We start from the raw sequence: 144,179 nt of genomic DNA on the forward strand, positions 1-144,179 counted from the left end.
GCAAAATGTGTGTAAGTTCTGTACATTATATAACAATGGTGTGCCAATGCTAATGTTCTCATTTTGATAAATGTTCTGCGGTTATGTAAGAAAGTGTCCCTTTTTCCAAAAAAAAGAAATATATGGTGAAGTATTTAGGGGCAAAGAGGCAACATGTTTACAATCTACTCTCAAACGGCTTAGAAACATTAACATATACAAATTACCCATGTCTGGATAGAGAGAATGGCAAAGCAAATGTTAACATTTGGGGAATGTGGGTGTAATGTGTATGAGAATTTGTACTATTATTGCAACTTTTCTGTAAGTCTAAAATTATTTCAGAATAAGCAGTTTTTAAAATTAGAAGAGGAAACTAATTGGAAAGAAGTGAAATACTGTCTGGGGGAAACAGAATTCTAATGCCTGAGGCTGAGATGCAGTGACTGTCTGGGCCTCCCGGCTCTGGGATGCCCTAACTCTCAGGCTTAGGATCAAGGGATGCAGGGTTTTGGTGGCACTGACTGGTGGGGAAGAAATAAGGCAGATGGAGAAAGACAAATACTGTATGATTTCATTCATATGTGGAATCTTAAAAAAAACACAACCAAACAAACTAAACAAAAACAAGCCCAAAGATACAGAATCAGATTAGTGGTAACCAGAGCGGAAGTGGGTGGGGGGTGGGAGAAATGGGTGACGGGGGTCAACTGTATGGTGATGGATGGTAACTAGACTCGTAGTGGTGACCACCTCGTAGTGTATACAAGTTATAAAATGTCGAATTGAAATGCTGTGCACCTGAAACATGAAGAAGACGAAGAAAGAAGAAGAAGGAGGAGGAGAAGAAGAAAGGAGAAGGAGAAGGAGAAGGAGGAGAAGAAGGAGAAGGAGAAGAAGAAGAAGAAGGAGGAGGAGGAGGAGGAGGAGGAGAAGAAGACAACAGGCAGAACAAATCGATGGTGATGGTAATCACACCCAGGTACGGGGCAGTGGGTCTTGATTATCGGGAGGGCAGGAGGGAATTCTGTGCGGTCCTGAAAATATTCTATGTCTTGATCTGCGTGCTAGTTACAAGTTTCCAAGACGTGCACTTAAGCTCTGTGCCCTTTTTGCTGTATGTGTTAATCCTCCACTTGAAAAGGGTTAGACCGTCTCCAGCCCCAGGTTGACGCTGCGCACTGAGATTGCGTCCATGCAAACGAGGCATTCACTGAGACTCAAGGGGGACTCGATTTACGTTGTTTGTTCTTTCGTTGCTAAGCAACACAGGCTAAGCTGCACAACCAAGGGACGCCAACCTTTAACAGCCAACCCAGGGGATGTGCTAAGCCAAGGCTCCAAGAGGGATCCACACGGACAGTCCCCACTCCCAGCCCTTTTGTGTTCGGGGGTGGGGGCGGGGAGGAGGTGAGAATGGGAGTTGAGCAGCTCAGACGCCGCGGAAGGCCCGGCCCCTCCCGGCGTGGGCTGGCTGCAGTGAGCCACTCTCCAGCCCGCCCGCTGCATCTATCGCTATGGCAACTGCTTCCTCAGGTCTGGGGCTAAAATGAGGCTCTGTGGGTGTCAATCCGTGCTTGAGGTCTCACCTGCCATGGAATTGTGTGGCCCGATGAGGAAATTGATGAGTCACTGCAGGAAAAGCCTGACGCTTGTTAGACTGGTTCATTTGTGCAGAAATGGGGCAGATTCGAGGCTGGGGGACAGGCCTCAGAGAGAGGAAGGGGTGAAGGTTATCTAAAGGGCAGAGGTGGTCAGGGCAGCAAGAGAAAGAGGTAAGGGCCAGTTAAAACTAAAGAAAGGTGGAAATAAGCAAAGATCACCCAAATGAGAAAAACAAAGGCTGTTTACGCAGAGCTTGCTGTTCAGTCAGCCGCCCTCCTGCGTTTGGCAGAGACTCAAAGACGAGGGAGGCGTGGGGAAGCTCCTAGCAGAAACGGGGAAGGCTGCAGGTGTGCACTGATCCGAGGCTGTTGTCCTGGGGAAGCTGGAGGCGGGCGGGGGGCGGGGTTGTCCTGTGCGATTGGCGAGGGTGGCTTATTTGGCTTTCTCTGATTGGTCCTGGATTGGAAGCAGGGCCAAAAACTAGGGAAGCTGACAGTTATTAAGTGCTGACCGTTCCGGGTTGCTTGCTGCAGTGGTAGTGGTTTGGCTTCCTGGACTGGTTGCAGCAGACTGTGGGTCAGAGTTCTATTGTCATATATGGCCTGGCTGTTGTCCGTTCGTATATTCAGTCTCTCAATGAACACCCAGAAGTTAGACAGTCAAGAGAGTAGTCCTCATGGTCCTATTAGCAAGGAAGTGAGGCACGGAGCGGTGTAGAGAGGCAGCTGTGAGGAACACCCCAGGAGAGGTGGGCCGTGGAGCATCACAGGGAGGAAAGTGAGGGAGGTGGGTGAGGTTAAACACCCATCTGATCTCAGAAATACAGGGTGCAGGGGCACCTCTGATGGGGACTCTCAGAGCCCCTTGTGAGTCGGGGCTGTGTTCCTGGCACACGCCCTAGATGCGGAGTGAGGCCCCTTCGGAGGTGTGGGACGTGGGTAACTCACTGAACCTGAGTGCTCGCTTCAGCTCCTGCCTCATCAAACTGCTGAGAATTATTGAGTTAATGTGCGTCAAGTTCACTGGACTGTGCCCGGCACTTGGCAAGTGCTCGGTCAATGTTAGATATTGTTTTGCTTTGGAATAATTGGTCAAAAACTGAAATTAAATATATTGTTAGGATTGATGTCAAATTGTGTGAATGTAACTGTCAGCTGAAGTGTCGGAAACCTGGCCTCAGAGTAGGGTAGAGAAGGGTGGTGAGTGGATTGAAGGGGCCAGTAGTAGAAACACATCGTTCGTGGGCACCATTTGGTCCAGCCTAGACTGCATGCCCTTCCCAGGGACGGAGGAGCAAGAGAGGCATAGGCCAGTGGAAAGCCTGGCAGGTCCCCTAACATTCTGTGTTTGGAGGGAGGATCCATTCTCTGAAAGAGAGGCAGATCTTGTTGCCAGGAGGAGGGGGGATGGAGAGATTTACAAACAGAAATAACATGTACGTGTAGTCATATGCTTAAAGTTTGTGCAAAAAGAAGACTTCAACCTAAGAAATCTAGAAATTCTAGTTAAGCTCCAGAGTTACATCTAAATGGAATTACATTTAATGTGACTAGTTACCTTAGTCAGAATGCTAATCATTACATGGGTTCTCCAAGTGAGGTTGTAAAAAAGATTCTTTCCCAATAAAACCAGATAGTCATCCCTAATTCAGTGGTAACCTTTGAAGATAGGAATCAGGTCTTAGACATACCTGACCTGCTTATCTTTGGGGCCTAACAGCATATTCCACAAAATAAGTGCTCAGTAACTGTTTAAAGATAATGAAGGCATACAAGAAGGTAACAAAAGAAATTCAGCTTCAGAGCTTAATGGTTTCCATAGGTACAGGAGTGAGGGGTGCCAGATAATCCCTAAAGGTTCCTTTGGGTTCCACAAGATAAAATTTCTAGGGATAACTTCGCTTTAGGGCAACTACACAGTTTCAGATTAGAATCCGAAATATCGGATGAAAATGTTTATTTCAACAGACTCATCGGTTAAAGAGATCCTCCCTTGGGGCCCCGGGAGCTGCCTCTGGACACTGCATGTAACCATGTGTGGCAGAGGGGGTTGACACTTGCTGGCTCTACAGCCTCTGGAGCCAGCAAATCAATATTGAGGTTCAGATTGGTGGGGAAGCATGAGTATTAGTTTGACTGCTGCAACAAGTTGCCACAGACTAGGTGGCTTAAAACAACAGAAATTTCTCTCTCACAGTTCTGGAGTCGAGAAGTCTGAAATCAAGGTGTTAGCAGGACAACATTTCCTACAGAGGCTCTGAGGAAAATCCATTCCTTGCTTCATTCAGCTTCTAGTGGCTGCTGGTGTTCCTTGACCTGTGACTGCATCACTCCAATCTTTGCTTTCATCTTCACATGGCCTTCTCCTCTGTGTGTCTCAAATCTCCCTCTGCCTCACTCTTATAAGGACACCTGTCATTGGATTTATGGTCCACCTGGATAATCCAAGATGACCTCATCACAAAATCCTTAATTTAATTACATCTGTAAGGACTGTTTTTCTAAATAAGGTAACATTCACAGGTTCCAGGGATTAGGGCGTGGATGTGTTTTGGAGGGCCACCATTTGGCCCATGACACTCATCTCCCAAGGCAAGAACATAAAAAAGTTCATAGTTCACTCCTGAAAATGCTTGTTGACTGCCATGGAGCTCCCAAGACGTTCTGGAGCTGAGCCAATGAGCTCACGTGGAACAGCCCATCATCCAGCCACCCTTGGAGGTGGCATTTACTGCCAGCTTGCAGCAATCTGGTATAGCTGCGATATCCAACAGAGCTTCAAGAAATTCCTGGGCTAAAGGATCCTCTGCATGTGGAAGTCTTCATGGCCAACGTAGATACTTTTCTACTCGCAAGGGTGGACCACTTGGTCCATTTATCCTCGGGGTCCTTGGGGCTTGTATAGTTTAGCATTTTTCAGAGTGCATGCCCAGGCACTCCAGCTATGTGACATGGCCTCTGAGAAAAGAGTTCAGTGACCAAGGACATGCGAACAACACTGGGGACCATATTCCCTCTTGAGGATGCTCAACACATTTTAATTGATTAAAGGCACCCAGAAATCCTATGGTAGAGAAGCCCAGTATTTCCCAACTTGCCTGCAACTCTTTACAACTCATAAATCATACTTGGCTTTGGAAGGGAAATCTATTGGAAAGGAAATGTATGAGCATGTGTTTGCACTGTGTCTTCTGTGTTGGCAGAATGAGGGAATGTCAGATTGTGCCTCCTTTCTGACCTTATTTGCAATCTCAGAGCTTGTTTTTTTTTTTTTTTTTTGCGGTACGCGGGCCTCTCACTGTTGTGGCCTCTCCCGTTGCGGAGCACAGGCTCCGGACGCGCAGGCTCAGCGGCCATGGCTCACTGGCCCAGCCGCTCCATGGCATGTGGGATCTTCCCGGACCGGGGCACGAACCCGTGTCCCCTGCATCGGCAGGCGGACTCTCAACCACTGCGCCACCAGGGAAGCCCCTCAGAGCTTGTTTTAATCTCTGACTCTAATGGGCTCTGGTCTCTGCTCCGCACCAGCTCCCCTGCTGACACGTTGCTTCATCCCAGGATTCAGCTGTGTTTGCCCAGGACTTACTGACTTGCTTGATGTTACAGCAGAGAGCACAGAACTCTCTGTTAGGCCAAGTCCTCTGAGGCCCTCCTCACATTCTGCTCCTTTACCATAGTTGAGGGACATGTGGGTGAGCTTTGTGTAAACGGCACCAAATAAAGCATCTTCTTTATCTGCTTCATTGAGTAATAAGTTTAGATGTGGCAACTCAATCTAAATTTGTGTGGCTTAAGCCCAACTTCTCTTTTTCTTCCTTTGGTCTCTTCAGAAGGAACTCTCAAGGCCCAGTTACATCACATGGACAGTCAGGACGCTGTCACTTAGGAAGAACTGCAGGCGTCAACCGTGATTTGCCTTTCTCTTTCTCCTTTCCTTCCTTCCTTCTTCCCTCTCTCCCTCCCTCCTTCCCTCTCTTTCCTCCCTCCCTCTCCTTCTTTCCCTCCTTCCTTTCTCTCTTTCTTCCTTCCTTCTTCCCTCTCTCCCTCCCTCCTTCCCTCTTTCCTCCCTCCCTCTCCTTCTTTCCCTCCTTCCTTTCTCTCTTTCTTCCTTTCTCTTTTCGTTTTCTTTCTTTCTCCTTACCTTCCTTCCTCCCTCTCTCCCTCCCTCCTTCCCTCTTCCTTTTTTCATTCCTTCCCTCCCTTTCTTCCTTCCTTTCTCTCTCTTCTTTCCTTCTCTCTTTCTCTTTTCTTTCTTTCCTTCTTTCTTCCCTCCGTCCCTCTTCTTTGCTTCCCTCCCTTTCTTCCTTTCTTCCTTCCTTCCTTCCCTCCCTCCCTCCCTCCCTCTCTCTCTCTCTTTCTTTCTTTCTCTTTCTTTCTTTCCAAGAATTAGGAGATTGACACAAACAGAACAAGGTTTTATTTCATTGGAAAAATTACAGGAGACTTTTTCCTTAATGGCCATACCATACGGCTTGTGGGATCTTAGTTCCCCGACCAGGGATCAAACCTGCACCCGCTGCATTGGAAGCGTGGAGTCTTAACCACCGGACTGCCAGGGAAGTGCAAAAATTACAGGAGAAATTTTTAATAAAGAGCTTAGAAGGTTTTGTAAGATACACTTGTCATTACAAATATCAACAAGAATGTTTTTAATGATAGCATGCACTTCCAAATTTAAGAATAATTTTAAATTTTGGCTGTCCTACTTTGTGAAAAAGATATAAATGAAAGAATATGAAGGACTGTGGCTTTCATGTTTTACTCCACAGATTCTTTTGTTTTACTTAAAAAAATATTTTCTTTTGGCCATGCCACAGGGATGTGTGATCTTAGTTCCCTGACCAGGGATCGAACCCAGGCCCCATGCATTGGAAGCATGGAGCCTTAACCACTGGACCACCAGGAAAGTCTCTACTCACGTGTGATTAATGAATGGTGAGACTCAGTAGCCAACACTTTAACCAAGTGATCAAACTCGGCATCAGTAATCATGGTCCAACCTGACATTTTGGCCTCCTGATTTGCCACCATATGAAAAACACATCATCTATAAAATATTCTTGCTAAAAAATGTTTAACTTTAGTCATATCAAGCCTCTAGGCTAACTTCCAGTTTATAGGAAATACAGGGGCTAAAGGAACAGTTAAATGACACCAGGACAAATCAATCAGACAAATCTAGAATGAAGGACATTGTATAAAACAACTGGCCTGTGATTTTCCAACAGGGATTGTCATCGAAAAATGAAAGGTACAAGGACTGTTTTAGATTAAGGGAGACTATGTAGGCTTAAACCAGTGGCAATGCATGAAGGTCAATTGAATGCTTGTTCAAAAAAAAAAATTCAAAACAAAACTATAAAAGACATTCTTGGGACAATTATAGAAACTTTAGATTCTAGATGTTGTTATGGTGTGGCAATGGGTTTAAAGGACATTATTCTAACTGTAGGAGATACATGCTAAAATGCTTAGGGGGAAAGTTGTTCAGACACATACTTTCAAATGACACAGAAAAAAAACTATAGTTAAAATACATATGGCTAAATCTTAATAATTGTTGAATCTAGGTTGAGGGCATATAGGTGTTCATTGTATTATTCCTTCAACTTTTCTGTATATTTGAAAATGTTCATAATAAAATGTGCAGAAAAAAACTGGTCTTGAAGGCCTTCATCTCAGTAACATTTTGGCTTAAATTGCAAGTAATTTTTATTTGAATGTTGTATCTGAATATGTTAGGGATAAGAAACACTTGGTACCTTGTTGTGATGATTTGATTTGACTCAGTGTAGCTCCTTGTTGAGACTATCTGCCTGAAGCATTGAAACTGAATTCATTTTAACTGAGAAGTGCAGATGTAGAAGCAAAGACACACCAAACCTTATATATCACTGTTGCTCAATTGATATTTCAGCTACCTTATGAATGTGTCTCTTGCTAAGAAAGGCATTCATATACATGTTGCTATTTCAGCAACAAAAAGTATCTACTGGAAAAGTATGCTTTGTTTATTCAGCCAATATTTATTGACTTACTACTACATGTCCAGACCTGTGTTGGCCTAAGGGAAACATCAGTAAATGAAAGGGGGCCACGGCTGTTGAAGATCCACAGCCATTGACTTCCAAGTGCACAAGGACAGATGTAGCCTCATTCATGCTAATGCAGAATTCTCTAAAGATTTTGCTTGTGTACACCCTAAAAAATTATTACCTTCATTTGTTGATAAAAATTTTTCATTGTATGTTTAAATGGCAGCAAAGATGTAATTCTGGCATAAAATTGATATTTTAAAATTGTTTCATCACTTTTTTTCAAAAAAGGTCCTAGTAAGTATACTTTCTTTACAATCTTTGTCTGGTAATCCCATATCTGAAGTCTTTGTAGGATGGTTTCTGTTATCTGTACGTTCTTGTTTGTATACATATATATATATCCCAGATATGGGATTACTATATTGTATCTTCCAGGTACTTAGGGGTCCCAGTAGTTCAGGATCATTTTGAACTAAATTTATTGCTTGAGATTATTTGGTTACTGGCGTGTCATGAGTTTGAGGTGCAATCCATGCCAGGGTTGGTTCGTGGGTATAATTTAATAAGGTTCAGCAAAACCAAATTTTCCTAAAAGTTTCAGAGAGGGGTCTACTTTTGGTTCACTATTCCTCCTGAGATCGCAGTTCTGGAGGCCCTGGGGGAGAATCCTGGTAGGTCTCTTAACAGATGTTTCACCGTGGGCAGGCTCTGGGCTTTGACAGTTGTTATTCTTGCTCCTGGAAGCTGTCAAAATTCAGGTTCAAAGTTTGCCTGTAATCAGCAGAGCAAAAGCAACTGCCTTGTTCCATTTATATCCCGTCCTTAGATTCCGGCCTGCTAGTTGCTTTACCATTTTTGTCAACTCTTCCGTGGTTTTACAAATATGTTAATATTTTATCAAGTATTTTCAACTGTTGGTCTAAATAACCTAGCCTGCTATATTCTTGGAAAGGGAAGTAAACATCATCATTTTTCTCAATACTTTAAATGAGAAGCTCTTCTAACCTGAGGTTTCTGCCTGGACTTGAAGGCAACCATGAACTCCTGGAAACTGTGTGCAACATTTTGTGTTTATGCAGTGTTTCTGGGAAAAAAGCCCACAGATTTTGTCAGATAGTCAAAGGTGCTAATGACTGAGACTCCCCAGATCTGAGAACCACTGCTTTATAGTTCCATTAGCACGTAGCAATTTTAATTTTAAAAAATGATTTCAGAATAATTTCAGACTCACAGAAGAGTTGCAAGTACAGTCCAAAAAAACTCCGATATTGCCTTTACCCAGATTGACCAACTTTTAACATCTCTCTCTCTCTCTCTCTCTCTCTCTCACACACACACACACACACACACACACACACAGTCTTCTTCTAAACCATTTCACTACAAGCTTCAGACCTGATTCTACACCACCCCTAAATACGCTAATGTGCATTTCCCTAAACAAGGACCTCCCAAGAAGTCAGAAAATCAACACCGATACAACACTACCATTCAAAGAAACCATTCAAATTTTAGTTTTGCCAACTGTCCCGCAAATGTCTTTCTTAGTTTTCATGTCTAGGATTCCTTCATACATTGCATTTAGTTGTCATGTCTCTTTGGCCTCCTCCAATCTGGAATAGTTCCTCAGTCTTCTGTCTATCATGTCCTTGAGAGTTTACGAGAATACAGCCCTTATATTCCGTAGGCTGACACTCAACTAGATTCCACTGGATGCTGCCTCATGCCCAGACTCAGGCATGCATTCCTGACAAACTTCAATTTTCTCATTATGTCAATCTGTCCCATCACTGGTGATGTTGACCTTGATCATCTACTCATGTTGATGTCTTCACTGTAAAACTACTACTTTTCTTTTTAACTGTTGGAAAATGTTCCAATAATATGCTAAAATCCTGTTCCTCATTGAAACTTCACCCATTCTTAGCCTCCATTGACAACTCCAGTCTGAACCACTAACAGGTTGGTAAGTGATTTTCTGTTTATATCATTCCTTTTACATTTATTGGTTGGCATTATACTGCAAAGGAAGAGCTTTTTTCTCTCCCTACTGATTTATATCATGATGAGCTCATGGATTCCTATTTTACTTAATAGGTTATAATCTGTTACTGGAATATTTATTTTCATGCTCAAATTGTCCTCAGCATGGCCAACGGGAGCCTCTTTGAGCCAGTTTCTTTATCCTTTTAGCATGGCCCTATCACTTTTTGAGCCTTTCCTTAATTTCTGCACAAGATGTTCTAGGCTTATCTTGTAGTTTTCCTGCTTCAGCCCTAAAATCTGACATTTCTTCAGAGTCTTGGTTCCTCTTTTTTTCCCATATAAATATTTTTTGAAACTTTTGAACTTTATTATTTTTTAGAGCAGTTTAAGGTTCACAGCAAAAGTGAGAGGGAGGTACAGAGATTTCCATATACCCCTACATAGGCTCCCCATTATTAACATTCCCCATGGTATATTTGCTATGATTGATAGACACATCATAATCACCCAAAGTCCATAGTTTGCATTACAGTTCACTCTTGGTCTATTATTATGGATCATACAGTCTTGGTTCCTTTTAGTGGAGCATGGTATTAGAAACCAAAATCTGTATACTCAGTGTGCTCATAGCTACTGAGGTATCACTGCATGTCTATCGTCTCAGAGGACAGAACTAGGAAATGTATATAACGTACACATAATATTAAATATATTTCCTAGCATATATATTTAATATCTGATATATATTATATATGATATTTATAGACATACATATATAGTTGAGCCTTGAATAACACTAGTTTGAACTGCATGGGTCCACTTATACTCAGATATTTTTTCAATAAATACGTACTACAGTACTACACCATCTGAGGTTGGTTGAATCCAAGGATGTGGAACCACAGATATGAGGGCTGACTATAAAGTTATACTCAGCTTTTCAACTGAGCAGTGGGTCAGTGCCTCTAATCCTCACATTTTTCAAGGGTCAACTCTATATTTGTTTACATTTTTAAAAATGAGTTCCTAATGATACCTATATTTCCAATCCAACACCTCAGGGTTCTTTCTAGCCTTCCCCTTTTCCATATTAGTATTTTCTCCAACAGTGGGAAATCTGGTCATCATTATTCAACATAATCAATTGTCCAACCACACCAGTCTTCTCTCTCTGCCACCCGCATGCCTCTCCCTTCAGCATCCATGTTCTTGCCCACATTAGTGTTGTGTCTCATAGCAGGAAGGGAGGAGAAATGGAATAGAAAAATGGAAGGGAAGGGAAGATGAGATGAGAGGGAAAGGAAGATAGGAAGGAAGGAAAGAGTTTAATGTTAAGATAATGCCATAAACTGCCTTCAATTATTTATAGACGTTAATGTTAAGCTTATAGTAAGGCACTTTACTTAATTATCATACGTATACTTGGTCAGCAGCAATTCTGTGCAACTTCTGTGCAACTGTTGCAAAGTCTTGGGCTTCTATCTAAACATGGGCTCATGGTAAAAAGTTGAGAGTTTAGTGGCAGTGTTAAGAGTGTGGCTGCAAATGGCAAACAGGTGAGGTTTAATAATGAGAGGTCTGAAGATAAAGACAGACCTGTGCTTTAATTTTGGTTCCTCTTCTACATATGGCCAAAAGCAAGTTACTTATCAGCTGTCTCAGATTCTTCATCTGTGAAATGGCTACAATATTTGCTTTGCAAGATTGCTATTAACGTTCATTGGACATAATAGGGAGTTAGGTTAATTACTGTTATTGTTAGTTTGAGTTAGTGCTCAAAAAATTATACTGTTGTCTTCCCACACATCCCCTGTTGCTCCTTTGATTGTTATATGGAGATCCAGAATTACTAAGCTATAGTATCCTCATGGCACAGTGCACACACACACACACACACACACACACACACACAGAGGCTGGAACCACATGTATGCTATACCTTTAAGTGTCTCTTTTGATCAAAATGACTTTTTCTCAGGTTGAAATTCTGTATGAATTCTAACTGGTTTCCTTGGATAAAAGTGTGGCAAATAAAAATATTTCTATATAATCTTGGTGTCCTTGTTTGAAAACAACAAGAATTCTAATTATAATGCATATCTATTGTTTTGTCTTCCCTTTTCTTGTGGGAAATGTTCTTTCTGCACTTCAGTAATGTAGTTCAATGGCGGTGTACACGTTATGTTCTTACAGGCCCTCATCATTTGGTTCAGGGATGGGCACTTAGCTGGACCAATGAACTGTCCTTCCCCAGGAATTGTTGAGACCAGAGATCATCGCCTTCAGCCTGTCTGATGGTGAGGCTGAAGATATGACCTTGAGAGCTAACAGGGGCCTTGTCTCCAGCCATGTGGAGGAAGCTGGTGGGACAACAAGAAGCTGATGTGCAGAGAGAAGCAGAGCAGAGGGATGGGGGCAGAGAGGGGACTCTGGTTCCAGCAATTCCTGGGGCCCACTGGACCACTACCCTTGTCACAGTTTGTTCATGTCGACAGTCCATTCCTCCCTTTTGTCTACTAGCTTAGTTGGTAACCAAGAGAGGTCTGACTGCCTTATGTATCTCAAAGGGTTTGTTGTGAGGACCAATGCCTGGCACATAGTAGGGACTCAACAAATATTGGTTGATTACTCTTAGGTTTAACCTCCAAATGAAAAATGAAAAAGGTTGGGGCAATTCTCAACTCTAGAAGTAACCTTCCTTTGAGCATCACAAAGGAAGACACAGGAAGACAAAAGGAGGGAGCCCTCCACCCACACCGCATACACCCACATCCCTCCAATCCTAACCCAGGTCTACTGCCTGGAGGTTCACATACCTGCCCGGAAAGACCATCAGCACTTCCTTCAGTAAATCTCGAAGTCTACCTCTCAGAATCCTTCCTGCTTTTGCTGTACAACCCCTGAGGCTGGGTCTGGTGGTCCTGAACTGTGACCCACTGTGAGTGGTCTGCCACAGGCCTTACAGGGGATGTGAGTGCTCTGTCCTGTTGGGCGGGAGGGGTGGGGACTGGGGTATGAGCCTCCTTCAGATTCCATTCCTTGGGAGATAATATAGTCTAAACATATTTAAGAAAAAGCTTAAATATGCTCAGTTCTCAAGGTCAGCCCTTGAAATCAGCGGGCCTCCATTTTTGTTTTTTTTTTACTATCCTAACCTGAGTTTTGGCAACTCAGGTTATTTTTTATTTTTTTTATTATTATTTTTTAATTTTGGCTGTGTTGGGTCTTCATTTCTGTGTGAGGGCTTTCTCCAGTTGCAGGCAAGCAGGGGCCACTCTTCATCGCGGTGCGCAGGCCTCTCACTATCGCGGCCTCTCTTGTTGCAGAGCACAGGGTCCAGACGTGCACGCTCAGTAGTTGTGGCTCACGGGGCCTAGTTGCTCCGCGGCATGTGAGATCTTCCCAGACCAGGGCTCGAACCCGTGTCCCCTGCATTGATTGGCAGGCAGATTCTCAACCACTGCGCCACCAGGGAAGCCCGGGCCTCCATTATCGTGTCAAGACTTTGAATTCTCTCCTACCTCAGGTAACATGAGTGACACTGGTCAAATCAGTGACATCAGTCTTCAAGGGCTGCTCTCTCTACAGAGGATTCCACTTCGTTATTTTTATTCTAAGTCTCATTCTGATTGATAAGGCTTGGGGGAGGGCGTCTTCCCAACTCCTTCACTCACACAGATGGAAAAGAGACTGCTAGCATTCCTGAATGTATCATGTATCTAATCTATATGCAAGTCATCTGCATATTCTTTAAAATAGATTTCCTTGGGATTAGAGACACCATTAGTTCTAATCAGGCGATTCTAAAAGTGGTGACCTTTCTAACTTGTTATTTTCTACATAGTTCTTCATTTAGACAAAAAGCCAGGGATTACAGTGAGGAAAGGTGCTGTACTGATGGAAGCAGAGCTCAGTCCGAAGCAATTTAGCTCCGGCCAGATAAGCGTCCGACACGCAGTGTTATCAAGCCCTGTCTGTATCTGAACCGATTTCCCTTAGAGGAGAGTGTTGCAGCCTCCAGCCTAAGCAGGTTATTGAAGCAGTCCTTCCAGTCAAATGAAGAAGTTTCCCTGGGAGGGAGTGTGGCACAGTTAGAGCTTGCCTTTTTAATTTCAGTGATATTTCAGTACTTCCTCAAAACGTGCATCAGAAGTGCCCGCGTGGGGAACAAAAATGCGTATCCCTGGGCCGACTCCAAACACGCGGCACCAGAATCTCGGGGCAGGAGGGAGGAGGACGCCGAACTTGTATTTTCACAGGCGCCCAGGTAACTAACTCTTCAGCTCTGAGACCCGCTTTTGTCTGCACCATACCCGGCCGGCGCTGGGCTCGCCACCTCGCCGTCAGGCGCTCGCTCCCGCTGCTCTCCTCCCTCAGCTCTGCGCCTTCTTTGTTGCCTCCCTCGGGGTCATTAGAACTCAGCTCCTTCTAAGGTTTCAGCCCCATTGCCCCGCGCAGCCGGCGGGACAAAGCCCGTGCGGCCCGCCACCCACGAGAGTTGCCACCCGCTGTACGCGAAGGGCGCCGCAACGCCCCCACGGCCGCCACCCAACGAGCCAAAGAGCCGCGGCCGCGCCGGAAGTGACGGCACCTGTCGTTGACGCGCCCCGCCCCTTCCGCCTCCGCGCCCCGCCCCTTCCGCCTCCGCGCCCCGCCCAGGCCTCTCCCCTCCGCCCTCCCCGCCCTCCCCGCCCCTCCCCCTCCCCTCCCTCACCCGCTTTCTGTCAGTCTTTCTCCCTCTCCCTGTTCCCCTCTCTCCTTCCTCTAGCTTCCTCTTTCGCACCTGAGCAACGCACCTGCCTGGGCCCGGCTCCGCTCCCTCCTCCCTCCTCCCTTTCCCCCGCCCCGGCCGGAAGGCTTCGGCCTCCGCCGCGGGAGCTTGGCGGCTGCGTCACCGCCGCCCCCCCTCGCCGCCCCAGACAAGATGGACACCGCCGAGGAAGGTAAGTCGGCGGCGCCCGCGCCCTTGCTCTGGCGACCGGGTTCGGGCCGGGCCCGCGCCCGGTCCGCGGCGCTCGAGGCAGGCGGCGGGCGGAGCGGCGGGGGCGCCTCGGCTTGGGGCGGGCGCGTGGGGACGGCGGCACGACCCGGCGGGCGGGATGAGGCGCCCGGGCCGTTTGCCCGCCGAGCGGCGGGCTCGAGGGGCGGCAGGGAGCAGGAGGTGACCCCTTGGCGCCCCCGGCCGTTTCTCGCCCGCGCGCGCGCGCGGAGCGCAGGACCCCTACCTGGGCCGGGGGCGTCGGGCTGCGGTGGCCGCGGATGGCGTGGCTCCCCGCCCCCTCTGTCCCGCCAGTCCCGGGTGGTGGGGGGGACGGCGCCGTGGTCGCTGCACGAAGTCTGGGGGCGTTTTCCACGCCCTTCCCCACTCGGTTTTGTCTTTCTTTATGTCGCTTTGCCCCTCGCTCTCCGGGCCCGACCCTTTCACGATAAAACTTCTTTGTTGACTGAAACTTCGCGAAAAATACCCCGCCAGGTGACGGCCTGGTGGAGTGAACTGACTCCGTATTTAAAAACCTTGCCCTCTGCTTGCGTGGCCCCTAGTTGTTTGTTTACTAAGCGAGGCAGAGGCAGAGCCACCGGGGTTATTCGAAGCAGGAAGGCTCTTTGTTTCGGTGTAGTTTATTTTGTGCTTAGTCTCTGGCACCAATAAGCAGAGTTTTGTGTGTCTGTTTTGCTTTGTGAGTGCGTGTGTTTTGGATGTGGCTGTTCTGGAACAAGCTGACTCTTGTGAACTGAATACAGAAGTGAAGACATGACTGAACATCTGTGACTATTGAAACGCATTTGCTGATCCCGCGAAGGTAGTTTTTAAGCAGTTTTATCTTTTTGGAGTTTATCGAATAATTTCGTGAGTCTATAGAGGAAATTCCTAATTGCTTTCCTGTTGTTGCGGTTATCGGTGAAGATACATTTATGGTTTGGGTTTATTATGTGGGGATATGATAAGCATCTTGCAACCTTAAAGGTTGCGGTTTTGATGATTTTAGATGAAGATCGTTGGGGACTCTCGTGGTGTGCAGTAATGGGTGATGAAAAGTTTGATGTCTGTATATGTGATGCGTGGAGGGGATCAATTTATCATTTTTTTAAAGACGTCTTTCCTTCGATAGGAAGAACCTCAACTGTAATGATATTTGCATGTTATACTTGACAGTTTACAAAGCATAGTTACATGCCTTCACATTTGATCTAAGATCCCTATGGAGTAGGAAGGTATTATTATCTTTTATAGGTGTGGAAGTTAGTTTAGTTATTTTAATAGTTTGTTCAAGTTTCACACCCTAGTAAGAGAAAGATTTGAACCTAGGTATCCTGATTACACAGTTTTCCTTTCATTATGGCTCAGTTGTTTTTATTATGTGCCGTGAGTGAAAGGTAATCACCACAGGAGACTCCTTTGGAAAAAATAGTAAAGTGAAACTGCTGAGGAGGTTAGGAATTACTTTCTTTTGACAGGTGGTCCTAGTGTGTAAATTTCCATCTACATCCATACATCCTTTTGGATTCAAATTTTAATGACTCAGTCTAGTAATGCATGTGTTTATTGATTTATCAATTGATATATACTGGCATGTTTTATTAAGTTCCCATTCTTTGAGCTTAGGCACTTAGTAATTGCATACACTTATGGTATGATAGTGGTGATTCAGGAATTGCAGAATCGCAAAGCCGGAATCATGAAAGAAATATTTTCTGAGTGTTTCTAGTGCACTGCCCACCCCCCTCAGTCAGGGTGAGGTACAAATGATATTTATTTACTGACTTGAACACTGTTCTCTATTGAAATAACTGACATTTACTGAGGACTTGATGGATGGCATGTACTTCACTAAACATTTTATACACATCTCATTTAACTCTCCTAAGACTGTTAGGTAGGCACCATTCCCTTTTTACAGATGAGGAAACTGAGGGTTAGTATGATTAAACAACTTGCCCAAGGTCATACAGGTAACATGTCAGAGGCAAGATTCCAACTCAGGTCTGTCAGACTCCGTGGTTAAATTTATAAGTGGATACCCAGTGTCCAGTGTTGAGATGACTGTATTTTTGTCACTCCCTTTATAAGATGAATCATCTACATAATTTGACAAAGCTTTACTTTGCATTTGTTTTATGACACTGTTAGTCATGAAATGAAAGTGAATTTTAATACTGCTAATGCCTAATTTTGCAAAATTCCAAATTGGAAGTCTTCTGAAATTTTCAAAGTTAATGTAAATTTAACTTGAAAAAATGCTGGAAGAAAAGGGAGGATTACAGAAGGTTTCAGGATAAAAATGACAAAGTGAAGACACCAAAAAGCTTGGAAACTTCTGTTTGCTAAATGAGTTATTACAGGTTATTTCTTAAATTAAAAAATGCAGTTGGGTTTTTGATTATAAAGGAAACTTTTTTTGGTAGGAGACTTGGAAAATATGGCTAAACATAAAGAAAATAAAAATTTAAAAAATCTTTAAATTTTATCACTCGTTAAAAACACTGATGATGTTGTTTACTTATCTATTTTTTATTATGTTAATCTGAGCAAACAAATCTGAAATACCAACCTGCAAAGAGATTGTTAAGCTCTTCCATCTCTTAAAAATTGCATGTTGCTTTCCTCTAACGGTACCATATATGATGTTACAATGTTCAGAATATTTCATATTTGTAGTAAACAAGACTGAATTCTTTTAGAAAATTGGTTGTTTGCCAGATGGATTTTGACCCTTCATATTTTGTGTTTGCTAGGTATTAAAGATCTCTAAAGTGTTCAGTGTATTGTTTTATTTTTGTAAAATCAACAGTTTTATAATCTATTCTCATAATATAGCCATGCCTTGTTTTATTGTGTTCATTTTATTGAGCTTTGCAGATATTAATTTTTTTTTTTTACAAATTGAGAGTTTGTGGCAACCCTGCATTGAGTAAGTCTATAGGTGCCATTTTTCCTGAAGCAGTTGCCCACTTCATGTCTCTGTGTCACATCTTAGTAATTCTTTTAAATATTTCAGATTTTTTCATTATTATTATATTTGTTATGGTGATCTGTGATTTACTGTTGTAATTGTTTTGGGACACCATGAACTGTGCCCACAAAGACAGTGAACTTAATAGATAAATGTGTGTATTCTCACTGCCCCACCAACTTCTGTTCCCATCTCTTTTTTTCTCCTTGGGGCCTCCCTATTCCCTGAGGCCCAACAATATTTAAATTAGGCCATTTAATAACTGTAATGATCTCTAAGTGTTCAAGTGAAAGGAAGAGTCTCATGTCTCTCACTTTAAATCAAAAGTTAGAGATAAGTAAGATTAGTGAGGAAAGCATGTTGAAATCCGAGATAGGCTGAAAGCTAGGCCTCTTGCACCGGTTAGCCAAGTTGTGAATGTAAGGGAAAAGTTCTTGAAGAAAGTTAAAAGTGTTCCTGCAGTGAACACATGGATGATAAGAAACAGCCATATTGCTTATATAGAGAAAGTTTTAGTTGTCTGGAGAGAAGATCACACCAGCCACAACAGTCCCTAAAGCCAAAGCCTAATCCAGAGCAAGGCTCTAACTCTCTTCAGTTCTCAGAAGGCTGAGAAAGTTGAGGAAGCTGCACAAGAAAAGTTGAAAGCTAGCAGAGCTTGGTTCATGAGGTTTAAGGAAAGAAGTTGTCTCCATAACACCAAAGTGCAAAGTGAAGCAGCAAATACTGACGTAGAAGCTGCAGCAAGTTATCCAGAAGATCCAGCTGAGATAATTCTTGGTGGTCACACTGAAAAACAGATTTTCGGTGTACATGAAACAGCCTTATATTTGAAGCAGATGCCACCTAGGACTTTGATAGCTAGAGAGGAGACGTCAATGCCTGGCTTCAGACCTTCAGAGGACAGGCTGTTTGTTACTGGGGCTCATGTAGCTAGTGACTTGAAGCTGAAGCCATTGCTCATTTACCATTCCAAAAATCCTAGGGCGCTTAAGAATTATTTTTAATCTACTCTGCCTGTGTTCGGTAGATGGAACAACAAAGCCTAGATGACAGCACATCTGTTTACAACATGGTTTACTGAATATCTTAAACCCACTGTTGAGACCTACTGCTCATAAAAAAAGAAGGTTCCTTTCAAAATATTATTGCTTATTGACAATGTACCTAGTCACCCAAGAGCTGTGATGGAGATGTACAACAAGATGAGTGTTGTTTTCATGCCTGCAAACACAACACCCATCCTGTAGCCCATGGATCAAGAAGTAATTTCAACTTTCAAGTCTTATTATTTAGGAAATGCATTTCATAAGGCTATAGCTGCCATAGATAATGATTCCTCTGATGGATCTGGACAAAGTAAATTGAAAACATTCTGGAAAGGATTCACCATGCTAGATGCCATTAAGAACATTTGTGATTCTAACACAACATTGTAAATCAACTATACTTTAATAAAAAAAATAAAATTAAAAAAAAGAACATTTGTAATTCATGGGAAGAGGCAAAAATGTCAACATTAATAGGGGTTTGGAAGTTGATTCCAACTGTCATGGATGATTTTGAGGGGTTCAGGACTTCAGTGGAGGAAGTAACTGCAGATGTGGTACAAATAGCAAGAAAAATAGAATTAGAAGTGGAGCCTGGAGATGTGACTGAATTCTGTAATCTCATGATAAAATTTTAACAGATGAGGAGTTGCTTTTTATGGATGAGCAAAGAAAGTGGTTTCTTGAGACAGAATCTACTCCTAGTGAAGATGAAATGAAAAGTTGTTGAAATGACAACAAAGCATTTAGAATATGATGTAAACTTAGTTGGTAAGGCAGGGGCAGGGTGTAAGAGGATTGACTTCGATTTTGAAAGAAGTTCTGTTAGGTAAACTGCTCTCTATCATCAAATATTTGAACTTCAGAGCTTGAGGAGATCTTAGATCTTCCTCATTTTATCGACTAGGAATCTGATCCTGCAAAGCACTGATATTTTTCAGTTTAAAAAAAAAATCTGTTCTTTGCTCAAGGATATACATTTTTTAAAAGTAAAAGCACTGCAACATTGGAGTAAATGTTGCAAGTATTGATGTATGAAACTCTCATTAAGATATTAAACGTTTTGCCATAGTAGTGTGCTCTCATTTCAGCCCAGTGATATATAGAGCTGATGTTTTTCATTTTTCTAAATTACTGCTCACACTAGTAGAATGTAATATAAAATCTTAGCAGCCTATTTTTATGGACTGCCAAAACAATTGTTCTTTATGCTTTATGAGTCATATTCATTGGGAAGGGATGAAGCTGAACTTTATCATAGTTGATCATGTTCTATATCTATTATGGTAAAACCTTGAGGTGACTTAGATTTGGAAGTAATGAGTTAAAAGGATAGGAAGTTGTCAGAACCAGACAGCTAGTTACTGTCTTTCTAGAACCACATGGTCTTTCATCTCTGTTTCCCGTAATGCCTGCTTCATTCTTCTTGCCACAGATCAACTTTCACTGCTTTGGCATGCTTACGGGCAAGCATGCACTTATTTGACAAGTGTTTATTGAGCACCTGTTAACTAGCTAGGCACTATTTTATGCAGTTGGGCTAGGCTGGTAACAAAATAGACAAAATCCCTTCTTTCATAGAGCCTACGTTCTTGTTTTTGGCTTGGTAGAGGAGGAGGGGAGGACAGAAAATAAACATGTAGTAAATTATATGGCATGATGAGATGGTTATACGTGCTGTGGAGAACAGTTAGTTGGGAGGGAACAAGATGGGTGAGAGAAGGATGAGATGAAGGTGGATTACAAAGGGGCATGAGTTAATTTTGGTGGTGATGGATATGTTCATTATCTTGATTGTGGTGACAGTTTTACCAGTGTCAAGCGTATCAAGTGATATCCTCTAAGTAAGCGTATTTTATTGGATGTCCGTTATTCCTCAGTAAAACTGTTTTTAAAAATCCATTGTCTTTTACTCATGCATGGCTTTTTAACCTCATGTATTGATTATTTGGTAGCTGTTGGATCAAGTTATGCAAATCTTCCAAATCTTGACACATTTTCCTGTGTAACATAAAAGTCACATTCATTAACGTCACCACGTATCTCAAAAAGGCTTTAGGTATTGGAGAAGCTGTCGTTCTTATTGTGGTGGATGTAGGTTTTCTAAAATCCTAATATTTGCTTGAAAGTTTTATTTTTGTCAGTGGCAGCAAATATTGTCAGTGTTTTCCTTGGTTCTTAGGCTCACTTCATTCTTCCATGACACAATGCCTGCCGAATACCCAAATCTGTCTGAATAACTGTTGTTTGTCATTTTGTTGTTGTTTTGTTTTTTTCCATAGTAAAAATGGTGTTTCGTGGGGGGTGGGGGTGGGGAAGCAGTTAGTTCAGCTGGTAACTCCAAAGAATAATACAAGTGCTTTTTCTTGAGACAAACACTGCTGTTGAGCCTGAGTCCAGGAGTGAGTCCACACTCTCTGTATTTTTCACCTAAAATTTTCACTTGGTTCTTCTTTAAATCTTCTTTTTCCTTGGCACTTTGGATCCAGTGAGGAGACAGAAAACACAGTAACTTAACTAGAGGAAGTTGAAAGAATTGTTAACCTATGATTAGAGAATAATTATAAAGATGTAAGGACTACTGTAAAGTGTACTGTGGGCCTGAGGGAAAATGTCCAAGTAAGGACAGACTGGCGAGGGGTGAGGGCCCCTCCTCACAGCTGTGGTTCAGACCTCATTGGAGAAGTATGGAGTTGTCCAAGCCAGAGCTAGTCCACAGTTTCTGGGTGAGCAGGAAACAACCCTCCAGGGTGGATGCAGGAGACTCAAGGTTGATGGGTAGGCATGCAGACAGTTAGGGTACTACTGTGGGCTCAAGGCCTGGAGTGTGTTGAGCTGTTATCAGTAGGGCTGTGAGAAGTTGGTTACTAAAGCAAACCTACTGACAGGGCAGCGGGAGCAAGGAGTGCTCCAGTCCTCCTGTGTGGTCCCTTCAGCACCCTCTACCGACAAATTTATTTTTAAAAACTGTTTAAAAGAGTCCAGTCTCTTATCACTGAACAGGTGGTACTGAAGGATAAATTTAGAGCTGAGAGGAAATATTCAGTACATTGATACTTGGCACACTCCTGCTAAAACTTGGGAGTTATTGCCTGTGCTGCTGAATTTGCATTTGCCCACTGCTGGCAAAATCCTTACCACAAACTCTAACTACTGCAGGAGTTCACAGTACCTGCAGTTAGCTGCCACTGCTGTTTTTAGAGCCAGAAGTAGGAAATGGCTTTACACCTTCCCACCATCTTATGATCCCACAGAAGAGCTTCTCATTGAAAGCATGTAACTCAAGCCTAGTCAGCAAGGCAGATGTAGTTTTCAGGCTTCCAGGAGCAATAGTATAGGTGAATGTTAGTTTTGTAATGATCAGTAATCTGGAGAGATAAGAAATAACTAAGCTTTGGGATATATGGAGAATTGGGATATATGGAGAATTGGAATTTAAATGTATGCTTTCAAGGCCTAATTACCAAATCCATGTTAAAAAAAAATAGGTATACTTTCACAGTCAAAAAGGAAGTGTTTTTCACAGAATTTTAGCAGTTAAAATTTTCTTTTTCTTGTAATTGTAAAAGTAGCAATGAAACAGTAGAAACTTTGGGAAAACGGGAAGGAAATCACCCATGTTCTCATCTAACCAATATAATGGCTATCATTTTTTGTATTTTCTCTTTTAGGCTGTTTTGGGTTTTTTCCCTAGTTGTAAGAACAGTGTGTATTCATTTTTTTATTCCTGCTTTGTTTACTTAACATTATGCAGATTTCCATATTGTCATATAACTGTTAATATTTGCTATTTTTAAGGGACTATAGACATTTGTGTAGTGAATGTACCACAATTTATGTAGCCACACTTCTGGTTTTAGCTATATAGGTTATCCACAGATATTTTGAATAATACTTTTTAATAATGTATTTTTAATATTTGTTTACTGTAATCATAGCTACTAATTATAAAATATTTGTTGATAATCAGCTATTAAAAATCCTTTGTTACTGCAACCAGATGAATCAAGGTCAACATTAACAGTCATAAAAATCATGTTGATAATGTACCATTCATATTCTGTGATGAAATGGCACTTCATCTATGTGATTTTCCTCCCCAGAACCCATAGCCCCACTCTAATCATGAGCAAAAACATCAAACCAATTCTGGGGACTTCCCTGGTGGTGCAGTGGTTAAGAATCTGCCTGCCAATGCAGGGGACAGGGGTTTGAGCCCTGGTCTGGAAGGATCCTATATGCCACGGAGCAACTATGCCCGTGTGCCACAACTACTGAGCCTGCGCTCTAGAGCCCGCGAGCTACAACTACTGAGCCCACGAGCCACAACTACTGAAGCCTGCGTGCCTAGAGCCCGTGCTCCGCAACAAAGATAAACCACCGCAATGAGAAGCCTGCACACCGCAACAAAGAGTAACCCCTGCTCACCGCAACTAGAGAAAGCCCTCGTGCAGCAACGAAGATGGAATGCACACAAAAAATAAATTAATTAATTTAAAAAAATCAAAGTCATCAAAAACAAGGAAAGTGTGAGACACTGCCAGAGCCAAGAGACGACTAAGGAGACGTGACAACTAAATGTAATGTGGATTCTGGAACAGAAAATGACATTAGGTAAAGATCAAGGAAATCTGAATAAACCGTTGATTTTAGTTAATGATAGTGTGTCATTATGGGTTCATTAAGTGTAGTAGAACTACCATCCTAATGTAGGATGTTAATAAGAGGGGATACTGGGTACTGTGTACAGGGGAGCATTGTACTGTCTCCTCACATTTTCTGTAAGTGTAATCTGTTCTAAAAAATAAAGTGTATTAAACCCTTTGTTTATTAAATTATCACTAGTTTATCATCAGAAGGAAAGTGGAAACATTTTGAAACCTTATGTGAAACAATTTTCAGGATAGACAATGGCTTAAGAGTTAAGATGTACCCAAAGCTTTAAGAGTTGTTTTGCATTTTTTCTCATAGTAGATACTTAGAATATATTTGGTGAACTGGATTTTTGGCTAAGAAAACTAACGGGATGGGCTAGCCTTGAATGGGTGTTGACTTCCACAGCTGGCACCAACTTGATAACCTCTTACACTATTGGGTGTTCCCCCTCCCTTTCATCTCATGGGCTGTCTCCATATTCAGTCACTAAGGACTTGAAGGTTTCATTCAAAAAAAACTTTACTGAGCTAGGTACTGTGCTAGGAACTTCTGAAAGGTATGCTTTGTGAAGATATTAAGTATTCAAATAAAGCAACAGAAGTTGCCATAGGAGTTAACAGAAGAAATTTACCCTTGAAAACCAGGAAGAGCTTTGCTTTATTGTTCTAGGTAAGTTTGCATTCATAACCAGCAGAGTGCATTGATTTTACTTTGGCCTGAGCAAGATTTGTAATTTTACTGCATGTAAATTTGGTGGAGCCTTACTCCACCACAGAACATTATTTCATTTTTAGTGAAGGGCCTCAGGCTGCACCTTTTGTAGACTGCACTCTCCTTTTGTACCCTTGGCCTTGTTATTCTCTTGAGGTTTTGGGTGGTGGGATTGATCCTAGTGAATAAAATAGATTATTTTTTCTTTGACTCCCCTCCCCCTTTTCTCCATTGAGGCATTTTATTTGCACATTGTTATATACTCCTAGGAAAAAAAATTACAGGATTTCTCTCCTGTGTGTTTTTGTCTTGTTTCTTCATGGTCGTCATGCCAGCAGAGGTTGTCAGTACAGTGAAACCAAGCTAGAAGAATGGAAGTAGGTTATTTTGACATTTTCCTAGATTTTTGAGTTGCACTTCAAATCTGGGCCTGATCACTCCGTGCTTGTTTAACTTGCCTGTGAGGTTCACAATAATTTTCCCAGCTCTGTGATCATCAGTGATTTGAAATTTGGCAATGAAAGCATGCTTCATCATTACAATTAGAAACCAGATGATTTTGAAGCATAGCCTGACAAGAACCTGGCATTTGTCTCTCTTTTCATCATTGTTAATGCCCTTGAGAGCATCAGCCAGGTCATTCATGCACACCATTGCGGTAGCACGGAAAGATGGTGAAAAGAGTTTTCTTTGACTTTCTGTGTTGGTGGTGGTTGTGCTTGTTTTAGTTTTTGTTTTGTGAAGCAGCTAAGATCTTTTATAAAACAGGATAGGCTAATTTATGTCTTAGTCACAAACTTCCCCCAAACCTGAGCAACAGAAGGTTGCTTTAAGTTTCTCACTGACATCACGTCCAGTGTGGCTGGGGAGAGATTCTCCTGCTAATAATGCTGGTCACTTGGAGATCTAGATTGGAGATCATGGCTTAGCACATGATTCCACAATTGTTGAGGCAAGAAAATGCAGTGTGATGGATTGTGTTTATTGGTGCCCAAAGACTTCTATCCAGAAGTGATGGCACATCACTATAACTCATATTTCATTGACTAAAGCAAGTCACATGTTCAGGTATAATTTCAGAGGTGACAGGGAAGTGCAGTACTGCCACATACCCAGAAAGTAGAATGCCAAAAATATTTGATGACCAATGCTGATGATTTCCACAGTCCCTAGCAACATTAATTCCTACCTGGTCGGATGAAATAAATGTGCTCATTGGGGTATATTTCAATCTACAACTTCATTAGAACACATTTTAGAGAGGGAACTAATTTTTTTTCATGTCGTTACCTTTTCTCATTTGTTCTTTTTTTCTATGTCTGTTTAGACACTAGTACTGTAGAAAACCTGATTTTATTAAAATTAAAGTGTATTTAAAGTTTTCCTTATTTAATGTCTCTGAGTTTTTGACAAATGCATATAGTCATGTAGACACCATAATCAAAATATAGAATAGTTCTTTCACTCCCCAAAATAACTTCGTGTCTTTTTATGGTCAGCTCCACCCCCAGACCCTGGCAACCACTGATCTGTTTCTGTCTGTATAGTTTTGTTTTTTCCAGAATGTCATAAGTGGAATTAAACAGTATGTAGCTGTTTGAGTCTGGCTTCTTTCAGCTTAACATAATGCATTTAAGATGTAGTCACATTGTTGCCTGTATCAGCAGTTTGTTTATTTTTATTGCTGAGTAGTATTCTATTGTAGGGATGTGCCACAGTTATCCATTCCCCAGTTGTGGAATGCTTGGGTTGGTTGTTTCCAGTCTGGGAGAATTATGAATGAAATTCACATAGGTTTTTGTGCAAACATAAGTTTTCATTTTACTAGGTTAATACCTAGGAATAGGATTGCTGGATGTATGGTAAGAGTATATATGTTTTTATTTTTGTTATTTTAATAGGTATGTAGTGGTAATCTTACTGTGGTTTAAGCTTTGTTGTTAATGTAAAATTTACATAACAATTTACCATTCTAACCATTTTTAAGTGTCTGATTCAGTGGCATTAAATATAAGCACATTGTTGTACTGTCATCAGCATCTTAACTTTGTTTTTAATTTGCATTTCCTTAATGAGTCAGCATTGTTTCCATTTGTAGACCTTCTTTGCTGAAGTATCTGTTCAAATCCTTTGCTGAATTTTTTTGGACTATTTTCTTATTGTTAAGCGAATTAGTTAAGCTGGACGAAGAATTTGAATAGATAGTTCACGAAGAGAACATGGCAAAATGTGGAAATATCCAGTTTCACTAGTAATAAAACTACTTCTTACTTAGCTGTTGTACTAGTTAGTTTTACCCTTATATTTCAGTAATGTGTTTCATTAGAGGGAGCAAATCTACTGTTCAAAAGGAAGAAAATTATAAATTTGGAGCGGTAGATAGTAGATATATATAAGATATTGACATTAAATTATGAAAAAATAAAACATTCAAGGAAACTTGATCACATAACCAGGTTGTGTATGATAAAGTCAAAAAGTTGTCTTTTGGAATTGGGGGTTAGGTTTTAAATCCTCATTTCCTTATTAACTTGCTTGATAATATAGTTGGGCTAGGATTAGAAATAGAGTTTGCTAATCTTAAGTCTACTCCCCACTTGTTCTTGACTGTCAGAGGTGGTGGTAGGGTCGAATTTTTTTCTTGTAATGTTTGGCTGGGGTACAGCAGTAGTTACTGTCTAAAGTTTTCTGTCTTACTGAGTTGCCCTTCCCTGGTCCTTTGGCTAGAGAGAGAGCAAGCTTTTGGGGGGAATTTTTTTTGTCTGTTCTCATTGGTGTTTCTACCTTGCCAGCTTCTCCACCTCAGCCTCCAGTCCAGGATACTTGAGGCAAAACACAAATCCAGAGAACTCACTGCCTTGTGGTTCCTTGGCGTCCCAGCTTCTTTTGCTGATCTGCCTTCTCTTCACCTTTTAGAGTCTTCTTATGTTTGTTTTGTATATAATATCCGGGGTTTTTAGCTGTCCTTGGCAGGAGGAGTAGGCAGAAAACTCCTACTATTTCATCTTGGTCTAGAATCTTCATTCGTCTTCTAGTCTTTATTGCTGCCTTTCTCTAGAGAGAACCTTTATCCTTATTTTCTAAATGATACGTGTTTTACATGTTTCTGAATTTTTTTACATGTGGAATTGTATAGGAGTAGGTACTCTTTGTGTCTGGGGTTCTTTATCACTCAACATCATTTTGTGAGATAAATCCAAATTGTGGTTTGTGGTTTTGGTTGGTTTATTGTTTTTGCCATGAAGTATTAAATTATGTGAATATACCAAAATTTATTTATCCAAATTTATTTGCCAAATTCTGGCAATTCGGGTGGTTTCCATTTTGGAGGCATTATTATGAATAGAGCTGCTATGAACGTTCTTGTACATGTCTTTGAACATAAGTATATAGGAAACTATTAATTTTAAGTAAGATACTAGCAAAATACTACACAAATATATACAGTTGATCCTTCAGCAACACTGGTTTGAGCTACTTGGGTCCACTTATATGTGGATCTTTTCCAGTACTTATATGGTGTTGGCCCCTGTCCCATTCGTGGGTGTCACATCTGTAAATTCAACCAACTGCAGATCAGAATTTTCATCTGAATTTGCTTGAATCCGTGGATGTGGACAGAACCTGCAGATGTGGAGGGCCAACTATGGGACTTGAGTGCCCTGGAGTTTTGGGATACATGGGGGCTCTTGGAAGCAATCCATCCATGGATGCCGAGGTACACCTGCACTATAGGTAACATACACTTATAAAATAAGGAAAGAACTTCTTTCCCCCAACCCTGATCCCCCAAAGTAGCAACTGTTAATAGTTTCTTATGTATTCTTCCAGAATAAATGTTTAACTATGACCTTTATATACCTGTGCCTTGTTTCAGATTTTTCTCCTGGAATATAGATTGGCAGGGAAGAACCTTGCATTGCTTCTACTCCATACCCACGGACTAGCTAAGGAAATTGAGTTGAGGATATAGAGCAATGGCAGTTGCAGCCTATCTCTTAGGTAGCTTTTCCTGACCTCCATTTCCCTGATAAGGGGTGGATAAGCCACACCGAATCAGGTGTGGCTCAGGGCCTGCTAAACAGCTGAGTGTTTGCCTTGAAGAGTTTTGTAGCTGAGGCTTATCACCATTCTGGTTGATTTATAGCAACAATCTTTACCTTTCCATTTAGGGAAATATTTACACATAAAGTACTCTTGAGCAAAAATCAGTCACAACTTCATCATGTGGGGAAAAACAAGAGTCAGTACTGCAAAAGAGATTTGTGATGTTGTTTCTCGGACCAGATTCTGTATTAGAGTCATTTAGATGAAATGGTTTTAATAGAAATGGGTTGTGGGTTGCATAGCAGTAGGCTTTTAGGCATGTTGAGGCAGATTATTTAGATCTTATTTTGCTTTCTTTCCCTGATGAAGATATAGCCAGTGAAAGTTTTAACACATTTTAAAAAACATGGTCAGTGAAATAGGAAAATTGCTAACATGAGTTTTCACATTTGTGTGTGTATGTTAAATAAACCACATGCAAAGACCTCCTGCCAAAGAACTTCACTGATAAAATTGGACTTGGTGGGCTTCCCTGGTGGCGCAGTGGTTAAGAATCCGCCTGCCAGTGCAGGGGACACGGGTTCGAGCCCTGGTCTGGGAAGATCCCACATGCCGCCAAGCAACTAAGCCTGTGCGCCACAACTACTGAGGCTGTGCTCTAGAGCCCGTGCTCCACAGCAAGAGAAGCCACCGCAATGAGAAGCCCGTGCACTGCAACGGAGAGTAGCCCCCACTCGCCGCAGCTAGAGAAAGACAGTGTGCAGCAACGAAGACCCAACGCAGCCATAAATAAATAAATAAACAAATAAATAGGACTTGGTAGTGTTAGTAAAGTGAAAGTTCAGCTATGATATTTACAAATTGCATGTTAACCTTTGATTGTTTTTTTTAAAGTTTCATTATACAAAATTTCAAACTCTCACAAATAGATTAATGTAATAAACTTCCATAAAACCAGCATCTGGATTCAACAGATACAAGCATATGGTTGATAATTCTTTTATCTCAACCCTTTCCCTCTTGCCTCCCCACACTTCTGCTGGATTGTTTTAAAGGAAATCCCGGGTACGATATCTTTTCATCCATGAATACTTACGTATTCTAAGAGATAATTTTTTTTAAACAAATAACCACAATACCAGTATCATACTTACTGTCTTTATCCTCCAAGTTTTAAAGTAACAATCAATATTATTACTATTAACATGATGATTACTGAATTCTCTTTAGGATTTCTTTATAGGTCCTTCTGTCTTTGGATATAGCCTACTTGAGGATATATTATCATGTTTTAAAGTCTAAAGTAATTATTTTCTGTGATTAAGCTTGATATACACAGGTTCATTTGATTTGTTTTTGGTTTATTTTGCATTTTGATTATTATATGATTATTATATGATTTATTATTATGTAAAAGATATTCATGTAAAACAAAGTGATTCAGAAGTCTAATGTTCCCTTCCCTTTCCTTTTCCTTTTATAATCAGTGGAGCTTGTGAAGTCCCTGATACAATAATGATAATTGTATGCATATGTGTATTTTGAGAGAGCCAGTTATTCTCTGATTTTTTTCAGATGTTCTATGAGCAAAATCTATCTATCTATCAGCATACCTAAACATACCACTACGATAGAGCAGTGGTTCTCAAACTCTTTTGGTCTCAGGATCCCTGTAAATTCTTCTAAAAGATTCAGAAGCGCTTTTATTTGCCGTATAAGAGAATAAAAGAATTTAGAAATATTTATTCACTTAACACACCCATTATGTGTTAATATAAAATTTTTTTCATGAAAATAACTGTATATTCCAAACCCAAAATATTGGTGAGAAGAGTGGATTTGTTTTATATTTACATACCTCTTAAGTGTCTCGTTTAATGGGAGGCAGCTGCATTCAAACAGGTGTCTCATGTAGCCTCTGGAAAACTCCACTGTACACTGGCAAGACAATGAGAGTAAAACACTGTTAGTGTTATGGTGAAAATAGTTTTGACCTTGCAGGGCAAAAACTATTAGACTGTCAAGCAGAGCTCTGGGCCTTGATTTAGATTTGTTGTGTTTGCTTAGTTTTCTGTTTATTGGTTCGTCCTTCAGAAGGATGGAGTCTACTGAAGATCGGTGTCTGGTCATATTCACGTGTTTCTCTGTCCTGCTAGTGGAAGTGCTGTCTCTCCAGTCCCACCCAACCCCACCTGCCCCTCGCGGCCGTGCTGTGGGAGTGTGGGGAGACGTGGTGTCTCCTGCGGGTGGGCACATCCCTCAGTCTCCCGCTGTGATGTCCTTGCCGCGGCTCCCTGCGCCACACAGGGCTAGGTCACCTTGTGGGGCTGGTCCCTGTCTGGGAGGCGCCCGGCTTGCAATCAGCCGATCAGCCGTTCACACCCTTGTTGATACTGTTTCCGGTGTTTGTTCCTGCATCCCGCTAGCCCAGGTGTGCCCACAAAGGCTGTCCCTGCCCCACCCCAGTCCATCGCCGCATAACTTGTGGCTGACCAGTCATCATGTTGGTGGAGGGTGACGTGGCGACCCTCGTGGTGACCCTCGTTCGTGTAAGCCCAGCGGTGTCTCTTGCCGCTTTCCTCTGCACTGTGTCTTGCTTACGGACACCTCTAGCCGCGCTGTGGCTACTGCGCCCTACTTTCTACTCCCGCAGCTGCCTGAGAGCTGGCCAGGGAGACAGGATGAGGGGGAAACCACTTTGCCCTATGACTGCAGCTGCCTCCCCACACTCGCACTCAAACCCACCCTGAGTGGTTGATCCTGCGGTAGCACATGCCTGTCGCTAAAGTTAATCTTCTGGCTTAGACACCCTGATGTTGAGAATGACTTTGAGCGCTTGTTTGGCTCCTACCTGCAGAACTGTGGTAATTCTAGAACTAATCCATGCCCATGGGCATCAGCAGCTCTGCTCTGATGATTCTAGATGACCAGGATTGCATGTTCTATGGCCCTATTAAGGAGCCGTTTTGCATACCATGGCAACCACCGTGACTGGGAATTCGGGTGATGGGAAATCTGGATTCGATTCCATACAGGAAGCCTGGTAATCGACTACTCCAACCTAGGAAGGTAGCAGATTTGCCACTCGCGACCCGAGGATGGGGAGGCAGTGATGAAAAACAACACTGGACACTTTTGAGGTCTGGTAATTGGAATGAGTCCACTTAAAATCCTTTAAGGCAGATCTATTGTGTGGCAAATCTGGTACTGGCAGCTGAGGTAATCCCCAGCTTCAGTGGCAGGGTATTGAATTTGGTGCAGTTAAAATGCTGTGTGATCTGCCGTGCGGGTCTACGGATGGGGAGCCTCCGTTCCTATCCCTACCCCCTACTTCTCAGTGCCCTTCTGGCTTCTAGCCGAGTGTCCGTGGGCTGAAGTGTGCACTTGAAGAAATTAAAGTACTCCAAGCAGGCGCGAGCTGCCTGCACACTGCTGCTGGAAATCCTGGAATGGGAGCGTGGTTCTGTTTTGTTTGTGTTAGAATTTGATTGTGGAGGCCGATTAGATGGGATGGCTGGGATGCTCGTACTGCACCGCTAGAGCTCAAAGTCTTAGATTGTTGCAAGACTGACCAGAGTGAAAGCTTTTGCCATGGATGTTTTCATTACTTAAGGATGAAGGTGAAAATGGGAGGTTTGAAGAGATTCTCATCCCATGTTGTCTGACCATAAACAATGCCGACTGCCCTCGTTATTTCCGGTAATGTGCCGGCAGCTTATTGCTGGCAGCTTATGGGAAACCAAAGTCCTTCGGATGGTGGTAGCTGGAGTGTCTGGTTCCAGAGCTGAAATTTGAAGGCACAGCGGTGTGGTCTGTGCTTAATTTGACTCAAGCTGGACAACCCTACGCGACTCCATCACAGACAGGATTGGCACTTTGATAGCTCTTACGTGGGTGGTGGTGCATGGCCTTTCTGTGTTGCTGGAGCGATTTGTCTGGCTCCTTGATAACCGGGGAGACTAGTGTGCTCACAACTTAGGTTACCCCCAGTGCTTGATATCCCTAACTTCGACAAATATTTCTTAGCCACCCAGGATTGAGCAATCACAAGTCTGTGACGCTCTTAAGGGGCTGTAACTGCACCACGCTTCTCAGCATGTGCGTATCCCAGTCTGACAGGTGCTGGGGATTCATTATTAAATCCATTAGTGCTGGGCTCTGGGTTGCAATTATTCCTCATTAATGAGGAATTCCCTGTAAGAGAGTAGATCAGAAGCTTGCATTAAGTCCCTGCCTGTTGTTCATACTGCCCATCGCCCCTCAGATTGCCCACTTGGGGTTGGCATTTGGTCTTGGTAGATTGCCGAGAAGATGGTCTAAATGAAAATCGCAACCAGGTTTCGGTAGGTGGTCCTGCAGAAAGACCGCATTAAGGACCGAGCAAGCGAGCTTGAGGGATAGCTTTCGGCCATCTGTATATCACCCGCCACCCCAGGCAAGACTGACTCTAGTGCCATGAGAATCACTTGGGGCGGGGGTGGAGGGAGTGAAGGAAGAGCTGCTGCCCTTTGGTGGCCGACCCGTAGCCCTGAGCTTCCGTAGTTTCTGCTTAAGGTGGCCTCTGGCTCGCCTCTCTCTGGCCTTCGTGGTCTTGGGGTGCCCCCTCCACACTCTGTTGTGTGTGTGTCTGTTCCTGTCTGTCTCTCCCTCTAGGGCCGCTCTGCTGTTTCGATGTGTTTTTGTGAAGTTTAAACTTCACAAAAAGGACCGGACTTAGGACTTTAAACTGTTAGGACAGGAATGGTGAAGTGATTTTGCATATTTCTATCTATAATCTGTTAGTTATGAGAAAGTACAGTTTCCGTTATTTTCAATTTTGATTTATTTACAGAGCTCTCATACAAAGGGACAGTTGACCTTTTTATATAATAGAAAATTTTTAAGTTTCAGATATACTAGATTATCATCCTGTTCACACTTTTTAGTTTTCCATGATGTTGATTAATGTTTTACCTAGTGATAGAGTCTTGCTTTAACATGCAGTATTTTAGTTTTTGGTGGCCTATTATTTTTTTAAAAGTTATAACCAAAGATAATTCAATTTTTCTTTTTCATTAATAGACATATGTAGAGTGTGTCGGTCAGAAGGAACACCTGAGAAACCTCTTTATCATCCTTGTGTGTGTACTGGCAGTATTAAGTTTATCCATCAAGAATGGTGAGTCATCCCTTTAGAAAATTTTTATGTCTGAGCTTTACTGTCATCTATGTAAGGGATACTGTTTCAATGAACTTTCTCTGTAACTAGTTATTTCTTTAAAATTTTTTTTGTGAAAATTTGGAAATTACCCGTATTTCTTATTACCATGCCATGTCATTTTGGTATATTGTCTTTCAGATGCACGTGAGTACCCATTTGTTTATTTCTACCATGGAGAGCTTATGTTCATGGGAAGTGTTATGGTGTTCTAGTTTTGCTTGGCATGATTATAGTTTACATTTAGGAAATGCTTTGTGTAAGGTAATAACTCAGTGCTTGTATACATTTTAACTCATTTAATCCTTACAACAAAACTGCAAGGTGGAGTATGATTATGATTTTATGATTATTCAGATGAGGGAACTGAAACATTGAAAGGTTCAGTAACTTGTTCTGTGTCACACAGCCAGCCAATTAGTGATAGACCTAGCCACCAGGTAGCAGTATCCTTAGACCAATATTAGAACTGATGTTGATGCTTGGAGGTTTTTCTATATTCAGTTATCTTTGAGGACGTTACAATTTACTTTGATTAGTTAATTGTTCAGTTAATTGAAACTGCTTTTTAATAGAGGAAATACATGTCATTTTTATCTTTATCTGTTATAATTCTGTACTCTTAGAGGGCATTAATGATAAAAAGTTTAGGACTTTCTAAATTTAAAATTGTAAAAGTTCTGTGATATGTAAAATTTTAGTAAAGCAATATTAGTTTTCAATGAAACCTTAAAAGTTTTTTTGTTATAAACACTATACTTATGAATGTATTTGTAATTGCAGCTTAGTTCAGTGGCTGAAACACAGTCGAAAAGAATACTGTGAATTATGCAAGCACAGATTTGCTTTCACACCAAGTAAGTTCTTTCGAAGTTTTCACTGCATTTCTAGGTTATAACTGGCCACATAAAGGTGTTTAAACAGTTTTAAAGCAACTGTGTTCAGCTTAATTTGTCTTTTATGGTAATAGAAAGTATTGCTATAACATTTTGGAAAATATTTTTAAAAACTACACGTCAGCTTTTAATACACCACACGTTAGCTTTTAACACACCACACGCACGTGATTTAATTTGTGGGATATTTCTTTTTTTTTAGACAAGTTCAAACGTGTACAAAGGTATAATGAAGCTGTATGTAACCATCACTCAGTTTCATCCATTTTCAACTCATAGCCTTTACATGTCATTCCCTATGCTCTTGTTCTCACCTCTCCATCCTTATTAAAGCAAATCCCATCATTTATGATTTCATCTGTACATATTTTAGCATGTATCTCTAAAGAGTAATGGTTTTTTTTAAAAAAATACAGCTATAATACCATTATTTACCCAGAAAAATTGTTGATGCCTTGAATTTGTCAAATATCCCATCCGTGCTCAAATTTGGGACATCTTTTGAGTTTAAATTATGTTGGTTGGAATAATAATAAAGACAAATACTTAACTCACTTTTTAAAATAAGACTTTTTAAGCTCAGTATTTTGTAGGCTTTGGTAAATATTTTGCAGATCTTTAAAATTCTAATTGTATTTATAACTCCTTTACCTATTGATTGATACTTAATATTGTTCATCTTAAATAAGTAGAGGTTTATACTGGCAGGTTATCAATAATTTGAAGCACATTTTCATTCTCTGATCCTAGTATATTGCTCTCCCCCCCCCAGAGATTTTTTTATGCTTTAGTTTTTGTTTGTTTTAAGCATCTTGAGCTGCTGAGTGTAAATTCTATATATCGGTGTTAGTTTTACTTTGTCTTTATGTGATGAGTGTATATAATTAAAATCATTACAGTTTCACTTTTGAAGCTTTGTATTCATAGTGCTCAAAAAATGTCAATTCTGTTATTTTGTAGTCTTTAATTTTCTGTAGGGCATAAAAACTGTACAGCTTAAGGTTTATTGCAAACTGCAAGACTAAATAATTGAATATCTTCATGAAGTTTGATTGATAAGAAATACTCATGTGAGCTTCTTTATTCTGAGGCCAATAAAAGCTTGTGTTTGTACCTTTTAGTTTTCATTTGACAGTCATGTGCTCTGTTTATCTTTTTCAAAAACTCTATTTACTGGTTTAAATGACTTGCTCCTGTATATCAAGAATCCTCTAAAGTACTGATCTTTGTGGGTATGTTGTAAAAAGTTGCTGTTTGTTACTTGTTCACTCCTTTGTGTCTATAGCTGTGAACAGTTTTGTAATAGTGCTCTCATAAATTTCACATCACTGATTTTAAAACTTTATTTATCATAGCTCTTTGTTTTGGCCTTACTGGAGAAAGAGGCCTTTGTTCCTTCTGTATGTTTTTTCGGAGGAACCTGTGGTAGAGCAGTGGTTTTCACTGGAACCATTTACAAAAGAAATCTTTCTAAAATGTGTGTACATAGGTTCTGGTACCAATTCCAACATGTGTGTGGGGTGGTTTTCCCTACACCAGTGAGCAGTTCTGCAGGACACCGGCTGGGCGTCCTACAGTTTAACCCACTTCTCATACTGTCTGCTCCAAGATAGCATTCCATTCCACAGGTTGAGGGCTCCGTCCTTAAAGGACTGGCGTCCCTCAACCCCCTGCAGATGCTAGTCGCAAACCCAGGCTGTTACTTTTGCTTTTGACTTTCTGACCAACTGACTTTAAATCAGGGGTTCCCAGTGACCCCTTCCTTGATTTGATTAATTTGCTAGAGTGGCTCATAGAACTCAGAGAAACATTTTACTTATTAGATCGTCAGTTTATTATCAGGAACAGCCAGATTGAAGAGATGCATAAGGTAGGGTATGTGGGAAGGGAAACTGCACCATTTTCCCCAGATCTACTTGTTTTCACCAGCTGGGAAGCTCTCCGAACCTGAGGCCTTTCGGGTTTTTATGAAGGCCTCATTACATAGGCTTGATTGATTAAATTGTTTACTGTTGGCGATTGGTTCTACCTTCAGTCCCTCGCTCCTCCCCAGAGGTCTGAAGGGTGGAGCTGAAAATTCCAACCCTCTAATTACTTGGTTGGCTCCCTTGGAAAACCCGTGCCATACTCTTTCTCCCCACCCCTGCCCCAGACAGGTTCAAAAGTCATCTCATTAACATAACAAAGTACACCTTTATGGCTTACGTTGCTTAGAAAATTCCTAGAGTTTCAGGAGCTGTGAGCCAGGAACTGTGGACGAAGACCAAATGTATATGAGAAATATATTTTGGTCATCTGAACGACCAGATATGTATTTCTTATAAATCACAATATTACCTGTGGCAGAACCTCTTTTTCTGAGTATTGAACCACACTTTGCAGAGAAGTGGGAAGACCTTAATTTACCATTTGGAATGTTGATTATTGTGCTGAAATGGGGTGGGGAGTGGCTAACAGACGTCAGTGGCTGTTGGCTCTTACAGGAAGTGGCTCTGCTGCAGATGGTTGTGCATTTTGAGTGCTATTTCTGAGGCTGGCATGGGGGGAGGGTTCTTTCTTGATGACATCTGTCAGCTTCACCTTTTGCTCCTTTTTGCTTTACGTGATCTTTTATAATTTGAGAAACCAGATAATTATAGTGTTTGAATGCTGAAATATGTGTAAATTAGCATTACCTAAAGTTCCTGGCTATGAGTGAGGGATGTGTACTTCTCTTGAATCTTTTTTCCTGCTCAGAGGCCTGTTTCATTGGCTTCTACATTTCTTATGTGATTTGCTCTCATAAATGACTTCTGGGTAAATGTAGTATTTTATTGCAATTATTTGATTCATTTTTCTTATAAGAAAAAATATTTAAGCGCAATTGCAAATGTTGAAAGTTAAGACAGTGCTACCTGCCTAGAATATAACCTATTTGAATCTTCATGAAATTATGTGAACGTTTTCCCCTTATAGTTTATTCCCCAGATATGCCTTCGCGGCTTCCAATCCAAGACATATTTGCTGGACTGGTTACAAGTATTGGCACTGCAATACGATATTGGTTTCATTATACACTTGTGGCCTTTGCATGGTTGGGAGTTGTTCCTCTTACAGCATGTGAGTATTCATTCTTCTGTGACTGGAGTTATTTAAACATTGCACAACTATTTAATATTATAAAGTAATATGGCATCATAGTTTTGTTCGAATGATATTTAATTATTTGATATTATAATGTCATGTATTAGGAAAACCTCATTTAAGAAACATTATTCAAGTGAATTAAAAACCATTTTTTAACAGGTCAGTTTCTTGAATGAATGTGGGAAAGAAAAACACAGCATACAGAGGCTAATAATGAAAGTTCATGAAAGAATTGAAAAAGCAAAATCAAACCATAATTAGAAGGAAATTGAATTTTATTCCTTGAAGTTTATTAGAGCTTTCAAGGATGACAAAAGATGGGTTCTTTTGAGATTTTTTTTTTATCCCCTTTTAAAAAACACATGTCTAATGGTGCTGAATAATTGGGAAGTGTGTCTTTCAAATATAGGAGGCTCTTTGGGAGATTGGTATACTAATTCTTAGTTGATTCTTTTTAGGTTCTTTGTGTTCTTAAAGACATGGAAAGGGGTCGATAGTATATGGTGCCAGAGTATATAGATAGGATTCTTTAAAGTTAACCACAAACAATATTTTTAAATAAGTATAATAATATCCTCATGTCTCCTTAAAATAAAGTAAAATAAACTCGATCAGTTATAAAAATGAAAGTAGCAGAATAGGTACTGTTCACTTGAAGAGTGAATTAGTGAGCTAGAATATTGAGCAAGGAGTTCTCCAGGCTGTAACTCAGAGACAGGAAGTTGCAAGTATGAGGGAAAAAATTTGAGAGATGGAGGCTACATCCGATTGTTTCAGTATCTGTCTAGTAAGTAGTTCCAGAGGGTAAAAGAGATTGAAAGAGAGAGAGCTGACTGTGATAAAGGAAAAAGACAATCCTAGACACATTGTGAAGTTTTCCAGTGCTGAATAGGGTGGTATATAGATGTTATGCTTTCAGATTATCCTACAAAATCATGAAAATCAGACTGGCATCAGACTTCAAGTCAGCAACATTGAATGTTAGAAGACAGCAGAATAGTCAACACATGGCAAAATTTTTGAACCCAAAATCTTATTATTCTCAGATAGAAGGACAAAATACAGACATTTCAATAGATGCAAGGACTTGGAAAGCTTACTACCTCAAATCATTTATGAAAAAAGTGTTTGAGAATATATTTTACTAAAACGAGCAAGAAATCAAAGACAGGGAAAGGTGTGAGCTCCAGAGAAAAAGAAACAAGTGCTTCTTATAGCTAAATCATAATTGTTGTTAGTCTACAATAATTAATAATTTTTTAGGTATCAATTGGAAACTAAAATTCTAGATGATCTTAACGAGAGAAATTGTGAGGGGAGGATAGAATTGAGAGCTTTTTAGGTTGTCTTATTTGTGGTGAAATTATAGATGCTTTAGATAAAATAGGAAAATACAGTGTAATTATGCATTAAAAATACAGGAGTAACCAAGTAGAGTCCAGAACTGGCAAAGGTGATAAACAGCAAAGGTGCCACTGCTGCTGTTCAGGGGAGGAAAGATGGTCTTTTCAATAAATGGTACAGCATCAACTGGACGGGCATGTGGAGCAAGTGACCCATACCATTACCGCCCACCTGACACAAGTTAACTTTAGATGGTCGTAAACCTGAATGTGAACATTAAAACCAAAAAAATGCTAAAAGAAAGTATAGGCGAACAACCATAAAAGAAAATACTGAGAAATTTGACTTAATTAAAATTAAGAACTTTAATTCATGCTCAGATAGCTTTGAGAGAGAAACGCAAGCTACAGAGTGAGAGACGGTATTTGCAGTACACATATCCAGCAAAGGACTTGTATCCAGGATATATAAAGAACTATATAAATCAGTAAGAAAAAGGAAGACAGGCCAATTAAAAAGTGGAACAGCAGATTTGAACAGGTGTTTCTGGAAAGAAGATTAAATAGCCAGTACACACGTGAAAAGGTGCTCAGTATCATTAGTCACCAGGGAAATGCACAAGAAGATGCTGCTACGTACTCAGAAGAATGGCTGAAATTAAAAGAAAAGACAGTGCCAAATCCTTCTTAGGATATGGAGCATCTGCAACATGCATACATTGATAGTAAGAGTATTATAGTATAGCCACTTTGGAAAGCTGTTTGATGTTATCTATCAGTGGTAAATATTATAAATACCTTATGATCCAGTAGTTCTGTTTCTGGGGATGTTGCTAACAGGAATAAGGACCTTGTGTCCACTAAAAGACATGTGTGTAACAGTGTCGTCACTGCAGCTTTGATAATAGCAGTTTAAAACTGGAACCAACCAAACAACTATCAGCAGTAGAATGGATAGTGTGGCTTATCCCTATAACGGAATACTACATAGTGGTGCAAAAGGAGCTGGCTGACGCAACATAGAATAACACGGATAAACTTCACTTCTTTGAGAAAAAGAAGCCAGGCACAAAAGAGTATGGATTGTGGGGTTGCATTTATGTGAAATTTAAAAATAGGCCAAATTGATCCATGATGATAGAGATCAGAATAGTGGTTACCTTTTGCTGGAGATACTGACTGAAAAGGGTCTTGAAGGAGCCTTCTGGGGAGCTAGAAATGTTGAGAATCTTATCTGGCTGACAGTTACTCAGATATATACGAATATAAAAATTCACCCAGACACACTTAATATTTATGTAAATTTTATCTTAATAAAAAAGTAACAAAACTTAAATTTAAGTAACTGTTAGGAGAATAGAAATAAGATGATGAGTTTTCATCCTAGGGAGCGGGAATAGGAAGCAGTGAGTAAAATTTGTAAAGTCTGACAAAAGACAGGAAAGACAAGAAGGGAGGGCTGAGGAAGGGGAGTAAAAGAGAAGAAAAGATAAGATTGCAATATCTGTGATCATAGGGTGTAGATAGAGCCTCATAATTGTGTATGTATAAAAGTGTTCCGCTCCAAGAGATAAGTACGAAACAGCCCAGGTTAATGCTAGAGGGGTTGGTTAACAAAGGCTGACAAACGCAGGAACAGTATTCACCAGCCAGATATTATTCAAGATGAAACACTTTAAATGAGGAACAGCATTTTATTTCATATTAATAAAAGGCATAGTCCACTAAGAAAACTTAAGAATTTCTGTGCACCAGCAAACAGGACTTAGAAGTATGTAAAACATTCATAGTTATAGTGGAAGACTAACACTTCTCTGAAATCAGTATATCAAGTAGTCAAAAATTAAGTAAGGACTTTGAGGATTTAAGTAACAGGTAACAAGCTTGATTTCTCTTCTGACTTGTTTACACACACACACAATTAAAATCTAAATTATGTCACCCACTACACATTCTGTAACTTCTTTCTTTAAGTTAGCAATGTACCCGTGGCTGTCTTTTCCTGTAGCAATGTGTTGAGCTACCTTATTTTTAAGCACGCTAGTAAGGAGGACTTTAATTTATGAGTCTGTTTTCTTATCTACAGACAATTGGCTGTTTGTCACTTTTACTTGTTACAAGCATACTTGCTTTGAATGTTTTATACATATATGTAAGTAATTTCTGTCACAGAAAATCTTTTCCTGTCTTTCCATTTTGACTTGGCATTTGAGAACAGCCATTGAAGTCACTGAATTTTTGGTACAAGGCTATATAGGAAATGCTTAAACTAATACACAAGTACTGGTTTGAAAGAAAACCTCAGCTTTTGGGCCTCATTTCCAAATCTGTTTATGCCTTTTCTGACTAAGAGGATGAGGGGATGGCTGTGTATTTGCCCTTACTTCATCTTTTCCCTTCATGGCCAGATTTAAGATTTTGTCCTTTTGAGGACACTTGAATCTGTTTGTCAAAAATTGGTTGTTAGTTTGCTGTTCATAGCATCGAAGCATGTACTCTACTGAAAAGTCCCCTTAATGTCAAAAATATGTACCCTCAAAACTTTATTTTCATGAGCAGACTCAATGAATTTTAGAATTCTAGGTTAAAGAAAATACTCTGTATTATAATTTTGGAGATCTTTTCTTGAGATTGGTCCCCCCGCCCCCTTCAAACATCTAAGCTCATTTAATAAAAACAAGTAAGTAAATCTAGAGAGAATCAAAACTTTAAACATTGTGTAACATTTATTCTTTACTGTCACTAGTTTTAATGCTTGACTTTTTTTTTTTTAACTTTAGTATTATGAGGCTCAACCTTGCAAAGACTAAATGTTTATTTCAGTGGCATTCGCAGTGTTCCACTTTATCTGTTTAGTTGAGCGACTGTATGAGTTACGATGAGAGTTGTGACTGTATGCCTTCATGCCCTTTCTTGGTAGGTCGCATCTACAAGTGCTTGTTTACTGGCTCTGTGAGCTCCCTGCTGACACTGCCACTAGACATGCTGTCCACGTAAGTATTGAACCTCGTGGTGGTGGAAGGCTGCACGTTGTGAATGGTGCTCATTTTTTCTTCTGCATACTTGTGTTTGTTGTAATTTGAAAAGTCCTTCTATTCCAAGGACAAATAATACCTTGTGTTTGTTACCTATTCTAAAGTTACAGCTACAGTGGAAGTAGCTGACATATATAAATGATGTTTTAAAACATACCCATCTTAAAGGACAGTTTGGTAACGGTGGGACAGCTAGTTAAATAAGCTGTCGTGTAGTGCAAGAAATGTACTGTTCCATATAGTGATGCGCTGGGCGTTCATTTAAACGTGTTTTTAACAGCACAGACATTTGAAGTCAAATTTCTTTTTAAAATGTTTTTTGTGATTGTTAGGAGATGGACTGTAAAAACTTGTTCACTGTGGTGGTTTTACTATATTTTAATTTGACATAAAGCTTTGTAATTGCAGTTTCTTGGGAAAGACATATATGTGTTTTCAAAATTATTGATGTTAGAAATGCTGTAAATGATTAACTGTATCAAGATCATTAGAATATTAAGCTTGCAAAAGATTGCACCTCTGTTTGCTAAAATCTTCTTTTGTACCCAGTTGACCTTAGGTTTCTGATCCCTATGTCAGTAAGGGCAAAGAACAATATAAGACTGTCTTTTAGAACAGAAGCATGCGGAATATATTATAAAAATAAGCCAAATGGCAATGGAAGAGAGCAGGAGAGCATGTTACATTTCTGATAGAAAAGAAATCAAGGAGGAGGTCTTTTAAGTCTCTTTTGTCTGCATCATTATTTTGAATCGTGACTGAAAATACTTAGAAATATTAGATGTGTTTGCAACTTGTTTTTCCTGCTTGCTAGTTTTACCTTTTTTGGATAGAACAGGCAAGTTATTTATGTGTTTCTTCGGCAGTATAGGGAATAGATAAGATAAAAGGTTTTGAACTTGAACTTTATTTACATTACAACAGCTTTCGAAGTAATGTTTATAAGTAGACAAGGATCTTGAAAATAGGGCACTAATGGCTGTGGCCCTCATAAAAAGGAGAAGCAGTAATTTGACACACTTGAGAATTTAGAAATAGTATAATAACGTAGCCCTTTGTATGAAAATACTGACTTTCTATGAAGTGATTCAGTGAAACAAATAGGACAGCGTTACTATTTTTGGACATCAGATTTTTATATCAGCCATCCAGAACACAGTCTTAGTATAGAGGCAAGAAAAATCAGTCTTGGCTGAAGTGTCATTCATATGTCTCCACGTATATGATGTAGCTCACCTCCGGCTTTCATTTAGGAATCGTATACGAAATAAAGGCACATATTAGAAGTAGCGAGGGAGGTCAGAAAAAAGCAAGGGGTGACTGCTAAGAGTGATGGAAGTTATATTTTAATATCTATGAACGAATAAAAGAACCATTCTAAACAGGGCAGTTTTGTTCCATTTAGTTTGAGGCTAGAGTTGTATTTATCATTGTAATTTTTGAGAGAGCAGTGTAGCAGCCAGTCAGTATCTCAGTTGTTTAGAAGAGGTGACTTGAGGTCCCATCTGTGCTGTTCAGTAAAGTGGGGATATGTTACTTCTTTAATGGTTTCTGTTTTAAATGGCTCAATATGTTAATGTTTACCAAAGCTTAAATTGGTAGGCTTTGGCTTTGTGAAAAACAGGTGTTTATGGAAGCCATGTCAGTGAAAATTTAGTATTTTAGTCTCAAGTAAGGCAGTATTTTACTTGCCTACCACCTTTACTTCTTGTTGGCGGAACCATTAAACATCTGGTTGTTTGGCAAGTGTGATCACTTAGGTGATGCAAAGATGTAGCTGGTTGTAACAGAAGGAACCCTGACATTGGAATTTAATAGTGGCTGCATCTGCAACTTTTTGGTGACCTTGGGCAAATCACTGGACAGTTCTGAACCCCTGTTTCCTCATCTGTAAAATGAGGAAGATCATGCCTCAGGGATTTGGGTGGGCTGTTCAAAGATTAAATTCACAAATACATGTAAAAACTATATGTGAATTTTGAGCACTATGTTAATACATAGCAAAATTATCACCAAAACTCAGAGCTGTTGCTTGCCTTATGTTGGCAGGCTCTCCTTTTCTCTGTGACCTGATTGGTTAGTGGGCCACACCTGAGTTGCCTTCATGAGCTTCCTCATTGACATGGGAAGAATGCTGAGAGCTTGGTGGGAATAGTGGAAAGAAATTGTAAGCGTGGGTTGCTTTTATAATCTCATGCTGCCTTTTAGAATTTGAAGAATTGAGCCAGTTTTTCTGAAAGCACTTATAAGTAAATCACTTATTTTTTCTGAGTAATGTTTCATTTTTCTCTATAGAATCCATTTTCTGAAATTTTACTTAAAATTTCTTAATATCTTAGCAGCTGCTACATATCCTGTAGCTCAGTTCCTCAGCATCTCTAGGCACAGTCTGTCAGTTAACTATTGCTGCAAAACATGCTGTCCCTAAAACTTAGTGGCTTAAAACAACAAACATTTGCTCATAATTCTGGGAGTTAGCAGTTTGGGCTGGGCTCAGCTGATCCATTTATCTGTTGGGCTCGCCTCCATTATGCATATGTGTCACTGGGGTTGGGTAGTCTAAGATGGGGTACCTTGGCTCTTCCATATGGCTTCTTATCTTCAGAAGGCTAGTGGGGCTTCTTTACATGGTGGCCTCAGGGCAGCATTCTAAAGGGGTGAGAGTGGAAGCTTACCTGAAAGCTCTCTTCTAGGCTTTAGAACTCAGGAAATTCACTTCTGGTCCAGACAGTTCACAAATCAGCCCAGATCCAAGGTGTGAGGGAAAAGGAAAGGATTCTACAAAGAGTTTGTCACCATTTAAAAGTCTACAGTAAACTCTACAATAAGCAGCTGCTGTCCTTATTGCTGATGACAAGGAAGGAATAGAGAAGGGGTATCTTAGTCCCAACCTATCAACATTCTAATGGTCTGCAGGGGTCCTTAGCAAGGGGGTGATTAGCATTCCTCTTTTGATTAAGGTATATTCCAGATAACATCTGAGGGCCACATTAGTTCAGTTTGGAGCTACCAGGCCGAGGTCTCCCAAATTGACCCTTCCTTAAGTTCTCCATGGAGGGAAAGATGTCTATTATGGTAGTGAATTTTCCAAAGGCTACCAAGATTCTTGAGTTACCTTTGAATTACTCTGAAATCAGACATAGACCAGGGAAGGATATGCTCCTTCAGAGAGGAAAAGAACAAAGAGGTCTTCAGTATTATTATACTGCGTGTATTTTCATGTGAACCATACTTGATCTGTCTGGATTTGTTGAGAAACTAACATACTTTTGGTGTATTTGCAGTTGGCATCAAAATTTAATCTGCGTTCTAAATGAGGCATTTGTAAAATGTGCCACAGGCTCCTTTGCCTCACGCATTGTGTACTGTGTATTTCTCAGCCTTCCTTTATGTTGTCTTTAGGCCTTTCTAGGGGCCCTTCTCCACCTTTCTGATTTGCTGATTCTGTTCATTTACATGGGTTTAAGTATCAGCTAACTAAGTTGGTTCAACTTGTGTATAAAATAAGGATAAGGATATTCTTAGTAAGGGTTGGACAGAGTCATGTATCTTTAGGAAATTACATGTATTTAATAATTGACCTTTGTCAAGTATTTGGCTACTTTCAGTTTTTTGCTTGCTGCCTTCCTTTTTCTCAGCTATGTTCAAAGAGAGGCTGGATAGCCAATTTATGTGGTTCTGATGTTATTCGTTGCTTTCTATAATATGAACACATATAATACAAATATATAAATAAACATGTTTGGCCAGCTTATAAGAGATAAATTGCCACCATCCTCAGAAATAATTCTTTTTGAGAGACTGATTTTTCACCAGAAAGTTACGAATTACTTTTCTTGTTCTTTCTGAGATTTTTATGTAAAGTGAATGTCGTTACCTTTGGTTTCTTAATTTTAAGTGTTCTTTGGAGTAATTCTGTGTACTTTTTTTTTTTTTTTAAATAGGGACAATTTGTTGGCGGATTGTTTGCAGGGTTGTTTTGTGGTGACGTGCACATTGTGTGCGTTCATCAGCCTGGTATGGCTGCGAGAGCAGATCGTCCATGGGGGAGCCCCGATCTGGCTGGAGCATGCTGCTCCGCCCTTCAACGCTGCTGGGCATCACCAAAATGAGGTAGCTCCCTCTATCCCCAAATTCATTTTATTTGGGTAGGACATAAGAATTATTGTCACCCTCTAAGACCCAAACCCTTGACTCCCGTGTCCCTCATTGCAAAGCAGGACAGTGACAACGTTTGGGAGAAGATAAAAGGAGATGTGAAAAATCAAAAGAGTGCCGTTGTTACTTTGCCTCTTAGTTTTCTAGCGAGACTGGGAACAGTACTGGGGGTATACTGCATGCTCTTTCATTCCCTTTGCCTGGGTTAACAGCTTACCGCCGGCCTGGCAGTTAATATACGGACCTCCTGCATGGGCTTCTGACGTGCTGCATAACATTAAGGAAGCCCCCTTACCCTCTTTGTTCATTAGTTTCTTCATGTGTAAAATGCCTCACCTTTGTTGCTTTTAGTAGAAACATTACCAAAAGTAGAAAAATTGGAGTACTGTTGATAACGGTCTTGTACAGTTTTACTTTTTATTTATGAGATGACATGCTTAGATACAAGAGTGTCTGCTAGAGACATTAAGAAGAGGAAGATATGATAAATGATTTTTATTATCTTGTTTACTGAGAAATTATAGGGCTGAAAATGTAAAAAAAAACCCAAACTGGCTACTCAAAATACAAAAACAATTTGCCCTTTGTAAAATTTTATTATGAAAAAATTGACTATAAAATTAATTCAAAATAATACTTAACGATACTTAATGACTTAATTTTTCAATTAAGGACCTTTGGCTTTTTTTAGTGTGAAGATTGATTTCATCAAATTCTGCCATACCCTTTTTTCTACAGAATTAAGAGTACAACTTCACCTTTGAAAACCACACATATGAAAAATGGAACTATTAAGCAAGTTTTTACCTAGTGTTAATACTTTCATCATTGTACCTCATATTTTGAAAAGCATTTTAATACAGTTCTTTTAGAATCTTCATTAACTCCATAGGAGTTCAGTGTTTTAATTAACTACAACTAGGTCTTTGCATTTGGTAGGTAGCAGAATTCAGGAAGAGCCAGAGAAGGGTGCTTGTGGAAACTGATAAAGTTCATATGGACAGGCTTACCCTCCTGAGCAGAAATGAGAAACCTTTCCTCAAGTGTGAACTGAGAATTAAGTTATATATCAGTATGTGTGTAAACAGATACATAAATATATTTTCATCCCTGAAGTGGTCAGTAAAGACAAGAGATGCCTTATAAAGAAGGATTACGGAATGATGTATTCAAGGTAGCCAGATTTGTTAACCTGTTTCCTGTAATGCTTTGTGAAATGTTCATCTCTAAATTATATTGAATGAATATGTACACTGTTAAATGAGTTTATGTTCTTATATACCAAGTTGATCCAAATTCAGATACATTTAGAAGAAATGCCCTTGAGAGGTGGGGTTTTTTTGGAATTTTAATAGAGTTTGTGTCTGTTTGCTAGTTTTGTTTTTTTTTAGAAGGGAGGGTGCTATTTGAAAATAGAGCAAAACTGAGGTAAGTTAGCCAAATTTCTGGTCTCCTCTGTCATTTTAGGCTCCAGCAGGAGGAAATGGTGCTGAAAATGTTGCCCCCGACCAGCCTGCTAACCCGCCAGCTGAGAACGCAGTGGTGGGGGAAAACCCTGCAGCCCAGGATGACCAGGCAGAAGAGGAGGAGGAGGAGAATGAGGAGGAGGACGACGCGGGCGGGGAAGATGCAGCTGATGCCAACAATGGGGCACAGGGTAATGGCCGCCGGCCTGTGCTCAGCCTTCCTTCGCGACCATGAGTCCATTCCCAGCTCACCTTGGGGAGCATTGGAGTTTTCAAAATTTAATGGGCTTGAAGTTCTGTTTCTAAGCTGCTTTTACTTTATTTTGGCAGACTTGCATTTATGGATATACATATGCATACTTTTTTTTTCTATGAAGCAGGGCACATTTTGAGTTTTGCAGTTGTACTTTAGGGACTCCCCTAGTGGTCCAGTGGTTAAGACTGCAAGCTTCCACTGCAGGGGGCATGGGTTCAATCCCTCTTTGGGGAACTGAGATCCCACAGTGCCGCATGGTGCGGCCATAAAATAAAATAAGATTAGATGAGATAAAATAAAATTCTTCTTTACACAGGACTTTTTATAGGATGGATAGGAAGAAATTATTTGTAAGTTGGAATAGATCCTGTTGTTTTAAAATGGAACTTGTTTCAGTTTTATCTTATTCCTTTGCCATTTTTATTGAATCAGTACAACTTTTATTATCAAAGAAGAATTCTTGAAGTGTACTCTGCAGGCCAGATAGCACCCAAAGAAACCAGTTTCTCATTTTCTGGCAATATAACTCCAGAGTGGTAAAGAACTTCTGAGACCAGCCTGCCAGTCAGCTGTCAGCAGGTCACCACCTTCTTTTCTTTCCTCTGGCCCCAGAGTTTTCCTGTCAAGCGCTGCACTGTCTCTGGGTCCACTTATCACTGCTGATACCTGAGTGTTTCTTGTGTGCCAGGCACTCAAACACCAGGTCCCTGCCTTCATGGAGTTTCTGGTCTAGTGACGAAGTAGAAATATCCAAGTGAACAAGTTTGTTATTACACATTGTGGTAAATGTGCACGTTGCTCTGAGGATGCTACTGAGGAGAGACCTATTTTAAATAAGGTTCCCCAGGTAGCTCAGAGTAAGTGACATTGGAGCTGAGACGTGAAGGATGAGAAGAAGCCAGTTGTGTAATGGGAGCAGGGGGCCTTTGCAGGGAGAGGTGGGTATATGTTCAAAGGCTCTGAGACTGCGGCTCCTGTACCCTAGTGCTGGCCCTTGTTTCCTTCTGTTTGTCTGATGCAGTAGGTCCTGCCTGGTCTGCCTTCTTCCATTCTCGCTCCACATAGTGTTTGTACTGCTCTCTGCCCTTAAAATCTGTCAGTGATCTCCCCATTATGTTAAAGAACAAAACAGAATTCAGCCTTCACATTCCTCTTATATGATCTGATCCCTGTCTGTCTGTCATACTGCCTCTTCTGCCACTCTCTCCTCCTCACCCAGAGAATTCTAGTCCCCTGGCTTCTTCACTTTTCTCAAATCCACCATATTCACTCTTGATTTAGAGCTGTTGAATTCCTCTGTTTCACATAACCCTGCTTATTTTCTTTCTAGCACTTATCACAATCTAGAATCATCTTATTTTATATGTTGTATTTATTTATGTTTTTTAAAAATTGCCTAACAAGCAAATACTCAGTTTGGAAATATTTTAAGTGTGGTTTACCTTCTCAACAACAGTTATAAAACACCAAATTAAAAGAGTATATTTATTTATAATTCAAGTTCTATCAGTAATCTCTAAACTACAATTATATTTCCAGACGACATGAACTGGAATGCTTTAGAGTGGGACCGAGCTGCAGAAGAGCTTACATGGGAAAGAGTGAGTAAGACTTCTTTCTATCAAGTATCCTAGTATTTTAATCCTAATGTATATCTTAAAGTTGACCATATTTAGATGTATACACTAATTTTCCAGTTACATTTAATGAAAACAATTACCAGAACTTTAATTTCTAGGGAAAATTAAGTAATGTATTATTTGTGATGAAAATATTAAAAATATTATGATAAAGGTCTATTGATACCTTTTTCTATCTTCTGGCCTTTAATACAAACCTTGCTCCACTTACAAAATCTTTAACTTGAAATTGTGGACTTTTGAAAATGAAGTAACAATTTAAATTTAAGTATTATTCTGATGCTTCAGTTGACAAAGTAATACTGTTGTATCATGAAATCTTGACTGGCTCCATAACTAATGAGTTGAAACCCAAGATAGAAAATTTTAACTTTATAATCATATAATTTGGATTAAAAGAAGATACAAAATATAAAACTCCCATGAACAGAAGTTTTTCACTCTCTGAAAATGATAGGCTGTATTGGAAAGTAGTGGGTAAATATTATGTTTAAAAATATTAAAAGGAAAATGAGCTTTTTTCATAAATAGAATAAAAAATCCTGTTGCATCTTAAATTAATGCATATTATTTATTTTAGATGCTAGGACTTGATGGATCACTCGTTTTTCTGGTAAGTAAAGCTAATCTTTTTTTTTTTTTAAATTTATTTTTTGCTGCGTTGGATCTTCATTGCTGTGCGTGGGCTTTTTCTAGTTGCGGCGGCAGGGGCTGCTCTTCGTTGTGGTGCGTGGACTTCTCACTGCGGTGGCTTCTCTGGTTGCGGAGCATGGGCTCTAGGCATGAGGGCTTCAGTAGTTGTGGCTCATGGGCTCTAGAGCGCAGGCTCAGTAGTTGTGGCGCACGGGCTTAGTTGCTTTGCGGCACGTGGGATCTTCCCGGACCAGGGCTCGAACCTGTGTCCCCTGCATTGGCAGGCAGATTCTTAACCACTGCGCCACCAGGGAAGTCCAAGCTAATCTTTTTTAATAACAGAATTGCGACTTAATTATTTGTCTTAGTGATTCAGTGATTTCAGATTTACAGTATGTTCTGGTTTTTTATATTAAAGGTCAAAATGCCCTGTGATTTTTGATTACTTAATATGTTGAAGAAAGTCTGTTTTGTGCATTGAAAATAACTGGCAAAGCATAAAGGTAATATTATTTACAAAGGAAATTATTAAACATATTTGATTTTTAGAAAATGAAATTCAGAGTTGATGGTAGTTAAGAATACTTGGCTTTCTTTTAAAGTTCCACCTTGTGGGACTTCCCTGGTGGCGCCGTGGTTAAGAATCCACCTGCCATTGCAGGGGACACAGGTTCAATCCCTGGTCCGGGAAGATCCCATGTGCCGTGGAGCAACTAAGCCCGTGAGCCACAACTACTGAGCCTGTGCTCTAGAGTCCATGAGCCACAACTACTGAGCCCATGTGCCACAACTACTGAAGCCTGCATGCCTAGAGCCCATGCTCTGCAACAAGAGAAGCCCGCGCACCACAACTAGAGAAAGCCCTCACACAGCAACAAAGACCCAATGCAGCCAAAAATAAATAAATAAAATAAATAATAAAAAATTTTAAAAAATGATTAAAAAGTCCCACCTTGCAATGTTTAATGCCAGAACTGGTGAAAACAGCGCAGTTTTACACTATTCACAGAGAGAACCCCCTGTTTGTTGCGCCTCTCCTATCTTTACCTTAATAATAAAGAGTACAACTGTAAGGTGAAGAACAGTTCTTTAATTAACTTGTTCTTTAAGGAGAAATGATGCTCTTTTCAGGTTCTGTAATACAAAATCACTTGCCATTTGGGATTTTTAAATAGCTTTAAGTATCAAGATGACTTTGGCTGCAGGTAGCCAAACCCCAGCTGACCAAACCAGTAATACAGGAGGAAGTCCAGAGGAAGGATGGGCTTCAGGTGTGCTTGATCCAGGGGCTCAGCAATGTCATTGAAGAGTCAGATAATTTCCATCTGTCTCCTCTGCTTTCCACAGTGTTGGCTTCCTTTTCAGGCTGGCTCCTCAGGCCAGAATAGGAAGTTGAGGTTAGTAGTGTGAGGATTTTGAGGAATGTATCTGATGATAATTCACAGATTGGTAAGAATGTGATATTAGTGAGCTCCTATTCAAGGCTTGAGTATTGTCAGTATAGAAGGTATTATTTGGCTGTATACTCATTTCTGTACTTTATCAGTCCCTCATAGATGAGTGATAGAAGTCGTTGAGGCAGTGGTGTTAATTCAAATCCATTCTAATTTTTAGAAAAAAACCACAGGATGACTTCATGCATTTGTTACAAATTATTTAATATGTATGTACTATGTGCCAGCTGTGATAGTTACTGGATGATTCAGAAATGAATGAAATAGGGTACCTGTTCTCAAAGACTCTTTATAGTTTAGTAGAGAGAAATGAACATGTAAACAAGGAACTTTAGGTAAAGACTCTGACAAACAGTGTGTATAGGACACGAGAGGCATAGAAGAGGGCTTAGTCAGGCCTTTCTTAGCAGAGGGGAGTTGTCAGCAGGGAATTTTTATAGAAGATAACTAGAGGTTGAGGCACAAAAGATATTGAGGATAAGGACAGTTTGGGAGCCCTTAAGGCAGAGAAGCTGAAAAATTCAAGTGATATGAGCCCACATGCTAAGTAGGAATGTACAGTAGTAGTCCTCTCTTAAACAGACTTATCATCCTCTTGCCACTTGGATTTATGGCAAATTGGGAACCTTATTAGAATAATCTTTCTAAAAAGAAAATCTTACCATGTTAAGATTCATGGAAATATTTCTCCATGGCCCCCTTGGAAGGATCATTTAACTTGATTGTGGGGGGAGGTAGTGGGCCTGGACAAACAGGCTTGGGTGTCCCGATAGCGTGGAGCATGACTGAGCACACGCGGAGGAATAGATGGGTGGCCTCATGTTGGAGGCGGTAGTACATAAGCGTGGAGTGTGTCAGTGGCCAGGTGAAAGCGCATATTCTGAGACTTGAACAAAGAAAGCCATGGGGACAGAAGGGACCAGAGAAGATCGAGTGACCTTAAAGAAGGCATGAGAACACACTGGACACTGAAAGAAGTGCTGTGCAGTTTACATTGATATGTTGTTCAGAAATAATGTGGTTTTCAAATTTTTCTTTACTTAGAATTTTTTGGTGTCATATGACTTAAACCTGGCGATTATTTATGAGAATCTGTGTAGTTTGTGGTAGATTATTAATTTCTGAAGAGGAAATGTTTATGGATTGATTTCTTTGATTTTTTTTTTCATGTGGACATTATGAACTTTAAGTTTCATTAGGTTTAGTTTTATGAGCTGTCTAATGAAAAATGAAGTTACACATAATTTCTGAGCAAAATCTCAAAATTATAGTAAAAATATCAGTCTTATAACTAAATAAATGGATTAAACATAAATCAAATAGGAGATGAATATGTTTTATTAATGCTCTTTTCCTTTAGGAACATGTCTTCTGGGTGGTGTCTTTAAACACACTGTTCATTCTTGTTTTTGGTAAGTGGCGTTTATGCTTTTATTTATGGTATTACGGTAGGAGTTTAGTTTTCTAGGAGTCTTGTTACAGGTTTTGTTTTGTTTTTAAACTTAGGAATATATGAAACAGTTTTAGACAGTCATCTGGTATAGGAAGACCCCAGGTATACAGTTACTTTCTTTCCTAAGCAACATTGACTACGGTTATTTACCAACTTTGCTTCTGTTGCGCACTTCTGTCTCTCTTTGTAGAAGCCAATTTTAGACTGACTTGAGAATATATAATATTCCACATCTGGAATTAATTTCGTGCTGATTATCTGTGTGTTCTTCCCTATGGCAGAAGATCTTGTTTTCATCTGTTAAAATCCTGACCAAGGCCTTACCAGAGACCTTGGCTTGGGATCTGTCGCAGAGATGGATATAGGCTTGAGGAAAGTGTAATTCCCCTCAGAACCAGATTCCAGCAAAGTTTACTTCCAAACACTTTAACAACTGCGGATTCTGTGACAACACTAAGAGTCCCTCCCATTGGGAGTCATGAGAGTAAGGAAGGCAGGGTTGAGTTGTAGCTGACAGGTTTTCCTGCTTTGGGGAAAGGTAAGGGAAACAGTTGAGTAAACCAAGGTTTTAGAATTCAGTTCCTCAAGGTGTAGTCTGACAGAATTGGGTTATTGTTAGACTGTACTATTGGTGTCTCATAGAGAGACCTCAGGCTGCAGATCTCTGTATAGGGAATATCTTTGAGAAATTCCTTCCTTAGTGCATATGAATTACTCCTAAGAAGGAGGAATATTTTCCAAGTTTCTTCCACTAAATTCCAAGTTATTTGCTCTGTGTTAGGGACTAGAAAGCAGCGTTTTCATCAGGAAACAGTTGTCTTCAATAGGAAGCCATATGGTCAAAGAAGACACTGAATAAATAGATCAAGGATGAGAAAAAAATTGTTTTCTGACTATTATCTATAAAAGAGCAAAAGAAATTTATCTGTATCTTGTTGAAACACAATATCTTTTAAAAGTTCCATTCATTCTTAATTTTTAGTAGATATTTAAGATGGTGCAAATTAACAGGAAGCCCATTCTTTGTTGTTTTCCCTTGCATATGGGGGTGAAAATGTGTCTGCAGATTATTCTGCATTTGTTTCTCATTATGTAAAATAATTGCTATATAGAGTGTGAAACTCTTGATCTTGACCAAATTTTCTTTGAGAGGAAAATATGATCTATATAGACTTTAGTCTTTGTTCTTGCAAGAAAAGCTTAGTGCTAAATTAATGTTTAAAGGAATAAGTCACCTTTAAAGCATGAATTATAGAAATAAGAACTCTTGTTTATATAAAGCAAATCTCAACTAAGTAAACTTTTCTAATCCAACTTCCTAAGCTTATACTATGAAAAAAATTTTTCTTGTCTTAGTATGCACATTATACTTAGGATCTTTTGAAATGAAACAAGAAGTTTTCCTCTTTTTAGGAAAACTTCCTCTTTTTTTTAGGAATATGCTTTTCCTTTTAGATGAACATAGTCATTGGGATTAAGCAACACTCATGATTCTTTCCTACTTGGGTTGCTTTACTACAGTTTCCACTGGCATTCTTGGACCTTTGTGGTCATGTATTATGCTTTGCAGAAATAAAACCTTACAGTGCTGCTGTCTCAGTAGAAGGGAACAATCCTAAGAAACTGATCTTAATTTCAGGGTACCTATCTAGTAGTTTCTGTGTAATGGGATAGAAATTGATTGTTAAAATTGGTGCTTTAGGTTAATATTTATATATATAGAGTTGAAATTTGAAAGTTTGCCTTTCCCAAGGGCCTGCTTGAGTCGTCCTCAGAGTTGGGTGTGAGAATAAAATAGGAAAAATTCTGCATATAGTTATTTCGCACACTTTAAAATTTGCCTGTGCTTCATAATACACATAATATATTAATAAAATAGTATATGTGTATAATTTATAAAGAAATTCAAGTGTATTGGGAATACCTGTTAAAAAAAAATGTCTACTTATGAATACTTGGTCAAAAAGGTTTGGCAGCCAGATCCCTGTAGATTCAGTCTGACTTTTGTCTTTATGATTGAGTCTCCCTCTCCCCTTTCCTAATAATCTATACTGTTCTGTTATTTTTGCCATAAAAAAGGTAATTAAATTTTATTAACTGAGAATGAATTACAGTTATATTAACATGGAAAGAAAGACTTGAGGAAAAGAGACTATCAAAATTCTTAATATGAAAATTTTAAGGCTGTTTTCTTTTAAACATCTTTATTGGAATATAATTGGTTTACATTGTTGTGTTAGTTTCTGCTTTATAACAAAGTGAATCAGTTCTACATATACATATATCCCCATATCTCCTCCCTCTTGCATCTCCCTCTCACCCTCCCTATCCCACCCCTCTAGGTGGACACAAAGCACCGAGCTGATCTCCCTGTGCTATGTGACTGCTTCCCACTAGCTATTTTACATTTGGTAGTGTATATATGTCCATGCTACTCTCTCACTTCATCCCAGCTTACCCTTCTCCCTCCCCGTGTCCTCAAGTCTATTCTCTACATCTGCGTCTTTATTCCTGTCTTAAGGCTATTTTCTTATTTAACCAGAATATCATGACACTTTACAAAATTACCAGAATTTAATACTACCTAATAATAGATCATATTAAAAATTCTAGATTGTCTCCTTAAATATCATTTTATAGTTGCTTTGTTTGAATGAGAATTCAAATAAGGTCTACCTGTTACCTTTTTTTTCAGTTTTGGACAAAAAAAATTCATTAAATTGCACTAAAGTTCATCTGTTTTTAAAACAGAGCTGAGAATAGTCAAGGACATTTTGAAAGAAGTATATTGAGGGAGGTTTACCTTACCCAGATATTGAAATTGTTTTAAACCTACAGTAATTAAAAAAATTTTTTTTATTGTTTTACAATTTTTAAAGGTTACTTTCCATTTACAGTTACTACAAAATATTGGCTGTATTCCCCTTGTTGTACAGTAGTACATCCTTGAGCCTATCTTACACCTGGTAGTTTACTGTTACTTTTGGTTGTTAAATCTTAAGTTTTTCTGATCTAGAATATTTTTTATTTGCTCCCCTCATCTACTCCTACCCTATTTTGCCATTGATTTGTTGATGACACTAGGTCAGCTGTCTTCTACGTGTCTCACTTTCTACTTTCTTCCGATGACTTCCTGTTGATTCTGTTACCTTGTTCCTTTGTCTCCATATTTCTTTTAAACTGGAAGTTAAATCTGAGGCCTGATTAGATTCAGGTTCAGTACTTCTGGGACAGAATTTTCACTGGTCATGCTTTGCCTATTATTATGACATATCAGGAGGTACATGATGTCTGGTTATCCACCTTTGTCTGTGGTTCAGGTGATAGTATCTTGAAGCCTCTATTGTTAGGTTTCATTTTTCCCTTTAAACATCAGAAAGTAATCTGTGGGAGGTGGTATTTTAGTATTATGCAAATATCTAGTGTTCCATCAGCATTTTACCGAATATGTTTATTATCCATTGATACTTGCCTGAATTAATTTATTTTTATTAGGCATTACAAAATGGTGATTTTCAAATTCTGTCATTTTTATGCATTTATTGGCTAGCTTTTCTGTAAAGAAGAGCTTGATCTTATCAGCTAGAACTATTTAGTTAACCTGAATTTGTTTGTTTGGAAGAAGCAGGACAGATGTGCAGTTTTTTTCCTTAAATTATTAGTTTTCAGGATAAGGAATTGATGTTCTAACAACTCTCCTTAGTGATAAAAGTGTTTTCTGTTATGTTGCTTTTTTCCTTTTGTGGTTTTTGTTTTTGGCTTTCCCTTTTTTGAGTATTATGAACTCATGAATTTGTATGTATTCAGTGTGTTTTCATCAGTTTTTTTGTTTGTTTGTTTTTTGGATGTTCATATCTTCTTCACTGTATGTATTCAGTGTGTTTACATCAGTTTTGGGGGTTTTTTGTGGGTTTTTTTTGGATGCTCATATCCTCTTCTCTTCCCACAGGCCTGTGAGACTGTTTTCACAATAGTTCTTGTGTCCTTTCACCATGAGTTTATTAGGAGCTTGGTAACTTTTTTGTTCTCTGGTTGTAGAGAATGTCACAGACAGTACTTTTTTTTTTTTTTTTTTTTTTTAGCGGTACGCGGGCCTCTCACTGCTGCGGCCTCTCCCGTTGCGGAGCACAGGCTCCGGACGTGCAGGCTCAGCGGCCCTGGCTCACGGGCCCAGCCGCTCCGCGGCATGTGGGATCCTCCCGGACCGGGGCACGAACCCACGTCCCCTGCATTGTCAGGCGGACTCCCAACCACTGCGCCACCAGGGAAGCCTGACAGTACATTTTTGGTTCTGAGATCTTCCATTTCTCCAAGAAGCCTTTGTTCCTTTTAGTGGGGTTGGTACTAGGAGTGTTCGTTGTTTTGATTTTGAAGTTTTCATTGAGTTTTCCCCCCCTTTTAGCATTTTGCCCGTACCACATTGGCCACTTCTCCCTTGTTGGTTTGGGATTTGAAGAACACGTGAGTATGATACTTTTGCAAACTTAATTTTATTAATTACCCCAAATTTGATATATGTTGACTAAGTAATAATATTGTAAAGAGTTACTTCATTTCTCAGTCTGCCTTATACAAAGGAATAGTTATCCAGCACCATCTCGTTCACCTCTTCTAAGCCAGAAGTGGCCTAAGACGTAGTAGGACATGTTGCCAGCTGTGGAAGATGTTCTCTAAGCCCCATGATGCACTGTCTTCCTTCCCGCTGGGCAGGCCAGAGACATACTGTGGGAAAGTTTTCTTACAGACTGATTTTTGACCTGCTCTGTTAGCCTATGTGCTCCTTTCTCTCTTTTCCCTAGTTGCCCCATAGTGAATTCAGAAAGGTAATGATATATTAATTTTTTAAAATGTTGATCTGTGTTGGAATGATGAACTGTGGTGTTTTCTAAAGAAATTTGCTTTAATTTTGACATTTTATTGCGGGTTTTCAGAATTAGATAAATATTTGGATGGACAACTACTACTATTTTGGGGGGTCCCCAGAAATATTTAGTCTTTTAAGAAAAGCTGACATAGCTGGAATATTCTGGTCAATTTGTATATGTGAATCCTGAGAGATCACATTCTGAAGTTTCTGAAGTGGCAAAGAGACATGTTCTGATATTTAATAGAGATCTCCAAATTCTCACTAGTTAAATACAAGAACTTGGAAAGTTCAGATAAAATGCTTTGATAAATTTTGACTTTATAAACTATCATCACTTGCTACCTGAAATTCAGGAACCAAAAGGTGATGGTATCTTGGGCAGTATATGTCACTACCCAAACTCTTAACTCTTTGTAAGTTGATAATGAAACAGATTTGGCGAGCAAGGGAAACTGAAGCATTGTGGTTAGGAGATAGGGTGGCTAAGATGTACCTTGGCCAGAGGACGGCTTGGACTCTGCTGCTCTTTTCAGCGCTCAGCCTTTAGCAGGTCTGCTTCAGAATGGACTGAAGTGCAGATGGTTACAACTTTTTTCTTATTTTTGTAAAATTTAATTCACTCTACTCTTATTATTTTGTCTGCTTGAGTAAAGTGTTATTCTTTCATTTTACCTCATCTTTTTGTAATAAATAGCAGTCCATGGGAGAATCTGGTTTGCAGAGGTGTCATCCAGAGGGGATTTTGTAGTTGTTTTTTAGTTACAAATTCCTGAGATAGTTCACATTTAGTCTACTTGGATTGTTTAATAAACATTGTTAAACTGGGGTGTAGGCCATGTGGTGAAATTACATTTTGTTTATTTTCTTATTTCTAGGTCCAAGCATCCCATTTTGAAGGCCTAATCACGACCATAGTTGGGTATATACTTCTAGCAATAACACTGATAATTTGTCATGTATCCTTTAATGAACCAGCTTAGTGTTCAGTAATGTTATTGTGCTTACCCAAGGGTTGTTCTTATTAATGACAAAACTATTTCTCTCTACTTGTCCTTTTAGTAGAAGTTGTAGGTATTTGTAGTGAGGATGAGAGCAGAAAAAATATGGAATAAATTCTGTCAAATAATATTAACTGTTACCTAAATAGTTACCTGATCCTTTTTTTAATTAAAAAAAAATTTTTATTGAAGTATAGTTGATTTACAGTGTGTTCATTTCTGCTGTACAGCAGAGTGATTCAGTTATACATATGTATACATTCTTTTTTTAAATATTCTTTTCCATTATGATTTATCATAGGATATTGAATATGTTTCTCTGTGCTATATACAGTAGGACCTTGTTGGTTTTCTGTATCTTTCTTTAAATGTTCAGGTTTTCCTTGACTACATGCTGTAGGGCTTGGCAACTCTTGTTAAATTTCATAGGTCTCGTCGCTTGCTGGGAGTCTGCTATATTGTTGTGAAGGTAATTCCTGTTATAACTTAAGACTGGAAATGATTTCTCCCATTTGAGTGATGTTGATGACCTTTGTTTTTACTTAAGGTCTCTTTGCTAGTGGTGGTAGAAATTGGAGTGTTCCCTCTCATTTGTGGCTGGTGGCTGGATATTTGTTCCCTGGTGAGTTTATTATTCATTGTCATACAATCTAATAATTTAAAGGCTTTTTAAAAAGTGGTCTTTAGGGTGTGTTCCTTTAATGTAAAGTCAATATTTGATAATAGTTTGTTTTTTTCTGAGAATGTATCATTGTAGAGTCTTAATGTTGCTAATTTTTCCTGAGTACCTGATTTTTGTGAGGCTCTGTGCACATTTCTGATGTTAGAGTATTTTGACTGGAACCTTCCTGATAACCAGTGGAGAGTTCTCTTCCTCGTTTAACTCTTTTGAGTTTTATGAAGATGCCAAGATGTTGTGTTAAAACGAGTAATTCGAGGGAGGTCCTGGTGGTCTATTGGTTAGGACTGGGTGCTTTCACTGCTGTGGCCTGAGTTCAGCCCTTGGTTGGGGAACTCCCGCAGGCAGCACCATGCGGTGCAAAAAAAAAAAAAAACCGAAAAAGAGTAATCTGAAAAGAAGACTGCCTTTGTAGTAATTAATTCAACCTAACCATTTGTTTTAACTAAAGTGTTTAGTCTTGATTAAAATCTTTAATGACTGTCAGTGATCATCAGTTTTTTCTTTTCTTTTTTAATTAATTTATTTTTGGCTGCATTGGGTCTTCGTTGCTGCACGTGGGCTTTCTCTAGTTGCAGAGAGCAGTGCTACTCTTGGTTGTGGTGCGTGGGCTTCTTATTGCGGTGGCTTCTCTTGTGCAGCACAAGAGGGTGGGCTTCAGTAGTTGTGGCACGTGGGCTCAGTAGTTGCAGAGCGCAGTCTCCGTCCATAGTTGTGGCGCACGGGTTTAGTTACTCCGTGGCATGTGGGATCTTCCCGGACCAGGGATTGAACCCATGTCCCCTGCATTGGCAGGCGGATTCTTAACCACTGTGCCACCAGGGAAGTCCACTTTTTTACTTTTCAAAAAAAATTAAATGTAGAAAAGCTGCCTTTGGTTCTGAAATAACATTTTCTTCCATACCTTACTATTAAAACTTGTCATGAATTCATACATGTAACCAAGAAAGGAAAGTATTATGTTAACCAGAAATGGTTCTTTCACAATAGCAATATTGGTAAAGTTCTTATTCACCAACTGGTTTATCAGTATTGCCTTTGTAAAATTTCTGAAGTGTCATATACGTCTTTGAAATGGTATCCAACCTATATCATTTGTATTTCTGTGATACGATGAAATGGCTTTAAGAGAACTGTAATTCTAGAAACATCAGAACCTACATGCATAGTGATTCATTCACTTCCTAGAATATGAAGATATTAATTCAGCAGATGTAAGCAGTACAAATCTCTCTCACGTGTACTGTTTTGATTTAGGAAATGTTTGATGCTACTCTGAAAGATCGAGAACTGAGCTTTCAGTCGGCTCCAGGTACTACCATGTTTCTGCATTGGCTGGTGGGAATGGTATATGTGTTCTACTTTGCCTCCTTCATTCTGTTACTGAGAGAGGTAAGTTCTACAGGGAAGTTCCAACACTGTACATTTACGAAAAGGACTTTTGCCTTAACCATAAGTCATACCTTAAAGGCTATGATGGTTTCCTAGCTAAATCATTTTCTCTGTTATTTTATTCTAAGAGGGAACAGCTAATAGCCTAGTTTGGCTCAGTTGCTTTAAACTGTTTTTTAGTAATTTGTCTCAAAAATTGACAAGTTTTATTATTCCTGTCTAATTAGTTTTGAGTTTGAAAGATGAATAGACTGAGGGATAAAAATTAAATTAAAACACTTGTTTTACTTGGTATTTTAACCATCCTCAAATACATATTCTTGGAACTTTATGTGATGTGAGCCTGTCTTGGACTTCATCCAGGGACATTTAATGCTGGAAATACCCAAAGGGTATGGTATTGCAGGATCAAATATGTAAAGTGGTCTTGAAGCAGACACCTTAAGTATAGAATTATAGTGAGGGTCCTTTATGATTCTGGTTCACTCACCAGATGGGTACTTTTACTAATCCTGTTTTCAGAATACAGTCCTTACTGATTTGGGGGCAGTGAAAATAGGGTCAGTATTTGACTAGTATACATCTCATGCTTAGTCATCTGCTACAAAATGAAGTATAAAACTTGAGTAATTCTGATAAGTGTACTTTCCTCTGTGCATTCTTTCCCCCAATAGTACTGCATGCTCACTCTGTGCCAGACACTGTGATGTATGCTGGGGTAATAGTGAGAAACAGAGACACAGTCTCCACTCTCCTTGATTTTTGCATCCTGGGAAGGGATACAGCCATGGAACAAGTCAGCTTACTCCATTGAGAGTGGTGATGGAGATATGCAGGGCCCAAAGGAGCAGGCTGACGACTAATCCAGTGTGAATGGAACACAGAAGCACAAAGGCTTAATGCAGTTCTTGGTTACTTTGCTCTTTGAGAGATTTGAGGAGTTGGGGATGAACCTGGGGGCCATAATATTCTCCTGAATCATATAGTATAAGTTCAGTAAATTCTGTTTGCAAACAAAGCTTGTATCCTTGTTTTGAAATTAGTGATTGAGACTACATTAATAATGTGGTTTTTAAATTGTTATTATACCTGACCTTTAAATTGCGTTGTTCAGTGATTAAGTATTTTATACTGAATTTTTTCATTTTATCAATGTGGTGGTTTTTTGTTGATACAGAATCCTAGTATTTTAGAGTTAGATTGAACCTTAAAGCTCACATATCATAACCCCTTTGTTTGGAAGGTGGAGAAATAGAATTTGGGCAGATGAGATGCTTTTTATACAGGGTAGTCCAGTGAGTGTGAGCCACCCAGAACTAATCCCCAGACCCATTCATCATTGCCCATCGCCCATAGCCTTTAGGGTTGATGATTCCTACTGAGCAAGGGGAAAAGATGTAGATGGTAAAATGAAGATACTGAGAAACTGAAGGTTTTTTAATTAACGTAACTCTTTTTGGGAAGTGTGAGACTGAAATCACATCTTCCGTTTAGGACACTTATAAATTGTAACCTAATCCTTTCCAGATTATACAATATAGTGATAATTTTTATAAAAATACTTATTTTTCGAGACTTCCCTGGTGGTCCAGTGGTTAAGACTCTGTGCCGCCACTGCAGGAGGCATAGGTTCTATCCCTGATGAGGGAACTAAGATCCCTCTTGCCACGTGGCGAGGCCAAAAAACCAAACAAACAAAACTTATTTTTCATCTTGGAGATCTAGATTTCTTGACAAATTGTACTTAAATTTTTCCACTGAATGATTAAAAGCATCAAAGGACATCAAACACAGGATAGTTTTAATAAAGATTCTGATTTAGGAACTTCTTTTCTGAGGAAAACTATATGAATTTTCTAGGGCCCATTTTATAAGATGCCAAAATAATTTTAAGAGCTAATTTCTCTATTAATGTTTTAGCTCATATACAGAGCCTAAAGACATTGGTAAGTATTTATAGCATTTAAAATATATTTGCAGGTACTTCGACCTGGTGTCTTATGGTTTCTAAGGAATTTGAATGATCCAGATTTTAATCCAGTACAAGAAATGATTCACTTGCCTATTTATAGGCATCTCCGAAGATTTATTTTGTCAGTGGTAAGCATACTTTCTTTTGTTTTTGAAGTAAAATGGGCTACCCTTTAGATTTTTTTTTTTTTTTGTCAGGAGGACTGGTAGAGTAGATTGAATTAAGTTTATCTAAGCCTGTGGAAGTTGCTTATCAAATAGCTGTTTTATTGGTTACTTCGATAAAAATAAAATGTAAGTAAACAAAAATGCCTTTTGGTTCTTTAGTAGTATAATTGATTGCCAAATTATGGGTCTCTGAATTACATTTAATTTGCATTGAAGCAATGGAGACTTGTTAATAGCTTCTAAATTAAACTCTTAACAGAAGCAACTCAAAGTTTCTTCCTTGCCTCGAAGAAGAAATTACCTAGTTAAATCTAAGTTTTTCCAAGATAAAATTCTAAAAGCAATGATGTGTGTTCTTTGGAAACTTTTGTAGCCATTAGTATGGGTCATGTCTTATTGTTACAGGTGGTTTATTAAGATGCAGGCAATTTTGATCCTTCATTATGAGTTTCTAGCTCTCTTTTCACATACCATGCAGTGATTATCCTTTGTGGCTCCTGTTTGAGCCTTCGTGTCCTAGAGAGAGAGAGGAGCAGCTGTCCCAGGTATGCAGTCTCCGCATAGAGTGAGCCAAGTATAGTGTGCTGAATGAGAACACTCAGTGGCCTGGGCGCGTATAGACTTGGATGGTGTGTTGGATGTGTACGTTCAGAAGTCTGCCTGTCTCTCAGATTTACAGTGATTACAGTGGTCCCCTGCCCTTTTTCTTGCTGCAGATTGTCTTTGGCTCCATTGTACTTCTGATGCTTTGGCTACCTATACGGATAATTAAGAGTCTGCTGCCTAATTTTCTTCCGTACAATGTCATGCTCTATAGGTAAGTTGTTGAAATTCGGAAGCTTTACTAATTTAACTCTGGTAGGGATTTGATATTCAGAGTACACTTATTTAAAACATTCATTTCTTACAGATATTAGAAATCATCTGATAACTAAATTTTGCCATGTTCTAAATCACATGTTAGTTTAGCAGTTACATGTTCCAAAGAAGGGCTGACTTTTCTGCAAATGAAGTGTGCCTTTGATTAGCATTGAAATGTTTAACATTCCTAATGAGAGATACCTAGTAGCATCATCTTTGTATGAAAAGCACATCATAAGTAATGTAGCCATAGATATACATTTAATTGTAGATTAAAATAGGCTGTATGGCTTATAAATGGAAAATCTTTTTTTGATTTAAAGACTTAAGTAACCTGGAAACCTAGTCTCCACCATTCCTCCTATAATCCCTTTTTCAGTGATTTGCCTCATCCCTTCTGTCACCTAAATATGCCAGGCAAATTGGATTTCTTCCTCAAATTTACTTGTAATTAGTCTTTAAATCTTGTCAGTTCTAATTCTTTTTACAGTCTCTTATCTAATTCAATGTGATTTACCACTTAATACCTTAGTTTAGGCCTTCCTGTTTTTTTCCCATTTATAATCCATCCTTAACACACCTGCCTCTTCCTCCATAACGTACACGATAATATCTGGGTCATTTAGAATGACATCCAAGGCTCGGCATCTCACACTGCCTTTCGAGCATCTTGTCCAGCATTCTCTGACTTGAATTCTCCTTTCCAGCCACGCTCAGCCTCCATTGAGTCTCCCCATAAATGCCTAGCTGCTCCTGGTCTTTCCCTCTCTGTTTGGAATGACCTTCTTCCCCATGTTTGCCTGGCATGCTTCTGCTGTCTTTTCATCAAAATCCAAATCGAGGTTTTATTCTGAGTTTTTCCCTACCTAGAGAAAGTCGGTTCTCCCTCCTTATGTATTTGGGTCGTCACAGTGAGAACCAGGAAGCACGGTTTCTGGCTTTATATATTGTTGGCGTAGACCTTTGGTAGTTCTTTATACCTAGAATTTTAGCTAAGTTTTTGTAACAGCGTTTAGTCTGTTCTTCCATTCAGCAAAATTGAGGGCCCATTATATAACAAGTTCTTTTCTATGTACAAGGGATGTAACAGTGAACAAAACAGAATCAAGAAAAATCTGTGCCCTTGTGGAGCTTATATTTCACTTGGGGAGACAGCCAATAAAATAGATAAAATACATAATATGTCAAAGGGTCGTAAGTGCTATGGGAAAAAACGAAGCAAGGACGTGACTAGTGAGGACCTGAGGAGGTGACAGGTGAGGAAGGCCCTGAAGGAGGAGGGGATGAGGGAGGGAGCCATGTGAACCCCTGAAGGCAGAATGTCCTTGCAGGGGAGGCGGGCACATGCAGTGGCCTGAGGTCTGTTTGAGGAGCAGCAGGGAGACCAGTTTGGCTGCAGTAAAAGGAGGAGAAAAGTAGTTGGCTGTGAGGTCAGAGAGGTCATGGAAAGCCAGGTCCTAGAGAGCCTTGTAAGCCATTGTAAGTAAGCATTTTGGCTTTAACTTGAGTGATTTGGGGGCTTCTTGGAAAGGTTGAACAGAAGAGTGGTCTGACAGAGGTTTCACAGGAATCACTCTGGAGGCTGTGACAAGAGCCAGGGTTGGGATGGCCAGGGCCAGAGCAGTAGGGCAGCTAGGGGTAATGCCATGATCCCCGTGGGAGGCGACGGTGGCTGAGAGGGAGGAAGTGGCAGTGGAGTCATGAGAAGTGGTTAGATTCAGGGTATCAGGGTACAGTCAGTAGGATTCTCTGGCTTGTTTGAATGTTGGGTGAAGAAAGGCAGTCAGGGATCTAAGTATCTGTCCTGAGCACCTGGAAGGATGGAGTTGCCATTTACTAGGATGAGGAAGATTGCGGAAGAGCAGGATTTAAGGGGAAGAGTGGGAACTTGATATTGAACATGATCAACTTAAGATGTCTCATGTGTACTGTGAAACGTTGAGTTGGCACTTTGGATGTATAAGTTAGGAATTAGGGAAGATGTCTGAGCAGTATATAGAAATTTACAGAAAGGTGCTATTCGAAGTCACAGGAGGTCGCATTCAGCGTGTCTTGGAAAGGTGTTCATGGAGAAAGTGTTCTAAGGAGCAGTGAGCGACCAGTTGTGTAATACGCTACTAAGCCGGCACATGAGGTGAGGACCAAGACCTGACCGCCACTTTAACAACACGAAGGTCATTGCAACCCTTGTCGGGAGCAGTTTTTGGTTGAGGGATGTTCCTTGTTCTTCAAGGAAGAATGGATATGAGGTGATAAAGACAGTGAGTTCATTTGACTCTTCAAGGAGTTTTGCTGTCATTCCATTAAATGTCTAATATGATACAGTTATAAGGGAAAATCGAATTCACATTGTAAAATATGGCTTTTCGTAACTCTCAGTGATGCTCCAGTGAGTGAACTGTCCCTTGAGCTGCTTCTGCTTCAAGTTGTCTTACCAGCGTTACTTGAACAGGGACACACGCGGCAGTGGCTGAAGGGACTGGTGCGAGCGTGGACTGTTACTGCTGGATACTTGCTGTAAGTATAGGCAGGTGACTCGTACGTGTGTCATTTGTGTCAGTTTAATAACCTTTCTGAAAAAGTATGCCCCACTCAGGAAAAGTTAGTTTTAATAAGAGACAATTTAGTGTTATCTGCAGGTGTATTGTTTAAAGCTTATTAAAGTTTTAAATTTTTCTTATTTTCCTAATCATTGTGTATCCTTTTATGGAGAAATGTGTACATGTTTTTACCCTCTCACAGAGGGTTGCTGCTGGCCCAGGTTCTTTCATTTCATTACACAGGGTAAAAATAAAATACTTTTCAGTGCATTAAAAACAAACCAAGTTACCCTTATTTTAGAAGTCCTAACCTGATAAGTGAGTTAGCTCTTCTCAGATTTGGTTTCTTAGTCATTTAGTCAGCATGATGCATTTATGTGTTTTCAAGCTTCATATATTATATACTTATTTAGAAGTTTAATCTCGGTAGTTTAAACATTTTTTCAGAAAATATGTGGCATCCTGTAGATACCTTAATGTGAAATATAGGCATACTTTCTTTTATTGTGCTTCACAGATACTGTATTTTTTACAAATTGAAGGTTTGTGGCAACCTTGTATTGTCAGATAATTGTTAGCATTTTTTAGCAATAAAGTATTTTTAAATTAAGACATATACATGTTTTTAAAGACATAATGCTACTGCACACTTAATAGATGACAGTATAGTATAAACATAACTTTTGTATGCGCTCGGAAACCACAAAACTTGATTGCAATGCAATACTTGCTTTATTGCAGTGGTCTGCAACTAGACCCACAGTATCTCCAACGAATGCCTATATGCATTTGGTTGTATTTGAACATTTATCCTTGTCTAACAGCTCAGTGCCCTACTGTGAGCCCCCTCGTTCCCCCCATCTCATTTGTGCCTTAACTGATTTGTGGCTTGATGTTTTAGTTGAGCTGCGTGTCACAGCAGACACAGTAGTCATCTACAGAGAAAAAAAGAAGTTGATAGTTTTTTCCCTAAAATTCTTCACATAGAGTATCTTGGGCATTGCACTTTTTTTTTTTTTTTTTTTCAGTTACTGATTCTTCTCAGATACTGGCTGAAGAAAACATAAAATAGATTGAATGGGTATTTTGTATGTTAATTTATGTTTGGGAAGGTCTAATTTAAAGCACGCAGCAACATTTAGAGCTGATTGAGATAATAGCAGTGCTGTGCATAGATTCTACTCATACATTTTCTCCCCTAAGTAATAATTATCAAGAAAGTAAATCTCGCATCTCGCGTCTTCTGTTTATTCTGATCTGAGGTGAGCATTTTCACTGATGCAATTTTTACACAGGGATCTTCATTCCTATTTGTTGGGAGACCAGGAAGAAAATGAGAACAGTGCAAACCAACAAGCTAACAATAACCAGCACGCTCGAAATAACAACGCCCTCCCCGTGGTGGGGGAGGGCCTGCATGCAGCCCACCAAGCCATCCTCCAGCAGGGCGGGCCTGTTGGCTTCCAGCCTTACCGCCGGCCCCCGCATTTCCCACTCAGGGTAGGTGCTGCCCCGACTTAGCAGGGATTGAGCTTTCCAGCTTCTGTTGAGGAGTTTTTCTGCTGTTATCGGCGCTGTTAGTATATGGTCCTCTGTGTAGGCGCAGCTTGCAGTCTTCCTGACAAGAACCCACATTTCAGGCCTCTCATTCTGCAACACATAATATATGTAAATGTCGGATAAGCTGATGGAATTTTAGATGTAAGCCGTGGAGTTGGGAGTCCATGTGCTGTTGGTCCCTGCTGTTGGTCCCTGCTGTTGGAAAGGAACAAGATAGAAGACCCTAGATCAAATAAGAAGTTGCCATTCCTGATTCATTTCACCTGTGTGTCAGGAACTGGAGGGGGTATTTTAGTGTTTTCCTCTCTTTAATCCTTGTAGTATTAATCCCAATGCTGCAAGGTATGAGTAGTAACCTCTTGTTTACATCTGATAAAACTGAAGACCAGATTGGTTAAGGAAGTACTTGGCTCAGCAAGACTTACCCCCAAACTCCACCAAAACTGTTCCTGTCAAGGGTCCCTAGTGACCTTCATGGGGTTAGATTCAATGGCCAGGTGTTAGTCCTCACGTCACCTGCTATATTAGTAGCGTGTCATATGATTGCTCACTTCTTGCTCCACAAAACACTTTTTTGAAAGTTGTTCAGGAAGCTTCGTGGAGGAGTTGATACCTTTAAGTCTTTAAAGTTTGGGGTCAGGCAGATTAAAAAATGGGAAGTGGGAAGGGCATTCCAGCCCTGTGTCAGGACAAGAGGCAGGTTAGCCATGGTAGGTATGGAACCTGCAGGGAGGTGAATGTGTGGAGTAGGGGGTGGGAGGTGCAGGCGAGCTGCAAGAGCTGGGGAGGGAGCTCTCAGAGTTGGGGGTGGAGCTGTGAGACTTGAGGCTTTCGGATTGACAAAAGGTATTTTCTAAGCAGAAGGTACTTCTGGCCTAGATTAGAGAGAGAATCACTAAGGGATTTCTCTGGCAGCGAAAGCTGACCAAGGCTCCAGCCCCCTCTCGGAGTGTTATCATCATCAGTGCTTTCCAGTCTTCCTGCTGGAGCTCTGCCCTTTGGGCTTGGTCAGTCAGGTCAAGGCAAGCAGCACCCTCTCTTTCTGTCCAGGGTAGCCACTTCCCTCTTGTCTCGGTGTATTTCCTTTTTATCTGCACTTCTCAGTAGCTGAGAGCCACCAGCTATAGCTACAACAGCTGTTTACTTTTAAACTTAATTAAAAATAAATACAGTTTGTAAATATGTGGTGTGATGGATGTGTTAATTACCTTGATGGTGGGAATCCCTTCACGGTGTATACATATATCAAATCACATTGAACACTTCAAATATATTACAGTTTTATTTGTCATTTATACCTCAATGAAACTGAAAAAAGAAAAGAAGGTACATTTCTTGTAGACAACACACACACTCAAAGTAAATAGAATTTAAAATTCCTTTACTCATTCATGGTGACCCCATGTCAAGTGCTTAATGGCCACCTGTGCCAGTGGTTCCTGTGTCGGGCAGTGCAGGAGTAGACATGTCCATTATCACAGAAAGTTCTAATTGGATAGCACTGTTAGCTTTCCTTTCATGAGAAGTTGTTTTTGAGAATTTGATAAAAATAAGCAAATATTGTTAGTTTTAATTAATAGTGAGGGAAAATTTAAGCTGATTATGTTTTTTTGTTTGTTTTGTTTTTTTTTTGCGGTACGCGGGCCTCTCACTGTTGTGGCCTTTCCCGTTGCGGAGCACAGGCTCCGGACGCGCAGGCTCAGCGGGCGTGGCCCACGGGCCCAGCCACTCTGTGGCATGTGGGATCTTCCTGGACCGGGGCACGAACCCGTGTCCCCTGCATCGGCAGGCAGACTCTCAACCACTGTGCCACCAGGGAAGCCCTAAGCTGATTATGTTTTATTTTTGTGCTCTCTGATTCAAAATATATTGGTACTTGCTGATGTATCTGATTATATGACAGTGGGCACAGTTTCCTTTCGGCCAAAATTATAGTTAATATTACCTAAAATGAAAATTTCCTTTTTATGTGAAATGGAAGGAATCCTGGAGATACAAATATAGGCAGATCGTTTTTACTGGGAGAATTGTGTTGATTCTTTGAGGAGTGTCATAAAATGCATTGAGCACAGATGAATTCTGTTTATGCACTGCTGTGTTTTGCCTTGCAGATATTTTTGTTGATTGTCTTCATGTGTATAACCTTACTGATCGCCAGCCTCATCTGCCTTACTCTACCAGGTATGAGGTTATCCTAGCTCTCCGCTAATGACATCATGAAAAGATGCTTTGTTTTAAAAGGGTATGTCTTGCTGACATGTGATCTTTCATCACATATAAACTTGAAGTAGTTATCCCTATTTTTATTGAATATGGGATACTGTTCTCTATAGGGCTCTACGTTTCATTGGACTCATTTGTATCGGAGCAGAGGGGGACAGAGTCAGTATACAATTTATGATTAATTTTTGGAAGTAAAGTACTTGTGGTCACTCATTTTATATAGATATTTTCTTATTGCAGTATGGGTTCTCAAAAAGTCATCTGTTGTCTGGGATTTGCTTCAAAGCGTTCTGGGGGTGGGGAAGTAGGCAAAACTATAGAAGATGTTAAGATTGGCTGTGAATTGATAATTTTTGAAACTGGGTGATTGAGTACAAAGTATTTTATTATAGGATTTTCTCTGCTTGGGTATATGTTGAAATTTTTCATGAACTTTTTTTTATAAAAAATTTTTTAGCATTTTAAAATAAAAATGTATGCATTAAAAAAAGTCATCTGTGTGGCTTACGTCATTTTTTTCAAGCCAGTGTTTTGATGTTAATTATGTTTGCCTTCATTATGTAATTATCTTTCCAATCCACTGCATGCTATTGCTAGAGACCTTTATGAAGCCAGGCTATTTCCCTTTATCACCTGGTAATCATAAATACTAATCACTAAATTTCAGCTAAACAGGGTTTCTTCATCTAACAAGTAAGAAGCTGTCGATGAATATAGTAGTTTGTCATCTTCTGCAGAGGTCAGGGGTAGATGGGGGTGGAGTCCAAAGCCAGTGACAAAGTGTCAGAAACAACTTGCTGCCCCCCCCCCCGCCTCCTAGTTAGTGTTATAGCAAGCCAGAAGATTCTGAATCATACTGATATGTGTTAGCCACTTAAATTATCAAGTGAAGATAATTTTCAGGTCTTATCAAGCCTGTACATGTTATTGAGTTAGTGTCTTGATTATAGCACTAACTCAGTATAACTTTATAAATCAAATTTGTATTAAATACTTGAGTTTTCCCATGAGGGCTAAGGCTGGGGAAGAGCAGCTAGTTAATTTCAAGTGAGGTTTCTTAAAAAAAAAAGAATAGTTTCTAATTGGTAAGAGTTGTGATTCACCTTAAACTGGTAAAAATAAAGTTGTTTTGTTTTTCACTGTTTCTGCACAATGATTTTTGACCGTGAGAACTTTGCTCTTAAGTTCACTACTCAGACCTCAGCTGTTAAAAAGACAAAGTCTAGTTAACTATTGGGTGCAGTGTAGTAAACATTGTTGAGAAAACTCAGTTTCTGAACTTTGGACAGCTTTACATTTGTGATTTTTATGTTCCATTTTCATGTTTTTATCAGAAATATTAAAAAGTTAACAAAAGAAGGAAACCTGGTTTTAGTGCTTGAATTTGGCAATACAGGTACATTAATTTCATTAAAGATTGTTAAGTAAATATTTCCCTGTTAATCCAGTCCCACCATCTAGTGGAAGGAATGCAGTTATGTTTAATCATAGAAATGCTTTTGTCATAGTACACATTTAAGGTGGTGAGGATGCTGTTTTCCCCATAGGTTGCTTTCTTGTAGCTGCATTTTAGCTAATGTCAAGTTACTGCAAACTAGAAACTAGCCCTGACCTCTCAAAAACACTTTAGAACTATGTGAAGTATGGAATGAAAAGCAGCCTTTAAATTTTTTTTTTCTATTTTATTTTTGGCTGCATTGCGTCTTCATTGTTACGCACAGGCTTTTCTCTGGTTGTGGCGAGGGGGAGCTACTCTTCGTTGCAGTGCGCAGGCTTCCCATTGTGGTGGCCTCTCTTGTTGCAGAGCACGGGTTCCAGTAGTTGTGGCACATGGGCTCTAGAGCACAGGCTCAGTAGTTGTGGTGCATGGGCTTCGTTGCTCCATGGCATGTGGGATCTTCCCGGACCAGGGCTCGAACCTGTGTCCCCTGCATTGGCAGGCGGATTCCCAACCACTGCGCCACCAGGGAAGCCTTAAATTTTAAAAAACCAACCGAAAAAGAACAACAAAGAATCTTGGAGTAGAAATATGTATATATAGAATGCTAGACATTTTTACCGAATTATCAGTGGTATTTTTATATCTTTAACGTGCACGTGTGTTTGTTTCATGTAGATAAATACTTAACATGTATTTGTCTTCAAAAAATGAGTTATCTTCATATCCAAGCTGTCTGTGAGATTGCAAAGAAGTGTGTAACGTTATTGGCACTGTGGCTTGTAAACCTGACTGTTGGGGTGGTTTAGCTTGACTGGAGGCAGTGTGGGTCCGCGGTCAAGAGCATGAGCTCTGTCCTGTAGACAGGAGTTCACATTCAGCCTCCGCCCTTGTGTGACCTTGCTTGGGCAAGGTTCTGTTGCTGAGCCTCGGTTTCTTAGTCTTCAGAGTGGAGGCCATTGCTGCTTGCAGGGTTGTTGGGAGGATTAATGAGAAAATGTATGGAACATGTTCAGCACAGCCACTAGCTCCTTTTAGACATTGAAAGGTAACAGGTAAGTACTGTATTAAGGAGAAAAAGACACTGGAAATGGGGTCTTCCTTTTTTCTCCAGCCTTATTAAGATAAGTAACCATGTAAAGAAAGTTACTATATAAATGATCTTGACTGATAGTTAGATTTTTGTGGGTACATTGTGGAGTTTATTTGTAATAACTCTTTGTGTGAGGCAGTTCCTTAGACAACTTTCACATGTTTCCTAATATTTAGAACTTAATTTTTTTCCTAAGAAAAACTAGTGTGGTATTCTTTGTTAATGTGCCCACTTCTGATTAAAATAAGCTTAGTTTTCTATCTTAATGAATGACCCAATTGAAAGAAAGTTACTCTAAATTATTTGCAATGTTGCTAAATGTTAAAAGTATTGACAACACAAATAATAGAAAGTAAATTTTCCATTTTTGGCCTGTTATGTGTATAATGATTTCATTTGATAATACAGACAATAAAAATAACACCCCCCTCAAGTCGTTTCAGTCCCCAAAGAACAAGTAATTGGCCTGGCAAGTCAGAATGCATGTCACAGGAGAGCTCATCCCCAGTGACTTACTGTGGTCTGGTTGTATCTTAGTCAAATAATTACATTCTTTTGAATTTGGGGGGGTTTGTTTTTATTTTGTTTGTTTGCTTTTAACAAAGACACTGATATATCAAAATGTGATGTCTTTTTAATAATGACTTAAAATGACTGAAATTTTTGAAAATACTAGTAGTACAACGTTGACATCAAGATTAGAGTTCTCTTTACATGACTACATGTCTAATATATCAGCTTTTCTATTTTCAGTATTCGCTGGCCGTTGGTTAATGTCATTTTGGACGGGGACTGCCAAAATCCATGAGCTCTACACAGCTGCTTGTGGTCTCTATGTTTGTTGGCTAACCATCAGGGCGGTGACAGTGCTGGTGGCATGGATGCCACAGGGACGCAGAGTGATCTTCCAGAAGGTTAAGGAGTGGTCCCTTATGGTAGGTTTTCCTAATATAGACTGATCTTGTCTGACAGGAGTAGTGAATATTTTTCCAGTAATTTCTTTTAATCTTTTCACTTTTGTTTCTTCACTGTGTTGATAGAGTCAAGAGAGTTGATTTTTTTTGAATTACAAAGAGTGTTCCTTTAAGACAGTAGTTTTCTGGTTCATTCTGAGAAATATAGTCAGATGTATTTGAGGGTTAAAAGAAAATCATGCTATTAAATGATCTGGTAAGGCCCTTGAGTAATAAGATATTCTGTAGAATTTAAAATCAATTTGTTTAAGTAGAAATTTCCTTTAATGATATTTTTTCTAAAATCTGATTGAAAAAAGATTTTTTAATACATAAAATCTTGACTTCAGGATTAAGTCAGTGTTTTTCACATAAATGGGAAATTGTGTGGTAATTTACTGATTGATCATAATGTTGGCTATGACTGGTAAATATGTTTAGGTCACTGCTTTATGCCTTTTCATTTGTATAATCAACTCTGGTTTTGTATCTGAATTTATATCTTGATTTCACTGAAAGTTTAATAGCTGTTTAATATTAGTGTTGAAAGAAAAACATAGGAGATTCATTGTATATTAAGAATGGAGGGAGTTGATTGCTGTGTAATCCATGAGATGAGACACTTACCTATATTTAAAATACAGAAACTAGCTAGTACCACTTTTCATTTGATATTCTTCCATATCATGTTGCCATGTGAAGAAGTAGGTACTGCCTCAGTGCACACCATTTTTAATCTCTTGCTGTTGAAATGGATGTACTTACTGAGGCTACCTGAAGAAAAAGGGACATCAAGGCCACTTTAAAAATTGATTTCTTTGTCAGGATTTCATAGTGGCTCTTGCATGTTATCTCTTCTCTTTGTGTCTACTTTATTTTCATTTTGCCACTTTGTCCAAATTCTAGAGCTGTGTTAATAGAATAGCCCTGTGGCTAATGGCTACCATATTGCACAACACAGATACAGGACATTTCTGTCATCATAGTAAGTTCTGTTGGACTGTACTGTTCTCAGGGGAGCTAATTTGATCAACTTGGTAATTACCTTAACTGGGGTTATGCAGAGCCCTTCAACTATACCAGTCCATCTCAGGGGTCACAGGTCAGCCTGTGGGTGGACCACCACTGGATCAGGGGCCTGGGACAACCAGTAGCTTTTCATGGACAAACAAAAGCCTACTCCTGAGACTGAGATTGAGAAAAGCAGCAAAACCACCTGATTAATATATGTAATAAAATGAATTTCCTATAATTTTGTAGCAATAATGTATAGTAATTTCATGTTTTTGTTATAGCTTGAGTTTTTATAGTTACACATTTAGATTTCATTTAAACATGTAACATAAAATGTAAGTCGTTTAAGGTATATATTCGTTCTGTTAGGCATCAGGTCAAAGAAGAGTAAATTTCCACATGAGATAAAGAGCTTGGCTTAAAAGTCATGGAGTCTCTAATAACAAGGCTTTTCATTCCCTGATAGATAATGAAGACCGTGATAGTTGCAGTGCTGCTGGCTGGAGTCGTCCCGCTTCTTCTGGGGCTTCTGTTTGAGCTGGTTATTGTTGCCCCCCTGAGGGTTCCTTTGGATCAGACTCCTCTTTTTTACCCATGGCAGGTAAGTGTGTGTCTTTTGCTCATGATATTTCTTTATGTATTTGGAATCAGAAAAATTCTTAATTGTTTAAAGTGATTTTAAGCAGTTTGTTTAGGAAGATTCCTTAATTTTTTCTGTTGTAGGAACTCATAAAATCGATTAGATAATGCATTTTATCTTTGAAATATGCGGGTCATGCAGCACCTTTAAAATACCTTACTTTATAGGTTTAAAATGTCACTATAGGCTTCACCAGTGTTTAAAGATACAAGCTAACGTGTTGAACTTTTCACTTTTAGTTAGGGTGAGATATCTTGCTCCTTTTGGCTTTGAGACTCAAAGTAGTAACTTACCCTTTTGAAAAATTGCAGCATTTTTTCCCACAAAGTCACAGGCTTATTAAAAAGAGCATTCTGAGGGAACCTATGCAGGTCACAGCAAAGGCCTTAAAATGCTCACGGAAAAAGAAATTTAACTTTTCTGTCATACTTAGAGCCTGAAGTTAACGTCATAGACCTCAAGTTTTTAAGAGATGTTAGGGGAAAGAGCTAGGTATTGACTTCAGTCATTCAAAGGCTTTTCAGCCTTGTTTTAGAAATCTCCTTTTAGTAGATTATGATGAATTTTTCAGAAATGAAAATTGTCCTCTACTTTCCAGATGAAGAACCCCCATAAACTTCATCTAACAGCAAATATTTACTTGAATGCTTTAATGTACATCCAAACCCTGTACTGTATAACTGAGATGGAAATGAGGCTAATGCAGGAACTTCTCAGGGACCTTAAAGGCTGGTGGGAAAGATGGTTACTGTGCTGTGATTGGGGCAAGCACAAGAAGCGCAGCATCGTGTGGGAGAGGCATCTACCCAGCTTGGGGGCTTCAGGTGCGGTCTTCTGCAGTAGATAATGTCTAGGACAGCACGATAGAGTGCGGAGGAGTGGGTGAGAAAGGAAGAAGTGTATTCCAGGAGGGAGCGAGTGGGCAGACCTTGAAGTGAGACAGAGCATACGACATAAGGGACCTCCTCTCATCCGGTGTGCTCATAGATTAGAATCAGAGTGAAAGGGAGAAAGAAAGCGGAATCGTTAAGCGTATATGACGCCTTTCTGTAGGAGCTGCATTGCAGTGTAGTCTAATAGCATCAGTGATTGAAGTAAGGCTGTTTTTCACAGAATAATGCCAGCAATAAAGGTAGAAGAATTAACAATTAATTAGGAAAGTTACTGTTTTGCAATAATTAACAAAATAATTGATTCTAAGGATTGTCAATGGATTCTGAACCTATCAGGTGAAAGTCGATGGTTCTTTAGCTACTGTGCTGCAATAGCAAGTTACCTTGCAGCTCCAGCTTACTGGCATAAAACAACCATTTATTTTGTCCACAGAGTCTGTGGATCAGATATTAAGACAGGGTATATTGGCTTGTGTCTGTTTCATGTTATCTGGAGTCTCATCTGGGAAGGCTCAGTGGCTGAGTGTGATCTGACAGCCTTATTAGCTGGCATCATTTGGAGACGTCATCACTCATGTGTGAGAGTTGGTGCTGGTTATTGGTTGCACCGTATCTGGGCTATTGGCTGGAGCCCCTGGATGTACTTGAGCTTTTTTACAGCTTGGTAGCCTCAAGGCACTTGGGCTTCTTACAAACAAGGCAGACCTGCATCACTTTTTATGACCTCTTCTCAGAAGTCCTGCAGCGTTGCTCTTCACTACATTCTGCTGGGTATGAGCAAGTCACAGGTTGGCCTGGATTTAAGGGAAGGGGATATATACCCCTACCACTCCACGGGAGAAGGATTTGCAGTCATGTTTTGATGCCACTACAGTGCAGAAGTGGTTGTTTGCATGGTGACAAAGTGTCACCTTACAGATTACTTGCTACCTCAGAGGGAAACACAACTTTATAGGGGAGGGGTCAGGCGGATGCTACCGCAACCCAAGAGATCACTGCAGATGTGGCAAACAGATGGTATACGCCTCCTGAGGTTGTGCAGTACACGGCACTGAAAACGAGCAAAACAGCCCCTGGGGTCCAGGAGCTAGGCCTCCTGCTGAATGTGAACAATTGACAGAACATCAGCATCACACAAGGCCACTCCGTGACCATGATGGATCAAGACAAACTCAAGACCCCTCCATAATCATGTCTGAACGCAGGCAAAACATGAGTATTGTTCAAACCACAAAAATGCCCCAACATGCCAGTACCCTGGCTGACATGATTGGCTGCTCCTTTGTTTGCTACTATAGTTTGATTAGCCTCAGCTTGTCCCTTCTTCTGGATAAGATTTATTAAGATACCCAGTTATAGATTACCTGTACTTTCTACTTAGCATCTGGAATAGAGCAAAGCCCTGCTTCCTGAAATCCTCCCCAAATCACCTCACACAAGCCAGGAAACTGTAATAAGCCTTTTCTAACACTCTTACTAAGGGCTCCAACTTCCCCATACTGTTTGTTCTCCCTCACTGCATTGAGTAGTGATGCAGCTTGTTCACTTATGCCTGTGTTCCTGGTGGTCTTGACAGTGCCCGACATTGTGACCTTGCAGAATTATTTGAAATTATTCAGTTTTAAGAATGCTTATATGTTATGACTCATCAGTTTTCACTTTTCAGAATATCCTGCAAAGAAACATTTACATGTGTGCAGGAGACAGGAACAGGATTGTTCTGCTATTATATAATTTTTTACCATGTCAAAAAAATTAGAAGCAACCCAGATGTCCATCAATAGAGAATGACTAAATAAAATGTGATATATCTTTGCTTTTGAATCCAGTGCCGCAGTTAAAAAGAAGGAAGTAGAGCTGTGTGTTTCTTTGCTTGTTTGTATTTTTGTTTTGCTATATGTTTTGATATAGATAGCTCTCAGACGTGTTTTTTTTTGTTGTTTTTTTTTTTTTGCGGTATGCGAGCCTCTCACTGTTGTGGCCTCTCCCGTTGTGGAGCACAGGCTCCGGACGCACAGGCTCAGTGGCCATGGCTCACGGGCCCAGCTGCTCTGTGGCATGTGGGATCTTCCCGGACTGGGGCACTAACCCGTGTCCCCTGCATCAGCAGGCGGACTCTCAACCACTGCGCCACCAGGGGAGCCCTCACGTGTTTTTGAGTAGGGGAAAAACACAAGTTGCAAACAGAGTGTGCAGCATGGTATCCTTAATATTCTGGATAAAATCCCAAAGTTTGAGAGAACAGCTTGCTTTTTGTCCATCCCTGACTCTAAGCTGCTTGCCTTTCCTGCGTCAAGTGACTACAGACCTATGGGAGGCTGGACTCTTTTTTAATTCTAGCAGAGGAGCTAGTGTGGTATGTCTTTTTTTGTGGGAAAGGACTGGAAAGCAGTGGATCTTGAAAGAGCTGGAACCTCAGTGATCTGTGGACCTCCTCAGGTGAACATTAACCTCACTTGGGTGCCTTCTGGACTCCCAAAGGCCAAGAGAAAGCTGAGTTGGTGGTTGAATCTTCCCTGCTTGTGAGCCTGGAAGGATAGAGAAAAAGCAAGGAGGACTTCTCCATGTTCTTATTTGGGAATTGTTGGCTTGCTATCCCAGAGGTCTAACAGGCTAAAGATCCTTTTGCAGCCCTTAAGGATATTCTCAATCCAAGCCCCTGAACTACATTGAGTCAACAGAGAAAAATAACACATGTTTTATGTAAGGGGGGCCCAGCAGCCACAGAAAGGAAGGCCAGGCAGAGCCATCAGAACACATGCCCGGTGATGGAGAACTGCTTGCAGAGCCATGAGCATCCAAATAGAAGAATAAAAACACAGGGGTATGTAGGCATGCACACACAATAGCAGCCATAAAACAGAATGAAATCGTCATGATGTTACATAGCATGGATTTCAAACAAATTCAGTAAATGAACTAAAGATGTGGCTAGTCAGATTGGAGGCCTGGAAGACTGATGCACAGAGCAAAACTGAAGAATAGGAAATTGAGGGGAGAGGAAGAGTCTTGGAGGATACACCCAGGAGACTTAATATAGCCATAATAAGGGTTCTACAATGCAAAAATATGAGGCAACATTGAAACAAAAATAGGAGACAGCATTGAAACAAAAGTAGACATTTTTAACTGAATTGAAAAAAGAACTGATCTGTAGGTTGAAGGACCTCATCAGGTTTGGTGAAAAGAAAATTGATGAGAAAACGCCTATTTGGGCACATCTTGGTAAAATTTCTGAATTAAATCACAAGCTTCAAAAAAAAAGCATACTGGCAGTGGACTTTGCAGCATTGAAACCGCAAGGTAGAAGGGCATTTAGAGACCATTGAGATAAAAGGGACAAAACCCAACCTTCCTATACCTAGAAAAAATGTCATTCACCCATTCGTCTGTCAGGATGAAGAGTGATATTTGAGGTTATGCAAGAATTCAGTGCATGCATCAGCCTCCCACCCTATTTGAAGATGTTTTGGAAGACCAACCAACCAAACCAGAAAATCCATATAAAACTGATACACATATTTCCTGTGGGACATACATGTATAGACATAGATCAGTGCATAAGGAAACAAACGTGGAAGGTACATACCAAATGTTAGCAGTGGTTATTGCTGGGGAGGGATCAGGATTTGGGCTGGTGGTCACAGAGGACTCCAGCCTTCTCTGGAAAGGTTTCAGTTTAATGTAAGAATAGATTTAAATGTTACTTGATACTTTTAAAACATACATGTATATATATTTTTTTAAGATAAACAGAACAGGTTATGAAGGACGTTGTGTGCTGTGTTCAGGGTTGTAAGCACGGAGGTCTTCTTAAATGATCTGACTTGCACTTTAAGAGATCACTTGGGCAGTGGGAGTGGTGATCCCTTTGGCTGCCTGGTGGATAGTGAGGTGGGCAGGCCAGAGGCACAGCAGGGAGCTTGGTGTGACTGGGGAGGTCCTAGTAACAGCTCAGCAGAACTGCGAGCTCACCCGGCTGGAAGCGCTCTGAGCCTTCAGGAGCCCAACCGGAAAAACAGCCCAAGGATGGTTTGCTGAAATAAAATCAGGGCACTGTTTTATTTATTTGCTTGTTCAGATCTCCATTAAACACTTTTCTTAGTTCTCTTGGGAAAATAATGTACTGTTTTTTTTTTGTTTTTTTTTTTGAAAGACACAAGAATGAGTTTTGATAGAAACATTGAACTTGAACTTGAGCTGTTGGGGGAAAAATGCCCTGGATTTTCCAGCGTATTTATTCTTCTGTGAAATTGTTACTAATCCAACAGAATTTTTGTTTTGAAGTTAATAATGCAAGAAATAGCCTCTGTGCTGGGTTTATTGCTAAAAACAAACAAAAATCTGTTAAATGATTTTTATTATCCTAGGATTGGGCACTTGGAGTCCTGCATGCCAAAATCATTGCAGCTATAACATTGATGGGTCCTCAGTGGTGGCTGAAAACTGTAATTGAGCAGGTAAGCAAGTTCGGCTTATGGGACTCTTATTTTCCACGTTCCCACTTTTCTAAGTTTTATACATTTTCTTTAATGAGCATATGTAACTTTTTTTTTTTTTTTAAGGAGAAAGGCAGTTTACTCTTACACCATGAATTTTCATCAGCTACTCTTACCACTTCCCTTATCTGAAAGTTAGCCAGTAGCTTAAAGTGCCTAGAACCCTGACTAAAGTAAAGGCAAAATTTAGCATATGTGCTTTTTTTTAGAGCAGGAGTTCTGATGAAGGCTTGGTAGTCAGTTTTGTAAGCCTGTAGTAAGGAAAAGAGGTTATTGTTCAAGGCAATAAATAAAGAAAATGGCAGGAAAAAAATAGATTTAAAAAAGCAGAGCTCTTTGAGAATATTTTAGCTACGTAACACCTAAGACAGTTTTGTGTTATGGAGCTATCATATAATTTGGTCATTGAGGTGATCACCTTGAAAAAAATAGATCGTACTTCTGTACTTTGATAATAAGGCTAGGAAATAGGATAATTCATTTTAGGAAGATTTCTTCCAAAGTAACCAACATAGTAGATTTTGGTACTTATTTCTTTTAAGTTTTAGTTACCTAAAGAATGGACTTACGGACAACCCTCTTGTCCTTAGGGCAGCATCAAATTAATAAGGTGTTACGGTTTTGTAGCACTGAAGGTATACCTGCTTTTGATGTATAGGAAATACAGTAGTTCTCAGCCCAGTATGCACAAGAAACTCACCCAACAATTTCTGTACCTGGAGATTTGTGAGGGTGGGGAGAGCCGGGGAATTGGTGTGTGTTTGCATGCATCTCTCAAGTGCGGGCTGATTCTGAAGTGAGATGGATTGCGGGCTGCGTGGCAACATGTCCATTCACGATAGGAGTACAGACCAGTCCACTCTAGAGTTTCCAGATGCGACTCTGACCCTTGTGGAGAATAAGCATGAAGTTACACCTGGGGGCTGTGAAACACTGTTGATCTCTATAATATTTTGCTCTCTGATGCATTCTTTCTCATACACGTGTCTAAGTTTAAGTAAAATGATTGAGAAACACCGGGATGCCTTGCTGCATTAATTTAAATGCATTTGGGTTAAAAGGATTTTGGTGGGCCAGAGGGGACCTGTGGAGCAGTAAGCCTGTTGTCATTCACCTTGCAATGCTCTGGCCCACTTCCGAGGGACCTGGGGATTGGAGTTGCACCACACTGTGTGACTGTGGGCCAGGAGAGGTTGAAGTGCTTGGGGAAGAACACAAACAACGCTCTGCTCTTTTGTCCCCTTCTGTATACCATCTTTATTTTCCATTATTCCCAAGATTTCCCCACTGCCATCCATTCTTTCCTCTGCAGTACTATCCCGTAGAACTTTCTAGATGAGATGAAATATTTTAGAAATTCTTGAATTAAAAAAAAATTCACTGTAGTATTCTTTCATACTAAATTGTTCCATAAAATACCTTTCGATTTGTTGAAATTTGATTTATACAGGCTTTTTAGAAACATGCTTCCTGTTTATAATGTTTTCTTATACTCAGATAAAATGAATGCAATCTTGAGTAGTAACACAGGTCACTCTTACACAATTTATTTATGAAGTTACTTCAAGTTGTGTAGTCTTCAACTAATATTATTGGATGCCATCTGGTATCGTATAGCACAAGGCTAGTGTAATTATTATTCTAGATTAGCATCTTATTATTTTATCTCTTAGCAGAGTTAACTGCAAAGTGTAAGGAAGTAAATGCATTTCTTTAAAAACTTATGGACACCATACTTACGTTTGTGTTCCAGAATTTGCCTTGACTTCTGAAAAAATAACAAGTTTGAATCTTTTGGGCTGGTAGATCCAGCTCCCTGTGCTTGAATTCAGCAGAGATTGCTCTGTTAACCTGGAGGAATTTGTCTTGTATCCTTATTCTCATTTTTTACCCCTATGTTTCAGGTTTACGCAAATGGCATCCGGAACATTGACCTTCAGTATATCATTCGGAAACTGGCAGCGCCAGTGATCTCTGTGCTCTTGCTTTCCCTGTGTGTACCTTATGTCATCGCGTCCGGCGTCGTTCCTTTACTTGGTGGGTAATGCTGGCTGAGAGCTTCAGAGAGCACCTTTATTCACATCATTACATTCTTGTCACTTATGATATCAAAGGTTGCCTGGCTCCAAATGCTTTATTGTAAATATAAATCCAGCTAAAACAGTGATTCTAAAAGACTGTTTTTCTTAGATTTCACTAGTTAGGGCAAGATGAGGATCATAAAACACTTTGGTACAGTTTATTCCCTAGGCAGGTGAGAAAGTATTGACATTTAAAAAATGTCCTTTAGCGTAAAAGAAAAACCAAAGAGGAGATGCTAATTTGTGACACTTTAACATCTAGATATTATCAGCTATGTACTGAAGAAACCTCACACGACCTTAAAGCCAGCAATATGTTCAGAATTATAAGCACCGAGTTTTCCCCTCCAGATCTTTTGCTTCTATTGAATTCCCTCTGTCAGTCACTAGCATTATCATCCAACAAGGTGTATAAGTCAGAAACCTTGAAGGTCATCCGTGTCACCTGAGGCTCTCTGCTCTTCATACTCAGCTGGGTTCCAAGTGCCTCTGATCTGACCTCTGGAACCCATTCTCTCATCTTTGGAGCCCTTGCCTGCAGCTCACGTTGAGATGAACATCAGCTCTCACCTTAACCTCAACCTCTCAGCAGCCTCTCGTCTGGTTGCCTTGTTTTGAACTCTCCATCGCTAATTCATTCCCCACACTGCGGCCACGATGACCTTTCAGAAGAATAAATCTCGTTCATACCTTTTTGGTGAACATCCTTTTGTTGGTTCCTCTGTGCCTTTAGAACACAGTCCAGCTCCTCGGGGTAGTTCACGAGGCTCCTCCTCTAGCTGGGGCTGGCTCCAGCTTGACGGCACTCCTTGCCTCACTCCATTTCATACAGGATGAGTTTCAGTTAAGCGCCCCTCCCCTCTTCTTAGGAAAAGGACATACTTTCAATTCACTGTCAGCCTTTATACACTTAGAGTTTTTCTTTTTTGGTTTTCCAGGTGTTACTGCGGAAATGCAAAATTTGGTCCACCGGCGGATTTATCCATTTTTACTGATGGTCGTGGTGTTGATGGGAATCTTGTCCTTCCAGGTCCGCCAGTTTAAGCGCCTTTATGAACATATTAAAAATGACAAGTAAGTCTAGACTTCATTTGTCTAGCTGCTTTTTGTTAAGATGTCTTATTTCTTAATTATTGTGTCTATTGTGATAAATCACAGGAGGGAAAAGTGCTCAGATTCTGGACGTATTTTGAGGTAGAATTGACAGGATTTGCTAACAGATCGGATGTAGAATGTGAAAAAGGGGGCTATCAGGACTTGGTTGGGTCAAGCAACTGGAAATACGGAGTTGTCATCTACGGAGATGAAAAAGACTGGGAGAAACCGGTTTGGGGAGGAAGAGTTCTTAATGTCCATTTGAAATAATTTTCAGTCTGTTTTCAAATGTTTTGGTCTGACAATATATTAAATAGTTTTAGATAAAAATAAGAAGCCTGCTTTAGGAATTAGCAGTGCCTGCCTAAGCCCTTCTTGCAGCCAGGGGCCATTGGGTTACTCTGACCATTGCTGAGAGAAGCTGTGAGGTTACAGCAGAAGCGTTGTGGCGCCCTCTGTTTTGAGGAAACTCTGCGACCTGACCTCTGAGAAATTGAGAACAGCCAAGGAAAACACCTTCTGGGGTAGCAGCCATTTGACCCTCCATGTCCTAATGGAAGGCTGAGTCCTCTTCGGCTTTAATGGCGCCTCACAGAGGAAGTAAGTTTGTAACTACCCATCCTGGTTTGCCCGGGAGAGTCCCAGTTTACACAGGCTGCCTGCGTGTCATTACTAACAGCGCCCCCTTTTACTCGTGAGTGCCGGCTTTGGGCGACAGATTATATGGTCACCTCGTTTACTCTGAGGGCTCTTTAAGAGTAATATGTTTAATGAAATTTAGAGAGTGTTCAAGGCTTCTCCAAAGCACTTACTGATGGTAATAAACACTAGAACGCTTAGGCAGGCTGAGTATTAAGTTCTGTCAACCACGAAAGAATGGGGAGGGGCTTTCAGCGATGAAAGCCCTTTTTCCTCACTTCGCTTATTTTGGCGGCACAGTCAGTCCGGCACCAGTGCAAAAGAGACACACCCTCGGGAGCTGCCTGCAGCCCAGTGCACTCTTATCTTTCCCCACCGTTGCTTCGTGCAGAAAACCGTTGAACTCGGGCTCGACAGAGGGCGTGTCTTGTTCACCATTATACATCCACAGTGTATCTGCCACAGGGCTTGATCCCAAGGAGGTGCCAAGTGTGCGTGTGTGCGTGTGCGCTAGGGGCACGAGAGGCTGCTGGGGTAATAGAACTGGCTATGGGTTCAGAGTCTCGTTTTTCTGCCCCTGAGTTACTTTTCGGTCTGGGGCAAGTTTACCTTGCTTTTCTCTCTGTGCTTGCTGTCTTGATGTGGTTTGTGATTACATGTGTGTCAGGTAGTGCCATGTGTATTATCATGTCAGATATTGCTCAGTTGTCATTGTTTAAAGCGTTTACAAATTCCTCACAAGTTGAAAAAACACCGGTTGGTTGGGGGACAGTGGGATAAGGAATGATTAACTTCAGGAAGAGAATCAAGAAGACAAAAAGAAAAGGGGTGTCACGCTCGTGATGAAGAAGAAGTAGGGTTAGTGGAACGTTTTAAAAAGTGAAATATTAGGCTTCTTGGCGTAAATTGCCAGAGTACCTCATGAGACCTGTTTGCCAACAGAAAAGGGATAGATGAAAGTCAGGATAAAGGAAGTCACGGGGAAAATAAAAGGTGCCACACGGAGCCCTCCACACATGCCAGGCCTGTTACTGAGGCTTTTGCCTGCTTTCTGTTTCTTACAGCAGCCATAGGACTATTGTTCTCATTTTATTGAAGAGCAAACTGAGCCTCAGAGACCCCAGCTCCCTGGCAGCCCTGTCACGTGCTGGCCTCACTCTCCTCCTCTTACACAGATGTGTAAAGTCCTGCCGGGCACGTCTTGGTCTGCACTGTTGCCTCCAAGTGGGTCCCCGTGCCCGCTTGAAACCATCACCCACACCGCCCCCACCCCCACAGCTTGTTGCCGTCAGCGTTGTCACCACTGTTCTCCCGGGTCAGCCTCCAGGCCCTTTGCCCACGGTCACTGCAGCCCACCACTGCTGCTCCCCCCAGCTCCTGCTGGCATCATGGGGACGCTGTGTCCTGGTGGAGGACCTCCAGCCCTGTCATCCCATCCACAGGCACTTCTGTCTCCGTTTCTGCAGTCCTGCTCCCTTTGCCATCACCTCTCATAGGTTAGGAGCACTTAATACTTTCTTGGACCATAACCTCCTACCTTCTGTCAGTCACTTGCATACAGTCATTTCTGTGCCCTCTTCCTTTGACCTCCTTGAAATCTTTGTCCTTGATTTCTCCTTTTCTTTAGAACTAGAGCTTTTCAGGTTTTACTCTCCTCCCTACCCAGCTTTCTGATTATCATATTTCCAGTCCATTTCTTCAGATCTGTCCACTTACCTGTTTTGTAAAATATGATCCATAATAGATAAATCCCCTGAATAAGTTTATTCTACCTTACCTACCTCTGGCCTCCAAGAGTCAGTTTATTAGGGCCCCTCACCTATGGACCAGAGCCTGTACTCCACTGCACAGCATCTGAGGCCTTCTGACATGTGCTGCTCTCATGTCTTCCCATAAATCCATACCTTTGCTATGAGATGCCTGCTTTTGTGCTGTTTGCCGGTATTCATTCTAGACTCCCCTTCTACCTACCTAACTATTGAAGGGTTTTAAGTGGGAGTGAAGTGATCTGATTTACATTTTAAAAAATGTATCACTGGCTGCTCTAAGGAAGAATGTTTTAGTAAGTAAGATCACATAAGAGAGTAACCACCCTGTTTTTAACAACCTAGGTACCTTGTGGGCCAACGCCTCGTGAACTATGAACGGAAATCTGGCAAACAAGGCACATCTCCGCCGCCTCCACAGTCGTCCCAAGAATAAAGTGGTTGTCTCAACTACGTTGACCTTCCCCCGCCTTTACGTGTCCTTTTTTGTGGACTTCTCTCTTTGGAGATTTTCCCCAGTGATCTCTCAGCATTGTTTTTAAGTTAAGGGTATTTGACTTGGGTTTTCAGCATTCAGCAAGCAGCAGTGCGAGGCTCTGCTGCCCTTCCTGCATCTTCTGACATCATTGCTGTCTGAGGTCTGTATATGTGTAAATAGAAGTTCCTGGATACCCTAAAACCTTGGATTAAACAGAATGTGCATTGTACATCTTTAAACAAAATGTATATTAATTTATTAAATCTAGTTGTCACTTTATTTTGGACCTGCTGTGATCTTGACAGGAAATGTGCCACAGAGCCATAGTGCAGAGGCAAGACTTCTTAATGACGTCTTTTGGAATGCAATGTCCTGGTGTTCCTAGCAGTTCTTATTAAGTGAACTGTACATTCTGTCTTGGCTGTTCAGACCTTACCAAGAACGTAAAAGGAAGCAAGTAGAAATCAACAGTGGAGTGTCTGTGGTAAGAAAACATGAACTTGTGCTTCACTGTCAATCGTTTTTGGAAGTTATTTTGTATAACACCAAAGCTGTTGTACATTTTCTACTGCCTGATTTTTTTTCATGTGTCTGTGTTTGTAATATTGTATAGTATCTTGTGCTAAGTGAGGAAATTATTTTTAATTTTGATAATTTAATATTCCTAGTGATCAGCATCAGGAGTTGGGTTTTGTGTTTGTTAGGGGCGTGTCTATACTTAGAGAAAAGAAGAAGTCCAAAAGAAGATTTTTCCTTAGATCCTCCAGCCCCCTTTTCCCACACACAGCTGTCTTTTCGTCAGCAGTGGCCAAAGTCATGGAAGATCATAAATCTTATAGGATAACATCACCAGTGATACTGCGTCTTCCTGGAATAAGGACATACTGAAATGTTTTGTCAAACGTAGATGGGGTTTGTGGTCTTAGATTAACAGCGTTAGAGAAAACGGGTTAGAACCCCTGGTCCTGCTGGTTAGTGCATCATTGGGTGAGGATTAGGGGCAGTGCATTTCTCCAAAGTTTCCAGAGCTTTTTGTTTACAGAATAAAACTATAAATAAAACCAACTTGATTTTATTTGACCAGAAGGAAGCTGACTGAGCTGGCCTTTTAACATAGGAGTACAGAATGTATTTCATTGGAAACATGCTGTAAAAATCTCAGAAAGCAGAACACTTAGAAACTTGGTTTTCCTTTATAACCAAAGCTTCAAGTTAGAAGTTCAGAGAAATAGAATGGTTGGGCATGTGATCCAGGTTTTTAATGGTGATGGTATATTGTAAGGGTAGTGTTTGTTTTTGAATGATAACTTAGTTCTCAGAGAAAATGGACAGCATAGATCTTAAGAAACCATAAAAGAATTTCCATATAGTATTAAAACCCATAGGCTTAAATCTGAGAATTTTTAAAATATGAGAGTCAGCCAAACATAAGTTACCAAAATCAAAAGCAACACGTTCTGGTTGTTTTATATTTCAACAATTTTTCCTGAAGTGGTAAGTGATTACTTTAAAACATCAGTATCAAAAAAAAAAAAAAAAAAAAAAAAACTCGACATAGGATTCAGTGTTACAGTTTTTGGCACTTTGTAGTAGCCCTTTCTCATATTTGAAATAAGGTCTTTGCTAGCCCTACCTTTACTTAGAAATTTAGTCCTACTGTAAAAATTAGGAGCATTTTAAACATAATGCCACCTGTCATGGTGTATGTCTATATCAATTGTTCTCTTTGGGAGAAAAATATTATCAAATTGGGCATATAACTTGATCGTGTTAATTTAAGTTTATTTTTTAATTTTTCAGAGAATTTGTAGATCTTGATATAAAGTTATTGGAACACACTTATCTGTTTTACCAGAAAGAGATCTAGGCAGATATTACAAAAGATTAAAAATTGTTATTCTACAAAATTTTAAGTGAATCTTATCAGATATTTTGTAAAAAAAAAAACAAAACACCAAAAAACATATAATATACATATATATGTGTGTGTGTGTGTGTGTGTGTATATATATATATATATATATATGAATGGCCAAAAAGTTGCCCTCCATTTCACTGGCAGATAACTTTATCTTGTCTTACTTAAGGATTTCCCCTGGTTTTTCAGTTGTGCTTTGTCCTGTTTTTTTCAATAAGGTGAATACTTTCATAAGGAAAGCATTTGCTGGCATACTATTTACTTGGGTAGCATCAAGATTTTATTATTAACCAATAGTCTTATAAATATTTAAAACTTCTAGTTCAGAAAGTGCTAGTATTGCTGCCCTTCTTCATGTAGAATTAAAAAAAAATAAGTGTAGTTTTGCTTCATTTTACATTGGGCTAAGACTGTCTTCAAGGAATTTAATTAGGAAAGAAGACCTTTTTGCTTTATTTTTACTATTTATAAATTGAAGACAAATCAACATTTGGGGTTAGTTTTACATGACCAGTTATCAAATGGTCATAGTATGAAGTATGCAGTTGTTCATTATTAGCAAATTCTGTTTGATTTTTAAACTATTAAGTACTAATAGTTGAGATGAACACTGAAGAAAAATGCCAATGTGAAGTTTGTGTATAGCTAGCCTTAAAAAAGCTCCATGTTTTTAGGTGATTTTTTTTCCTGTTCTCTGGAGAAACAGTGGAGATTGGACATCTCAATTCCAGATGTAAATGAAAAGTAATTTTTATTTCAACATTTAATATAACTGTTATTACTGTGGATTCTTGTCTTGTGTTTTTTCTTTCCCTTATTCAAGTAATAGAGAATAACTTTTTCTCAAATGATTTGATCTTAGATGATATGTCCTTTCTGTATTGGCAAAATGCTACTATTAAAGTGTAATTCTTGAATTTAGGTTGAATTGATGACTTTAAAACAAAACAGTGAAGCACTGGACATTGCTACATTGTATTGCATTTGCAAACACACACACACACACAGACACACACACACTCATACACTCACCCACTCACTCACTCTGAAGAATGTTGCACCAGTATAAGAACACTGGCACTTTTTTAAACGTTGCAAGTGAGCTACTTACTCTCATTTTCAGGATTGAGTATTTTAAAGCTCTCTACTTACTGTGATAAGTTTTTTATATTGTAAAATTAAATGATTATGTTTAAAATACTCCTTTAGAATGTTACCTATTCAGTTGCCATCAAGAAGAAAACGAATGTCTTACTACAAAGGTATTACTGAAGCCTCACTTGTGGAGATTCTCTAACTTCCTTGTATCTACTTAATTAACGTGCCCCTCAATCAGATGTTTTCCTTTCAGTCCATTACTGCCCTGTGTCATTTTTTTAATCAATAAAACAGCCATCACGAGTAAGGGCTTCTTTCAGGTAATCCCCAACAATATCTTTGGCATTTAATACAACATAAAGATAAGACAGGATACATCTGTTTTCATTCCCATCTATTTTGTATGAGTGCCTCATTTTGTAGTCATGAAATTAATATAGTACCTTAAATGAAAATGTAATGACCATAAGGCCTAGAAATGACTGTTGTAGAAGCTCAATGAATAGAACATTTACTTAGTTGGGATGTTAGTTTTCTATTAAATACCTTAGATACCCAGACCAACTTTATGTGTATATATTCTAAAGTGCTCCCTTTTTTATGTGGTTGTTTGTTGCCTTCTGAGTTGAGAGAAAAATTGAATAAAAACGTTAGTTGTAGCCTAGTTTTTTTGGTTTATTTTTGCTTTGTTGCAAGATTGCTTCAGAATTATGAAATGTGCATTATTAGTTGGCACAGGCAGATAATCCAGATTGTTAAAAGTATAATAATTATGGAAGAAAAAACTCAAGTTACATATGATTATAGCTCCTCCGTTCTAAGTAGGAACTTGAAAGTATAGTTGCAGAAGACGCACCTTCCCCCTCTCTCCCTCCACTGTGGTTACAGCCCATCCTCACTGGGAAGAGCGAAGCCCTTCTTCTTGTGCCACAGGCAGGATGCCACCCAGCTCTGCGCCTCCACTGCAAGATCTGAGTGTAAAGTTTCACCAGGTTGTCTTTTAGGTGGAGATTTGGATAGAGTAAAAGTCCACTTCACATACTGATCATATGTATCAGAGAAAAAGGAAAGGGTTGCTTGAGGTTTTTAAAGTGCTCTTTGTGAAGAGATCCTTTTGTTTCTAATTTTTGTTTCTAGGTTTAAAACTTTTTCTATGATTTTAAAAAATCATTTATGCATTTTTATTTATTTCAAATGCAGTGGTGATAGGTGAAATGCTATTTGATCCATAGGGCATGTGTAATCTGTGAAGTTGAACTTTATTGCAAAGGAAATTGTACAGTGAAATCTCAGAAAGTAGCCATGAATTCCCTCCTCCCACTGTGCAGTTTGCAGCCACTCTTGTTGCGAACAGAGCCAACATCACGAGTGAAATAAGGGTCTGAGGAGGTGAATTCTCCCCAGCCCCACTCTCATTTTTTTTGGTGTCTCTTGTTTCCAGCACTGTACTTAGTACTGTAGTAGAATGAGGTATGGGGTCTGCCTTCAAGGAGCCCAGTTAGAATGGAAAAGAACAAAAAAATGAGCAGAAGTTTCCATTGTAGGTATGAGTCAAATGCCACAAGGAACACAGAAAGGACTCACCTTGGGCGAGGCTGTGATGACCTGGTGGCGCTCAAGTCCTGTTTTGTGTATACAGGCACCCCTCCCACACACCCACACCACAGTTCCTCTTTCACCCTCTTGCAGTCTACTTCTGCTCAGTCCCACATGGCACTACAACTGTCTGTATGTCAACAGCAGTAACCCACTTTACGTTGTCTAATCGTCATTTTGAAATTTCTTCCTTTACATATGTAACAGTGCCATGTCTTTCTGCTTCTCCATGTTTGTTCAGTAACTTTTCTTTAGGACAAGAAGCTTCATACCCGAGAACCCCACTCATTCACTCCTTTCTTTGCTTAAATGGAGCAATCCCTTCTGCTAGCTGCACAAATCCAAAGGTGTGATGGAGCAGAATAGAGAGTCCAGAAATAGACCTACACGTATACAGATAGCTGCTTTTTGACAAAGGTGCAGAAGTCAAACAAATAGTGCTGGAGTAATTGGACGTCCAGATACAAGATTAAAACCTGATCCGTATCTCAACAGTTGTAAAAAATAACTCATGGATTACAGTCCTAAATGTTAAAACCCCAAACTATATAACTTCTAGAAGAAGACCAAGGGGAAAATATTCAACCTTGGGTTGTAACCTCAAAAGCACAATCCATAGAAGAAAAATTTGATGAATTGGGCTTTATCAAAATTGAGACCGTCTGCTCTTTGAAATACAATGTTTAGAGAAACAAAAAAGACAAGCCATGGAGTGGCAGAAAATATTTACAAAACATTTCTGATAAAATGCATTCGGAATAAAGAAGTCTCTAAACTCAGTAGTAAGAAAACCTATTTGCCCATTTTAAAAATGGGCAAAATATTTAACACACTTCACTGAAGAGGATATGGATATATATATATATATGGCAAATTACATGCGAAGATGTTCAACAGAATTAGCCATAAGTAAAATGCAAATTAAAACCACAATGAGATGCCCGTTCATACCCATGAGAATGGCTAACACTAAAAATACCATACCACGTGGTGGGGAGGATGTGGAGGAACCAGGAACTCGCCCCGCTGGAGGGAATGTAAAATGGTACAGCTGCTTTGGGAAATAGCTGGGCAGTTCTTAAAAGGTTAAAATCTGTTTACTTACCACTCCTAGGTCTTCACCAAAAGAAAACGTGTAAGTCCGTATGAAGACTTAAACACGTGCGTGTTCATAGTAGCTTTATTTGTACTAACCCAAAGCTGGAAACAATCCTCGTGCCCATCAACTGATGAATGGATAAATGATTATCCATATAATGAGATACTGCTCAGCAACAGAAAGCGATTCACTATCCGTATATACAGCTTGGGCAAATCTCAAAATGATGATGCTGAGTGGAAGCAGGCAAAAAGTGTACTGTGTACTTTTCATTTATATAGAATTCTAGAAAATACAGAGTAACCTACAGCAATCTAGAAAGCAGATCGTTGCGGGTAGGGACGTGGGGGGATTTCACAGGCATGTGAAGAAACGGGGCGGAGAGGACGCATGTGTGTGACAGATGTGTTCACTATCTTGATGGAGTTCTGGTTTGACGTGTCAGGGTGTACCAAACTGTGCAGTTTAAATTTGTGCAATTTACTGAATGTTAATTACACCTCAATTTTAAAAAGTATTATGTTCATACATTGTCTTTGACCATTTCACACCTTCCTCTTCCTCAAAGTGCCACCTTCTCTACCTTCCTGACTTTTGGCTGATGATTTTTATTCCTATTTCACTTAGAAGATAGAAGCAATCAGAACAGAACTTTTCACAAGTTCACACCCTCTGCCCCATCACCCCCTGTGTTTATTGTGCTCCAGGCAGCCTCCCCTTTTCCACAACAGGTCAAACCTCAGGGCCTTTGCATTTGCTGTTTGCCATGCCTTAATATTCTTCCTCCAAGCTCTCCCCAACCTCCTCGTTTCTATACTAAAATGTCTTCCTTAGGGAGGCTTATCTGAAATTGTAGCTACTTGGGCATTCCTGTCTCCTGCTATATTTTTCTCTTTCATATTAACGTACTGTACAGTTTACCTATCTTGTTTGTATTTGCATGTTTTTCCCTCACTTGAATGTAAGCTCCAGAGATTGAAAAAAAAACCTATTTGGGGATTACTACTGTATTCCAGGACAGTCCTGGGACATATTGGGTGTTCTATAAATATTGTTGGGTAAGTAAATAAATGAATGAATCAGAATAATGTATATATGGTTAAAATAAAACCTGAAAGCCATCCTCCAGAGGTTAGCACTGTCAGTAGCTTGGTGTTTGCTTCCAGACTGTGCTCTGCATAAGCATTCGTTCACTGATGCTCTTATCAACACGGGTGGTACGTGCCCTGGGCTGCTCTGCAGGTGGCTTCTTTCACTTTATATTTCTGAGCATCTTTTTATGTCAGTACATAAGTAGCTATCCCATTTAAAACTTTTAGCTGTATTGTATTCCATTGTGTGGATAAGATTATGATTTAAGTTTTCTGAAAGGCAATTGGTTAACCCATTTTATTACATGCTATAGTAAACATTTTTGTCCATATTACTTTACTAGTATTTCTGTAGGATAAATTCCTAGAAGTAAGACTGCTAAATCATCAAACATATTTAAAGTGCCAAATTGCCCCCAAATGTAATAATTAACACTCCTCTCATCAGTGTATGAGATTCCTCGTTTTCCCATATCGTCATCAACATTAAATAGTGCCTATTTTCAGTTTTGCTAGTGCTGTTAATTTGGAAACGTGTGTGTCTTCATTTGGTACGTAAGTTGCCCAGTAGAGAAGTTGTGTTTGGGGATTGATACCTCTAGGGAAGGAAGGAGGGCTTGTCACTGGCCCCTCCTGAAGACAGCTCATTCTAGTTCTTCACCTTCGTGTCGAGAGGTGAGCAAGGGGAGGTGGGTCTCAGGGCCTGTTTCATTCAGTGTGGGTGTTAAGGGCAGCTGCAGCAGCCAGCCAGGAGACCCCTAAACTAGGTAGGATTCACACCTTGTACGCTGCCCTGGTCAGCATCCACCAGAAGGGAACAGTTTCTCCTACCCCTGGACCCAAAACTATTGTATCGGAAAAGGTAGCTTATTTTCTCCTAGACCCGATTAGATTGGCTCAACCGTCCTATCTTACTTAGGAAAACAAGTTAAATAAAATCTTCTTTTAGCTGGAAACTGCCCACTGTCTAAACTCTTAAGTGGCTTTTGAACTGACAATGTGTTCACTAAGTGGTGCTGATTGGGCCACGGGAACAGCACTTGCGAAGGCGTCGAGGTCAGACACGTCTAGGACAGACACGTCAGTCTGGGAAGGCAGGGGCCAGATTCCTTCAGGGAGGCCCGTGCTGCGCGCACACACCAGCCTCCAGGACTTTAATGGCTTCCTACCTTGGAGTCTACGAGGCATCTCGCTCCAGAGCTTCACGGAGGCCTTGCCAAGGAAAGGGCGGGGGGGGGGGTCCTTTGTGAATTCGCCACTCACATTTGGCAGTGGGAAACCTATCAAAAGGCCCTTTTAAGAGAAATGTTCCGCTCGTGCCGCTGTGAGCTATCTGTTAAAGCAGAGGGGGCGCCGAAGCCACACTGCTCAGGCGCGTTCCGCCCCCGCCTCCAGCACCGGCCTGAGGCTGGCTTCGGCTCGGGGCCTGTGCGCGTGCGCGACGCCAGAGGGGGCAGGGCCCGCGCGTGTCTCGGTTGCCTGGATACCGCTGCGAAGCAATAGCTGCGGCTTGCGCTCCAGTTGCCGCGTCGCAGCTGTTGCTAGAACTGGCGGTCGGTCCTCATTTTACGAGGAGCCCGAGGAGGAGCGGGTAAGAGCCCTCGTCGGCCGTCCGCGCCTCACGAAGCCGGCCTCTCGGCCCGCCCCCAAACCTAGGATTCCGGCCGGGCCCTGGCCCCGGCCCCACCCCAAACCCGGGGAAAGGCGGGCGGCCAGGCCTGGCCCAGTTTAAACCCGGAACCCCGACCTGGTTCAGGATCCCGGACCTCGGTCCCGCCCCAAACCCCCGTCCTCCCCCAGGCTCCAAACTCCGGACCCGGGACCCCGGCCCCTGAGCCCCGTGGCCGTCGCGTCTCCCCCGCGCCCCAGGCTGACCAACCCTCCCTTTCTCGCTCCGCAGCACACCTTGATTCTTCCCAGCTTGGTCCTGGTCTGCGGAGAGCGATGCCTCTTCCCGACACCATGTTCTGCGCGCAGCAGATCCACATTCCCCCGGAACTGCCGGACATCCTGAAGCAGTTCACCAAGGCTGCGATCCGCACCCAGCCCGCCGACGTGCTGCAGTGGTCCGCGGGGTAAGCGCCCCAGGGCCAGCGCCTGGGAGAGCCGGCCCGTCCCCGTGCCCAGTCGTGCCTAGTGAATCCTCCTTCCTGGACCAGTGGTCCAACGCTCGGGACACTTAGGGTACCGGCAAAACTTTCACTTTAGCTTTGGTGGTATCTACACCGAAGTATCATCTAGGAAACATCATGGTTTATTGACCACGAGACCAGAAATTACTGCAAAATGCTCATTTATCTACAAAGCAATGACAGCTCCATTGTTGGAGAGTGGTATTTATGCAGGTAGACTAAAATTTATAAAGCAGTTACACTGGGTAAAAAGTTTCTGCATTGTGTTACAAAGTCAAACTATCACAGTTTCTTTATTTGTGAAATGATTTTTACAAGGAGGAATCTTATGATGATGTTCCTTGTCTTCAGAGAACCCTCCAGGATTAGGTACCTGTTGAGTTTATTGGAACCAGAAGGGCTGGTTCACGTTGGGGTAACCATCCCAAGGCTGCTATAAGGTCAAACTCTGCCCAGCTTAGTTCACAACACATGAATCTTCGCAGTTTCTTGCAGCAAACATTCTAACCATTTCCAGGAACAGACGTTAATACTTTAAAAGTCACAACTCAGCAGACCTTAGAACCATTAAAATAAACCCTGTTGATTTTATAGGAAGGCTCTTTGTCCTTTTTCAGTAAACAAATTCAGACTCAGAAAGTCAATTTTGTGGTCCCAAGAATCAGTATAAATTTAACTTAATATTTTTTAGTAACTAGACTGTCAAATTTTGCTGACCTTCCCTAAACCGTGTGACCAAAGTGAATTAGTTTCCTATGACTGCTGTTAACAGATAACCACCAAACATGTTGGCTTAAAACAAGAAACGTTTATTCTCTTACAGTTCTGGAAGCCAAAAGTCCAAAATCAGTTTCCCCAGGCTACAGTCAAGATATTGGTGGGACTTTGCTCTCTCTGGAGGTTCTAGGGAGAGTCTGATCCCTCCCCTTGCCTTTTCCAGCTTCTAGAGCTGCATTCCTTGCATTGTTTGGCTCCTGGCATACCTCCATCGTCAATACTGTGGCATCCTCACATCTACCTCTGCCTCCCTCTTCTAGGGACACTTGTGATTGCATTTAGGAACCATCCTGATAATCCAGGATGATTTTCCCATCTCAAAATCCTCACTCGGGCTTCCCTGGTGGCGCAGTGGTTGAGAGTCCGCCTGCCGATGCAGAGGACACGGGTTCGTGCCCCAGTCCGGGAAGATGCCACATGCCGCGGAGCGGCTGGGCCCGTGAGCCATGGCTGCTGAGCCTGCGCGTCCGGAGCCTGTGCTCCGCAACGGGAGAGGCCACAACAGTGAGAGGCCCGCGTACCGCAAAAATAAAAAATCCTCACTCAGTATCTGCAAACTCCCTGTTACCGTGTAAAAGGATCCACAGCTTCCAGGATTAGGATGGGATATCTTTGGGGCCCTTACTGCACCTGCCACCAGAGGCTACTGGTTAATCCAGCACTTTGCCTTCTGACAAATGCTTCTGTCTGTTGCTTCTGAAAGACTCTCTCAAGGTTCTTGCCCAAAATTGTGGCCTCTAGTATTAACCATTATTCAAGCCTAAATAAGAGATACAACTGATTCATAAGAGTTTATTTGTTCTCTACCAAACATTCCAAGATTTAATCTTTTTTTTTTTTCTTGGAACATTATATTTGGTAACACTTTAGAGACAACTATTTTAAGCTTCACTTTAATTTAAAAGGCTTAATCGAGAAATTTCTGAATGTTCCATGCAGCTAATTACTCTTAAGAGCAGTTTTGGAGTTTAGGAGAAAAAGCAAGCATTGGTCATGTGTCCCAGCTCTCTCAGAACAGAATCTGTTAGGGAGAGATGTCATCCAGAAGAGGGTGAATTGGTCTTTGAAAGATTTCGTAGCGATTGGGGTTAAGACAAGGCAGAAGAGGAAACAGCGTATAACATGAGGGCCACGACAGGAAGGGAAAAGCAGCGGAAAGCAAAGCAGAAAGCCAGGGTGCGTCTGGAAGAGACTGCTGTGGAAGGTTCCAGCACACATTCAGGGGAGGGTTCTTCTCAGACGAGCCTCACCCCCAGCCTCTGCCACGACGCAGCGGCTAATTGGCTGTACATGATGCTGTCATTGAGTCCTGAAGGCTTGTGCTCACGTGCGCCTTATACTGGAGGGCATGTGACACAAGTTGGCCTGGCCACTCAGGCAGTCTTCCTCCACCTCGGCTCTATGGCTGCTTTGGAGTGACATCTCTTTGGGGGGCGTGGGGCTGTCCTGTGGATTAGAGGGTCCTTGACGGCCTGCTGACCTGCCCCCACCAGGTGCCAGAAGCACCATCCACCCCAAGTTGTGGCGACCAGAAGTGTCTCCAGACGCTGCCAGTGCCTTCCTGGGGGAAGGGGCGCTGCGCTAGAGGCTGGGCCGAGCCTGGTGATTGGTTTGACGCGTGGTGAGGAGGAAAGTCCGCGAAATCGTTGAAAACCCTAATTCGGAACATAGCATAGTGAAGCACCCCCTCAACCTGGCCCTGTAGGTCTTGAGGTCCACATTTGTCTAACTGCCTGCCTTTTAGCTTTCTCTCAGACTATTAAATTCACAAAATATGACTGGACTTGTCCTAAAAGCGTGAAAACAAAGTCGAATTTGAGGGGTGGAGAGAGAAGAAGGGGATGAGATATAACATTTCTGTTAGCCTAACAAATACCTATTTATCTACATTTTGTTACATCAGAGATGTCTCTATTTACTCATATCTTTTTAAAAAGTTTTATTGGAGTAGAACTGATTTACAGTGTTGCGTTAGTTTCGGCTGTACAGCAAAGTGATTCTATCCATTCTTTTTCAGACTCTTTACCCGTATAGGTTATTACAGAATATTGAGCCGAGTTCCCTGTGCTCTACAGTAGGTCCTTGTTGGTTATCTGTTTTACATAGAGTAGTGTGTATGTTAATCCCAAGCTCCTAGTTTATCTCCCCACCCGCCATTTCCCCTTTGGTAACCATCATTACTCGTATCTTTTATTTTTTTTTTTTTTTGCGGTACGCGGGCCTCTCCCGCTGCGGAGCACAGGCTCCGGACGCGCAGGCTCAGCGGCCGTGGCTCACGGGCCCAGCCGCTCCGTGGCACGTGGGATCCTCCCGGACCGGGGCCCGAACCCGCGTCCGCTGCATCGGCAGGTGGACTCCCAACCCCTGCGCCACCAGGGAAGCCCCGCTCACACCTTTTAAGTTGTTGCCTGTGGCCCTGGATGATTCCGTGTTTTGCTTTCCTGGGTGTCATCTCTTTGATGGACGTAAAGTCATGGGGGCAGCACATGATGTGGCTTCAGCCGCCAGCCCCGGCTGACACGTGCCCAAGGGGAGTGAGTTTCGCAGGAGGACCCTGCCTGGCGCCCTGCCCCCCTCCAGCCAGAGCCCAGGTGTACACCCTCTCCTGACTTGTTGCCCCAAACTGTCTCTGTGCCCCAGCTTATTCCCAATTTAAGCAGTAATATTTGTGTCCCAGAAAGGAACAATTAAGGGAAAAAAATACTAAAAAAAAAAAACAAACAAAAAAAAACCAGGCAGGGAAAAGTGAAGGGTAGGGGGCGGTCCGCACCTGACTTAGCCAAACAGTGATTTCCCTGCTCCAGGTGCCTTAGAGCTGAATAGGTACAGAGATGCTTGAAATCAAGCCCCTCAAAAAGCAAGGCCAAGCCCCCCAACTGTCAAAGTGGCATGACGGACCATGACCTTGCACTCGGGTCGTGCGGGGCCCCGACCTCCACATCCCCTGGCAGTCTCAGGACTCTGATGGCGTTCGCTGGATAAGTGTAGCACCTGTTACCGGGGCCCTGAGATCGGGGCTGCCGTTGTCCATGCGGTGCAGACAGAGAAACTGAGGCACGGGTGGAAGTGAAGTCGGAGAGCTGAGTGGAGGAGCCGGGACAGGAGCTGTAATTTACAATGTAAAGCAATTGCTTACAATACAAAGCAATTGCTTACAATGTCACTGTCGCCCTCTGGGTTCATTGACAGAAGTACATGAATTCAGGGGCTGGTTGTGTGCTGGTGAGCCTTCAGAGATGTCTGTCGTTGTTAGGTATTTTTCAGCTTTGTCAAGAGGAGATCCACTTCCTGTAAAAGACAGAATCGAAATGCCCATGGCCACTCAGAAAACAGACACAGGCCTGACTCAAGGACTCCTTAAAGTTTTGCACAAGCAGGTATAAGAGTTTGCTATCAGTCAGCTGAACTTGAGATAAAACGCCGCAGAAAGCTCCATGCAAGCCCCGCGTTCCCTGCAGTAAACCTTCAAGGTTTATTCAAAGAAGGAATCTTGGATTCAGGGCCTTTCTCTGGTTTAAAGAACCCAAGATAGCTATTCATGATTATATAGAAATAAAAATTCTTTTAAATACCGAATTAAGATGCAAGAGGCTGCTAGACTAAGAAAAATATCTGAAAATATGAAATTTTAGACATGGGAGTTGCAAGATCCTACTTGAAATATGTGTTTATAAAAACTATGCTAACATGATAATCCGCCACCTTCTTCATCTGAAAGACAGATTGCCCTCGGGCGTCTGGCTTCCAGCCCTCCTGAGAGCCCTCGAGACCCACCATCTCACTTGGAAAGTTCATAGAAAGTGTATTTTACCTGAATGATTGGGCTGTGTTGCTAAAAACAACATCAGTGGTATAACCCTGAGTTTTAAAGCGACTCGTCCCCATTATACATCTCGAAGTCCTGTGTTCCTGTTCGGGGTGCAGTGACCTCTGGAAACGAGATTTTCCCATTTCTAGTTTTTCTAGATTTTCCCATGTCTAGTTTAAGGGAAAACGAATAACCACTGCAAGGGGTAGTTTGGGAAAAGACATGCTAAAGTTGCTCAAACCTCTTTCACGCAGAATATTGCTAGCAGATCACAGGAGTTACCAATTTTCATGAAGTTGTCTAAAAGAGTAGAAGGAATAAATTTATTTTCAGTGTTGAGATTTACCCATTTAACTGTTAGCATGTTTCAGGGTTGGATTTTATTTGATTTATTGGAGTTTTATTTGTACTGTGAAGTATTTCAGGCAGACAATAGAGAATCATGTACGCCATGTCTGTGTGCCCATTTTATTAAGTCATAACTTTATGCCATGTTTGTTTCCCAGTCCTTTTTTCTCTTGAGAAGTAACTTGTTGTCAGTCTCTAGTTCCCAGCCCCCTTCTCTGCCTGTGCATCCCCTGTCCCCAGACACACACATCCCCCGCTCCCCTCCCCAAGGCTAATGGTGCAGTGAATTCAGAGTTCATCTTTGAAAGGGGATGGGTGCTCTGTTTAAGTCTTCAAGAGCGTTATATTACTTCTTGGGGCTTTTAAACTTAACGTAGATTGTGTCATGCTGTGTTTTCTAAACAGTGTAGCCACAAGGAATATGTGGAATTAGCAGATCTTGAGCAGAAATGGAAAAATCTGTGCCTGCCAGTAGAAAAATTCAGAGCTCTCTTGCAGTTGGATCCTTGCGAAAACAAAATCGAGGGGATAAAATTTTTAGCACTTGGATGCAGCATGCTTGGTGGGGTACGTACCTATAAATAGCATATTAATAATTCTGTGTGATTCTGGCTTAAAAATAATTTAGGTGTTTCAGTAACTGAAGGAACACTTTCATTACTTTAGTAATCTTGTCTTAGAAAGGCATTTTTTTTCAGATGTTTATTGTATTTTAGGCTTATAGTTACTTTAGTTTACAGAAGTTAAGTACTTATGAATGCCTCAATTTAAAAGATGTTAACAGTAGACAAACCATATAGATACTGTTAAAATGTGTTTAGTTTTTAGAAGAGAATGCATCAGTGACCTTTATTAAACTACATGTCACTTGGTAAATGATAATATGTTGCCCTCATCTGTGCAAAGAGGCATAAAATTATTTTCTATTTTAGTTAAAATCTGTTATTAGTAACTAATACTGTAGATACCTTGCTGATGTTAAAAAGTATAACTCATACAACTTAGGAATGAAGACACAGGGAATTCCCTGGTGGTCCAGTGGTTAAGACTCCGCGCTTCCACTGCGGGGTGCATGGGTTTGATCCCTGGTTGGGGAGCTATGATCATCCCACAAGCCAGGTGGCTCGGCCAAAAAAAGAAGACGACGAAGAAGAAAAAGGAATGAAGACACAGATGTTCCTTAAGGGAGGTGGGTGTGGTAGGGAGGGGGTGGAAGTCTAGAATCTCTCTTTAGCCTTAGTATTTGAGTCACCCTGTGAGACACAGGGGTCAAGTGCAGGGAAAGTTACCACTTTAAGTTTGTGAAGAAAGGGGTTGAGAAAAGAGAGCTAGCTCCCTTTACTGCAGAGACGAGCAAAGTTTGCTACCCTCTCCCTTCAGTCTTTGGACCCCAGAGCACGTAACTGGCTAACTCTTAGTCCTCACTTCATGGGGTGCCCTCATCTCGGGTCCACGCATCAGCCTCCTTAATTCTGTTTTAACTTTTAAGAATTACTTTATGTAACACTACCTCGCGTGACCACTAACACAACTAACTGCCTGCAACTAACCTCCAACCCATCCCCCTGCCGCCCACACCTGCAGCATCAGCTCCCCTGATCTCACGCTTCCCATTGATCCCATATGGACCCCAAGAAATACATCATTTAATTTTAGTTGGTTTTAACTTTATGTTGTTACTAATCTTCTGGAACTTTTTTTCATTCCCAAGTAGATTTCTCTTTATTCATCTGTATCATTACAGACGCTGTGGTTCATTCATCTCCTCTGCTGTGTGAATATAGTGCAATTTACTGGTTCTGTTAGTGGTCCCAGTGAGAACCTCTGAAACCCCAGTGAAGTCGGGTGTTAGGCTGGTCGCTCCCTTTTGCTGTGTACCTGCCCACAGGCGGTGTTTCCAGTCAGCCATAGAGAGAGCTGTCAGCCCTGGGCTGGACACCTCAGACCAAGTTCCCTCCTCTAGGCTCAGAGGCCACCAGGGAGAATCCCAACGGGGTTTCATTGGAGGAAATTTTTTTTAAAATAAATTTATTTATTTATTATTTATTTTTGGCTGCATTGGGTCTTCGTTGCTGCGTGCGGGCTTTCTCTAGTTGCAGCGATCGGGGGCTACTCTTCGTTGTGGTGCACGGGCTTCTCATGGCGGTGGCTTCTCTTGTTGCGGAGCATGGGCTCTAGGTGCACGGGCTTCAGTAGTTGTGGCACGCAGACTCAGTAGTTATGGCTCACGGGCTCAGTAGTTGTGATGCACGGGCTTAGTTGCTCTGCAGCATGTGGGACGTTCCCGGACCAGGGCTTGAACCCATGTCCCCTGCACTGGCAGGCAGATTCTCAACCCCTGTGCCACCAGGGAAGCCCTATTGGAGGAAATTTTATGTTGCTTTGTTCATCTGGAACTCTGGAAGCAAGATTTTAATAATATAAAATTAATAACTAATATTTGATTTTATGGTTTGCTCCTCTAAACTTAGTTGTGAAATTTAGATTTTTATAATGATGAGAAATTAGACTATTTCATATTTGGGGATCCATCTTTGTAATTTCTACCTCCCTAATCAGGAGAATCAGCCATTAGATTTCAAACCAAACCAAGCCTGTTTTTTAAGATAAGACCTCTTACTATGTGTGGGGTGTGACACTAGATGGAGACATTTGTTAAGGATGGAGCTTCCTTTCTGAAGTGACTACTGAGGAAGGGACAGGGAAACAGCACACACACGCTTCTCTATTCTTCCTATAATGTGTCACTTATCCCTGTCAGCCAGCGTGGGACCCTGGCCTGTCCCCTGAGGAAGCCACCTCTGCCAGGAGTCTTTGCTGTTGGCCTTTGACTCTCTCCTGGTGCCAGTGGCCCCCTTCTCACTGTGGAAAGCAGGGAACCTTTCATACTTTCATATCCAGGCGAAGTTCGCAGCCTGAGGTGCCAGCTCTGCTCTGGCCTGCCCACCCCCCATACCCCAAGTGCAGGGCTAACAGCCGTGCTCTGGGTCCACGGGGGCCAGGAGGAGCCAGGCCCAAGGCGACACTTGTTTTGTTGATGCACCGAGTGCCCGCATTGGCGGGGTAGCTTGGAGATGCCCCCGGAGCACAGTGCTGTGACTTCTGGGAGACGCTTCTTCATCTAGTTTGGCATCTTAGCATTTGTCTTTATGCTTAAAAAAGAAAACCTTCAAAAAGGAGCAGATGAAGAAGTGAAACGAGGTGAGGAGGAATCTTTCGTGGGTCACTGCTGTCCACCTCGTGGCACACAGGACTGCTGTGAAATTGGACGCTGGTCGCTCTGCCTGGACGTGTCGTAGTGACTCCTGCTGCCCCGCCCACTCCACGGCGTCTCACGGCTTGTGGCTCTTCAGTTGCTCTTCGGAGCCACTCTAGTCAGATGAACCGAGTTCTCTGCAAAGATTGGAACCTCAGATGTCTGAGCCACACGCGTCATTCACCCTTCGTTCCTTCCATGGACGTCTGTCAGTGTGGCTTTTTGTGGGCCTCGCCCTGAGTGCCGAGCATCCCGACACCCCCTGCCCGTGGAGGGACGTCTGGTACATCATCGAAGCCCCGAGCGCTGCTCTGGTTCTCACATCGAAGCTTCAGACGGGGTGGGGGAGCTTCGAGGGCTGGCCGTGTCTGTGGGCACCTCTCCCTTGCCGGGCGAAGCGAAAACAAGTCTGTGTTGTGACCTTCACCTTAGGTTTCTGCAGCCCCATCAGGGATCCTAAGCATTTAAGAGGTGGATCAACATTTGTCATCTGTTTTTTTAAGTATGGACATCTTTTTTGTAATGTAAAAACTTGTGGCCCAAGTCCCCATTGCACCCACACACGACTGACAAAGCCCGTAATGACAAACTACCCACCTGCCTCTGGTTCGGGTTTGAAAAGCCTTTGCACTTCATTCACGAGAGCATCCCTCCGTGTGTACAGCTGCCAACATATGCGCGTGTCACGTAATCACCCATCAGAACGTACTGCTTACGAACGGCCAGCGTTTCTAGGGTTCTTATCAGGTGCGGGAATGTTCGGAGCCCTTTGTCTGTTTTCTCTTTAGTCCTCCCAGCAGCCCTTGGAGGAGAGTCCTGTTCTCCGAATCGCAGGGTGGCGAGCTGTGGGCAGAGGCTCGGCGCCGCAGGTGGAGGTGGTCGGGCAGGATTCGGACTCAGACCACGGGCTCCGGAGATGCCGCCACCGGTAGACGCGGGGGATGGAGGGGCCCCTGAGGATACCCCTGTAGCCCAGGGAGTGCGCCGTCCTCAGGTTGGGACACCGTGTCAGAGAGTAACATCTCCTAGGCCTTCCCACTGATACCGTTTTATATCCTCACGTGATCCGCACCCCAGAAATCTTTGTGTCAGCCTCCCAACAGCTCTGGCTCTGGGCCAGCTGCAGTCTGGTCACTCTGCCCGCACGTGCCACAGAGACTCCTGCTGCCCCGTCCACTCCACAGCGTCCACTCCGCCTGTTGGGTCCGCTGTCTGTGACTCGTCGAGATGCCCTGTGCGCTGCAGGCAGCACCCGGCTCGCTCCCGGCCGCTCTCCCCGGGGCACCCCGTTCAGGGTCCCGCTGGGCCTCTCGAGTCCATTCTGAGACGCCCACCCTTGCGGCCAGTGCAGAGATGTGGCCCTGACGTTAGTGCAGGCGTCCAGCCGCAGGCACGTTTAGGAACTGCCTCTGCTGACCAAATAGCTGATCGTGGGCGCCCGGGCTCACTGCCCCACAGGCTGAGCGTCTCCTCTGTGAGGAAGGGGGGGTGGGGTCGGCGGATGCTGGGCCTGGTAGCCCCTCCGTCCCTTCAGCCTGATGGACTGGCTTCACTCCAGCACCATGTCCGGCCAACTGGAGAATGTGTGTCTCCCTGCGGCACCGGCCATAAGCCCCAGGACCACGTTGTAAATTAGGAAAGCTGCGAGGATAAGGAAACAAAAAGGGTCGCAGGCTTTTTAGTTTTTGTTTTTAACATCTTGATTGGAGTATAATTGCTTTACATTTTTGTGTTAGTTTCTGCTGTATAACAAAGTGAATCAGCTATACGTATACATATATCACCATATATCCATCTTACGTCTCCCTCCCACCCTCCCTATCCCACCCGTCTAGGTGGTCACAATGCACCGAGCTGATCTCCCTGTGCTATGCGGCTGCTTCCCACTAGCTATCTATTCTACATTTGGTAGTGTATATATGTCCATGCCACTCTCTCACTTCGTCCCAGCTTACCCTTCCCCCTCCCCGTGTCCTCAGGTCCATTCTCTACATCCGCGTCTTTATTCCTGTCATGCCCCTAGGTTCTTCAGAACCATTTTTTTTTTCAGATTCCATATATATGTGTTAGCTTATGGTATTTGTTTTTCTCTTTCTGACTTAATTCACTCTGTATGACAGACTCTAGGTCCATCCACCTCATTACAAATAACTCAGTTTCATTCCTTTTTATGGCTGAGTAATATTCCATTGTATATATGTGCCACATCTTCTTTATCCATTCATCTGTCGATGGACACTTAGGTTGCTTCCATGTCCTGGCTATTGTAAATAGAGCTGCAATGAACATTGTGGTACGTGACTCTTTTGGAATTATGGTTTTCTCAGGGTATATGCCCAGTAGTGGGATTGCTGGGTCATAGGGTAGTTCTATTTTTAGTTTTTTAAGGAAACTCCATACTGTTTTCCATAGTGGCTGTGTCAATTTACATTCCCACCGACAGTGCAAGAGGGTTCACTTTTCTCCACACCCTTTCCAGCATTTATTGTTTGTAGATTTTTTGATAATGGCCTTTCTGACTGGTGTGAGGTGATACCTCATGGTAGTTTTGGTTTGCATTTCTCTAATGATTAGTGATGTTGAGTGTCCTTTCATATGTTTCTTGGCAATCTGTATATCTTCTTTAGAAAAATGTCTATTTAGGTCTTCTGCCCATTTTTGGATTGGGTTGTTTTTTTTTTTTTGATATTGAGCTCATGAGCTGCTTGTATATTTTGGAGATTAATCCTTTGTCAGTTGCTTCATTTGCAAATATTTTCTCCCATTCTGAGGGCTGTCTTTTCATCTTGTTTATGGTTTCCTTTGCTGTGCAAAAGCTTTGAAGTTTCATTAGGTCCCATTTGTTTATTTTTGTTTTTATTTCCATTTCTCTAGGAGGTGGGTCAAAAAGGATCTTGCTGTGATTTATGTCATAGTGTTCTGCCTATGTTTTCCTCTGAGAGCTTTATAGTGTCTGGCCTTACATTTAGGTGTTTAATCCATTTTGAGTTTATTTTTGTGTGTGGTGTTAGGGAGTGTTCTAATTTCACTCTTTTACATGTAGCTGTCCAGTTTTCCCAGCACCACTTATTGAAGAGGCTGTCTTTTCTCCATTGTATATTCTTGCCTCCTTTATCAAAGGTAAGGTGACCATATGTGTGTGGGTTTACCTCTGGGCTTTCTATCCTGTTCCATCGATCTGTATTTCTGTTTCTGTGCCAGTACCATACTGTCTTGATTACTGTAGCTTTGTAGCATAGTTTGAAGTCAGGGAGCCTGATTCCTCCAGCTCCGTTTTTCTTTCTCAAGATTGCTTCGGCTATTTGGGGTCTTTTGCGTTTCCATACAAGTTGTGAAATTTTTTGTTCTAGTTCTGTGAAAAATGCCAGTGGTAGTTTGATAGGGATTGCATTGAATCTGTAGATTGCTTTTGGTAGTAGAGTCATTTTCACAATATTGATTCTTCCAATCCAAGAACATGGTATATCTCTCCATCTGTTTGTATCATCTTTAATTTCTTTCATCAGTGACTTATAGTTTTCTGCATACAGGTCTTTTGTCTCCCTAGGTAGGTTTATTCCTAGGTATTTTATTCTTTTTGTTGCAGTGGTAAATGGGAGTGTTTCCTTAATTTCTCTTTCAGATTTTTCATCAATAGTGTATAGGAATGCAGGAGATTTCTGTCCATTAATCTTGTATCCTGCAACTTTACCAAATTCACTGATTAGCTCTAGTAGTTTTCTGGTAGTATCTTTAGGGTTCTCTATGTATAGTATCATGTCATCTGCAAACAGTGACAGCTTTACTTCTTCTTTTCCAATTTGGATTCCTTTTATTTCTTTTTCTTCTCTGATTGCCGTGGCTAAAACTTCCAAAACTATGTTGAATAAGAGTGGTGAGAGTGGGCAACCTTGTCTGTTCCCGATGTTAGTGGAAATGGTTTCAGTTTTTCACCATTGAGAACGATGTTGGCCCTGGATTTGTCATAAAAGGCCTTTATTATGTTGAGGTAAGTTGCCTCTATGTCTCCTTTCTGGAGAGTTTTTATCATAAATGGGTGTTGAAAGCTTTCTCTGCATCTATTGAGATGATCATATGGTTTTTCTCCTTCAATTTGTTAATATGGTGTATCACGTTGATTGATTTGTGTATACTGAAGAATCCTTGCATTCCTGGGATAAACCCCACTTGATCATGGTGTATGATCCTTTTAATGTGCTGTTGGATTCTGTTTGCTAGTATTTTGTTGAGGATTTTTGCATCTATGTTCATCAGTGATATTGGCCTGTAGTTTTCTTTCTTTGTGACATCCTTGTCTGGTTTTGGTATCAGTGTGATGGTGGCCTCGTAGAATGAGTTTGGGAGTGTTCCTCCCTCTGCTATATTTTGGAAGAGTTTGAGAAGGATAGGTGTTAGCTCTTCTCTAAATGTTTGATAGAATTCTCCTGTGAAGCCATCTGGTCCTGGGCTTTTGTTTGTTGGAAGATTTTTAATCACAGTTTCAATTTCAGTGCTTGTGATTGGTCTGTTTATGTTTTTCTATTTCTTCCTGGTTCAGTCTCGGAAGGTTGTGCTTTTCTAAGAATTTGTCCATTTCTTCCAGGTTGTCCATTTTATTGGCATAGAGTTGCTTGTGGTAACCTCTCATGATCCTTTGTATTTCTGCAGTGTCAGTTGTTACTTCCCCTTTTTCATTTTAATTCTGTGTTGTAGGCTTTTTAAAACTGAGATTTGGAATCAGTGCCGCTGTGTGACCCTGAGCTCAGGCCACAGGGCAGGAGAGAGACCCCCATGGTCCTGACTCTGTTCAAAGGGTCAGTCAGGATATTGTCCACATTGCTATTTTCCTGTAGCTAAAAGGGACGTGGTGGGAGCTGTGAGGTGGCTCATGGTGTCGTCACGAGAGCAGCTGTAATTCTGAAACTGGAAAAACCCACGGAACTGGCGCTGGAGATGCTCAGGAGGCCGCAGCGCCCGTGTTTCTCACGCGTCTCCGCTTGGATTTGAGATCCGGCTCAGGCGTGCACGCTGGGCTGCGGACAGTGCAGCCACCTCCTCCTGGACGAATTTCCAACCAGGGAATAATGGGCAGGCGGTTGGAGAAGGGGGCGCTGGCCAGGGAGGGGTCCGTCCTTGTGGCTGGTGAGCAAGTAGCCTGACAGCCCACAACCCTTGGAAGTGAGAAATCTGTTGTAGGAAACAAAGTCTCCAAACCAGGCAAGGTGCCTCATGAATCCTTTTGGGTGTAAAAATTGCTGCAAATCTTTTTGTCAGAAACGTCAACACTGGTAATGTCATCTCGCCTTTGCAGAGGGAAGTGATGCCAGAACACTCTGATGTGTTTTTTCCTTAAATAGCTCTTCCTCGGAAGCGCTGGAACATCAGTCACCCAACGCTCCTGTGCAGGCTCCTCGCCAGCTACCTCCCCCCACCGCCCCAGGTCCCACCCTCGCGACGACTGCTCTCCGCTGTGTGGGCTAAAACAGCAGCATCTAATGTAGCAATGCGTCCCTGAGACGTTTCAAGCAAGGAGCCAGTAAAATACACAATTTTGTTTTCACCAAGTCCTCCCTCAGGACAGCCTGTCGGGGGCCCGGCGTGGGCAGTTTTCCTTGGAGAAATGAATGCCGTCATTTTTCTAACTAGAGCATCGTTCTGCCCGCAGAGTTGGGCTAATGTCAGGACTGTGCCATTGCCCCAACCCCGCCCCAGTGCATTCTGTCTCAGCAGGGCTGTCGGTCGGGGTGGGGCATGGCTGGTAGCTTTGCAGACGCCCCGAGTCCCAGCTGATGGCAATGGGGGAGATGTGCTCCTATGGTCCAGCTGAATGCCTGGAACCCAGGTATGTGTAAGCCCTGTCACTCGCTCCCCGAGCCAGCCCAGTGACTGTTGGCGGTGGTGGAATGTGGTGGTCACGGCCAAGCTCAGGAGGTTGGCTGCCTGCGTCCCGTCCCAGCTGGCTTACCTGGGACAAGTTACTCAGCCTCTGTGGGCCCCTTTGGCCTCATCTCATGAGGTTACCGTAACGAGTAAATGAGATGCCAAGTCAGGCTCTCAGAGGGTCCCTGGGACGTGGAGGGTGCCAGCCATTCGCCACTTCTGTGCAAGAACCTCATTTCAGTCCCCCTGCCTTTCCTCTCCTTCTGCTGGAAGCACAGGTGATTTTTCTCTGATATTGACCATGAGAACCTGGTCCAGCTCCTGGCGCTCGAAGAAGCAAGCTGCTGTTGTAAGAGGACCTCAGGGAGACCCCCGTGTTGGGAACTGCAGGCAGCCTTTCAGAGCTCACGGGGGTCTCCGGCCAACAGCCAGCAAGAGTCCAGCCCCCTTCCAGTCCTACAGCCCCAGGGAGTGAGTTCTGCCCTTCCCTAAGGGCGGCTGCAAGTGGATCCCTCACCAGTCGAGCCTCTGGATGAGAACCAAACCCTTGCTGCCACCTGATTGGAGCCTCACAGAGGGCCCGGCGAAGCAGTGCCGAGGCTCCTGACCCTCAGAAACTGAGAGAGAATGAATGTGTTGTTTAAAATTTACAGAGAGCTGGCTCCAGCCCTTTGCGTGTCCCTGAGGCCATGGGATGTACTTCCCCCACAGTCACTGTTCTGGTCAAGCAGGTCTGCGTGCGACTTTCCCTAAACCTGCACCTTTCCCCTGGGGACAGTCCTCTGTAGCCATCCCACTGGTTTTTTCTTGCTGTTTCTCCTTGTGAGTGCAGCCCAGATTCATTCCCACGAGAGCTTCTCTGGAGGGTTCTAGTCTGTCTCCTAGGCTTGCTGTCTGAGCTCTGTCCTCCCTACAGTGGCAGCTGCTCGACGTTAGTGCCACCAGGGATGTCCCAAGTCATTCCCATTTAAAAAAAATTTTTTTTAATTCTTTTATTTTTTTCCCCATTAGATTTTTTTTCTATTAAGGTATAGTTGATTTACAGTGTTGTGTTAATTTCAGCTGTAAGAGTCATTCCCATTTAACATAAGATAAAATCTGGGGGCTTCCCTGGTGGCACAGTGGTTGAGAATCCACCTGCCAATGCAGGAGACACGGGTTCAATCCTTGGTCCAAGAAGATCCCACATGCCCAGGAGCAACGAAGCCCGTGCACCACAAGTACTGAGCCTGCGCTCTAGAGTCCGTGAGCCACAACTACTGAGCCCATGTGCCACAACTACTGAAGCCCGCATGCCAAGAGCCCATGCTCTGCAATGAGAGAAGCCACTGCAATGAGAAGCCCGCACACTGCAATGAAGAGTAGACCCTGCTCGCCGCAACTAGAGAAGGCCTGCGTGCAGCAACGAAGACCCAACGCAGCCAAAAATAAATAAATAAAATAATTAACTCTATTTTAAAAATAAAATAAAATCTGGGAATCAAATTTTTTTCAGGCCAATTACATCTGATCAACCCTTTTCTTTTTCTTTCTTAAGGCAATTATAAATTCCCCTAGTTCTTAATTCACACCGAGAATGTACTTTTGAGAGAACTTCTGTAAAATGTACTCAGGTGTTTATTCTGCTGCTGTCTTTCCTTTCACTTTAGTGAATCCCGGTAGTAACCGTTTCTCCACCTGGTTTGTGGTGTTTCTAGTCATTGAACACTGCGATGAAGCACCTGTGTGAGATCCTGACTGCTGACCCCGAGGGGGGGCCTGCGCGCATTCCCTTTGAGACTTTCTCCTACGTCTACCGTTACCTGTCGGGACTCGACTGGGATATACCTGCATCAGACACGGAGTCCTACCTCTCCTCTCTGAAGGACAGCGTGTAAGTGCTCGAGGGCCCAGGAACGCAGGTGTCTTGGTGGCGGGACGACTTCCTTCTTCCCATTCTTCTCTGCTCTCAGATAACGTGGTACCCGCGAATCCGGCCTTTTGTAGAAGGGGAGGCAGCACACGCTGTGCCCCGATGTGTCACTTAGTGATGCTGAGGATACCCGGGCCTCGGGAGGCTGTGCCGGTCTCTGCAGACTTCAGAGGGAGACAACTTATCCCGTCCTTAAGAAACATGTATCCAAAACGCATCTTGATTCTTAAACACGGGATGTCACATGGTTTAAAACCGGGGCATGTTCAAAAGTAAGAATTCATTTCTCAACAATGAAACACCGAGTGGGTCCCTGCAGGTGGAGGGCGTGAGTGAGGAGAGACCCCGTGCCCCCTGCCCTCCCCCGCCCCGTGCTGTGCTGCCTGTGGGGGGGGGGGACGCGGGGGGAGGGCCACCCCTCTAAGGCGGGGGGACGCGGGGGGAGGGCCTCCCCTCTAAGGGGGGTGACGCAGGGGAAAGGGCCACCCCTCTAATGGAGACGCGGGGGGAGGGCCGCCCCTCTGGGCGGGGGGACGCGGGGGATGGGCCGCCCCTCTAACGGTGGGGGGGGACGCGGGGGGAGGGCCGCCCCTCTAAGGGTGGTGACGGTGCTGCTTCAGGCAAGCCAAGCGGGAGGAGGAGGCCCTGTGATGAAAGGGCAGCGCCCCAGGCTGCCAGGCCTCCCAGTGCCGCCAGGCCTCCCAGTGCCGCCTCTGTGCCGGGATGTAGTCGGGGGTTCAGATCACGAGAGAGCCAGCGCTGGGAGCTGGTGACGGTGACGGTGACAGCTCCGCCTCCTGGCCCCTGAGAGCCCACGCCCGGCAGGCCCATCACAACCTCCCAGGCTCGGTCCCCTCCACCGTCCCCAACCGCCCACGTCTAGGGTGCCCCGGAGCCGACCTCTCAGCCCTCCCTGTCCCTTCCTCCCCTCCTCCCTTCAGAAGCGCACCCCCTTGAGGACCCGCCACCGGACTGGGCCTCCAGACCCCGTCCTCCCATTTTTCTTCCCTCTGGTCCGTCATCCACCGACGTGGCAACCTCTCCCCTCCCCCTCGAAGCTGCGGCGCCTCAGTCTCTCTCCGCCTCTCCACACACCTGCGGCCGGCCCCGCACTCTGACCTCTCGGACCTCCGTCTGGCGGCCGCGGTTCCTTCATCCTCCTGGGCCTCCCCGTCTCCCCAGACACCACGACTCCCTGGCCCTCTCCTCGCCCGTCCCAGGGGAATCTGCCCGCTGCCAGCGGTCGCCCCTCCCTGATCATCCTCTTTCCTGAGCCCCGCCGCCCCGTGCCGCCCGCTCGTGCCGCCCGCTCACCGAGGACGAGCCCGAGGGGGGGCCTGGCGTCCTGCTAAAGCCGTCTGACCTGGGGACCGCCCCCTGCCCCTGCTGCCGTCCCCGACCAGGCCCCAGAGCGGCTCACACTCACGCACTGACCAGAGCCCTCCTGTCCCCCTCCCTGTGGCCAGCCTCCGAGCCCGGCCCTCCGTTCCCCTCTCCTGTCCCCTCCCGCGGGGACCCCATCCCCTCCTGGCACGCGGCCCCTGTCTGGCCGCTGACCTCCACACTCGGATGTCACAGCGCCCGCTCGCCCTCTCCTCGGCCGTGTAGGTGGGTCCGCTGCACACGTCAGGCTTATTAACACGTCCCAACAGAACTCCATATCCCCCGGACCTTCCCCTCCGCAGTTCTGCTCCCCCGTTTGTGGACCGCGTCACCGTCCCCCCACTAGTTCAGGACAAGACGTGGGTGACTCTCGACGGAAGCCCCTTCCCCCCGACCCCTACCCCCGGGACCCGCTGCTGCCCCTGGTTCTGGCCCCACCGGCTCTCCCGCCTGCACCTCCCCAGCTCGGCCGTTCCCCACACGGCGGCCACCGTCCCCGGGAATGATGACTCGAGTCACGTCCCCGCCACGCCTTCCCGGCCTCTCGCGCCCAGGGGCTGATTCCTGCCCAACCCGCCACCGTTTGCCTGGTGAGCGCTGCCTGTGCGTCTCTCCCGCCCGCGGCACTTCAGCCACACGCCGCCCTGGGTTTGGAGAAGACAAAGCTTGCGCCGACTCCAGGCCTCTGCCCTGGCCTCAGACACCCCGCCCATCTGCACGGCTGCCGAGGGTCCTCAGCTCAGCAAGGCCTCCCCTAAGGGGCTCTGCCCATGAGGCAGCACCTTCCGCCCTGGGTCCCACCGTGAAGCCGTCTTCCGTGCTGTGCGTGGAGCACAGCCATGCGGCGGGTTCAGCAGCCTGGGGTGGCGTCTGCACGCGGAGCGGTGCTGGGTGGACATTGGCGAATGCACCCCACGGGTGGTGGAGATGGCGGGACACGGGAGCCTCTAAGGAGTTCGGGTTATGTCTGGTGGCACTAGGGAGCCATAGAAGGTCTTAGGGAGCGTGGTGGTGAATTTTGGTTAGAAGACCCCTTGAGCAGCAGATGTAAGGGGACTAGCTAGGAGGTTTCTGCGAAGGTCTGGAAAAGAGCTGACAAAGAAGGGAGAGGCTTTTTAGTGCTGCTTGGATTTGGGTGGCTGACTGGAGGTGAGGAGTGAGGGGAGAGAGCCTTCCAGGATGCCCAAGTGGCTCCCGCCCGGGTGGATGTTTGTGTCTCTCCCAGGAAGGACCTGGGGGCGGCAGGACTTGTGAGTTGATGGGCCTGTGGCGGGGTCGGGGCGGGGGGTGCTGCAGGGCGTGTCAGGGAGCTCAGACCCGGGCTGGGATCCTCCCAGGGGGACGCCGGGCGTCCCAGTATGAGGAGAGCACCAAGGGTGGGGCAGCGGGAGTCCAGCCTTTTTGAGGCGGGGGCAGTGAGTAAGGAGGACCTGAAACAGGAAGAGTGAAGCGGGGGAAGTGACACCAGGAAAGGCTTGGGGGAGGGGGCGGGCAGTGAGGGGCCTTGTCCAGAGCGGCAGACCCCAAAGCTGTCCCTTACGCTGGCCACAGAGGTCACTGTGCCCCTGGCACCGGTGATTTCCGAGGAGTGATGGGGACAGAGGAGCTGAAGTGTGGCCTCCAGCTACCCACGTGGGTACAGCTCACACTCCCAGGAACGGGGAGGTAGGTTTGACCTCCACAGGGAGGGGCTGAAGGTAAAAAGAAGGGCATTTAACTGCCGGCTGGGAGGTCGGGGTTTATAACCTGGTGTTTGAAAATACAGACAGTAACGGGATTCCCCTGCTCCGGAGCAGAGGATGGTCCAATCCCCATCCTCCCGGCCCGTTGCCAAGCGGCCACAGTGGGAGGCTCTCCCACAGGTGTGGTTTCCCTGGGCCCGTAAGAGGTGGTTCCTTTTTACGGTAAAATATATTTTAGAACCACTAACTTGTGTTCCTTTTACTTTTAAATATGAGCCCTCAAGACAGCTCAATCTTCCCACTGATGTGGGAAATCAGCATTGTTACGGTTCAGTGTTTTTACATCTACTAAGTTGCTAGTAGAAATTTACTAATGTTCACCATCTTGTATCTATAGATAAAAAATCAAAAGATATACTCTTATCAGTGCCAAAGTTTCATAGACTTAAGACAGTCCTTTGAGTTTTACTGGACCAACGCTTAAAATAGAAAGATACTTTTGTTATACTAGTGACTAAAATTTGAGTTGTCAATAAAGAAAAAACTGCAAACATAGTACTGAGTTTTTCACCTAGAAAGATATGTGCGTTTTTTGTAAAAGAGAATAGAGTGCTTTATTTTTAGAGGTAAGAATTACTGATTTGAGACCATAAATGATCAGTTTTTTAAGGTAAAACTTATCAATTATACTGTATTCCATAAAAATTGTATTGTGTGCAGTAGGAAATTACTAATAAGTGTCTTTATCTGTTTCCAATTTAGAGACTCTAGAAAGAATGGCATGATAGGACTTTCAGATTTTCTTCGTTCTAAAGAGGAAAATTTAGAAAACCTCGAAAAGAAAACTCAGAAGACATAGGCCATTAATACAGAGAAGAACACATTTTAATGTCAAAACAGTGCTTTTTAAAATCTTGGCATCAAATACAACTTGTCATTAACCACATGCATATGTAGTGTGAGTTTTTCTTTTAATGGAATGTGACCAGTGCATCATGGGGCCCTATTTAATGATGATTCTTCGCTGTGTTCTAAGAACCTTAAATGCAAAACACTCACAGCAGTGAAATGACCTGAGTAAACAATGTTTGGATGCTGCAGAGTAGGAAGGGGGATGGGCAGTTTAAAATCAGCTGTATCTCTTCTTCTTTCAAAACTCCTGAGCCTCAGGAAGGCAGATGCCCTCTGCTCCCTGGCAGCCACACCTAAGGCTCCCTGGGAGAAGAGTCTTCCGCTGAAGCTGGGTCTTCTCTGTGACAGGAGGGCCTGAAGGACTCACTGGCTGGAAGAGCATCCATGTCTGGGAAGCAAACTGGACCATCAACTTGGACCAGCACTTGGTCCACTGGACAGAGATAAGCATTGAGATCCTTTGTTTGCTCTCTTGATATAAAGTCCTCAAAATGACAGTGTCAATGAATACATCTCAGGTTATTTTTCTGAGAACTTGGGAATGGTTTGGCTTGTTGTCTCTCCGCAGATTTGTTACCATGCTAGTAAATTTTATCGGTGTTCAAAGACTTGTGAAAACCCAAAGTTAGGAGATGCAGTTGTTACCTAAAGAAGTGTGTCATTTTTTGCACTGAAAGGTGTGAAGTATATTTTTCATCTGGACACTAAGCTACTGTATTTGAGATGATCGTTTTCCTGGACTTACAGTCACCTTTGCAGTGAACAGACGGTATAGAGAGACTATTCATAAAATTACAAGAAACTTTTCAGAGTTGGAGTTTTAAGAGCTTTTGCAATTTTTGAGTTGCTTTAACCCTTCTCAAAGTTTGATTTCCCCAAAGAATTTAAGTATTTTTCTCCTTCTAATCATAAAGCCTCCATGCACGGGGATAAGTGGAAAGACACCTTAGGTTTTGTATGAGTGCAGTGGTAAGTCGTGTGGAGTGACCAGATGTGTGCAGGGGAAGCACTGCAGCAGGAAGGGGCATGCAAAGGAAGGGGTGTGCAAAGGAAGACACAGAAATGGTGCTTGGACATCCCGTGCACCTGACACAGACCTGACAAAGGCGCAGAGGGTTTTGTGTTTTTTTTAGCCAGACGATCAGCCACCTCGGGAGGCACACGTGAGGCAGAGAGCACAGGACACTTGCATGTGACAAAGAGAAGAGATGTTGGCCTGCTATCAGGGGACAGAAAAGGGACAACTTAATATGATGGATTCATAGCCGCTCTTCAGAGGGCACCACGAACGGATGGAGGACTTGGGAGAGGCTCCCCACCCGAACTGGGGGCGGAGGGCAGCTCTGGAGAGTGACCTGCCTGTGGGGTTTGGAGGGACTGAGCTGCCTGGAGTGTCACTGGACCCACTGGAGGTCGGCAGGGTACCTGGGTGAACAAACTGCTAGATTGCCGTCCAAGTTGGGTGTGGAACTGACAAGGAACATTGAGGTATAAAGGCCACAAAGTAGCATCCTCAGGGAATATTGTTCCAATGAACCCTTTCTGAGGAAGCTGCTAGAGAGTTTCAGACAAAGAGGTTGGACCAGTGTATACGGAAGGACCAGTGTATACGGAATGTATATTTCTCCATAGAACGGAGACTAAATGATGGTGATAGAGGATGTGCTATCGTGTATAATGGCTGTGCGTGCTGACAACACAGGGACATAACACCTATCGAATATCGGAGACTGGGGGGTCTATATGACAAGAATCAGCTGATTGTCTGATTGTCATGTAATTATTAACCAGAAGTAAAGCAACGTTCATATCAGATATCTGGGGGATGGAGAGGGAAGAAGAGTTTTCTAGCCAATTTCAATACTGATCATTGTAGAGAACCAACACACATAGCCTGAAAAGAAAAGACTAAGGATATTATCTAGAGATACGTACGGTAATCATTACAGCAGAAATACAAGCCTTCCTAAATACCAATATAAATAGACAGGTGGGTAGGTAAAAAGAGAGAACCTCTGAAAGCTGAACCAAAAAATAAAAAATGTTTACGTATAGGAGGGAGGCTGGGAGGGAACAGATGGAGGAGGCTTGAAGCTAGTCTTCTCTGAAAGTCCCTTTTTGTTGACTTTGGAATCCTGTACGTATTTTACATAATTATAAAACAAAATTACATTTTAAAAAATCCCTGAAAATTGAAAGTAAAATGAAACCAGTGAACTTGGCTGTGTATCAAGTCGGTGGTGTAACCACAGGAACTATTCCAAGTGACTTTACAGCAAGTCACTTGAACATTCCTAGTGGGATATACAGTGACAAACAAAAGTTACAAAACAGTTAAAAATCCCAAATTGTTTTCAGTGATCAGCGTTGGTAGTAATGGGATAAGTGAGTATTTCAGTGTCAGTAAGAACCTGGATTTTTGTCCAGGAATGGAGGAATGAAGAAAGAAAGATAAGGTTAAGTCAAAATCCTGTGGTCCTGAGTTAGAACTGGAGCATCTGTATGAAATCGTCATCCCTGTCCACTGGAAAGGCCTAGAAGCAGCGATGCATCCAGTCATTGGGGAGTACACCTAACAGCCAGGTGTGGTCCTTAAATCCCTCTATCCATGGAAAGGAGCTGGGGCTCCTTGAAGCAGAACTGATCCGGGTCTTGGGTAGGGAATGTTCGAGGTGAAGCCCAGAACAAAGTGTCGTACTAGCAACAAGCTGTAATGGACTTTCGGGTTCGTGTCAAAAGTCAGGTTGAATGAACTTCCGCTTGCCCAGCTCTTCAGGGATCCACCCCTATGACCGTCCTCCAGCAATACAGAAGATTCCTTGCCACTCTGGCTGGCCCCCCGGGGTTACACCGTTTTCTCCATTTCCCTCTAAAAATGTGCTCTCTGGAGTGGGCCATGAGTCTCTAAACAGACCCCACGTCAGAGAGGAGAGGGCCCCTCCTGTGCGGTCGCTCCCCAGGAGCCAGGCCTGCTGCTTCCCAGAGGACCCTGCCGCCTGGCCCAGCGGGAAGGCAGGTGCTCAGCCATCAGAAAGTCACCAAGTTGGCCTCTCAGAGCTGCTTAAACAAGGTGCTCTTCTAGGGGCCTGAGGACCAAGAGTGGGCCCCTCCCAAGCTTACAGGGGCAGGGCCCATGACTACTTTGGGGCCTGTTTGCTAACAAGTGTCTGTCCATTGGGCAGAATTGGGGGTGAGACTTGCTTTCACTGTAACTGTCTAGTCGGGGGGGGCTACGGGGGGACATAGAGCCCGCACCTCCTCTTGTCGCTGGAGGCCACCCCCCTTCACCAAGAGAGCCTCATCAGATTGCTGACCAGCCAAACTGGCTTAGGTCAAGAAGATACATTTGGGTAGAATTTTATAAGACTGAGAATAGATGAATATTGCCGTAAATAAACTTGCTAATGGGGATATCTGAACTCAAAAAACATAAATCAGGGGATACTGTTTCACTTTACCAAAAAATCATGTGTTAACACAGCACTGTAAAGCAATTATACTCCAATAAAGATGTTAAAAACAAAATCATGTGTTTCAGTAATGAAAGAGAATGAAGTGGGTAAATGGATAAACTATGGTACATCCAGACAATGGAATATTATTCAGCTCTAAAAAGAAATGAGCTATTAAGCCATGAAAAGACATGAAGGAACATTAAGTGCATATCACTAAGTGAAAGAAGCCTATCTGCAAAGGCTACATGCTGTATGTGGGACATTCTGGAAGAGGCAAACTACGGAGACACCAAAAACATCAGTGGCTGCCGGCGGGGCGGGGAGCAGGGGGGCGGCGATGAACCGGTGGAGCACAGAGGATTTGTAGGGCAGTGAGAATCCTCTGTATGATACTATAATGATGGCTACACGTCCAAACCCATAGACTGTACACCACCAAGACTGGCTCTAAGGTAAGCTGTAGCCTCTGGGGGATAAGGATGTGTCAGTGGAACAAACGGACCTTGGTGGGGACGTCAGTGGTGGAGGAGGCGTGCGTCTGTGCAGGGCGCACACGGAATGAAGTACTGACTCCTGCTGCAGCGTGGATGCCCATAAACCATCCTGCTGGCGAACAGGTTCTGGGGTTTGTCCCTGGTCTTAAAAAGCAGATCTTTCTTAAGAATGACTTTGTCGTGGAACTGGAAATGGCGTTCGCTCAAAACTTTTCAGTCCCCGAAATCGTTTTGGTCAGTTAAGGCTCTGTCAGGGCCCTAAAGTTCAAACAAAAAGAACTTGACCCAGAAATATGAACTTGCCTTTGTCTAGTTGATGCCACCTGAACACGTAGGTCATCTGCTGGGGGCAGGGGCTGGGTGGGGGGGAGTTTTGCGACCAAAATGCAAGTTCTGTTTCTGAGGGTAAAGGCACATCTCAATAGCCAGACCCAAGCTGGGTTTCCAGAATGTTCTTTAGAGTTGACTCTGGATCAGCAGAGTTGAAGGGGGATATCCCTCTAACGATGGTCCATAGGATGTCCCAGCAAAGGATACTGAAGCCGATCCCACAACCGGACGATGGCGCTGTGCCCCTGTCCCTCCGCCATCAGGCTGTGGGGTCTTCCTCTGGGTCACTCTCAGCCTGGCTCCAGCCCCTCAGAGGCTGGGCCCCTCGGTTGCCTGCCGCCGCTGGGGTCCCAAGTGCCCAGAAAGGCTGGGCCCCATCAAGGTGGAGGGTGAACTAACTTTGCCATTAAAAAAGCATAAGGGGAAGCCACTTTTCTGTCCCATTTTTGCTGACAGCCTCAAGTATCATGTTCCAGCACCTAATCTGGCCACGTGCTGCTGGGCATCCACTCTGGATGGTCTACTCCTCGGCACCCAGCTTCCTGGAGTCCAGACAGCAGGCCTCAGCTCATTTACTGTCCTCGGGCTGATGTGGACTCTTAACTATGGCACAGCTGAATCATCGTTATTCTCCTTCATGCCCTGCAGTTATTTCTTTTTTTAAAACAGCCATAGGAAGGTTAGCTTTCAATCAGATTGTTAACGGTCTTTGGAGGGCTCACTCAGATGGTTTAATTAATAACCACAAGCTTTGTTGCAAGTACGTGTTGGATAAAATAAACTCTTCAAGCGATTGGAATTTTTGAACTAAGGAGCTCTAGACAGAGAAGGAGCCTGGGCTGGGGTCCAGGAGGGCCCGGACCCTGAGGGCTGAGGAGGCAGATGGCCCCGCCTGCATTCAGCCCCTCGAGAGACAGAGAAGATGTTTCCAATTAAAGTCACTTAGAAAAGAGACTTTGACAATGATGGAGACGCAGCATTCAGAAAAAAACAACAATCCCTGGCATCTGTGAGCTGTGGGTTTGCAAAAAATCTGCTCTCCCTGGATTTCCAGGGAGTGGTTTGGGGGAAAACAGGATTGGAAAAGCCTCAGATTCAAATCAGCCCAAGGTGACTCTGGCCTTAGGACTTCCAAACTGTCCCACTGCAATGCATGTCCCTGTAGTGCAACCGGCGAACCACTTGGTTTTCAACCTATTTGTCGGCTTCTGTATTCTTCACCTTTAAAGAAACTGGGTTTGCTTTGGTTTGGTTTTCTTTCGGGTGGTATTCATGATGTATAAGAAAGAGAAAAGGTGGAAGTAGAGATAATTCTGGAAATAGGCCGTCACCTGGCAGGATGGAGTTTCCAGGCCGTTGGGCAGGACCAGTGATTTTGTTCTTAAAATGATTTAGCTTCAGGAGTTCCCTGGTGGCCTAGTGGTTAGGACTTTGGGCTTTCACTGCCATGGCCTGGGTTCAATCCCTGGTCTCAGAACTGAGATTCTGCAAGCTGTGCAGTGTGGCCAAAAAAAAAAAAGATTTAACTACAACTCACTCATTTAACTTACTTAAGATTAGCCGTTTACTTCCTGGCAGTCACTGACATACTTGTGAATTCTTGTAACGTGAGAAGATCTAGCTTTACAAATCGTTTTCAGATGTAGCGAGAATTTGATGTATACTCAATTTAACAATTAATGAAGAGTGAATATATAAATTAATCATTTGCTGAGTTTGATTTTTCTATTTCCATAATTGCAGCCTCTAACTTTTTTCAAGACTTAAATGTTTTCAAAGGTCCTTGAAACCCTGGTTACCTGAGGCTCTGTGCCTCAGCGTCTGGAATGAAAGCGGTTCAGACACTCCCTAAGGAACATCCCAACTCCATTATGTCACTCTGCAGAATTCATTCTCCTTGGTTATCAAAGTGGATTCTCTCCAGAAGCCCATGAGGTGGGCTGCAAAAACATAAATAACCCCTTTTCTAGGGGACTGAGCCCTAGGACTCAGAGGCCAGGGTCATCCCAGGTCCTCCTCCTGTCCCTCTCTCTCAGGCCCCTGTCTCTCTCAACTTTTCCCACATCAACCAGCATTTCTAATATCTGTCCCATTTCTCTGGTGCTGGCTTTCCATGAGGTCAGAAGACCCAACAGGAAAAGTAAACTGAAAAGTTTTCCCCAGAATGGCTGGGTCCTCCCAGAAGCCTCGTGGACGGCTGGTATGTAACCCCATTGAGATGGGGCAGGGGTCCCTTACTTTCCTGCGCTGAGATGGAGGCACTGACCCGGGATGGAGAATGTCTCCCCTCTGGGCACACGTTCCACTCAGTTACCATCCCAAACCCAACCCGGGTTTGAATCAACGTGACCAGGATGGCCAGACAGGACATGAAGAACCCTGGCAAATGTTGTCCAGTGGGGCCTCAGGGACATTTGGGTTGGGGTAAAACCTGGCTTAGATGAGAAAGCATTTAACCAGCACCTACTAAGTGCTGGACACTGTGCTAACGGGTTGTTTTCACAGCTCAGTGAATACTCACACCAACTGCAGGAAGTGGGTACTTACCATTGCCCGTGTTTTACAGGTGAGGACAGTACCTTGCCCAGGGTGACTCAGGTAGAAAGTGGCAGAGCTGTGGCTAAACCCTGGCAGTCTGACTTCAGAGTCTGGGGAGCCCCTACTCTAAATAAAAGGTGAAGGGGAATGTGGCTCTTGGGGAGGGGACAGTAATGGGGGGAGAACTCGTTTCTTGATTTTCTATTGGAAAAGTGTGTAGAGTGTGCCATCTGATAGGGTCACACAAAGAGGGTTGGAGAGGAAGGCTTCACAGAAGACAGTTTACCAGTGCGGGGAGGGTTTAGGGGAACCCACAGGGAAGGGTGCAGGGCCCTGGGCCAGCCATGGTGGCGGCTTTATGTGGTAGAGGGGCAGCTGGGGGGATAAATATCCCCTTCTCTGTTTGCCTCCCACCCTCTGATCTTCTGCCAGGGCCTTAAGTTGGCCAAGCACAACCAGAAGCAGGGGCAAGGAGGGCCCCAGGCCACAGAAATCAGTGTCTCTGGCTCCGGAAAAGGGCAAAGCGAGGAGAGGAATGCGCAGCGTCAAAGAAGTGGAAAACATCCAGCACACGATCATTCGTGTGAAAAGCAGATGCGAGAGACTTGTATCAATGTCTCTGTGCATTCATATGCTTGCTTATAGATGCATGAATTATTTTTGGAATGTTAACACACACAAAAGGCATTGGTAGAAACTTCTGAGAAGAAGTGGCCTACTTTCCATGGTGTAACTTTGTGTGCGGTTTGGTTTTTATCCTGTGTGTGTATTGTATATTCAATCCATCCATCCACCAATCATTACCAAGAATTGATGCTCTGGGGCTTGGGATGCAGCCAGTAGGGGCATGCCTGTGACCTATGCTAGACCAGTCATAACGCCTCACCAGGCTACGGTGACTCGTGGAAGGCGCTGGCACATGACCCAAGCTCAGCCAATCAGAGCCTCCCATGAGCTTTTCATCCTGGAGCTGGGCGGGAGAGGTCCTTTTCCTTGCCTGCGGTTGCAGAGTCATCGGGAGGTGGTTCTAGAGCTGTAGGTGGTAATAGTAGCTAACAGTTACATATACTTACATTCCGTTGAAACCTGCAAGTTACGGATGATAGACTCCATTTTTCATTCCCGAATGGCAGTTTCAGCTAGTTTAAACTAGTACACGCCAGGCCCTCCAGGAGAGGGGGCTCTGCAGGGCAGGTTCACCGGCATAGTGGGAATTTTGGAGCCGATTAGAATTCTGCCCACTTTACCTACACTGACTCATTTAATCTTCATAACACCCGCATAAAGTGGGTGTTACCGCTATTAACCTCCTCCTATGGGTGCGACGGCTGAGGAGGAGAGAGGCTGGACATTTCATGCGAGGCTGCAGAGGACTCTGGTGCTTCCCTGCCTTCCCTCTGCCGGGCCCCAGTGTGGAGGAGCCTCTCTGCACTGGGGGCTGGGGTGCAGAGGACAGGCAGAGCGGCAGCGTCCCAAGCGGTTCGGATCCTGGCCCTATGCCTCTCCAGGGGCACACCACCTTGGCTAGGCTCTCAGCTCCGTTAAACTCACCAATCAAGGCACCTGCCATGCTCCAGCAAGACCAAGGGGAATATCTGGTCTTTGCAATTGACATAGCCGGACTTCTAAATCAGTTTCCCCATGCAATCGGTTGAATAGTGGCCCTCCAAAAAGATATGTCCATGTCTTAACCCTGGAAGGTGTGAATGTGGCCTTGTTTGGCAAAAGGGCCTTTGCACATGTAGCTAAGAATCTTGAGATGAGATCATCCCTGGTTTAGGGTGGGCCCTAAATCCAATGACTGGGGTTTTTATAAGAGAAAGACAGAGGGAGATTTGAGACACAGGAGAGAAAGACCTGTGAAGGTGGAGGCAGAGACTGGAGTGATGCAGCCACAAGCCAAGAACGCCTGGGGCCACCAGGAGCTGGGAGAGGTGAGGAAGGAACCCTCCCAGAGGCTGTAGAGGGAGCACGGTCCTGCCAGCACTTTGACTTTAGACCTCCAGCTTCCAGAACTGTGAGAGAATAAATTATTGTTGTTTTAAGCCCCCCAGGGGCTAATGTGCCCCCCAGGGGCTAATGTGCCCCATGACCTCTTTTCTTGCCAACTGTGTCCAGAGAGGGTGTCAGAAATGGAGCAGAGCTCTGGAACGGTCCAAAGCGAGATCTGGATTTGGTTTTCTACTGACCCCTGAAGGAAGCGGTCAGTAGACCCCTTTTTTTCTGCTGAAGAAAGCCCTTTAAGGATTCCAGAGGTGGGGAGGGGTTGAGGATAGGGGAAGTTGAAGAGTAGTGAGGGAATCTTGGCTCATTTAGAAGATCAGAGAGGTTTCTAGAATGGGGAGAAGCTAGATTTGCTCTAGATAATTTTCTGATTTTCTCAGACTTTCTATGAGTCTCCATGGCAGGCAGAATTCTGAGATGGCTTCCAAGATTCCCACCCCCACCCCCGTATGTACTCGCCGTATAATCTATAATCTCTGTATAGTCTCATGTCCTTGAGTGTGGGTAGACCTGTGAATACAATCGGATACTTATCCCCTTGGTTCTCTTACATTATATAAGACTCAGAGGTAGCTGACTAGAGAGAGATTCCCCTGCTGGCTTTCAGATGTTAGCTATCATTACGAGAGGGCCAGGTGTTCAGGACCTGAGGGTGGCCTCTGGGAGTTGAGAGCGACCTCCTGCTGACAGCCAGTAAAGAACTGGGGACCTCAGCCCTATGACCGCAAGGAACTGAATTCTGTCAATGACCCTGATGGTTTGGAAGTGAGCCCCGAAGGGAGACCCGCGCGTCAGACGAGACAGCGGCCTCAGCCCACACCTCGACGAGGTGTCTCTGCCAGGTGAGCAGAGACTCAGCCAGCCTGTGCTGGGACTCCCCACCCTCGAAACCAGCAAGATAATGAACGTGGACCGTTTGAAGCCGCTGACTTTGCAACCATGAGTGATGCGCAATAGAAAACGAACGCAGTTTCTGACCAAAGTTCCTCCCAAATTATAAATGAATGAACGCTGCTGAGCCTTGATTTTGTGGGTTTTTTAAATGATCCCATATTAAAAATGGATGTATATTTTTAAGCTGTAGTTTTAGATGAATCACACATTCGTTAAAAAAAGAAATTGAAAGTCTCTAAAGAAAATAGAAAAAAGATGAGCAAAAGATGATCCTTGCTTATTCATAAATGTGCTCGAAATGTCCACGGCAGTTTCCTGCTCATCACCCTCTGTGTGGCCGGCAGCTTCCCCCAAAGCCCCTCGGGTGGTTTCAGAGCAGGGAGATGTCTCCCGTGAACAGCTTTCCCCGATTCCCCAGACGGCTCGTTTCTGCCAGGTTCTTCCAGCACAGAACCGCAGCCACTTTTCTGCCATTCCATCAGCCCCAGCCGCCGAGACCCGGATCTCAGCCCTGGCGGTTGGAAGGGGAACGCTTTTCCTTGAGTGCCCCGTCCCAGTGCTGGGGGTCATGAACGCTCCTTACACTTGCTATTCATATATTTTTTAGAGTTCTCTTTACTTCTCCCCAGCCAGTTGCTCATCCCCAACCCTGTCACAGTGCCTGATTCTTATATTGCAGTTTACCTGTAGTTTGTAGATTCTTACATTGAATGACCCTGCCGTTTCTCTCTCTTGATTGGCCCCAGACTGACGCACCGTTCCCCAGCAGCACGTGGGCACCATGTGCTAACAACTGGGTGGATTAATTCAGAGGCCTGAGGTGACATGGTCCTGTCTCCAAAGAGCAAACGTAATGCCCATGTTAAGTGGACAGAGCACAGGGCTACAAATTAAGAGATTGGTTCCAGACCTGGTTCTGCAGCTAAGTGTGGGGTTGGAGAAGGTGGGGGAATCATCCAATCTCTCAGTTTCCTCCTCTGTCTCTGTGGCCTGAAGGTAGTGGGCTGCAGGGCCTCTGCGTTAGGGTAAAAGCTAAGCTGCCGTGACAAAGCGACTTAAAGAACGCAGACATTTATTCTCTCTCAAATAAGTCCTTCCATGAGGGGTCCAAGGTGATAGGGCTGCTCTGCTCCACAGGAGCAGAGCTGCTCGGGGACCTGGGCCCTGTCCATCTTGTTGCTTCATCATCACTCAGGGAACCATCCTCATCTGCGTGTGTGCAGTTCCTGGGATGGTGGAGAGCATGGGGGAGCAGACTCAGAAGTGTGCTGTCACCTCCATTTGCATCCCAGCGGGGTGCACTTGGTCACATGACCATGCTGACCTGCACAGGAGGTTGGGAAATGGAGCTTTCCAATGGAGCGGCCGTGGGTCCAGCCACAGCCCGATTACATGGAAGATGGGGGATGACCATCAATGCCCACCTCCTCTGTGCCAGCTCTTCCAGACTCCTCCACGTGTCACCCAGCCACTGACAGTGAAAGAGGGAAAACATCCTGTCCATACGGGAAATCCATGTCTCATCATTCTGTGTTGCTAATAAAGTCAAGATCTGTAGAGATTGCAAGAATGTCCTTTGTTACTGAAGAGTAAGGAAGTGGCAGGTGTGCCTAACAAAACACTCCCGTGCGTCTGCTGGGGAATACTGACTTTTTCCTCCAACGTAACAAATTAGAACCCAGCTGGTATTTGAGAAGTCTGAGATAAGGCTTCCTGGATCTGTCTGCATATGGAGCAATAATGAAAAGTGAAGGAAATGAAGAAAAGGGAAGAAAATGACGAGCTTAAAGAACCCCCGTGTGTCAAGTAAAACGAAGGCTTGGGAATTTTTATTCATTTTACTCTGGGGTAGGATGGTATAGGATTTAGGGAGACTGAGGGTTAAAATGGAGACCTGAAAGTAACTTAACCCATCTCTAGCACTTCTCTGTGCCAGGCACTGTTCTAAACCGTAGAGGGATAGTTCCTCTAATCCTCGCAATAATATTTTAAAATGAGAACTTGTTGCCCATTTTAGAGATGTGGAAATGAGCGCAGAGAGAGGAGAAATAACTCGCCCCAAATCACACAGCTAGGAAACAGTGGAGCTAGGATTTAAAGTTAGATAATTTGGCTCCAGAGTCCATGCCAGGGACCAGCAAACTTCTTCTGTAAAGCATCAGCTACTAAATTTTTTTTTTTTTTTTTTTTGCGGTACGCGGGCCTCTCACTGTTGTGGCCTCTCCCGTTGCGGAGCACAGGCTCCGGACACGCAGGCTCAGCGGCCACGGCTCACGGGCCCAGCCCCTCCGCGGCATGTGGGATCTTCCCAGACCGGGGCACAAACCCGTGTCCCCTGCATCGGCAGGCGGACTCTCAACCACTGCGCCACCAGGGAAGCCCCCAGCTAGTAAATATTTTAAGCCCTGCCAGTCACGTGGTCTCTGCCACAGCTACTCAAGTCTGCTGCTGACGAGTGAAAGCTGCCACAGACACGTAGAGACAAATAAGCGTGGCCGTGTTCCAATAAGACTTCACCTGTGGACACTGTTGAATTTCATGTAATTTTCACATGTCACGAAATATTCTTCTTCTTTAATTTGCTTTCAGCTATTTATAAATGTAACAACAATTCTTAGCTCAGGCGCTGTTTTGCCCCCCACTGTGCCTGTGCAATTGACCTTGACCTACTGAATCGTAAAGATGTGAAGCATTTCCCGAGTGCTGGCAGCACCAGGCACTGCGCAAAGGGCTTTCTGTGCCCTGTTCCCCGTTCCACGAACTTGCTGCCTTCAGGGCAGCAGTGAGGAAGGACCCATTACCGTCTTTCATACTTTATACATGAAGAAGGCAAAGAGTCCCTAGATAAGGCGGAAGAGGTTGCGCAGCCGCTGAGGACCAGCGTGGAGACCTGGTCACGGAGCGGCAGGAAGGGCTTGGACTGGCAATCAAGGCACTCACAGGATCTGAAAACAACGGTGAAAAGTTCTCTTGATCAGTCTTGTTGGAATGAGAGGAAAGGGAGAGCATACATGCAGAAGAATGGGCGGAAGGGACACGTGCCTAATCGTCTCGATCATCTCCCGTGGGAAGAAGGTACAGCTGAAGGAGGCGGTGGTCTGACGTGAGCACTGGAGGACACACGGGCCTTTCACTGACTGCTCAGATGAAGCTCTTCCTGCCACAGGTACAAGCAGAGATGTGTGTGCGAGGGTGGGCTGGCCGGATGGGATGGGCCGGCAGAGAGGACGGGCATCAAGCTAGCTTCGTGGCTGCCTTGTCTTGGTCCCCATAGCATTTGTTTCCTAGATGGATCAGCGGGGACCAGAGGGGCCCTGAGCCTCCTCCAGGTGCCTGAGTGGCAGCCCCAGAGCATCCTCGAAGCCTCCATGAGCTCCCTTCCGGGCTTTCTGGCTCCCAGGTCCTGGTCCCCCTTCCTTATTAGTTTCCTAGGGCTGATGTAACGCAGTACCACAGTCTGGAGGGCTTAAAACAAGTACAAGCAAATGTACAAATACAAACAAAATGTGTTTTCTCACAGTTCTGGAGGCAGGAAGTTCTAATCAATCTTGTGCTCCCAAGACTCTAGGGAAGAATCTGTCTTTGTCTCTTCCAGGGTCTGGTGGCTGCTGGCAGTCCCTAGGGTTCACTGGATTGGCGGCTGCATCACTGCAGCCTCTGCATCCCTCTGCACACGGCCTTCCCCTCTGTGTGTATTAGTGTGTCTCCTTCTGTTCTCGTTAGGACAGCAGTCACTGGTCACTCTACTCAAGGATGACCTCATCTTAACTAATCATCTCTGCCAAGACCCTATTTCCAAATAAGGTCACATTCAGAGGTTCTGGCTGGACATGCATTTTGGGAGGGGACATTATTCAATTCACTACATTTCCTTACCCCAATATTGCTAGATTCTCATGTCTAAAAAAAGTATTAGTTGGAAAAAATAAGAATAGTTTTTCCCCTTCTCGCAGGAGTGAGGAAAGATGGTAAAATGACTGTCAATTTTGGAAAGAATACGCAGTGCATTGGAAAGATGTGCGACGATGACAGTGATGATGTTTTCATATATTAGCAGCCTCCCGTCCTCACAGAGGCATTAAGAAGATGAATGCCTTGGAAATCTCCTGTGTTCTAGTGCTGTATTATTACTGTTATTATTATGATTATCCCACTGTTCCCATTTTTGTGGCGGCTGCTGTAATTATGGTAACCGGTTTGGATATTTTAGAAAGATATCACGAATGATTAAGCTATACATTAGTCACTTGGACTATGCAGTAGCTCTTCCAAGTTCCAGGAGTATAACTGGGTGGTGGTGAGGGATCTATAAGTGTTACTCCCATGTCATTCACAGAGAAATCGAGACCCACAGAGTTCAAAGACTTGCCCAAGTCCTTGGCGTGGTCAGCGTTAGACAACTCTGGAGCCCAGCACCGCCGTTGCAATGACCATCCTCTTTCAAATATTTTTACAGGCTTAGAATGAGGGTTCAGAGACTTCCCTGGTGGTCCAGTGGTTAAGACTCCACGCTCCCAATGCAGGGCGCATTGGTCGAGGAACTAAGATCCCACATGCTGCATGGCGTGGCCAAAAAAATAAATAAATAGAAGAAAATAAACAGGAGAAAAGTTTTTAAAAAAAAGGAATTTAAAAAGTATTAGAAAAAGAATGGGGGTTCATCGCGGCTCACACGCCCCAAATTTTTCAGGGAGTGGCTTATAAACAGCCATTTGGTCCAGTGCGCTTGGCAGAGATGCAAATGCAGGGAGGAGGCTCCAGAATTAACACCTTCTCTCTGGAAGTGGAAAGAGAACAGGCAGGGCGGAGGAGGGCCCTTCATACTTGACTCCCTGGAAGCTTCAGAGAGCAGAGAGTCCACAAAGGTGGAGGAGCAGGCACTTTTGCTGGAAGGCTGCTTTGGGGACAGCCCTGTGACACTTCCCGGCCACTTTTGTCCTCCTTTCTTGCCTTGTGAATGTTTAAAATTTTTTTTTTTTATTGAATGAAAGCTTCTTTAAATTCTACAGTGCTTTACAATTTTCAGATGCCTTGTGAATATTTCCTGGGGGCTGGGGTGGACCTCATCCTGAGCTGCTGCCCCACTGTTTCCCCCTGTTGAATGCAAGCCATGACTCTGCAGTTTACAGGCTGAGCGCTGTCAACTTTTTAAGAGAGCGCTAGGGAAAAAGAAAAATCCGCGCTTGTGCCCGGGAGGTGCTAAAAATAGGAAATTCCTAGCTTCCTGAAGAGCAGATCAATGAATAAATAGGCCATAAACAAATATGGTTATTTCTGCCGGAAGTTTTCTTTTCTTTCAATTGTTCCCTGGAGCTACACAAACACAGATTGATAGGTTTGTTTTCATTAATTCAAAAAACATTTCTTGGACCCCATCTATGTGCAGGGTGATGCAGCAGCCGGATTTCTGAGAGGTTGGAGGTTGCCTGAGGCGAATCCTCCTGGTGATGTTAGGAGAGGATGGAGGTCAGGGCCATGCTGAGAACCCCCTCCTCTGTTCCAGAAAATTCCTAAGAACCTCTGGGAGTCCCAGCCTCCAGCTCCCCACTGTGGTTGCTGAACTAATCCACACTTTGGAATTGAGGCTGTGTGTGCTGGGGTGGGCTGGGGGATAGCAGGACTCAACATGGGACAGGGTGGTGTAGGCGGTGGGCCTGAGAAAGTCCTCTGCGCCGCATCCTCCAGGCGCACCTGTAAACATGGTCTTTGTGTTGGGTGTGTCCGTACAGCCTTACCTCCAAGTGTGGTCCCAGCCTTGGCATACCTGGGAGCTTGCAGAAACTCACGCCTTTGCCCAGACCTCTGGGACCAGAGCTGCATTGTCACAAGCCCCCTGGGGGATTAGAGCCTGAGAGGACTTGCTCTGGAACTCCACAGCTGGGACTGGCAAATCCCCTCTGGCCTCAAACCTCCCTCCACTTTCTGGAGGAGCTGGAGAAGCCGTCTGCTTTGCCTCCAGATCTTCTAGTTCTTCCTTCCAACACCACAGCTCTTAGGAAATCCATCGCACGCAGTGCAGGCCTGGGTCTTGTCAGGACTGTGAAGGGTCTGAGATTTTGCTTACTTCCAGGCTCATAAGGCAGCCTGTCAGTTTCATGGAGGCTGCCAGATGACAGATGCCAGATGACACAAGATTCCTGGGTCAGGGACAGAGGGCTTTATTACTCGTCGCATAGCAAGGAGCACGAGATTGTAAAATAGAGGGTATTAATAGAATATCTGAGACAGAGCAAGGCCCACAGATTGGGAAACCACGGCCATTGAAAAGACAGTTTGTTACGCACAGTTCCCAAGAGGAGGGGGCACACACCACACCTTGGGGGCCACACGGGGAGGCACCAGGGTTGATCGGGGCAGAGGGAGTGAGGGGAACATGGGCAGAAGCCTTTCCTCCAGAGGCAGGAACGAGTGAGGCAAGGCAGACGCTTAGGATTGGCTGGCTTGAATAACTTCCATGGGCTCTGGGTGTAGGGGTGACCCTAGTGGTCTGGTACCTGGGCCTGGGTGATTAGGGCAGGGGACAGTGGCCTGGTGCATGAGGGCCCCATAAAAGAGGTGGTCAGGGTGTGGATTCTGGATTGGTTGGTTTGTATTTGAAAACCACACTCACAGGACAGTCACTTGCCACATCTAGGAATTGGCTCTGCCTGGGAGGGCACAGTCCCTCCAGGGTCAGCAAGGCCCCAGATGTCAAAGCATCAGACTCCTGAAAATATAAGACACTCTTAGTACAAGCTTAGTGTTGGCACTGGTTCTTCGTGGGTCCCACAGGGGCGACATGGAGGGCTCAGGGGGTGCTGCCATGCAGTGGGTCTGCACCACAGCTGGGGGCCTTGTGCTCAGGGAACGTGCATGTTTTATAATCGGCAGTAAAGAAACACACCCAGCCGGTGCCCCAGGGGTGACATTATTTTACCAGACAATAACCAAGCCACCCTTTCTTCTGCAGGGAGACGCCTCCATCCTCCTACCCCTCCTGCAAGGCCGTCTGCTGTACAAACATCCTTGACGGATAGCCTGCAACAAAAAAGCAGTTTGTGCCTCTGCTCACAGGATGCAGGCACGTGAGAAATACCCTCTGTAATTATGCTCTCACCCTCCTTCAGTTCATTTCTTGTCAGGAAATACCCACTGAGCACCTACGGTATGCGGTGCACTTTCTTACTGTTGGAGACACTGTTGTTGACAAGACAGATGAGGGCTCTGCTCTCAGGGGTTTACGTGAAGGAAGATGAGGGAAACAAGTGAACAGGAGACACAGAGCATTCGGAGAGTGATGCGTGCTGTGAAGGAAATGTGACGGGTGATGGGATGGAGCGGTAGGGGGTACAGTCTAGACTGGGTGGTGGGGAAGGCCTCGCTGGTGACTGCGAGCTTTCCTGAAGTCCAATGATTCTCAGAGAGTGGTCCCTGGACCCGCAGCATCGGCATCACCTGGAAATACTCTCAAAAGGTAAGTTCCTGGGCTGCCCCAGACCTACTGAATCGGAGGCTCTGGGGGTGAGGCCAGCGCTCTGTGTGTACATGCCCTCCAGGCATTGCGGTTCGCGCTCAAGTTGAGAACCACTGATATAAGCCTTCCTCCACACGGCAGCCTGGTGACGGTTTAAAGGCCTCATTGAGCCCGCGGCCAGGCCTGACCCGCTCTGGCTCCTGCCCACCCTTCAGGCCTCTTTCCTGCTGGGCTGGCCCTTCCTGTGCTCCAGGAAGTATGCCTCAGCCTCTGCCGTCACTCTCCCCCCAGGGATGCTCCCTCTCTGCAGCCAGATCTTTCCGACCCTTTGGGCTTCAGCTCAAATGTCTCTCCCAGAGAGGCCCACCCCGACCCCATCTACCTTGGACCCCACGGCCCCCCAGGCACTGTCCGCATCGTGCATCAGTTGCCAGGCCTCAGGCTTGCCTTGTTTACTTCCCAAGTACTGTCTTATTGGCCATCTCCGACAGGCTGTGTCAGATGTCTCCAGCACGCAAGTCAGCTCCTGAGATTTGATACAGGAACAAATGAATGATGTTTCATCCTCCCTGTGACGTCCACATCCTTCACCCGTGAGCAATTCAGACACTCTGAGTCTCCAGGGGAACACAACGAACATGGGTGAGTTGAGGGCCGAGTACCAACCCCTGCTCTCTGGGGCAGGAGGACCAAATCCTGCCCACCATCTGCTGTTATGAATAAAGTTTTATTGACACACAGTCACAGCCACTCATTCACATCGTCCTCTGGCGGCTTTCCTGCAGTGGCTGTGACAGAAATGGTATGGTTCTGGCAGCCAAAAATATTTACTGTCTTTACAGAAAAAGTTTGCTGTCCCCTGTCGTGGGCCTTGGAGTCCTCTAGGGGAGCGAGGGTATGGATGGAACAGCAGGGATACCCACTTCCTCCCTGAGGGGGACTCACGTCACTTCCGCCCACATTCCACAGGCCCCACCCCTCCGCAAGGGTTGCTGGGAAATGCAGCACCTGGCCGGAAAGCACCGTCTGGCAGTGTCCCTGCTCCGCGGACGAGGAAGTGTATTTGGAGCCACTCCTCTTCATCATGCTTCTGGTCCCTCCTTCCAAGACGAAAGGAACTGTCCCTCCGTTCTGAGCCCTCAGAGTAGACCTCACCCCCGCAGAACTAGCAGGTGGGTTTCAAGCGCATCCAGCGCCTCCTCGGTCTTTAGAGATGCAGAAGCAGAGAGTCAGAGCAAGGAGGCGGGGGTCACCGAGGCCCCCTGGGAGCGTGGGTCGGAGGGCGCTGGGGGAGGCGAACAGAAACGCCAGCGTTGAAAGTTGTGTTATTCATCCTCGTGGTAAACTGATACAAAACTGAGATTTTGCTCAACGTTTGCACAGTTCCGGAAAGACTTGGTTGCCAGAAATATTTTGTCTGCTCATTCAGCAGTTCTTGGGCTCTGCTTGGGGGAGATGGGGCCTCCCTTTCCTCCAGAAAAATGAGCTTCACCGGAAGCACAGGGGCATGGGTGGCTGGACTGTCCAGCCTGCTGTGGTTCTGGCCGGGGACCCACCAGGGCCACGCGGCACCCAGACTCCTCCTGTGCTCGACAGCCTCCCGTGGAAACGAGCACTGCTCACAACTGTCGACTCTTCTGCACCAAAAAAGGCTTAAGAGCTCTTCCAGTGAGCTTCCAGTTACCCCTGAAGTCAGTCGAAGTTTTGTCTTTCAACGTCTCCTTGATTGCTTTTGCCAGTCATTCTGTAAATTGCACATTTGCTATGTGTAGGGTTTTTTTTCCTTTTGTAAGATTTGAAACTGATGCTTCACCTTTCCTTTAGATATTGAAATAAAAAGTTCTAGAATTCCCTGCCCACGAAGGTCAGCCTGGTGTGGTAGTCAAGAGCACAGGTTTTAGAAGGTTAGAGCTGGATGTGAATCCAGGATCCTGGCGAGAATTCACGGTTTAATTCTCTGAATGCTGTTCCTATGTCTACAAAACAGAGAAATAGGAATACCTGCTACAGGGTTGTTGTGAGGACTGACGAGATAATGGGGGCTCTGCAGAACCTGCCACCCAGCAGCGGCTGGTGAATAGCGGCTGTGGTTCCCCGCCCCCATCATGATGTCCTCCTCCCAGGTGCTGGTCTCCTGGCTCCACGACTGGGCAGCCCTGACTTCCTGGGGCTGTCTGTTACTTAAACCCCTGCCCAGGGGGACCATCCTCTCATGTCCCTGCATGTCCAAACGCTCAGTTCCCTGTGGGTTCTGTGAAATGCCACCTTCCCTGGATCCTGGTGAGAGGTCACTGCCAGCTCCCCAGGGCACCCAGAGACCAGTTTGTTCTCAGTGCAGGCTGCCCCATGCGGACCTGGAGCTTGGAGTGCAGTACTCACCATGCTGGCATTCCCGGAGCTCGAGGCACACAGAAGAAGTGGGTGCCCCTCACACCTGTGAAGATGGCCGCTGTGAAAAAAGCAGAAAATAAGTGATGACGAGCGTGTAGAGAAATTGGAATCCTTGGGCACTATTCGTGGGAATGTAAAATGGTGCAACCACTGTGGAAAATAGTTTCGTTGTTTCTCCAAAAAACAAACATAGAATTACTATATGATCCAGCAGTCCCACATCTGGGTATATACCCAGAAGTACAGAAAGCAGGATCTCAAAGAGATCTTTATACACCCATGTTCTTTGCAGCATTATTCACGACAGCCAGCAGGTGGAAGCAACCCAAGTGTCCATCAATGGGTGAATGGTTAAACAAAATGTGGTCTCTCCATACAATGGAATGTCAGCCTTAAAAAAAAAAAAAAAGGACATTTTGACACAGGGTACAACATGGATGAACCTCGAGGACATTATACCAAGTGAAATAAGCCAGTGACAAAAGGGCAAATGAGATATGGTTCCACTTACATAAGGCCCCCTAGAGGAGGGGTTGCCAGAGGTTGGGCGGGGTTGGGGGAATGGGAAGTTATTGTTTAATGGGTATAGAATTTCGGTTTGGGATGATGAAAAAAAATTCGGTTTTGGATAGTGGTGATGGCTGTAAAGCAGTGTGAATAGACTTAATACTACTGCATAAAGTGGACACTTAAAAATGGTTAAAATGGTCAATTTTATGTGTATTTTACCACAATTAAAAATCAAAACAAAACAAACCCCTAAAAGGCAGACCTTTTCAAATGTGTCTTTACTATAAACAGTTACTCTTTCTGCTACATTAAAGACCCGCTTCAAAGGGGAAAAAAAAAGCAGCAGGTGTCACTTCCTGGACCTTTGGATAACATCAGTATTATGTACACCTCTTTCCCATAGATTCTGGGAATTTTTAAGTAGTTTATAGGAGCCCTTGGAATAGGAGATAAGATTTTTGAGGCACAGGGACCCTGGAACTTACCGACTTGACTGCCGGGGCCCTCAGGGCATGAAAAAGGCTGGGGACGGTGGGTCCAGGAGGGCACAGGAAGGAATGGGGCATTATAGTGGTTTGAATTGTTTCCCCTCAGAATTCAGGTTCACCTGGAAGCTGTGAATGTGCCATTATTTGGAAATAGGGTCTTTGCAGATATAATTAGTGAAGGATCTGGATTTGAACTCATGTTCCTATAAGAAGAGGAGAGAACACAGAGAGACACACAGGGGAGAAGGTGATGTGAAGACAGACACAGAGATTGGAGTGATGCGGCCACAAGCCAAGAAATGCCTGGAGCCACCAGGAAGACGCAGGAAGGATCCTCCCTGGAGCCTTCAGAGGGAGTGTGGCCCTGCCGACACTTGGATTTTGCACTTCTGGCCTCCAGAACTGTGAGAGAATAGATTCCTGCTGTTTTAAGCCACCGGCTGCTACGGCAGCCCTAGAAGGCTAACACAGACACGCAGGCAGGCTGGGATCCTGGGGGAATAGGAAGGAATGAAGAGGGGAAGGGATGTAGTTACGGTCTCCTTGTTAGGAAATTCCAGCCTAACCCGTTGTGAAAGAAAAAAGAATTTATTGGTTCCTGTACTTGAAACAACCAGCAGGTGTCAGCTTCAGAAGCGGCTGGATCGGGTCATTCAGAAAAAGTCACCTAGAACCTTCCTTTCTCCATCTCTTGACTTGGCTGGAGATTTTGGCAAGCTCAGGGGACCTCCCCATCCAGGCTGATCACAGCAGCGGGGAGGTGGGCCTTCTGAGTGCCCAGGCCTGGGTCCCACTCAACCCTTGGACCCACACAGGAACAGGGGGCCTCCCCAAGGAAATTGGGGTGCAGAGAGGGATACAGACAGGCAAAAGTAACAGACACGTGCGACCCAGAGGTCCTCTGCCTCTCTGCCACTATGTCCCTCCTGATGGCAGCTCTTTCATCCAGGAGTGACAGCACAGGGTGTGGTTTTGAGTGTGCTCAGTGCGGCGGGATTCGGCTGAATGATCCAGCTGTGAAGAAGCAACATTCTAGATGTGCTGTCTGTTGCTGACTTCGGGAGTCCACCAGGGAAGGCCCCCTCCCTGCCTGATGCACTGATGCTGGGGTCCAGGGCTGTCCACTCAGATGACAATTTAATGATCTGCCTGGCCTCTCAGAGAGTAAAGCCAGATGGTCGGCACTGACTACTCAGACGTTAAATTTACTAAGTGACTCTAGCTTGGGGGATACAATCATCAGAGAGAAAAGTTACTGTGCAGAAGAAAATGCATCTTTTCACTTTTCAAGGGATCTTCCTCTGGGGCCGGGAGAGCATCCTGGAACCAATGCCGATGGCTTTGGACATCGCGGCTGCCGCAGGTCTTAGGCCTGCTGAGCCCAGGAGATAAACCGAGGATTATGTCTGGAGAATGAGGACTTCGGCGCCCTGGGTCACCTGGCTGGAAGTAGGCTCTAAATTGGGGGTGGTGAGGGCAGATGGAATGAAGCAAACAGAATGGAGTCAGAGGGGTACTTTTTTCTATTTAGGGGACATCTCAGCAGATCTCAGCTGCTGGACAGCCAGCCCCAGGCATTTCCCTTGTCAGGGGCGGGTGCCAGTGGTACCCAGTAACCCCTCTGCTGAGAGACAGGGAACAGGGGGTGAAGAAATGACAGAAGATGAGGAGAAGGTGAGAGAAAGGAAGAGGAAGTGGGTGGGGAGAAGATGTAAATAATACAGTTCAATCCTCTGAGATGCTTCCTGGAGGCCAGACACCATCCTAAATGCTTCATGGGCACCAGGATATAGGAGCTCCTGACAGGCCCATGATGTAGGAGCCATGATTTTCCCCTTTTTACAGATGCGGAGTCTGCAGCACAGAGGGGGTTTGTGGCCTTTCTGACTGTACGGTTGTCCCCCCTTATCCACCGGGGTAAGTTCCAAGACCCCCAGTGGATGCCTGAAACTGTGGACAATCCCAAATCCTATAGGTACTAAGTTTTTTCCTATACATATGTATCTATGATAGACTTTAATTTGTAAATTACGTACAGTAAGAGATTAACAACAACAAGTAATAATAAAATAGAACAATTGAAATAATATGCTATAGTGAAAGTTATGTGAATATGGTTTTTCTTTCTCTCCCTCTCTCTCAAAATACCTGATCATACAGATTTAATGCTTTTTCCACATTAACTAAGCATTTATGATGCACTGTGGCTGTAACTTTTGTAGCTTGAGATTCCACAGCAAAGCTAGCAGGAATTTCTTTTTCCTTCACGGTTTCACAGATGGAAGATACGCTCTTATCATGGGTCTCAGCAACCTCAGCATATATTTTTTTCTTTCCTAATTAAGTCAAGAACTTTCACCTTTTCACTTAAAGGAAGCACTTTATGGTGTCTCTTTGGCATATCCAAATGGCAGCATCACTACCCTTGTACTCTGGGGCCATTATGAAGTAAAATAAGGGCTACTTTGAACACAAGCACTGCGATACCACGACAGTTGATCTGATAACTGAGACGGCTACTAAGTGACTAATAGGCGGGACACAATGGACAAAGGGGCACTTCATGTTCCGGGCAGGACAGAGGGGGATGGCTCGAGATTTCAACATGCTACTCAGGTTGGCTCACAGTTTAAAACTTATGAATTGATTATTTCTGGAATTTTCCATTTAATGTTTTTGGACTGTGGTTGACCACAGGTAACAAACTATGAAAAGTGAAACCTCGGCTAAGGGGGAACTAACTCTGTTTATGAACGTTCACTGACACAGAGTTGAAAAGCCACATGGAGTGGAGTGGAGTTTGGATGTCAGTCCACAGTATTTGCTAAGTATGTTCTATGATTCTGGAATCCACTTATCCCAGGCCTGCAAGGCCGAGTGTACCTCTAGGATGCTCACAGCCTAACGAGGGGAAACACAGATGCAAATTATTGCAGTGCAATGGGATGCTGCTGTTGTCCAGGTGCAGACACGGAAATATTGGGAGGAAGCAAAGGGCCTGGAATTTCCCTGCAGGTGCCCACACCTTTGAAGAGGTCCGAGTGCAGGGGCTGAGTATCTATGGGAGTGAGTGACAGACCCAGATTTGACGGGGAGGGTCTCTCCATGCCAACATGAGGTGTGCGACCCTGTCCCCTGGCATGGCAGCCATGGAAAGCTTTCAGGATGGGAATGCACTAGTTAGGACTTTTCAGCTGCAAAGGACAGAAACCAAATTCAAACTAGTTTAGGTGGGAAAAGGAATGGGGGGGACGTGGCTCTAATGTCCTCAGGACTAGAAGGGGGCTTTGGCATGGAGCCAGGAACCCCTCTTCGGCTCGACTCTGATCTAGGCTTCTCTGTGCCTGGCGCAATTCCTTCCACTGCAGATGGGCATTCTCCATGTGGCAGGGAACCTCTGTAGGGCAGGGCACCACGAGGCAGGTGTATCCATGTGGTTGCGTCATGCGACAGGTACAGTCAGCCCTCAGTATACATGGGTTCTTCATCCACGGATTCAACCAACCTTGGATCAAAAACATTTTTTTATTATTTTTTAATTAATTAATTAATTTGGTTTTGGCGATGCTGCGCAGCTTGCAGGATCTTAGTTCCCTGACCAGGGATTGAACCCGGGCCCCCAGCAGTGAAAGCACCGAGTCCTAACCACTGGACCGCCAGGGAAGTCCCCTCCCAAAAAAGAAGAAAAAAAAATGTATATATATATATATATATAAAAAATACATATATATATATATATATATATATATTTTTTTTTTTTTTTTTTTTTTTTTTGCGGTACGCGGGCCTCTCACTGTTGCGGCCTTTCCCGTTGCGGAGCCCAGGCTCCGGACGCGCAGGCTCAGCGGCCATGGCTCACGGGCCCAACCGCTCCGCGGCATGTGGGATCTTCCCGGACCGGGGCATGAACCCGTGTCCCCTGCATCGGCAGGCGGACTCTCAACCACTGCGCCACCAGGGAAGCCCCCCCCAAATATTTTTTTTTAATTCCAGAAAGTTCCAAAAAGCACAACTTGGATTTGCTGTGCACTGGCAACTATTTATCAATTCACAGCATGTACATTGTGTTAAGTGTTATAAGTAATCTAGAGGGGATTTAAAGTATAAAGGAGGATGTGTGTAGGTTACATGCAAATACTACATCATTTTATACGAAGGACGTGAGCATCCCCTGATGTCGGTATCTGCTGCGGATACTGAGGGATGACTGTACCTCCGCGTGGCAGGCAGCTGTAAGGAAGTATCCTGGTGCAGTCGTACTCACTGACGTCATTCCAGTTTAGAAATCCCTCAAGAACAGAGAGAGACTGTTTCCCAGCTTCAGTATGAAAAGCCCCTGGGAAGAACTCTGGTCTGGTCTAGTTTCAGTCACATGACCAACATTGGACCAATCCTTGTGGCCAGAGGCACAGAGTACTTTACGGAGGCAGATATGAGTCATGTGATTACCATTTAACTTGGATCATGTGACACGTGAAAGGAGGGAAGTGAGCCTGCCATGATTGGCTGCCCTCTCCCACAGGAGGAGACCTTTGCTGAAGGAAAGGGAGAAGATGCTGGTGGACAGACAACAGATGTTCTCGGCAGGCAGGTCCTGAATCTGATTGGTTTTAGAGATTACTGGGCACGTGGCCATGGGGAGGTGGAGCCTGCTGCTCTGAGAGCCTGGATGTGGGCTCGTCAGGAGGAGTGTCTTTCAGCTTGGTTAAACACAAGAGCACCTGCCCCACCTCTCTATAAGAATAACAACCTGGGCTTCCCTGGTGGCGCAGTGGTTGAGAATCTGCCTGCCAATGCAGGGGACACGGGTTCGAGCCCTGGTCTGGGGGGATCCCACATGCCACGGAGCAACTAGGCCCGTGAGCCACAACTACTGAGCCTGCGCGTCTGGAGCCTGTGAGCCGCAACAAGAGAGGCCGCGATAGTGAGAGGCCCGCGCACCGCGATGAAGAGTGGCCCCCGCTCGCCACAACTAGAGAAAGCCCTCGCACAGGAACGAAGACCCAACACAGCCATAAATAAATAAATAAATAAATTTAAAAAGAATAACAACCCAAGCCAAGCTGTAGGATGTTATTTGAAATTCAAAATAGATTCTCAGGAAGATAAATAAACCAAGTGCCCACTGTTTTGCTTCCCAGCCACTCCCCTTCCCTAGGGAGTCAGGCAGCCACACTGTCCTGCTAGGAAGGAAAAGGCAGGAACTTGAATGGGGACGAGCTTTTGTGTTGGTGAGAAGGGACCATCCCAGAGGTGTTTAGACCCGTGCTTCTCTCACCGTAATGAGCCCAGGAATCCCCTGGGGATCGCGTTAAAATGCAGATTCTGATCCAGGAGGTCTGGGGCAGGGCCCGAGATCCTGCTTCTCCAACGAGCTCCCAGGTGATGGTGATGCTCTGGCTCCCACACCCCGCTTAGAGCCGTGAGGACCAAAAGCCTAGACTCTTTGGGACGGGATGAGAATTGGATGAAGCTGTGAGCGGGCTGTCATGGAAACCACCAAGCCGGCCAGCTGGTGGCTCATCTCAGACAGGCAGAGTTGAGGTGCTGCGGCCATGCGGATGGACTGACCTTCTCTGCCTGCACCAGTCTGAGCTCCCCGGGCCACTCAGACCCGCTCCTGGACAGACGGAGAACTTGGGAGAGCCAGCAGGGAAGGAGGATTAGAGCCTCGGGGGGAACCCCCTGTCCAGCCACAAGTCAGGACACCCCAGAGCCTCTTCCCAACACCATGAAGGTGAGCCTTGGCTCGGAAGAGACGGTGGCGGAGAGGAGGGAGGGCTTTACCAGCCCCAGGGAGGCTGTGTTCATTTCCCACGGCTGCTGCACCAAGTACCACAAACTGGGTGGCTCATGACAACAGATACATGTTCTCTCACTCTTCTGGAGGCCAGAAATCTGAAATAAAGTGTCCGAGGGCTGATCTCTCTCCAGAGGCTCTGGGGGAGAGCCTGTCCTTACCTGCTCCAGCTTAAGGTGGCCCCCTGCTTCCTGTTAGCCTGGCCCTCTGCCACCTGTCATCTGCCATGGCCAGGACCCCAGGTGGTGACCCTCTTTCATCCTTGACACTCACAACACCCTTCCTATCCTGTGTCTGAAAATGGGTGACCACTGTTGGAAATGGGGTGAAGGCAGGCATTAGACAAAGGGAACGTGATGACTAGGAACCTGCTTTTTGACAGAACCACTATTTTTTTGTGTGAAGCTTTTGATTTTATTATTTGATTTTGTTATTTGATTTTATGGAGGTATAGTTGATTTACAATATTATATGTTTCAGGTGTACAACATAGTGATTCACAGTTTTTAAAAGTTATACTCCATTTATAGTTATTATAAAATATTGGCTATATTCCCAGTGCTGTGCAATATATACAGCATACAATATAATACAATATATCCTTATAGCTTATTTATTTGATACATAATAGTTTGTACCTCTTAATCCCCTACCCCTGTCTTGCCCTCCCCACTGGTAACCACTGGTTTGTTCTCTGTGTCTGTGAGTCTGCTTCTTTTTGTTATATTCATTAGTTTGTTGTATTTTGTAGATTCCACATGTAAGTGATACCATACAGTGTTTGTCTTTCTCTGTCTGTTTTGTGTCACTACACATAATACCCCCCCAAGTCCATCCATGTTGTTTCAAATGGTGAAATTTCCTTTTTTTCATGGCTGAGTAATATTCCATTGCATATCTATATACCACATCTTCTTTATCCATTCATCTGTTGATGAACACATAGGTTGCTTCCATATCTTGGAAATTGTAAATAATGCTGCTATGACTATTGGGGTGCATATATCTTTTCAAATTAGTGTTTTTGTTTTCTTCAGATAAATACCTGGGAGTGAAATTGCTGGATCATATGGTAGTTCTGTTTTTAGTTTTTTGAGCACCCTCCATACTGTTTTCCACAGTGGCTGCACCAGTTACTTTCCCACCAACGGTGTAGGAGTGTTTCCTTTCTCTACATCCTCACCAGCATTTGTTATCTGTGGTCTTTTTGATAATGGCCATTCTGACAGGTGTGAGATGATGTCCCATTGTGGTTTTGATTTGCATTCCCCTGATGATTAGCGATGCTGAACATCTTTTCATGTGCCTGTTGGCCATCTGTATGTCTTCTTTGGAAGAATATCTATTTAGTTCTTCTGCCCATCCTTTAATCAGGTTGGGGTTTTTTTTTATGTTGAATTGTAAGAGCTATTTATATATTTTGGATTTTAACCACTTATGGGTCATTTCATTCTCAAGTATTTTCTCCCATTCAGTAGATCTGACAGAAGCACTTTTGAGCAGCTCCAGGCTCTCCCCTGTGCTGCTGTCCTTGCTTAAACCCGTGCTGGGACCGTCCTAAGGAGCTGTCTTAGAACCATGCGACAATGCGCATGAGGAAGCCAGGAATGTCACATGGTGGCCACAGTGTAGATTTACCTCCTAAGACGGAACTGAGTTTGGTCACCACCTCAATCACCTGACTTGGTTCTGATTGACTTTTGGTTGTTTCCAAAAATCAACTCCAGACTGGGAAGGTGAAGGCTTTCCTTTAAGAAGACGTGTAGACAGCGGTCACATTCCCCTGACCTCTCACCTCAGGGCTACCGCTTCTGACGTATCAGCTTTGTCCTGCAGCAGCGTGTGGCCTAGAAATGGAGGCAATTGCATTTCCTTTTGGTTAATGCCTTTCTCTTACTTTATGGTCTCACCACGAGGCTGAAAGTAGCCCATCCTGAGGGAGGCAAAGGAAGTTTTATCCCCAGGCATGGGCTAAATTCCTGGTTCTTCTTCCAGCAGGAATGATTCAAAATTTCCCACCGAGCTTCCTCTCCGCTGTGTTTCTTGAGTCGCCACACCTGCAGGCGCCCAGTTACTAGATCTTTTTCATCAAAGAGCCGGTGAAAAATGCGCCTGTTTCTGTCCTATTTTTGTATTTTACTAATCCCTACTTCTGCTCTCTTCTTTCTCCATTGTTGGGTTTTGTTTGGTTTTGTACCTGAATTAAGTGTAAGAGGAGAGGGACATTTTATACGTTGCCTGAAATCATAATAAATGAAAAAAATAAATAAATGGTCTTTACTGAGGTCATCAAATGATGGAAAGAAGACATTTGGATGGCAGCCCAGGACGAGTTCCTAGGACTTTTTGTATTAAGTTCCTGTGTCCTGCCCCTGTCCTCTCTGGACCTCATTTCCCCATCAACAAATAAAGGCTTTAGGTTGG

At 43.2% G+C, this 144,179-nt stretch overlaps 2 protein-coding genes across 3 annotated transcripts; both read left to right on the forward strand.

The window, feature by feature from the left end:
- The first annotated feature begins 14,291 nt into the window (after window positions 1-14,291).
- On the forward strand, window positions 14,292-88,544 carry MARCH6 (membrane associated ring-CH-type finger 6). Of its 2 annotated transcripts, none has more exons than XM_029216138.1 (26): window positions 14,292-14,550; window positions 33,084-33,180; window positions 34,003-34,076; window positions 37,071-37,214; window positions 41,505-41,577; window positions 45,564-45,732; window positions 47,245-47,434; window positions 49,039-49,100; window positions 49,720-49,752; window positions 52,587-52,638; window positions 57,082-57,140; window positions 58,422-58,502; window positions 58,945-59,013; window positions 59,092-59,166; window positions 60,481-60,615; window positions 62,596-62,715; window positions 63,471-63,571; window positions 65,995-66,132; window positions 67,451-67,655; window positions 69,827-69,896; window positions 73,223-73,404; window positions 74,903-75,037; window positions 80,340-80,429; window positions 82,373-82,505; window positions 83,488-83,623; window positions 86,395-88,544. In XM_029216138.1, exons 1-26 carry the CDS (start codon window positions 14,532-14,534, stop codon window positions 86,483-86,485), a joined length of 2,733 nt encoding a protein of 910 aa, XP_029071971.1. In that variant the 5' UTR covers window positions 14,292-14,531; the 3' UTR covers window positions 86,486-88,544. The 2 variants fall into 2 exon arrangements, with proteins under 2 accessions (XP_029071971.1, XP_029071970.1); XM_029216137.1 differs by lacking the exon at window positions 14,292-14,550 and adding an exon at window positions 22,984-23,222.
- A 6,283-nt stretch (window positions 88,545-94,827) lies between these two features.
- Window positions 94,828-115,426, forward strand: ROPN1L (rhophilin associated tail protein 1 like). The gene is made up of 6 exons (XM_029215721.1): window positions 94,828-94,920; window positions 95,230-95,404; window positions 99,492-99,615; window positions 100,800-100,961; window positions 111,207-111,382; window positions 115,249-115,426. The coding sequence occupies exons 2-6, from the start codon at window positions 95,274-95,276 to the stop codon at window positions 115,343-115,345; spliced, it is 690 nt and encodes a 229-aa protein (XP_029071554.1). The 5' UTR covers window positions 94,828-94,920; window positions 95,230-95,273; the 3' UTR covers window positions 115,346-115,426.
- The last annotated feature ends 28,753 nt before the right edge of the window (window positions 115,427-144,179 follow it).

Source organism: Monodon monoceros, unplaced genomic scaffold, assembly GCF_005190385.1.
Source record: "Monodon monoceros isolate NGI ecotype Baffin Bay Population unplaced genomic scaffold, NGI_Narwhal_1 Super_Scaffold_12, whole genome shotgun sequence".
In the NCBI taxonomy this organism is placed as follows: Eukaryota; Metazoa; Chordata; class Mammalia; order Artiodactyla; family Monodontidae; genus Monodon; species Monodon monoceros.

What these genes read in the sequence shown, in the direction of transcription:
- MARCH6 (XM_029216137.1), top strand. Translation starts at nt 23,192, where the DNA reads ATGTGGATTCTGGAACAGAAAATGACATTAG. An exon ending in CTGGGCATCACCAAAATGAG is followed by an intron (nt 45,733 to 47,244) that starts GTAGCTCCCTCT and finishes CTGTCATTTTAG; the next exon opens with GCTCCAGCAGGAGGAAATGG. An exon ending in TTAAGGAGTGGTCCCTTATG is followed by an intron (nt 73,405 to 74,902) that starts GTAGGTTTTCCT and finishes ATTCCCTGATAG; the next exon opens with ATAATGAAGACCGTGATAGT.
- ROPN1L (XM_029215721.1), top strand. Translation starts at nt 95,274, where the DNA reads ATGCCTCTTCCCGACACCATGTTCTGCGCGCAGCAGATCCACATTCCC. An exon ending in GTGCTGCAGTGGTCCGCGGG is followed by an intron (nt 95,405 to 99,491) that starts GTAAGCGCCCCA and finishes TGTCGTTGTTAG; the next exon opens with GTATTTTTCAGCTTTGTCAA. An exon ending in TTAAAGTTTTGCACAAGCAG is followed by an intron (nt 99,616 to 100,799) that starts GTATAAGAGTTT and finishes TTTTCTAAACAG; the next exon opens with TGTAGCCACAAGGAATATGT.